At 44.8% G+C, this 139964-nt stretch overlaps 7 protein-coding genes across 15 annotated transcripts; 3 read left to right on the forward strand and 4 right to left on the reverse strand.

Moving 5' to 3' along the window:
• Positions 1–4824: 4824 nt before the first annotated feature.
• Sec14l6 (SEC14 like lipid binding 6) lies at positions 4825–12066 on the reverse strand. 2 transcript variants are annotated; one of them, XM_076837906.2, is made up of 10 exons: positions 12028–12066; positions 10490–10549; positions 10223–10411; positions 9553–9648; positions 7670–7730; positions 7465–7548; positions 5668–5774; positions 5441–5580; positions 5179–5348; positions 4825–4937 (listed from the first exon to the last, which is right to left on the reverse strand). In XM_076837906.2, the coding sequence occupies exons 1-10, from the start codon at positions 12037–12039 to the stop codon at positions 4825–4827; spliced, it is 1032 nt and encodes a 343-aa protein (XP_076694021.2). In that variant the 5' UTR covers positions 12040–12066. The 2 variants fall into 2 exon arrangements, with proteins under 2 accessions (XP_076694021.2, XP_076694013.2); XM_076837898.2 differs by lacking the exon at positions 5179–5348 and having other exon boundaries at positions 4895–4937; positions 12028–12039.
• A 22384-nt stretch (positions 12067–34450) lies between these two features.
• Positions 34451–36628, reverse strand: Gal3st1 (galactose-3-O-sulfotransferase 1). Of its 2 annotated transcripts, none has more exons than XM_076865451.2 (2): positions 36495–36628; positions 34451–35591 (listed from the first exon to the last, which is right to left on the reverse strand). In XM_076865451.2, the coding sequence occupies exons 1-2, from the start codon at positions 36626–36628 to the stop codon at positions 34451–34453; spliced, it is 1275 nt and encodes a 424-aa protein (XP_076721566.2). The 2 variants fall into 2 exon arrangements, with proteins under 2 accessions (XP_076721566.2, XP_076721556.2); XM_076865441.2 differs by having other exon boundaries at positions 34451–35594.
• A 21306-nt stretch (positions 36629–57934) lies between these two features.
• Pes1 (pescadillo ribosomal biogenesis factor 1) lies at positions 57935–72719 on the reverse strand. Its single transcript, XM_076837738.2, has 15 exons — positions 72632–72719; positions 69966–70045; positions 68646–68799; positions 67399–67508; positions 64727–64898; positions 64556–64645; positions 62004–62120; positions 61848–61922; positions 61533–61622; positions 61235–61365; positions 60758–60883; positions 60456–60640; positions 59821–59999; positions 59553–59714; positions 57935–58346 (listed from the first exon to the last, which is right to left on the reverse strand). The coding sequence occupies exons 1-15, from the start codon at positions 72653–72655 to the stop codon at positions 58263–58265; spliced, it is 1779 nt and encodes a 592-aa protein (XP_076693853.2). The 5' UTR covers positions 72656–72719; the 3' UTR covers positions 57935–58262.
• A 12078-nt stretch (positions 72720–84797) lies between these two features.
• Tcn2 (transcobalamin 2) lies at positions 84798–101340 on the forward strand. The gene is made up of 10 exons (XM_076837751.2): positions 84798–84883; positions 85178–85396; positions 88787–88979; positions 89773–89942; positions 90672–90833; positions 92336–92508; positions 92641–92827; positions 94136–94307; positions 97198–97313; positions 100770–101340. Exons 2-10 carry the CDS (start codon positions 85333–85335, stop codon positions 100829–100831), a joined length of 1299 nt encoding a protein of 432 aa, XP_076693866.1. The 5' UTR covers positions 84798–84883; positions 85178–85332; the 3' UTR covers positions 100832–101340.
• Positions 101341–106174: 4834 nt separating this feature from the next.
• Positions 106175–113026, forward strand: Slc35e4 (solute carrier family 35 member E4). The gene is made up of 2 exons (XM_076865468.2): positions 106175–107422; positions 112144–113026. The coding sequence occupies exons 1-2, from the start codon at positions 106804–106806 to the stop codon at positions 112575–112577; spliced, it is 1053 nt and encodes a 350-aa protein (XP_076721583.1). The 5' UTR covers positions 106175–106803; the 3' UTR covers positions 112578–113026.
• Positions 113027–121737: 8711 nt separating this feature from the next.
• Dusp18 (dual specificity phosphatase 18) lies at positions 121738–127134 on the reverse strand. Of its 7 annotated transcripts, none has more exons than XM_076837799.2 (3): positions 126842–127134; positions 125937–126013; positions 121738–122968 (listed from the first exon to the last, which is right to left on the reverse strand). In XM_076837799.2, the coding sequence occupies exon 3, from the start codon at positions 122899–122901 to the stop codon at positions 122335–122337; it is 567 nt and encodes a 188-aa protein (XP_076693914.1). In that variant the 5' UTR covers positions 122902–122968; positions 125937–126013; positions 126842–127134; the 3' UTR covers positions 121738–122334. The 7 variants fall into 7 exon arrangements, with proteins under 7 accessions (XP_076693914.1, XP_076693923.1, XP_076693899.1 ...); XM_076837808.2 differs by having other exon boundaries at positions 125937–126052; XM_076837784.2 differs by having other exon boundaries at positions 125937–126056.
• Positions 127135–127295: 161 nt separating this feature from the next.
• On the forward strand, positions 127296–134304 carry C1H5orf52 (chromosome 1 C5orf52 homolog). Its single transcript, XM_076855170.2, has 3 exons — positions 127296–127595; positions 130062–130175; positions 134124–134304. Exons 1-3 carry the CDS (start codon positions 127339–127341, stop codon positions 134302–134304), a joined length of 552 nt encoding a protein of 183 aa, XP_076711285.2. The 5' UTR covers positions 127296–127338.
• The last annotated feature ends 5660 nt before the right edge of the window (positions 134305–139964 follow it).

The following is a 139964-nucleotide window of genomic DNA, read 5'->3' on the forward strand; positions in this document are numbered from 1 at the left end:
AAGGGTTACCAAGGAGAGACTGACTAACCACCCTAAAGACCCAGCACCAGCAACAAGTCAGGTTAGGGTATCTGGGTCCCTTGGTCTCTGGGTCCATGCTTGGGTTTCTGTCTTTCTTCCCCTACAAAAGCTGGGAGGTTCTTAGTCCTTGCCAGGCCACGTGGCACCAGGTGGGGCGTGTTTGGTGCTATCTATATCCCCTTACTGCTTCCTTCTACCACAGGACCATTGCATATGCTTTCCCTCTGATTTGAATACTCTTCCTTTACCTACTCCCTCTCACTAAATGGTAGTGTACTTCCTTTACACTACCATTTAGTGAGCCCTTACTCTGATCCACCAGAGTAACTGCTCACATAGAATTTTACTTCTCTTTTTTAGGGTATTATTCTCATTACATTTAGCTTGTGATTGTTTCACTCCCATCCTTAACTTTCAGACCCATGAAAGCATGGGCTGTGCTCATCATTGTACCAATATTTTCATTTCATTCAGATGATGACTGAGCTTCAGAAACTAGTCAGGAACAGGTTGAGGTTTAGACACTTATCCATCTATATCTAAGTCCTGGGTCCACCACTTTCTGCCCTGGCTCTCTAAAAATTGACTATTATAGTAGAGGTCTAAGAAAAGCATGGAACTAGTGGATTCCCAAATGTCTCCCAGAGAAGGTGACATTTGAGCTGAGCCCTCAGGGTGGAAATAGGAAGATATTCTAAACAAAGGTGACAAAACAAAGTCACAGAGATGAGAAAAAGATGCCATAGGACACATTGCTCAAAAAGTTTGAGGTCAGGTCACCAAGAAACTTCAGACCATATTGGGGACTTCGGGTTATCCCTTCTCAGTAGTGAGGAGCCATTGGAGGTTTTAGAGAAGAAACCAATGGGACTGTACCTATGCTGAGATAACCTTTGGTCCAGTGTAAAGAATGTCCTGGGGACAACAAATGTTCAGAGTAGGGAAAACAGGAGACTACTGCAGAGATTCATGGTAGGTATGGGAGAGGACTTCAGAGAAGCCAACAGTGGACAGGGAGAGACCAGTGCCTTACTTCTGTCCCATGCCAGAGCTGTGTTGGCAGACCTACTCCAGAAATTTTGAGGGCCAGAGATTATTCAGGGCCTGATCTAGGGAAGTTATGTTCTTCCTGTAAATTATAAATTTATTGCAGCTGATTCTTCTGACTACTTCAAATACTTTCAATGACTGGGCACAGTGGCACATGCCTGTAATCCCAGCAGCTTGGGAGGCTGAGGCAGGAAGATCGTGAGTTTGAAGCCGGCCTCAGCAACTTAACGAGGCACTAAGTAACTCAGTAAGACCCTGTCTCTAAATAGAATACAAATGGGCTGGGAATGTGGCTCCATGGGTAAGTTCAATCCCCAGTGCCCCCCACAAAAAAGATAAACAAAGCCAGACACTAGTATAGACCAAAAAGATAGACTTTATTAAGTAATAACTATAATTATATGTCATTTTATGATAGGGACATGTTCACAGAAATGTGTCATTAGGCAACATGATTGTTGTGCAAACATCTTAAAATGTACTCAAACAAAGACAGCTGTAGCTTTGCTAGGTGATACAGTCTTATGGAACCCGATATATGTGGCTCATTGTTGACTGAAACTTCATCATGTGTCATGTGACTGTATTACAATCAGGAAGCAAAATCAATGTACTTCAACAAGACAAAAGGCAGGAGACATTTTTAAATGCCAGGATGGGCTAATGAATAACATTTGGTCCATGTGACCAGGCCATTTGGTTTTCTAATGAACACTTATTCAGAAGAGGCACAAACTTCTTATATCTTTATGACATGTGATAGTGGTACAAGGTGCTCACCAAAGTTAGGCCTTCACTCTCCCACAGGAAGTAGGAGCCAGACAGGTAGTACCTCTTGAATGTTTGCATTTCGAAGAGCCAGTCCTGGAGGAGACAGTTTTAGGTGGTAGAAAATTCTTATCTCAAAAGGGGCCTGAGGAATCTCATTTATCCTTATAGCAAACAAGCTATGAAGGAGGTACTATTATGTCATCCATTCGCCAGTGAGACAGAAGCTCAGAGGGCATCTGGTTACTTGACAAGGTCCCAAGTAAATGCCAGAAACAGCACTTGAACTCAGGTCTGTCTTATCTTGCCATACCCTGTTCATGAAAATATACTCAACATCACTGGAGAAATTGAAGAAATGTAAGTTAAAACTACAAGGAAACATAGCCAAGAACCTATTAGAATGGCTACCACCAGAATACCTGAGAGTACCAAGACAAGGATGTGAAGCAGCAGGAATGTTCCCATGCTGCTGCTGGGAATGCAAAATTATGCAACCTCTCTGCAAAATAACTTGGCACTTCCCCGTGGCATTAAATGTACCCACTTCACATGGCCCAATGGGAATCCCACTCTAGAGAAAAGAAAACTTTCAATCATGCAAAAAAAAAAAAACCTAAATATGAATGCTTATAGCAGCTTTATTAATAATCACCCCAGATTGGAAACAAGTCAACTAGCCTTCAATTGAGAATGGATAAGTAGCATCATACACTCAAATATATATCCACATAATGGAATGCCACTCAGTTGCAAAAAAAGAGTCAATCACTTTATACAACAACGTGTTTAAATTTCATAGGCATAATGGTGAGTGAAAAGCATATCCAAAAAAACCATATATCAAATGATCTCATTTATTTTGCATTCTGGGAAATTCAGAACTGTAGAGATAAAGAACAGATCAATGGTTGCTCAAGGTAGGGTAAGGGGAAGGTTTGACTCCAAAGGGGAAGCGTGAGGGAATTGAGGGGGTGGCAGAGCTGCTCAATATGTCATTTATAGTGGCGGTATGTATGTGCTTGTCAAAGCTCAATGAATTAAGCAATTAAAAAGGGATAATCTCACTGGTTCAAATTATAGGTCACCTGTGCATCCTCATTCTGATTCAGCATAATTAAATTGCTGAATCAGAAAATTTGGACATCGGAAATGGTGGGCCTTTTGGGTAGGAAGGACAGATTAAGCAAAGATAGGGATGAGGGCTGGTGAAGGCTGAGTGGAGGCTTGGGTTGGAGGATAGTGGGAAGGAGAGGAAGTAGCCAGGACCAGTTGTGAGCACTAGCCATCAGCCTGTGGAAGTTGTGGGGCTGGAGCAGATCATGGGGCCAAAGGGCCAGAGGCAGAGAGACCTTTCTGTCTTCACCTTTGCCTCCCAGTGCCCTCCCTTCAACAGCTAGGTTGCAGCCCCCAGGCATGTGCCCTGCTCCTTGGTGCCATCTGTGCAGGGGAATATGGTGGGTATGAGCATATCAGAATCAAGGAAGATAAAGGAACCAGCCATCAGATTTCAGAATCCACTGAGTAAACTTGCTGTCAAAATTTTGCAATAGATTGTTAAGTAAGGGTGGATGGTGAGCCAATGTGGAATCACTGAGAATAAGGCCTACTGAAGGGCCACATTTCCACTTGGGGCCAGAATTTCTGGAAAATGGCCAATTAGTGAAATACTTTGACAAATGACTGGACATTAAGGACAAGCTAGGGCAATATTGTGCACACAGCGGTGGCAGCAGGAGTGATGCTTGGTCAGAATCTCTGTTAATGGCACGACACTGCCAGATGCAAAGAGGCTTGATGGCAGGACAATGCTATCCTAGTAGCATTGTGGGACCTCATACTCAGCGAGTTTCAGACTTAGGCTAAAATTGCAATCAGAAGCTTGGAGACCCAGAGGGTAGAAAAATTTTCAGAGGCCGTAACACTGGGAATAAAAATATATATGGAAGATGGAATTGACTTCCAAAGTTCTTTCTAGATGGGAGAGCTGTGAGGTTGAATTTGCATTAGAAACTGATTGTACAACCACTTAATGGGTACTGTGTTAATCACGTCATTCGTGTTCAGTATTCTGATGCTTTGACACCTGGGGCCTTGTTGACCCTGGAAGGACTGTCCCTCCAAGTGTTAACCAGTTCCTAGAGAGTAAACAACATGTTCACAAGCAAGCTTTCCAAATACAAATCAAGTGATATAAGCTCACATTCCAACCATCGTCCTTTCCCAGGCTCTCACTCTCTGGGCCACTATCCATCTGCCTTAATTATCCCAGGACCAGGACCAGGTACCAGATGATTAAGGATTGTACTCAAGAGTATGCTAAAAGTATTCAGACTAGCAAATCGTAAGCCTGCTTGCCCTACCTGGCCCATTCCTCCCCATTGAAGTCATAATAAATGCTCTTGGCTCGAGTTTTTTCCTTTCTTTACATCTCATGGCTGAACATGTTGTCTACCATGGTATAGCATCTCCCCTTAACAGAAATGAGTCATAATTTTTTTTTTTTTTTTTTTTTTTTTTGATGCTGGGGATTGAAGGCTTTGTGTCTGCTAGGCAAGCACTGTACCACTGAGCTATGCCCCTCATTAAAAAACTAAACTAGTTTTTCAATGAAAATCATTTATCAATCTTTTCATCCCACTATACCTCCAATTTTCTACTGATATACTTTATTTTAGAATGGCAACTCATTTCTCAGTATCAGTTCATAGAAAAAGGCCTGGGGTTTTTGATTCAGAGTTCAAGGTCATAGGAGATAGGAGTAAGGATAGAGTATCTATGTTGCTTTGTTGGGCCACCAGGCCTCCTCTAGACCACCACCCCAACAGCTCCTGAGGAACAGGCCGGTTGTGATGGCAAGGCTGCAACCTGCTAGAGTGGGATCCCTATTTCTGGAGAGGTTGGACAGGAGTCTGATCAGGGAAGGCCATGAACTCACTGAGGATTCAGAGATCAAAGAGGAGGATGTGGAACCGAAAGGTTTGCCTAGAATTTCTCCACCTTTTCCATGAAGGTTTGGTCTGGGAGTAGCACTTCCACGGTGTAGCTGATGTGTTTAGAATGAACCAGGCTGTAGGTGTTGTCGAACCTTAAGACATCTGCAGTGAGCAATAGACATTCAGACAGGATGCTCCATCTGGGACCCTGCCCTCCATGGTGGTAAATACATGTGTGGGTGCCCAGCCAGGGAACCATTGCTAGGGCTGAGAGCTCAGAGCCAGTCCCACACTGTGTCTATCAGAACCAGGGGCCCTTACCTGGTGGGAAGACCTGGATGACTTTTGAAAACTTCTCCCCCGCCCCCACCTCCAGGTGGAGCTGTTTCCTGCCAACACTCACAGACACCAGTCTTGAGGCAGGTGAGGCTCCCATCTTCAGGCACCAGGTGGGCATTGTAGCGCTGGCTGGGCAGTACCTCTGTCATCTCCCCAGCCCCCTGCCGCTCCCCCAACTTGGTCTTCAGGAAAACCCCAAAGCCAATGTCTCCACCATCAGATGCAAACTGCCACCTGCAACAGACAGAACCCCACTGATGACCTCCTGCCCAGGCCCTGGAGCCTCTTCCAGTTGCACCCAGGTGTGGAGCGGTCGCTGTCCCTACCTGAGCACACAGCCTGGGAACAGGATCTCATTCTCCACATGCTGGGAGGAGCCACGGCCCACGGTCACTGTATGCTCATATTGCATCCTCACCTGTTTGGACAGGTGGTAGCTCTTGGGCACCTCACCCCCATAGTTGATCTGTGGGTGAGGGAGGGTGAAGGTGGGTGAGTAGACACTAGGCCACGGTGGTCTCCCCTCTGTCCCCATCCTCTGGGCACTCCATACCTTAGTTACGCACTTGGGGTTGCCATCAGGGTCAGTCAGAGTCCCCCCAAACTCCACAGGCAGCTGGTCGGGGCTGATGAACTTTGACAGCTCCTGCTTCCAGTTGTCTGTGTGGGAACAAGAGGGGGCCTCCAAGGGGCTCAGGGATGGCAAAGGGGACCCAGCCCAGTTTTGACCTATATCCATGTGTTCCCCTCTCCTTGGAGTGCTTCTGGTCTTCATTCCCAGGAGCAATCCTGTCCCTAGGGATGGAAGCTGAGTAGCCCCAGGCCTAGGTTTGGAACTCAGCATGTGCTTCTGTGACTGATTCCTGCCCCAGGCCTGCTCCATTCTCACTGCCCCTCTAGGCCTGGCCTGTCCAGGTGTTGGCTCATTGATCGTCTTGACAGGGAGTCAGACTAGCAACTTCTGAAGCCTGGGGTCTAGGAAAGGGAGACTGTGACCTAGGTTTTGCCATCCCTTAGAGACTGAACTACATCCCTTACAGTCATTCCTTGCCCTTGGCTCCCAGAGGTTTCTAGCAACCTCAGAACTACAGGCCAAGCTTGTAACAATTCCTATCAAGTTTGTTCACCCCAAAGGAACAAAGGCATTGCAGGAACAAAGTAAAAGAAAGCAGAAGTGAATACCTAACATACCATGGTACAGAAATGGACTGCTGAAGCATAAAAGTGATGAAATAATCAAAGGGGAAAATCCCCCAAATTTGACACGAAAACATAGCACTAAGTTAAAAATCAAATAGGACAAATATGAACTGGGGAAAATGTGTGCCACAAATATCCCAGGATTAGTCAATGTACTTAATATGTAAAGAGCACTTATAAATAAATAACAAAATACTTCTCTAGAAAAGGGGTATGAGACCACAGGAGGCAAAAAACAAGAAATTCAAATAACCAATTTGAAAAAGTCCAACATCACAAGTCATAAAATAAATCCAATGTAAAAAAATAATAATTATGGCCAGAGACTTTTAAATTATTAATGCACAATTTTGACAAGAGTGTAGAGAAATGAGCACATTCATACATAGTTGGTGAAGTTAAATTATGCATTATGCATGGAGCACAACATTGTTAAAGGTACCATAGGTCCTAATAAGTGTTTTTCTTTGAAGGAAGAAAAAAATCCCTCTTGTTTTTATACAATGGAAAAAATGTGGATGTGTACAAAAATCTATAAATATATTAACTATTGATTTGTTTCTTATGGTAAAAATAATACAACCTACATGTAATTTTGCTAAAATGGAAAAATGTTTATCACATGATAAGTGATAACAAAATGGTAATAGGTGGGAAGCACATTTTAATTTTTGGAAGTATATTCCTTTGAAATAGACAGTAGATGTTACCAGTAGTTCCTTCAGTGACAAGATTTTCCCTCCTTCCTTATCCATTTCTGAATTTTCCATATTTCTAAATAGAATGAGTTGTATGATTTAGGAAAACCTGGGTCTCATTCTCCTCAATTTATGGATGGATGAGAAAACTGAGACAAACACAGCAAGTGATACATCTCTCTTCAGCTAGTAAGTTGCAAAGCCAACCTTTAAATCCAAACCTCCCAACCTCAAATCAGGCCCCCCCCTCCATCCTGCCTCTGGAGATGATCCTCGCAGACCCTCCTGGTCCCTTTGCCCTCTTGCTAGTATGCACATTACCAGAGCAGCTGCCACGAAGCTGTGGGTCCCAAAGCCTGGTGCCCTCAGATGCAGGTACCATCAGGTCTGCTGAGGGGCAGAACCTAGCTCAGGATCCAGGCTGCAGAGGAGGCCCCAGACGACTCACTCACCTCCCAGAATCACCACCTTCCTGCATGTCTCCTTACTCGTGTAGGACTTAATCAGGTTGAAGGCCACGGCAAACAGGCTGGGGGCTGAAACAGGCACAGAGCTCTCCCTTGGGCAGTCAGCTGGGGGAACTGGCTCTCCTGGGGTCTCAGGTGCCTACACATCACCTCCACATCCCCCAATCCCCAAATGGGTTGATTCACTTACATCTCACAATAATTATATGCTTCAAAATCTCAGGGTAATTTGCCTCGAGTGCAGAGAGAAACTGTGGAGTCAAAGACAGAAGCGAAATGTGTAAAAACACTATCCCCTATGTCTGCCCCACCCTCAAGGCTCCAGAGGGCACACCCTTGGTTGTCCTTTACTGCCAGCCATCCAAGACATGCATACAGATGCTCAGGCACATAGTAGAGCAGCACTTCCCAGTTGAGTCCTGGTCCCAGTCATCTCCTTGATGCCATTGAGATATATATATATATATATATATATATATATATATATATATATATATATATATATATATATATTTTTTTTTTTTTTTTTTTTTTTTTCCAGGTACCAAGGATTGATCTCAGGGGCACTTGACCACATCCCCAGCCCTATTTTGTATTTTATTAGAGACAGGGTCTCACTGAGTTGCTTAGCAAGCCTTGCTAAATTGCTGAGGCTGGCTTTGAACTTGTGATCCTCCTGCCTCCACCTCCCAAGCTGCTGGGATTATAGGTGTGCACCACCGCACCCAATCTCATTGGTATAATTCCTGATCGGCAGGTCCCCACTCACTGCAGACAAGAAAATTCCCATTCAAGACTCTAGAAGGCTCCCTCCCCTATGACTCAGACAATAGTTCAACTTCAGGACTGAGACAGACTTGCTGTATAATATTCAAAATTGCAAGGCATATTTTTTGAAATTAAGTTATTTTGATATCACACATCTTACCCTATCCAAGTGTAAAATTCAGCAGCTTTTAGTCACAAGTTTGTGCAACCATCACTGCTATCTAGCTCCAGAACATTTTTAACTGACCCAAAGGAAATCTTGTACCCATGAACAGAAACTCCCCATTCTCCTTCCCTCTGCCCAGGGCAATCATGAGTAGACTTTCTGTCTCTACAGCTTAGACTATTCTGGACGTTTCATCTACAGAAGCTTCTTGACTTTACAATGGGGTTGCATCTAGATAAACCCTATGTGAGCTGAATATATCCTAAGTGGAAAATGCATTGAATCCACCTAAGCTGCAGGACACCCTGGCTTAGCAGCACAGAGCGAGAGTTGTTTCCCCTTGTGATCGCAGGACTGACTGGGAACTGTGGCTCACACAGCTCAGCATCACAAGAGTAGTGTATCCCATATCACCAGCCTAGGAAAAGATCCAAATTCAAAACTTGAAGGACAGTTTCCAATGAATGCCTATTGCTTTTGCACCATGGTAAAACCAAATGATCATGAAGTAGAATCATTTTAGGTGGAGGAATATCCCTTTTTTGTTCAGCTGGATTTCATTTCATACAATGTTTTTGTGGCCTTTTCTTTAAACAGATAGTAAGAATACTAATCAAGCCATTACAAAAAAAAAAAAAAAAAAAAGTTTAATTTAGGTTCTTTGCTATCCTGAGTGAAACAAAAAGAAAGGAAAAGTAAAACTTCTGCTTCTGTGGCCCAGGCCTCTACTCACTTTTCCTTCCCTCCTCAGAGCCCCTAGCACCTACTAACTCCCAGGAAAGAAGCAACAAGGAATGTCAGAGACTTGAAGCTGGGGGGGGGGGGCAGCTCCTGGGGAGAGGAAGATCAGTGGGTATCTGGGAATGAGATGGGAATATGAAAAGGGAAAGGCATCCACAGGTCCCCTGGTAGGTCTGGGATAGACTTCATGGTGACCTGTTAGGTACCAGATGGTGACTTTGGGGTGCCAAGTCTCAATGCAGGGCTGTGGGTTTGACACATTGCTGCCAATGCTTGGGTGGATACTTACCTGGCAATGGGAAACAGGAGGACCACCCACATCAACAATTGGAGAGGGAAAGGCCCAGTATTTGGGTCACCTGGAACCCTGCTGGGGAGGAGGGAAGGGATCACCTTACCTCCTGAGCAAACTCCACTCCTGGCTTCCACAAATGCCGCAGGCTCAGCCCCTCCAAATCAACAAGGGCTGTGATTTTCTCCACCTTCTTTCCCAACTGCAAGATAATATCAGGAGATGAGTGTCTGTGGGAGTCAGTGTCCCCCATGTCCCAGCCAAGACAAGGCTAGGCTTAATCCTAGGGCATTGGTTTGTCTTGGTTTTTCCTGGCTTGGAGGTTTCATGTCAAGGAGAGAGGTGCAGAGAAGGGGCTATTCTAAGCAAGGCCAGAACCAGAATGGCCCAAGGCCTGCCTTCTTCATCCGTCCACTATAAGGCAAATCACTGTGTCTCAGTTTCCTTCTCTGTATAGGGGGAATGAGATATCTCCCTCTTCAAATGAGGCTGCAGAGGGCAGGTTAGCCCAGAGGCTGAGCACGACCCTGGGGACAGTCAGGAGAGGAATGAGTTCTAGCTCAGCCGTGTGTTTTGCGGCCTTGGGTAGATCTTTGGCTTCTCATTCCATCCTGGGTGCTACTAGGAGCACAGGAGTCAAGGAAACTTGGGAGGCAGATTCTGGATGTGGGTCCAGAATATGGGAAGGTGCATGGGTGCTGTGGGGCAGCCTTGAGGGTGCCAGGCAGCAGGCTGTGTGTGTGGCGGGGGTGTGGGGGGGTGGCAGGTGCTCACACCTTCTGAGTCTGCAGTTCACATTGGTGCAGGAGCAGCTCACAGTTCTGGAACTTGTCCCTAAGCAGATCCTGTTTGGAGGCGGAGAGGAAGAGGCCCTTGACGTCCAGGCCTGCTGCGATGTGGTACCAGACGGGGCCACCCTCACGGTCATGGCCACAGATGCTATTAGCACTGTATATCTTGACCACCTGGATGACCACAAGAAGGGGGCTCAGGGTCTTGGGTTGAGGGTCTGGGGGACAGAGGCAGGTATGAGGGAGACACACCTCAGGAGACTGCCATGCAAGGATGTTGTCCAGGTCCTGTTGCTTCCGGAACTCCATGTGCTGCGGGGACAGGACAGGACTTAAGACTTGGCTTGTCCCAAAGGCTTCTGCAGAGACCTGGGGATATCAGGCCAGGTCCTTCTGCCTGCAACAACTAGGGGCCAATTAGAGCATTCTCAGACCCCACCTACATAGAACTGAGGATGGGTACAGAAGGGGATACCATCCTGAGAGGGAAAAGGAAGAAAAGATCCAGAAAGGGCCAGGTGAGGCTTGATTCTCTCCCCGCATCCTCCATTTGCTCTGTCTGTTTCACCCATCCCATGGCCAACCTGGGAGTCTACAGAGCAAAAGTCAGCCAATATGGAAAACAGTATGGAGATTCCTTGGAAAACTGAGAATTGAAATATCATTTGACCCAGTTATCCCTCTCCTCAGTGGGCTATCCTCAAAGGACTTAAAAACAGCATACTACAGGGACACAGCCACATCAATGTTTATAGTAGCACAATCACAATAGCTAAACTGTAGATGTCCTTCAGTAGATGAGTGGATAAAAAATGTGGCATATATACATAATGGAATATTACTCAGCAATAAAAGAAAACAAAATCATGGCATTTACAGGTAAATGTATGGAGTTGGAGAAGATAATGCTAAGTGAAGTTAGCCAATCCCCCCCAAAAACAAATGCCAAATGTTTTCTCTGATATAAAGGAGACTGATTCATAGTGGGGTAGGGTGGGGGAGCATGGGAGGAATAGATGAACTCTAAATAGGGCAGAGAGGTGGGAGGGGAAGGGAAGGGGTAGGGGGTTAGCAAGGATGGTGAAATGTGATGGACATCATCATCCAAAGTACATGTATGAAGTCATGAATTGGTGTCAACATACTTTATATACAACCAGAGATATGAAAAAAATGTGCTGTATATGTGTAATAAGAATTGTAATGCATTCTGCTGTCATTTATTTTAAAAAATCAATTAAAAAATTTTTTTAAAAAGTCAAACTCTATTCCTTGGACTCTAGTCCCTTTTAGACAAAAAAACCTGGACTCTCTATGGAAGCCTGCAGGGCATGGCTGATGGGCCTGGATCACCCATGCAGCCTTGTCTCTCTCTCATTGTTCTCTACAATGTGACCTCCCTGTACTTCTGGAGGCTCTTGGATTGTGCCTTCTGCTTCTTCTCTTCACATACCTGCCTCCTTTGGGGCATTCATGCCCCAAATGACATACCCATGACCAACCCTTCTTCCTTCCTTCCTTCCTTCCTTCCTTCCTTCCTTCCTTTCTACCTCCTTCCCTCTCTCCATCTCTCCTATTTTACTGTTTTCATTGTACTTCCCACTCTCAGGAATTCTCTTATTTGTCTAGTTTATTAGTTCACCTGCTTTCTTTTTTCTCTCTCTTCCTGTCACCTCACTCTTCTCCTAGCACAGAGCCAGGTTTACTGTCAGGACTGAATAAATGGTGAATGAATGAAAGGCTTGAAATAAGAAGCAGGACCAGGCTAGGCTGGAGGATATTGCACTCACCTTCCGCAGCATGTCCTCTGATTTTTGCAGGTCAAGGCTCCGAGCTGCAACAAGAGGACAGGACCACAACTATAGAATCCTAAGGCTTGCTTTGGGCATCAGGAAAGAGCAGCCCTCCCTGCCCCACTCTCCAGGTGAGTTTTGTCTCCTCTTATTCAGAGCACCCTGATATCCACACCTGGAGGCCCAGGGGGCTCAAGCAAGACCCAACGTACCCTTCCTGAGTCCCAGGAAGATTTCGTTCAGACCACTTGGTTCCCTAGGCTGATGATGGTGGAAATGTCCCTCTCTGGGCCTTGGAAGTGGTGGGAAGTGAAACCACTAGCCAGGAGGAAGGTAAGAAAAGGAGGTATCCAAAGAAACAGAAAATTAAGTCCCTGCCATATCCACTGCTACTGCCAGGATCTTGGGGGCCCTTTTCCTGTTGTTCCAGAAAAGTCAGTGAGAAAGCAGACCCTCCAAATCTTGTGGCTGAGAATTGTTTAAATCTGCAAATCACAAACTTTTTGGCCTCAGAAACCCTTTATGTACTTAAAAATCTTCAAAGATGGCAATGAGCTTATGTTCATTTGGATTGTATCTGCCCATATTTACCATATTAGAAGTTAAAATTGAGAACTTTTTAAATACAAGAATACATAAACACATATTCCCTTTCATTCAAAGCAATGATGTTATTACACATCACGGAGCCTCTGGAAAATCTGGTATAAGAAAACAAGAATGAAAAATGCAAATAATGTTAGAGAGTCATTAAGAAAATAGTTAAGGGTGGGGGTTGTGGCTCAGTGGTAGAGCGCTTGCCTAGCATGCGTGAGGTACCGGGTTTGATCCCCGGCACCACATAAAAATTTAATAAATAAATAAATAAATATAAGGTATCATGTCCATCTACAACTAAAAAAATTAAAAAAAAATAGTTAAGACATTAGGAACTAATGATCCAGGAAGATCTTGGAACACTTGGGTTTCCTGGAGCATATTTTGAGAATCATTGGTTTAAGTTGTGAATAACTTAAAATACATAAAGAGTACAAATCAAAACTTATTTTCCAATATTGTCACCAACCTTCAGTATGACTTCAGGACAATCTTTTCTCTCTTGAGGTGCAGTTTCCTTACCTCTCAATTAAGGCTGTCCATTACCCAACAACCCCACTTCTTAGGATCCACCTGACAAAAGCATATGCATATATGTGCAGAAGGGAAGTGTAAAATGTTATCCCTTCTGAAGTATTTGTAATAAAAAAAATGGACACAACCTGAATGTCCAGCTCTAGGGAACTGGTTAAATAAATGGAGGGTCCCTCTATACTGTAAAATACTATATGGCTATTAGAAAGGATAAGATGAATTAACATATAAATTTTTATGGTGTGACTATGGATAGTTCTAGTGTAATTTAAAATTTTTAAAATAAAATAATAGTGCTTTTCACTGTCAGTGTGACTCAGCTTTCTATTACTATAACAAGTCCCTGAGATAATCAACTTATAAAGAGAAAACATTTATTTTGGCTCACAGTCTTGGAGGTTACCCTCCATGATAACGCAAACCTATTTTAGGCCTTTGGTAGGAGGGCAGCACATCAGGCAGAAGCAGGTAGAGAAGCAAAACTGCTCTCCTCATGGCCAGGAAGCAAAAGAGAAAAGGAGTAGGCCATGTGCCCAAGGACCAGAGGACCTCCCACAAGGCCCCACCTCTTAAGGGTTCCACTACCTGCCAGTGGCACCAAGCTGAAGACTAACCCTTTAACACTTGGGTCTTTGGGGGACATTCTGAATCAAGACTGTAGCAACTAGTCACTCTTCAATATTTAAATATGTAATTCAACTGATCCATGGAGCAGATGAGGCCAACTTTGTCTGGCTGAGAAACAAGGGCTGCCAAGTGGGGGTCTTTTTTTTTTTTTTTTTTAAAGAGCGAGTGAGAGAGGAGGGGGAGAGAGAGAGAGAGAGAGAATTTTTTTTAATATTTATTTTTTAGTTCTCGGCGGACACAACATCTCTGTTGGTATGTGGTGCTGAGAATCGAACCCGGGCCGCACGCATGCCAGGCGAGCGCGCTACCACTTGAGCCACATCCCCAGCCCAAGTGGGGGTCTTTTAAATCAACCATATAGAGTCACTTTTCAGAACATTCTGCAGTCATACAACAACACTGAGGAAGAAGAAAAATTTCAATGACTTGGGGTAATGTTCTCAAAATAAACGGAGGCCGGGGATGTGGCTCAAGCGGTAGTGCGCTTGCCTAGCATGTGTGCGGCCCGGGTTCGATTCTCAGCACCACAAACAAACAAAGATGTTGTGTCCACCGAAAACTAAAAAAATAAATATTAAAAAAAAATTCTCTCTCTCTCTCTCTCTCTCTCTCTCTCTCTCTCAAATAAATAAATAAATAATAAATGGTGAACAGCCTGGTGTGGTGATGCACACTTGTAATCCCAATGACTCAGGAAGCTGAGGAAGGAGGATCAAAAGTTTGAGATCAGCCTGGACAACTTAATGAGACCTTGTCTCAAAATAAAAAATAAGTTAGGCATAGTGGCACACATGTGCAAGCCCAGTGGCTCAGAAGGCTGAGACAGCGAGTTTGAGATAGCGAGTTTGAAACCAGCCTCAGCAATTTAGCAGGCACTAAGTGACTCAGAGAGACCCTGTCTCTAAATAAAACACAAAAAAGGACTGGGATGTGGCTCAGTGGTTAAGTGCCCCTGAATTCAAACCTGGTACCAAAAAAATACAAAAAATAAAAATAAAAAGGGCTTGGGATGCCAGGCATGGTGGCACATGCCTGTAATCCCAGTGGCTTGGGAGGCTGAGGCAGGAGGATCTTGAGTTCAAAGCCAGCAACTTAGCAAGGAACTAAGCAACTTTGTGAGATGCTGTCTCAAAATAAAATATAAAAAGGGATGGGGGGGCTGGGGTTGTAGCTTAGCGGTAGAGCACTTGCCTAGAACATATGAGGCCCTGGGTTCAATCCTCAGCACCACATAAAAATAAATAAATAAGGGTATTGTGTCTAACTACAACTAAAAAATAAATATTAAAAAAAAAAATAAAAAGGGCTGGGTATGTGGCTCAGTGGTTAAGTGTCCCTGGGTTCAATACCTGGTAACCCCCATAACAAAAAGGCTTGGGATGTAGCTAAGTGGTAGCTCATACTCCTGGTTTGAAGCCCCAGAAATGCAAAATCATCATCATCATAATCATCATCATCATCATCATCAGTGAACAAAACAATATAGAGTGTATTAATTTGATGGTACTTTAAAAAAATGTTACATGTAAATTTACCTCATGGCCATAGCGGGATTATGAGTGATTTGGATAGCCCCTTTGCCCAGACCTTCCAGATTTTCCATGATAAACATGTCCTGGTTTTATAATCAGAAAACATCTGGGGATGTTATAAACAAATGAGAGTCAGGTCTCAGCAGGTCCTGCAGGCTGAGAACGTTTTCAACACATGGACTCTTGGGGGATAAACCATAGCAAAACTCCCACCAAATCAGGAAAGAATTCTGATTGGAGTCATGAAGACCTGTATAGGCCCTGGAGCAGGTGGCCTCCTTCCATTGGAACTCAGTTTCCTCATCTGTTTATTGGGAAAACAGCTGTCTGGGTCAGTTCCCAGCTCTCTTTCTCTTAGAGTCAACTTATCCTTCTTGGCTCATTCCACTTCCAACCTGACACAACAGCATTTCTATTAAGTGTCCTTGGCTGGTGAGAACCAAGTGGTTTCACTTGGTCCCTTGTGCCTTAGGCTGGTCCCCATTTTGACTTCATTTGGGCCTCAAGACAACCCCGAAAGCTGAGTAGGAGATAGACTCTATTTTCTTGTAAAGAGATGAGAAAACTGAGACCCAATAAAAGGAGGCCATCTGTCTCAAGTCCTATGCAGCTAGTAAAAGACACAGGTGTGATTAGACCCAGTCTTTGGGACTCCAGTTGGGATTCTTTTCTGATTTGGTAGCCCATTTTTCTGTGGTTTAGATGTGGTTTGTCTCCCAAGGGTTCATGTGTTGGAAGATTGGGTCTCCTATATAATGATGTTAAGAGGTGGTAGAAACTTCTAGAGGTAGAGCCTACTGGAAAGTTATTGGGGGTATCATCCTTGGAAAGGATTTAAGTTCTCATGGGACTCCAATTAGCTCTGTGAAAGGGTTGTTGTAAAAGAACAAGATCCTCTCTGAATCTTGCTCTGGCTTCCTATCTCATATGTGACCTCTCCCTTTGCATATATTCCCACCATGGTGCCACCCACTGTGACATGACTCATTCAAGAGATTCCTCACTAGAGACCAGATTGATAGGGCCACCTGATTTTGGACTTTTAATTTCAAACTGTGAGATAAATAAGCCTCATTTCTTTAGCAGCTACTTAGTCTCTGGTATTTCATTCAAGTAAGAGGAAAGGGACAAACACAAGTTTGAAAGGAATTCTAGGTAAAGAAAACTGCCTTCGTGAAGACCTTGAGCTGGGAATCCTGTTGGTTAAAGTATCATGACTTATAAAACAATACACCAGGCTCAGAGGCAAATTGCCCTCACAGATTTTATGAAGACGGTTCATCACCTACTAGGTTTTCTCTGTCATTCAGTGATTTGAATCCCTATGTAATCTGCAATAGTTGGGGTAGGCATGATAATTAACATGGTTTAGAATGATTTCCTCACAGACCCTGAAAACAATTCTGACCTTACTTTCTATCAAGAAGGAGTCTGTGTGGGAGTTACAGCTACATTCTCAGAGCCACAGAATAAAAGGATCTCCTGTCTGTGTGTTTGGATTCTGGGATTCCAACATTTATCTCAAATGCAAATTCTTCCGAAGACTCATTCTCTGAAAAGATATTAAGTGATTGGTATCTGTATTACCTTTAAAGAAAAGAGTAACAGTAAAAAAAAAAAAAAAAAAAAAAAACACCCATATCCTATATCCCTGAATGTCCCCTTTCTGTTCTCCAAAACTTAACCAAGTTAAGAGAACAATGAGAGTAAGCTTGGACCAGAATATCCAGATACATATTATCTTGAAGGATACTGTCTTTCTCCCATATACACTGGGGGAAAGGGCAAGCTAATGTTATCTGTAGAAAAGTCCTTTTTGCATGTACACCAGAACAGTTGGTCCTTGGGATACTGGTCATATAAACAAACTGTCTCTGTTGCCTAACATATAAAATTGTCCTCTCAGCAGAGACTGGTGTGAAACTGAGGGCACTGTGGAAAGGAAACATCTCACTCATCCAGCAGGCCACCACTGGACAAAATGCAATGAGGGAGAGGAGGCACTGCTTGGCAAAGCACCTTGGGGGATGGAGGTGTTATGTGTTCAGCCTACAACCCCTAGACCTTCCTCATAAGTATTTCTCAGTAAAGCCTTATGCCTCATACCATTTCTGGGTATTTTCTTTGGTATCTCACCAACCTAACACCCTTTCCTGGCACAACTGGGCTGTGAACATGACAGCCTGTAAAATCAGACTGACATGGATTTGCCACTTGCAAACATGGTGAAATTCGTCAAATAGCTTAATTGCTCTGAACTACAATTTCCTCCAATCAAAAAAAAATGAGGCTAATAATAATCTCTACCTCATTGGGTTGCTGTGGAAGAAGAAGAAAGAGGAAATAAAGGAGGAAAAAAATAAAATTGCTTTATCCAGTTCCTAGTACAGAATTAGTGCTATGAATATGGCAGTTAAGTATCACTATTCCTTGAGGGAGCCCAGCAGACTTTGGCCATAGTGCAGCCAGCAACATCCATCCAAGAGCAGCACCTCAGCCCTCAGATCCTGTCTGATGGATGCAGGGTCAGCTGAACTGCCCTGAGCAACTCCTGGGGACCATCTGAGAGGGACTCTCTCCCAGGATGTGCCAAGTCATTCCTTCCTTGGGCCTAGATGATGGGCTCTAACCCAAATTCATCATTAGCCTGCTGGCTCTGCCACTCACTGGCCAGGTGACATTGGGCAAACTGCTCAATCTCTGTAGTTCATGCTTCTTGCAGCTACTGTGCCATCTGATCTGGCCTGGAAGCTCCTTGATGATAAAGATCAGGTCCCTGAAACAGACTGTTCCCTATCCCCACATCCCTGAAGGAAAAGTCAGGCTCATGGATCCTTTTCACCTTTAAACCACATGTAATTCTCTCTGAGGGTTTGAGCAGCTAGTTGACTATTATCCCATTTTCCATAGAGAGAAAAAGAATTGCCACAGCCTAACCCAGGTCCTGGCTCTCCCAGCCTGAGCCAGTGACTTCTTCTGGGATGGGCTCAGGTCACCCACTTGTCCACTCATGCTGCTTATGGTATCAGGGGTGGGATCCAGCTCAGTGCTCCTGGGTTCAGGCCGTACTCTGTGGTTCCATCCAGACTGCCTGCCTTTTGCCCAGCTGGCAGCTCCACCCACAAATCCCTCTGTTTAGAAGAAGACCTGCCCCTTCTTATTGGACGTATAGTTCTTACCTTGATGTGACTGGCAGGGCTCATTCCTTGCTGGATGCCTGAGACACTGGCCCTTGAACTCAGACTGGCTTGGATTCAAAACCTCATTTGTAAAATGGTGACAGTGTAAGTGTTGCTTGCCTCACAGCATTGATGTGGTCATGTTGAAACTGACACTACTGTTGGCACCCATATGGAGGCTGGCACCCACATGGAGGCTGTCCTCCACCCTGCCTCTCAATTCCTCCTATGGTCCCATCAGATGCTTTCTTGAGCCAAGGAAGACCACGTCTCACCACAGACAAAATAGAAATCACTTGTGATCATGTCCCAGGCTCCATTTATCACCTGTGTCCAAAGCAACTGCTCTTGGGGCATGTGGCTTCAAGGTTGAGAAAGAGACTTTCCAGACCCAGCATATGTGTGTATAACTGCAAATTGAGCCACACCAGACCTGGGAACCAGGGTAAAGGATAAGGGGTGAGGGAGTGGGTGGGGAGGACTCATTTACAGGCAGAGAACAGAACAGGTTATGCCTTGCTTGCAATTACTTCATGCTGTATAGAACAGCAGTGCCTAGCTCTAAGTTATTTCATTTTATAAAGCATAGTTCACCCTGAGCTCCTCCATTTTGAGTACAAGTGCTAAGACAGAATGACTTGGCAACTTGTCTAGACAAATGAGTAACCACTAGATGTTGGGCATTTAGAGCTTATTGAAAAGAATAACCTCAAACTGCACAGGAGTACCTACTCAGACTAGCCATGTTTTAAGCATATATGGCTATTATAGTGAGCAACACAGGTGAGGCACAAGCTGATAAATTAATTGTGCTGATAAAAAATGATGACCTGTGAACTTACTGAATTAAATTAGAAGCAGATGGATATATGAGTATATCAAACCCAAACCATGTCTGTAAGCTTATCAGACACACCAGATGTAATCCCCTCACCTGGAACATATAAAAGGGGAGACACTTAAGAGAGTGGTAAGGTGGCACACACTGACCTGTCATCTCAACAGACCATCCAGTGAATTCTGCCAGGAGGTTGACAAAGCAATGAACTCCGGACTCTATAGCAACTACCATGTGGACCTTTCCCAAACTGCTCTTCCATCCTGAATAGATTGGCACCCTGAACAGATTCTCTGGTTCCTAATCTTATCTGACCACCTGCAGTGGTTCTTTTCCATTTGTATCTGCTCTCTGCCTTTGTTTTCAGTGTGGCCTCTTTCTTAGCCTTTCTGTAACTTACATATAATTGTGTAAAGTGTGATGTGTGACTTGCATCCTGTAGATATTAGTAATAAAGATGGGAATGGAATAAAAGAGCTTGTGATTGCCGCAGGCATGACACCAAATGAACCGTGAGTATTTTCAGTGAATTAAAGCTGGCCAAAGTGAAGTGGCTTGGGAATTTGTTATTCTATAAATTCTGACAGTTCAAAAAGATGTGGAAAGACATAAGTGTGTCTGGTCTATGTGAATGGCATAGCTCACTCATGACTCTACAACTGTCCCCACCACCCATGAGATCATGCTGTGTTTCCAGGGCCTGGCATACAGTAGGTACTTGACTTAGTCTGGGCAGCCAAGAGGCAGAACCTGAGACAAAGGATCCAGGGCAGGGTGATCTGGGAAACAGAAGTAGGGGAGTGAGGTGGCTGTACAGGGAGGGTTAGCAAGGGAGTCAAGAACTCATTCCCCGTGGGGGATTCCAGGAGACTCTGTGGAACATGCCCCTCAGAACTTTCCTACTTGAGGTGGGAGGGAGCTGAAGGAGCTGGGGTATTCATGCAGCGACTCTGGACAGTCCTGGGTTCAGAGTTGCCCCCAGGGATGTCACTTCGGGCCTGCTGGACTCTGAAGGCTGGAGAAGGGCCTTGGGCAGAGAAAAATAAATGCTGCATCTGGGAAACAGCACAGTTGGGAGGATGCAGACATATAGGCAGGGCAGGGATCATTTGGTGGGCTCCATGTCAAGTTCAAGGTCAAAGACTTCATGGTCTTTATGAGCCCCAGGCTATTTCTCCCCATCTAACAGAGCCTAAAAGAGGAAGCATCAGACCTGAGGACCTACAGCAATTGAATGACAACAGGATTGTCTGAACCTGGCACTTACTTAGGACACTATATCCCATGTGCTTGGCACCAGACAAAGTAAACATAGAGAGGAGAATCCGCCTCCCTTGCAGGACAGGATTTAGATGTAATCCTGTCTAAATCTAGCATAATTAATCATAAGTAATCTAGCATCCAACACACCCACAGGCTTGTGCTTTAACCATAAGTGACAAATTCAGGGACTTTCCCCTGCTCCTGCCCTGGCCCAAGTTCTGATCTTTTACCTTTGTGTCCCTGCCCCCAGCACCTCTAACCCACCTTTTTTTTTTTCCTTTTCTTTTATGTACATTCATTTAACGCAGAATTAGTTCTTGTACTACAAATTTTTGTTTCTTACATTTATTCTGGGATATATATTTCTTCTGTGAACTTCTTTTGGTTTACAGCAATTTGGTTTAATTTAATTTAATTTAATTTTTTGGTAAGGACATCTTACTACGGCAGGGGATTAATCTGACCATGGGCTTCTTAAGTACAGCAGCGTATCTTGGGTGCTTTGGCCACACCTGTATCTGTTCTATGACCAAAGAATTTACATCTAAATCCTTAAGTTCAACACTACTCTCAGCATTTTTAAACATGTGCAGCAAGCAAATAAATAATTTTAAAAATCCAATACTCCTTTTGGACCACTGACGCTGGGTCCAACGACACTATTTGAACTGAGCATACCTACCAGCTCCACCATAACAATGGAATGATGGCCTAAATTCTTGAAGCTGGCTTCTGAGTACATTTCTCCTCTTCTCCAAAGCCTGCCATGGCTCCTTGCTACCTTCAGGAGAAACAGAAAATTCCTTAGCCTAGACTTAAAGGTCTTTTTGAATCCTTCCTGAGCTGATTTCTCCTGCTCTTCTCTCTGGAAGCCTTTTCACTTTTCCCTCCCCTCCCCTCCCCTCCCCTCCCCTCTCCTCCCCTTCCCTTCCCTTCCCTTCCCTTCCCTTCCTATGTTGTTCTGTCTCCTTGGAAGGCCCTTTCTTGCCACAGCCTGCATCCCAAACACTGCCTGCCTCAAGACCTTTTTCAAATGCAACATCTTTCCCATTTGTCTTATTTGCTGGGAAATGAAATCCCACAACCAACTGTCGTCTTCCATCTGTCCAGCTATTGTAGTCATGTCACCAGTTGCCCATTGGGTTCCTTGAGAGTCTACATATGCCCACCCTGGGAACCACTAGGATGCATTGTACACAGTGAGTGGTCAATAGAGCTTACCGAAGATGGGCTGGCAAGGGGAGCTGAGAAGGACCACCACTCTATTTTTGGTTTCCTAACCAGAGGAAACACAGATCTGATGCCCCAGGTGGTTCCTGACCTACCTGTGTCCTGTCTATTCCACAGAGCAGGCATCACCCAAGCTCCCTGCCTCTTATCCATGTCTATCAAAACTGCCTGACATGTGTCCCATCCCAGCAACCATGAGTGAACTCATTCTTGCACTAGCCAATGTGTTACACAACCCAGGAATGTGAGACCCTGGTCAGTTATGAGGATGTTCTGAAAGGCCCTCAGGGTGGAAATACCTCCCTTTTCCCCTCCTTGTCTATTTCCTTTCTCTCCACCCTTTCCCTTTTCCCTTCCTCTTTCCTTCCTTCCTTCCTTCCTATTTCCTTTTTTCCTTCCTCCATTCTTCCCTCTTTTCCTTCCTTCTTTCTTTCAACATTTATTAAAAACCTACCATGTGCCAGGTACTGGCCTGGGCACTGGAGGCCAATTATACCAATATGACCTGCTCCCTGTCCTGAAAGATCCCACCCCCAGAGGCTTGCAGATATGTAAATCAACAGTTGCATCGTGGGTAAGCTGAGCCAAGATGAGGAAGTCCAGGCAGATTTGGGAGCCCAGAGGCCCAAGATGAACCTAGGGACTGGATGTCGGCATTTATTTTGAAAACAGAACAATGTTAGGTCTGTGCTATAGTTTGAATATGGCTTCCCCTCCATCCAAAGCTCATGTTGAAATTTGGTCCCCAGTGTAATAGTGCTGAGAAGAGGTGAGACCTTTTAGGTATGATTAGGTTGTAAGGACACTGCCCCTGTGAATGGATTAATGATGCTCTTAGGAGACTAGGTTAGTTCTTGTAGGTGTGGGTTATTGTAAAGAGGCTGTCCCTGATGTCTTGCCTCCTCTTCTTGTGCCCACTGACTTCTCTTTTCCGTGTTATGATGCAGCATGTGGTCCTCACCAGATGCAGCTGCCCAATTTTAGCCTTTTGGCCTCCAGAATCATGAACTAAATAACTTTTTCCTTTATAAATTACCTAGTTTTATTTATTCCAATATGAGAAAAGAAAATGGAAAAAGACAGCTTGCAAAGGTAAAAGGGAACAACATTTGTGAAGCCACAGAGGTGCAAGTAGCATGGCTTCAGCCCAGGGTAGTGGGGACCATGCAACAGAGGATGGCTGTGGACTGCAGATTGAGGATGGTTGGTAAGGGCGCCTAGGGGAGGAAAATAAGGCAGAAATCTAGATAAAGCGCAGATACCTGGTACGAGCAGCAACAGAGCATGGAGGCGATATTAATTTTTTGAGTCCGTTGTAACAAAATACCACAAACTGGTTGGCTTAAGACAAAAGAAATTTATTCTTTCACAGCTCTAGAGAATACAGGTCTGAGATCAAGGTATTGGCTATGATCTCTCTGAGTCTTTGCACAGAATCTTTCCTTGCCTTTTTCTAGCTTCTGGTGATGACAATGGGTCCTTGACATTACTTGGCATTCTGCTACAAGACTCCAATTTCCACTGTTCACATGGCATGTTCCTAGTGTATCTTTGTCTTCACATGTGGGCACATGTGGACAGCAGACATATTGGATGAGGGCCCACTGAATAACGGTATCTTAACTTGAATGCATCTACAAAGACCCTATTTTCAAATAAGGTCACAATCAGAGGGTACCAGAAGCTAGGAATTGAACATATTTGGTTGAGGGGGGGAAGATACAGTTCAACTCATAACAGAAAGGGACAAGTAGGTGGTTTCATTGATGTTCTCAGAGGAGACAACCATGACACCTACTCTGGATTTCACATATCCAGTCAGTAGAAGTCCGGTCACCACCAGTGCCCAGGCCCAGCCAGGAATGTCAGCGCTGGTCAAGACCAAATTGGACACCATGGCTCCCTCTGCCACCCAGGTACAGCAACAGCAGTCTGGCTTCAGCAGGCAACAAGCAGTTTAAGCCCCTTAGGAGACAAGTACTTTTTCAACTGTGGGAGGGACACTGGTCTGGAGGATGTGGAGGACAACTAGAATGATGCCAAGGATTTGCAGGCCTCAAGTCCTAGCCTCAGACCAGCCTATATTTGCATCCTATCTCTTCTGTGGCTGCCTGTTTCTGTGACTCTGGGCTGATTGCTCAGTCTCTTGAGTCATTCACTTCCTTGAGGAAGAAAAGGGAATCCCCCATGTTCCCACAAGGAACTGAGCTGGGCACTGAGTGGTTGTTCAGTACCTGTTGACTACTTCTTAAAATATTAATTATATTAATAAATAAGTTAACAGGGGAGATTCAAGATGATGAATTTGAGAAAGGCTGCATTTCCAGTTGCTTTATGTTCTAGGATTCAAGCAGCCAGAATACTCCTCCTCAGTGAGATGGGTAAAAGAGGGAATTCAATGGGACAGCCAGAGATTTTTAGAGACCCAGAAATTTGAGTGCACTGAACAAGAGGCAAGAAGAGTACATTGGAACCAAGCCAGTGCCAAAGACAGCATTGGTGCTGGTTCACCACAGGGGGGGAGGAACAACACCAACAAGAGAGAAAAATGATGGACAAATTTGGCATGGAAAAACCCAACAGAAAAAAAAAAGGGGTCTAAACTTAACTGAACAAGAGGCTGCAGAGCAAGCTGGTGTTTGAAAATGCTCTGTGTTCCTCTACTGACAGGAAATAGCTGAGAGGGAACCATCTTGAGGAGACCAGATGCAGCTTGTTGCCCCAGGAGCCCAAGAGATTATAGCAAATATTATCATCCTATCCCTGCAATCACCTACTGTGTGGCCTAGGGTGTACCTAGCAGAACATGATTGAAACAAACACAGAGAATGACTGTACCCAGGTGGGTTCAAGTCAGAGATATGAAGGAGAGTGCAACTGACTTTCCCTTTGAGTCTGGTGCCTCACATGAACAGCTGAAGAGAGGCAGGAAACTGAACAGGCAGGTGTGATTACACAGGGATTATACTTGGGGACTGAGCTTGGGAAGGCTACATTCATGGGCGGTGGAATGTGTAAGACCTGTGGAGAGTTGGCTCCCCCAACCTATGAGTAAAATTCTTAGGAGATGGCTAAATCTAGCCTTCAAGCAGAGACCAGTGTTTGCCCAGCACTAGGGGTGTGTTGATCTAATCTTTCCAGAGCAGATACCACCCAGTAAAGTCCCAAAGTCCTGACTGGAGCTAAACCTCAGCCATTGGAACTTCCCATTTAGAACTCTGTAGCAACCCCAACGTGAGAGTTCATCAATCTGATCTGTCCTGACAAAACTCTTAGAAAATATTTCTCATTCTGGTCTACCTCGTACTGGTGAGAAGGGAAGCTGAGAGCTATTTCAACCAGTTTCAATTCTAGGCCAGTCCAGTTGGCAGCTTGGTGAGCAACACAAAAAGAGGAAGGGTTTAACAAGCCCCATCCCTTGCTCTCCCAAAAGCATGCTTACCCTGCCCACCCCCCAAAAAAGAAGGGAAGTCTGGCATAGGCAGTGAGTATCCACCTTTGTTGACAGTTTTGACTACCTCAGTGGAGACAATTCTTTCATTTTTTAATTAAGATTTTTATATCCTTCTTTTCTTTTTCTTTCTTTCTCTCTTTTTTTGGGGGGTGGTGGTGATGTTCTTACTATGCTGATTGGTTCATTGACATATATGCATGTACATTTTTGTTTCTTTTTTCATTTTTATCATTTTTTAATGTTTGTTATTTTTCTTTGTCTTTTGAGAGTGAGGGAGTTTTGTTTATTTTTATTTTGTTTTGTTTTTGTTTGTTTCTTTTTCTCTCCTTTTTTTTCTCCATCTAACAGCCAAATTTTATTGTTCTCTCTTTATTTATTTTGATTCTTTTATTTATTTTTCTCCTCCTTCTTTACAGCCATCACTAGCTACATCTCTTCTGAGTTCTCTCTGTTCACATTTTGAACATTCTAAACTTTCTTTTACCTTTCTATCAGATTTTCTTTTCTCTTTATGAACAGCATTTTTACCATATTTTAAAACTATTTGGTTTATATAATTCCCGTCCCCACCCTTCATGTTGTTGTCATTAGTACTGTGGATTGCAGAGTTGATACTTAATGTTTATTACCAGATCTAGTTCATAGCTATTCCTTGTTGTTGGTATTGGCAACTGCTGACCCCACCATTCCTGTGTGTGTGTGTGTGTGTGTGTGTGTGTGTGTGTGTGTATTTTTATAGATGTTGATGGACCTTTATTTAATGAGATTATCAATATGCAGTGCTGAGAACAGAACCCAGTGCCTCACACATGCTAGGCAAGTGCTCTACCACTGAGCCACAACCCCAGACCCTACCATTCCTGTTTTTGTGGTAATTCATGTTGTAATAGTAGGCCCCCAGTATTTATTTTAATGCTGTGTATTGTTCACTGTTGATGTTCCTGTCATTTGTTTCCCCTTTATCTAGGAGGTGCTGGGAATCTACTGCAATAGTGGAAGTGTAAGTCCACAAGGAAGAGCTTCTGCTACTGAACTAAACCTGGTCAAGAGAAAATGCACCTTACTTCATGCTCAAACTAGCTATGCTCAAACTTCAATGATTTTTTAACACAATGAATAGGTTAGACAATAAACCCAAACCAATGACCAATCCCCAAATAGGAATGGCTGAGCAGAGGGACTTTAAGTCCCATTTATGGACATCCCCCCAGAAGCAAAGCAGAATTAATAAAAAGACTGGACACTACACCTGTAAGGGATCTCAATCTAGATCACATCCATACCCTTTAGAATATATAGAGTTGTGAAATGAAGAAGAGCAATCACAGAGGGTACACCCCATATACCCTGCTATATATAACACAGTTTCCAGATCTACAAGAAGGACCCCACTCTTGTGAGACTTACAGGGAAAGTGGGATCCTTAAGCTCTGAGATAAGGGTATACACTGTTTCAAAATACACTAATCATTACCAAATAACTAGCAGGGAAATTATATTATAAAACTCACTTGTAAATATATTGAAAATCAACCTGATATCCCAGAACACTTTGTCAAGAGAAGGCTGTATCCTAAAAAGGTCATCACATAAGAGTAGAATAGAAATCCATCCTAACAGATGCACAAAACCAAATATAGGCATACAAAAAAATATTAAAAAATAAGATAACACGGCACCTCCTAAAGTTCATAATTCACCAACAACTGACTCCAAAGATATCGAAGTGTATGAAATGCCAGATAAAGAACTCAAAAGAATGATTATAAAAATGATCAATGAATTCCAAGAGAACACATAAAAATATCTAAGTGAATTAAGGAAGTTTTTACAGGATATGAGTGATAAAGTCAATAAGGAAATAGAGATAATGAAAAATAACCAAACAGAAATCTTGGAAGTAAAAGGCAAAATAAATCAAAATGTTCAGTTGAAAGTCTCCCTAAGAGAGTACACCATGCAGATGACAGAATCTCAGAGCTGGAAAACAAAGTGGCCAGCTTGAACATTCAGACAGTATTAAAGAAAAGAAAAGAAATAACCATGAGCAGAATATACAAGGACTCTGGGACAACATTAAAAGACCTAATTTAAGAATAATTTGAATTGAAGAGGGTTGAGATATGCAAGCTAATGACATGGGTAATCTCTTCAGGGAAATAATAACAGAAAAATTTCTAAGTCTTGGGAATGAAATGAACATCCAGATATAGGATGCACTCAGAATTCCAAAACAGACAATATTTAAAAAGAAACTCTCCACCCACTTTATAATTAAAATGCCTAACATAAAGAATAAGGATAGAATTTTTAAAGCTTCAAAGGAAAAAGGACAGGTCACATTTAGAGGCAAACCATTTAGAATTACTTCTGATTTCTCAATACAAACTCTAAAGACCAGGAAGGCTTTGAATGATGTATTCTAATCCCTGGAAAAAAATAACTGTCAACCAATATTGCTATTTCTAGCAAAGCTATTCTTCAGAATTCATGAAGAAATAAAACCTTCCAAGATAAGTAGAAACTAAAAGAATTCATGACTACTAAACTGGCACTGATGCTAACAGAAATGTTACGCACAGAAGAAATAAAAAACAAACTCCAGAGCTCACAAATGCACAGATCTCATTTGGGAGAGTAGACAAGTAAATAAGAAACAGTACCAAATCAAACATTAGAAATAAAATGAAATGGGGCTGGGGTTGTAACTCAGTGGTAGAGTGCTTGCCTAGTATGTGTGAAACACTGGGTTTGATCCTCAGCACCACATAAAAATAAATGAATAAAATAAAGGTATTCTGTCCATCTACAACCATAAAGGAAAGGACAAATCTTTAAAGAAAGAATAAAACACCTAAAAAATATATTTTTTTAAATCCAGGAATTAATAAACATTTCTCTATAATAACCCTAAATGTAAATGGTTACAACTCTCCAATTGGCAGGATGTATTAAAAACCAATACCCAACTATATTTTTGCTAGAGACTCATCTTACAGGTAAAGACAGCCACAGGCTGAAAGTGAAAGGATGGAAATTAATATACCATGCAAATGAAGCCCTCAAACAAGTGAGAGTATCTACTCTCTTATCCAACAAAGCAGACTTCAAGCCAAAATTAATTAAAAGAGACTAAGAAGGTCACTTCATATCGGTAAAGGGAACAATCCAACAAGAAGACATAATGATAGTAAATACTTATGCCCCAAGAATTGGTGCACTTAATTACAAAAACAGACACTACTCAATTCAGACTCCAGTACAATACTGAGTAATTTCAACACATCTCTTGCACTAATAGTTTATTCAGACATAAACTTGGCAAAAACTCTTCAGACATAAAAATATTATAAATAAGCTGTACCTAACAGACATGTGTAAAATATTTTATCCAACAACAGCCAAATTCACTTTCTTCTCAGCTGCTCAATGAACCTTCTCTAAAATAGGCTATATTTTAGATCACAAAGCAACCCTTAGAAAATAAAAAAAAAATTACAATTCCTTGCAATCTTAGGTTCTCATATGGAATTAAATTAGAAATCAACACTAAAAAAACTACAGAAATGATATAAATTTGATTGAATAATGTACTTTTGAATGATAAATAGGCGATAGAGGAAATCAGGAGAGAAATTTAAAAATTCTTAGAATCAAGCAAGAATAATGATATAATACCAGAACCTCTGGGACACCATGAAGGAAGGTGGTTCTAAAAGAAAAATTTATAGCTACCAGTGCCTACATAAAAAAAATTCAAAAGATCCCAAATTAATATCCAATGATGCATCTCAAGGCCCTTGAAAAATGAGAACTAACCAATCCCCAAAACAGTAGAAGAAGGAAAATAATTAATATCATAATCAAAATCAATGAAATTGGGAATTGAAACAATACAAAAAATCAATGAAACAAAAAGTTGGTTCTTTGAAAAGATAAAGAAGATTGGTAAACCCTAACCAGAGAGAGAGAGAAGACCTAAGTTAACAAAAATTAGAGGTGAAAAAGGAGAAATCACCATAGATATCACAGAAATCCAGAGAATCATTAGAGAATATTTTGAAAACTTACACTCCAATAAATTGTAAACTCTAGAAAAAAAAATGGATGTATTTCTAGGCACATATGACTTGCCAAAATTGAATCAAGAGGCCACAGAAAACCTGAACAGACCAATAACAAGCAATAGAAGGAATAATAAAAAGCCTTCCAGTTAAAAAAAAAAAAAAAACACCCAGGGCCACATGGATTCTCAGCTGAGTTCCACAAGACCTTTAAAGAAGAATAATGCCAACATTCCTTAAATTATTCCACGAACTAAAAAGGGAGTGAAACACTTCCAAATTTATTCTATGAAGCCAGTATGACATTAATATCAAAACCAGGTAAGGACACATCTAACAAAGAAAATTATAGACCACTATCCCTGATTAACTTAAATGTAAAAATTCTTAATAAAATATTACCAAATCTACCAAATTATGCTATCTCTAGGTATGAATATACCACAATGAATCCTGAATATATATATATATATATATATATATATATATATATATATATATATAGTTGTAATGTACTAATTACAATAACAATAATAGACGGAGATCAGTAGAGTAATGGATCAGAGGAGGAGAGAAAAGGGAAGATACTAGGAAATTAGATTGATAAAATTATGTTGTGTGCATATACAATCATGGCATAATGAATCCCTCTATTTTGTATAATTATAATGTACCAGTAAACAATTTTTAAAAAGGAAAAATAAAAAATATTAGCAAATTGCATTCAAAACATATTAAGACACATCATGATCAAGTGGCTTTCATTCCAAGATTGCAAGGATGGTTTGACATATGAAAATCAATAAATGTAATTCCCCACATAAATATAAATCGGGACAAGACTGACATAGTTACAGATTCAGAAAAAGGCTTTGACAAAATTCAGCACCGATTATGATAAAAACATTGGAGAAACTAGGAATAGGAGGAATCTACCTCAACACCATAAAGGCTATATTTTATAAACCCAAAGATGACATCATGGTGAATGGGGGAAAACTGAAAGCATTTCCTTTAAACAAGACATAGATGTCCACTTATTTCTTGAACAAAACAAAAATGTCCATTCTCACCACTCCTATTAGATATAGTACTAGAATTTCTAGCCAGAACAATTAGGCAAGAGAAAAAACAAAAGGAATAAAAACAGGAAAAGAAGAAGTCGAATTATCACTGTTTGTAGGTGATATGATCCTATATTTAGAAGATTCAAAACCTCCAGAAGACTGCTGGAGCTAATAAATTCAGCAAAGTAGCAGGTTACAAAATCAACATACAAAAATAATAGCTTCCATATATACCAATAATGAATGTGCTGAGAAATAAATCAGGAAAACAATTCCATTCACAATAGTCTCAAAAAGAAAGAAAGAAAATCTAAACAAGGAGACGAGAAACTTCTGCAATGAAAACTATAGAACACTGAGGAAAGAAACTGAAGACACTAGAAGATGGAAAGACCTCCCATGTTCATGGATAGGCAGAATTAATACTATTAAAATGGTCATATTACCAAAAGCAAACATAGATTCAATGTAATCTCCATGAAAATATCAATGACATTCTTTATAGGACGAGGAAAAAAATCCTAAAATTCATTTGAACGAATAAAAGACTTAAAATAGCTGAAGCAATTCTAAGTCAAAAAAAGCAACTCTGGAGGCATCACAATATCTGATTTCCTATTATGCTACAGGGCTATAGTAACAAAAACTGCATGGTAATGGCATAAAACCAGACACATAAACCAGAGAAATGAAATAAGAGACAGACAGAAACTCACACAGATAATCATCTGATCGATCCTCAACAAAGCTGTCAAAACCAGATATTGCAGAAAAGATAGCTTTTAAACTAATAGTACTGGAAAAACTAGTTTTCCACATATATATAGAAAAATGAGATTAGATCCTTATCTCTCTACACAAAAGTCAACTCAAAATGGATCAAAGACCTAGGAATTAGCAACAACTTCCTCAATAGGACATCTAAAGTTCAGGAAATAACACAAGAATTAATAAATGGGATAGCACCAAATAAAAGGCTTCTGCCCAGCAAAGGAAACAATTATGAACATGAAGAGAGAACCTATAGAATAGGAGAGAAATCTTTGCTAGCTACCCTTCTGAGAGAAGATTAATATCCAGGGTATATGAAGAATTCAAAAAGCTTACCATCCAACCCCCCTAATAACACTATTATTAAATCGACAAATGAACCAAGCAGACACTTCTCAAAAGAAGAAATACATATGGCCAAAAAATATATGAAAACATGTTCAACATGTTTAGCAGTTAGAAAAATGCAAATGAAACTACAGTGAGAATTAATCTCACTCCAGTTGGAATGGCAACCATCAAGAATATAATTATGCAATCGTAAATGCTAGAGAAGATATGGAGAAAAAGGAAACTTTCATACTGTTGACGGGATTATAAATTAGCAAGACCACAATGGAAATCAGTATGGAGTTTCCTCAATAGAATTGGAACACTTAAGGGCCTTTAAAAATGAATTTTCCTTTGCCCTTCCTTTGGCTCTATTTTTTAAAAATGAATAATTTGCTTCTCTATGAAAAAATAAATAAATTCATGAGTTAAAAACTGTAATGCTCTTAGAACCTATCAGGCAGATGTTTCCAATGTAGTAATTTATATTTCTGGCACCTGCTGTCTACCAGCTTTGTTCTCCTCGGATCCCAAAGGATCTTGAAATGCCAATAACAACAATAATAAAATAATGCAAAATATAATAATGTTATTATTAGTACTTATAGGCCCTTCAGAGTCTAAGAAGATAAAATTATGAGGTTCTTTAAATCCAAGATAGTATCATACTACATACTAAGTGACATCCATCTTTGACTAATAAAATTGTGGGCAAATTCTCTCATAGATTTGGGATTAGTAACATCTTTTTGTAGGAATAGTCTTAGCTTTTAAAAGAAATTTAAGATGTTGGTGGGCCTTTATTTTATTCATTTATTTATATGAGGTTCTCAGAATCGAACCCAGTGCCTCACACATGCTCTACCACCGAGCCACAACCCAGCCCTAGTCTTAGCTTTTGTCAGTTCTTTGTTTTTGCTTATTTCCCTGCATATGATTTAGATAAAGTCTCCAGGGTTGTCGCAAAGAACATTACAGGAAGATTATGAAGGTGTAGGCAGGGTGGCTCTAGGGAATTGGTGAGGTCAAACCTTGTTTTCTAGGACTAAGGAGTTTCCTGGGATGTGGGACTTTCAGTGCTAAAACCAGGAGAATCTCAAAATACTGGGACAATTAATCACCCTAACTCTCCCCCATGCTGTTTGGCCCAAAAAGCTCATACCCAGGAGACAGATATCACAAACCCAGAGAAGGGTCAAGAGCCAAGCCATGTTGGTTTGAGTTCTGCCTTTAGCACTAATTAGGTGTGGGGCTTTGAATTAACCTTTCTTACTTTTGGTGTACATAGAAGGGAGGCTGTAGATACTTCAGCTCAGGTGTGTGTGAGCCTGGCACAATAGGTCTCCAATAAACAGTTTCTTGACTGTGGCTTCTGGGATTCAGTTCTGGATATCAATTTCTAGTTGGAAGCCTGAGAGTATGTGCCACCAAAAGCCACTGTCCCCCTGGAGATGCTGAAGGAGGCAGTCACATCAACTGAAGTTAGAGCCAGGAGCATCCCCACCCTGGTCAATAACATCTGACTGTGCCTTGGTGCCATCTTTACTTCTAGATATAAGTTTCAGGAGAGTCCTGACCAACTTGTTGACTGCTGTATACTTGGGGACAGATGAGGTCTAGGGGTGCAACAGGTATTAGGTGGAGACCAGTTTGTTTGTTTATTTATTTATTTTTGATTAATTGAACTGAATGTGAGGGTAGAGGGGGCAGATGTGTGAGGCATTCTGGGGAGAGCAGAAGTGGGAAAGGTGGGTGGAGACAGGAGGTGCTGACTGGAAGCCAGGGGAAGGAGCAGTAGGGACAGAGTGAACAGACACAAAGATGGAAAGATTTGGAGGTCCTTGAGAGATCATTTGAGTCCTGGATCTGATGTATCTTGTAATGTGACCTTGGGTAAGTCCCTTACCCTATTAAAACTACAGTTCCCACATCTATAATATGGGATAGTAATTGTGCCTGGCTTGAAGATTATTATGAATATATAAGTATGTAACAAAAAATCTCATCAATACGTACAACTATAATGTGCAAATTAAAAATGTGAGGGGGGGGGGAAGGTTATTATGAGGATTAATGAGTAAGAAGCTCTTAGCCTGGGCCCAGAACCTGCCCCACAAAATGCTCCCCACCCCACCTCCATCACACACACATGGGTGCGCACATGCACACACAGACACACACATTCACTCATTCTTGGACTCCATCCTGATCTGCCCATATCTTCCACTCACCAGGTACCTGCTCCAGTCTTACCATTTACAGTGTGATCTCAGCCAGGTGATTTTCCCTCTCTGAGCTCCTTTCCTCCTCTCTAACATGAGATAACAGCCCCTACAACCCTGAGTTTTGGTGAAGATGAGTTGAGATAATATCCATAAAGCACTTATCCCAGGACCAGGCACAAAACCAGAGTTCGGTCACACATGCACTTGTGCACATACAGACATGCACAAACAAAAATTTTCCAGGTCTTGGAAGCCATGGGAGTTCCTGAACCACACAAGGCTTCAATATGTAGCATACATATTAGATCCCTGTTCTGCACTGGGCTGTCTTACAGACACTTTCACAGACAGATCACCTTGCTCTTTTGGGATTCCCCCCATCCCAGGGCCCTTCCAGTCACCACCACTGAGGCCGATTAACAAAAACACAACATCAAATCCTTTTACTTCTGAGGTCTCCCCTTTAAGGGGAGGCAGGAAATAGAGGGTAGAGGGTTTAATAAAAAATAGTATAATTAGTCAAATACTGCTCTCCTGTGAGGCCCTGTGTACCAGGGGCCCAGTTCTGGTTGGCTACATCCTCTTGAGAGCCTCTCCTCACCCTGGGGTCCAGGGTGGCACCAGGAGGGGCTGAAGGAAGCCAACATCACAGGTCCCTGCCCAGCCCCTCTGTAGTGAAAGAGCTGGGAGGCCACAGGTCAGCAGGATGTCACCACCGCAGAAAGTCCCTAATGAACTTCCAGAGCTTGGTGACCCAGAGGTTAACGCCAAGATCCATCAGGTACTGGATCTCAGGCGTGAGCATCCGACGGCAGAGCTGTTGGTGTCGCTGCCCAATGCTCTTCTTGAGGTTGTAACCAAGGATGGACTTGGAACCCAGCGGCTGCCAGGGCTGCATGGCTGAGTCCTGGATGGAAGCCGCATCCACTGCCCGACCACCATCAATGCAGATACGCCGCATGCGCTCATTTGCACGGCGCAGGGCAGCCACCTCTTGGGCCATACGCTCCCGTCCAAAAGCCTCCACTTTGCGCCAGAAGCTGGCATTGAAGTGGCGGTAGAGGCGGGCATCCAGCATGTTCCAGGCAGTTGCACGGCGGTATAGGTCCCCAGAGAGCCGAGGCACTGGTGAATCACGACGGGCGTTGAGCTTAAAGTACAGCACGTCCTCCAGCTCCCAGCAGAGCAGATCCTTCAGCAGCACCAGAGACTCGTCGAAGTACTCCTGGAGGAGTACCAGGTGGAAGCGGCGCTCCACCTCCAGTATGTGCTCCTGCACCTGTGGGCTGCCAGGGTCCAGGCCACTGTCATAGCCCAGATCGAAGAAGAGCAAGTTGCGGAGGTAGTGGGCGTTGTAGCCGTTGGGATCGTAGTAGCGATCTGGGTCCTGCAAGAATTCTGCTAGTTTGTCGCTGCTTGAGAGCTTCCACGTGAGCGGCACCACGGGCCCAAAGTAGTGGAAGGAGGACTCGAAAAGGCGGGCAGGGTCCCGGAGCACGGTGATGAAAGTGGCATTGGGTGGCACCAGGCCGCGCACCTCCTCGTAGTGGAAGCGCATGTGGTTGCAGATGATGTTGAAGCAGGCCCCGGGCCGGTAGTCCTGCACCAGGCTGCGGGTGAAGAAGGCCGGGTAATCGAAGTCGTTGCGACCATTGGGGAAGGCGAATTTGAGCCCGTGCTTCTGACCAAAGCGGAACAGGATGTTGAGCAGCGTGCTGCTGGCCGTCTTGTGTGTCTTCATGAACACGATGTTGCGCCGCGGTTGGCAACCTCTAAATGAGCCATTGGCCAGAATCACCCCCTCTGACTCACCAGAGACTGGGGAGCAAGGTGCTATGGCATCAGGGGTCCTGCTAGAGACAGAGAGGTAGGAAGAGTGTCAGAGGCTGCTGGGGGTCTGGGGACTCAGAACCTTGGGCCCTCATGCCTAAACATGGGTTTGTTGATAACAGAGGTGGCAACAGGGATGAGATGGGGACACAGATGGGCCTGAGTCTAGGCTGAATGCCTGAGCCAGTGATTTGGCCTCTCTGGCTTCAGTTCCTCATCTGTGAAGTGGGGAGAATAACAGGCCCTATTTGTGATGTTAGTGTGAGATTGAAGTGAAGTGAGGCACACAGGCTTTTGTCTCAATCATGGCCAGTGCCTTATGTTTATTGTAAAATAGTACTAGGTTGAACCACATGAAATTTCCCTTTAGTAGGGTCAGTAATTGACAATTTCCTCCAGTTCAATTTAATACCTAGCAACTAAAAGTACAGGCTATGCCAGATCTGTGCTGAGCATCTCCATGAGGGACCTTTCCTGTCTGCTGCACCCATATGCCCATCAGGATTACCGGATGGTTAGGAGCAAGGCCTGGGGTCATACAGGAGTTTGAATCCAGGTCCTGTGCCAGCTGAGTGCTTTTAGATAAACTGACCTCTTCCCTGTGGCCCTCCTGGAGTCTCAGATAATATAATCCATGCCCTGGACATAAATGGTATGATGTGATTCTCCCACTCTATGAGGCAGGCTCTGTTGTTCTCCCCATTTCATAGATGAGCACACTGAGGCCCAGGATTTCATGGTGAGTTCTGCCCTCAGTAGTGGAGTTTCTGTCCAGCAGAGCATGATGCAGGGTTCAGGATGGCTACCCAGGATATAGCATCAATCACTCAGGCAGGTGCTGTAGTAAGGCAATTACAGGGCCTCCCTGAAGGGGAGTAGTCCCTCTATATCCCCACCACTGGGTGCTCAACTAGGCTACTCACATGGAGGTCAGGCCAGTGTGCAGTGGGGGCACAGCATAGGAGTACAATAGCAGCAGGAAGCTGGTAAACAGAGCTCCCAGAACCAGCCCCTTGGCCATGGACTCCCAGCGCTTCTTCTGTAGCATGGGCGGCATCTCAGACACCTGTAAGGGGCAGCAGAGAGTGGAAACAAGCATCAGGAGGCTGGCCCCAAAGAGCACCCATGGCTGCTCTGGGCCTGGAAGCAAGGACCTGCCTTTGCCAGCACTGTGACCCCTTACAGGGTCCAGATAGGGACAGAGAGAAAAACACATGGAAATAGACAGCCATAGGGATGCAGACAGAGAGGGTGGGTCAACTCAAAGAGAAACAAGGTATGGAGAAGTTTCTGCCTCATGGTTCCGTTTTAAGTTTTAAGCTTGTTGGCACTCTGAAAAGCAGTACGGGGATTCCTTAGAAAACTTGGAATGGGTCTACCATTCAACCCAGCTATCCCACTCTTTGATCTCTACCCAAAGGACTTAAAAATCAGATACTACAGTGATGCAGCCACATGAATGTTTATAGCAGCTCAATTCACAATAGTTAAACTTTGGAACCAACCTAGCTTCCCTTCAATAGATGAATGGATAAAGAAACTGTGGTACATATATGCAATGGAATATTACTCAGCATTAAAAGAGAATAAAATTATAGCATTTGCTGGTAAATGGATGGAGTTGGAAAATATGCTAAGTGAAGTAAGCCAATCCCAAAAAACCAAAAGCTAAATGTTCTCTCAATGGATGTTGATACATAATGGGGGAGGGGCATGGGAAGAACGGAGGAACTTTGGATTGGGCAAAGGGGAAGGGGAGGGGAGGGGGCACGGGGGTAGGTAAGATGGTGCAATGAGATATGGACATCATTACCCTAGGTATATGTATGATTGCACAACTGTTGCGACTCTGCAACATGTACAACCAGAGAACTGAAAAGTTGTGCTCCATTTGTATAATGAAACAAAATGCATTCTGCTGTCATGTAAACAAATTGGAAAAATTTTTAAAAATAAAAAAATGTTTTTTTTAAACAAAATTTTAATCTGGTTGGTGAGGACACAAGTGTTCATTACCTTACTTTTGGACCTTTAGGGGCTTCATAATGAAATACTTTTTTAAGTAAGAAGGAAAAGTAGATCCTTGTTCAGTGCTCTGTGTCCCCAGGCCTGGGATGGGCTGTCTACAGGAAAGGCCAGAAGCTCTCTGGTGACCTGAATCCTTTACTTTTTAGAGTGCCAGCCTCATATGTCCTCTGTACCACCCTTGTGGCTGCCCAATAAGGGGCTAAGTCTCCTGCTCTTTTCTCACCAGCCCCTGCACTACTGGGATCTATAGGGGAGGCAGGTAGAGAAACAGGCTCACAGCTGAGAAGCTAACTAAGCTCACACAATCAGACAGGCCTCTACCCACATACCCACCTTCTCTTTGATGGCCCATAGGGAGAGATGCCCAGTGAAATGTACATTTCAGTTCACTAATGAATAAAATATTTTAGTTGTATGACTATGTCTCAAATATTACATGAGATATACTAAAAAATATTCAAACTATAATTTAAACAGTATCTTGGGGTTTTTATTGTTATTATATATTTGTTTAGAGGGAGGTTTGGTCTGAATGTGGCAACCCTATTCACAGAAAACTGAAACATGGCACCAATCTCTGAGTCCTTTGTTCATCATTTAGAAATTGGTCCTCACTGGAAAGAACATGAAAAGCATTTGCAAAGAAAGACACTGTACTACAAGAGGGAATCTGGTCTCCCTCATGACATCCTTGTTTACTCTGCAAGGTAGACAGGGCATTGGGCAACGGTGAGGGAGAGTGTTGGAGGGCAGTGATGTCAGAGGACAAAGGAACAAGCTCTCTGACTTCTCATTGTTCTAAACACTTGAGCAAATGTAAAGCCACATGTGCAAGGGTATTCACAGCTGCTTGATCAGAAACAGGAGCAAATCAGAAACAACCTCAGTGATTATCAGCAAGGAACCATTACATAAATCAAGGCCCATTCATAGAAAGAGTCATCTGCAGATGTTTAAAAAACAAAACAACAACAATAACAAAAACAAGGTGTAGCTAAAAACACATCACGATTTATTTGTGTGGAAAAAAGAAAGTTCTAGAACAATATGTCCATCAATTACCCCTCCATATTCTTTATATATGTATGTAAAACTAATGAAGATCCAGAAGAAAGTAAGTGGAGAGCAGTACAGGTGAAGTATCCCTTTATCCCTTATCTAAAATGCTTGAAACCAGAAGTATTTTGAATTTCAGATTTTTTTTTTTTTGGATTACAGAATATTTGCCTTTATATAATGAGATATCCTGGGAATGGAACCCAAGTCTAAACATGAAATTCATTTCTACCCATAGCTTGAAGGTAATTTTATACAATATTTTTAGTGTCCTTTTGTTTTGGCTGTGACCCATCACATGAGGTCAGGTGTGGAATTTTCCACTTGTGGCATCATGTGGGCACTCCAAAAGTTTCAGATTTGGGAGCATTTTGGATTTCAGATTTTTGGATTAGAAATGTTCAACCTGAATTCTACATTTCAGCAATGGTATCCTCTGCATATCTGGGAGAGAGTATATATGGGAATATTTTTTCCAAATTATGCATTTTTTAAACTGTTGCATTCTTTAAAGGGGCCCATATTACTTTTTAATCTGAAAAAGATAATACATTACACTCAGCTATTAAATAATTTAAATAATAAATTACAAAGCTTGCAAGGTGAGGTAAAACCTGTCAGGAGGGGTTCTAGGAGGGAGACATACCAACATCAGGCCCAACCCCTCAGGCCTACTTCAATCCAATGCTGTGATTTCAGACAAGCCAGGGACCTCCTTAGATTCTGTTTCTCATGTGTAAGGTGGGAGTCACTCTAGCTGGGCCCATGGGAGCCTCCCTGAAATGGGTCAGGCAAGCTGAATCTCTCCTAAACTCCTCCCTGGAGGCCTGCTGCCATCCCTGGACAAGGAGTGACCACTGGGTTGCTCACAAAGCACAAACCTGCCCCAAGCCTCAAGTGTTCCTATCAGCCTCCTGCTCCTCAGGGCTACAACAGAAAGCAGGGCTAATTCAGGCTGGAGTCTTACACTGGCTCAGAACCCTGAGTGGAGCCCTGAGCCTCAGTTTCTATGGCTTTAAAATGTGGAGGGATTAGGATTCTATGGCTCACCCTGACTATATTCTGAGGGCCCACCCCTGCCTCAGCAGCCCCACTCACCAGGGTACTTTCCGGAACTCTGGGAAACTGCAATGGTGGAGGTCTAGGCAGGAGGCCAGGCAGCAGGGGGCAGACCAGCCTTCTTGAACTGCCAATCAGGTTCCACTTGGCCCCACCCACCTCATCACTGGTTCACTCATTCCTACATTCTCCCATTTTGACTTCCTTAAACCTCACCAGGCCCTTGCCCAGCCTGGCCCTTGCTGGCTACTGCATCCTTGGCCATTTCACACTCTGATTACAATTTTGAGCCCCTGTGAGGAGCCAGGCCTGGGGCAGGGGCTTTTACAGAGCATTTAACTGTCTCTACTCAGCTGCCAGTCAATGGATGTTAATTTACCCACTGTCAGTCCCATTTTGCAAATGGGGAAACTGAGGCTACAGGAGGTGACCCAACTTGCCCAGGGTCACTCATAAAGGCAGAGGTATGGAAGGAATTTGAGTTCAGGTCTGTGGACCAGTAGCACACATCTTCCTTCTCTGTCCCTGACAATCCTGCCTGGAGCACCCTAAACCCATAGGAGGGAAAGAGGGAAGGAAAGAAGGAGGGAAGAAAGGAAGAAGGAAGCATTTCCATGGCAGCAATTCCACCACAGGCCAAGGCATGGGGGAAGTTCTGTCCCAGGAACACAGCAGGAACTGGTCTTTGTGGGTTGAGCCAGCATCCAGAATGAACAGAGAGGGGAAAGGGGCCTTGATGGCTAGTGTTTCTATGTTGGCCACCTGAGTGTCCAATACTAGTCATTCTCTTTCTGCCTGGCCTCTGTGAATTTGGGCACAAAGTTCACTGTTTCTGAGACTTAGTCTCCTCATGTGTACAGTGACCACACAACAGCAAGATCAGGGCAGACAGGATTCTTTGTGATCATAGGCAGAGCCTCCAGGTAAACTAAGGCCCAGAGGGGTGCTGGCTGGCAGCCAGGAGCCTGGCTTGAGGGAGAACAGTCCTGAGGCTGTGAGATTCTAATGAGAGAATGCATGTACTCAGAAGGCGGTGGACACATATTAGTTATTAATAGTGATGATAATTAACCATTATCATTATTTACCAGGATGCAGTCTTGATTCACATGCCTGGGTGTTCAGAAGGAAAGATCCTCTCTGTGCTCAGCTTCAGGCGAGCCTTACAGCGGTGACTCATTCCTGAGCTTCCTGGGCTTGGCACCTGGTGAATGTTTGATGAATGACCCCATAACCCTCAGGGTCACGTAGCCCTATCCCGGAGTGTATATGAGACCATGGTCCAGGCAGCCAACGCCTCATTGAGAGCCACATAGGAAACAGCCCATGTGTGAGACAGACAAACAGGTCAGAGCCATGCATATAGGCCACATGTATGTAAATATCCCAAGAGTGAAAGCTAAACATGGAAGTCATACTAGTGAGGGTCATGTGTGCACAAGAGCACATGTGAAAATTAGGCACGTGGGAGCCACACACATGGAGTTCTCTGGAGACAGCAACTCTAGGGCTAGGTTCTGGTTTTAAATCCCATCTGTTATTTTCTTACTGTGTGCTCCAGGAAAGGCTGTGTCCCTCTCTGGGCCTCAAATTTTCCTCCTACATGATAGTACTAACTTTCCTTCCATCACTGGGTGCTGTGCAGATCCTCTGCATTCCGCAGCACAGAGCTGACGCAGAGCAAACACTTGCTGTGCGTGGCCTGCCGCCATTGTTATCATTATTATTACCCTCCCAGGTCCCACTCCTGGCCCCATCTCCAAAGGCCCCAGGTTCAAGGACAATCTCAGTGCAGCTTAAGTTTCATGATCTCTAAGCCAGAAGACAGAGAGGCAGGGAAGTCAAGTTTCTAAGAGGGCAGGGGCACCCTCAAGGTCACATAGCACAGTAGCAGCAGAAATAGAACCAGAACCCGTGTCTTCCACCTCCACTGTCCATAGTGGTCACAGACTCAGGGACACAGGACACAATCCCCTAGCCAGTCTCCACTTGCCTTTGTGGATTGATTACCCCAGTCACACTGGCCTCCATCAGTGCAGGTGACTGGCAGCAGGCCAGGCCCAGGCGTCCTCCCATTCAGCTAGGACGGTTCAGCTAAGACCCCTCAGGAAATAAAGAAAAAATAGGACTTATCCCCACATCTAACACACAGGGAAACCAAACTCAGGAAGGTAAACCTGGCCTAGAGCATCACCACCAAGAGGACCCTGGTGTGAGTACAGAGGGGATCTACTCACCTCTGGTTGTGACTGGCTATCCTTTCCTCTCCCAGCCTGAGCTACATCTGACTCCTGCACTGCCTCTGCAGTCACTGGGAGAAAAGAATGCTCCAATGACACCCAGTAGCAGCCTGGCTGGCTCCCTCCTACTCCAGTGGGTGTGAATATTTATGAGTTCTCTCCCTGGGGACAGCAAGTGGCACATCCCAGTACCCTGCAGGTGGTTCCCTGGCCCTCTGCCCCTCACACCCTGCTGAACAGCTCTGGGCGGTCCCACGCCTCTCCCTGGACCTGACAACCGGGCAGCTTTTATCTAAGGGCTCAGCAGAGTTCCAGACGTCCTTGGGCCAAGGACACAGCAACTGCAGAGCCCTGCAGAAAGCACAGGACAGGCTTGAAGGCTTGAAGGGAGAAAAGGAGGCGGGAGGCTAATGATCCACACTGCACCTCATTTAAGTCTCAGAGCTGCCCCAAGCACCAAGCACCTCCATCAGCCACTCCTCAGGTGAAGAAACCAAGTCTCAGAGAGCTGAAGATCACACAGCAGACAACAAAGAGTCCAAACGAAGACTTGCCAAGATCCAGGACTTAAAGGGGCTGACACATACCTAGGGACCAAGGTTAATTCCAAATCTGCAGGATCCCTGAGGAGTGAGCAACTAACTGGGCATGGAAGACTTCCAGGAGTCAGTGTCTGACCAAGGCTGTGAGGATGAGTCTGGAGAGATCTTATTCTCTGAGCTCTAGCTTCTTCATCAGAGAGGATACAGAATCCATTCTGGGCAGCTCCTGGCCTGTTGTGGGTGAGGGCTGGGGACACATATATACCCTAGACCAGCTTTGTAGGACTTGGGATGACTGCAGAAGCTGATTCTTCCTGGGGCTTCAGCAGGTCTAAGAAAAAACAATTCTAGGGACACTGGCTATAAAGGCCAGACACTCTTGGGCTCAGCCCCACATTGAAATCTTAGGTCTGTCTTGGCTTTGTCTCTGGACAAAGTGACCCCTTGTGCCTAGAAGGCTTCTTTATCTCCCCTTCAGCACTGATGCCCAGTGCCCCATCATGGCCCAGGCAGCAGGCTCTAGAGACCCAGGGATCACTATCAGTTAATAATCATAATTTTGTGACAGTTTTTCATCCCCACTGAGCATTCTCATACGTTAAGCAACTGCAAGTTCCTCCCAGGGAGCAGCAGGCATCTGACACTTGCTGTGAGCCCCTGTTTTCTGAAAACCCCATCCAACCTGAGAAGCCCCAAGTACCACAAAATACCAGAGCTAAAACTGCCACAGGCCAGGCGGAGAGTTACAATCTCTCCAAGTGCTGGAATCAGGTTTGGGACATGCTTTGGAATTGTTTTATTTTTTTCTAATGCCCATTGGAAATTAGAATGAGCTGGTTTGAAGACAGTTTTATGGGGGTGAAGCAGAGCAGAGCTGGCATTGAACAGCTGTGACTACGACTTAGGAATGTGGACTCTGAACCAAACAGTATCCATTCCTGTGTTTGGGACTTCCCATGCATCATGCCACTCTCAGATTGCTGGCTGAAGACCTTGGCTGTCATCCCCACTCTATGGGGCAGCGGTGAAGGAGTGGCACTCAGGCTCTCCAGGAGGAAGTGAGATGGTACCCAGAGTGGGGAGGCAAGTAAGACCCAAATGAAGCCAACATTTCAGAGTGGGGAGGCTTGATTGCAGAATTGTGTCCCCCATCATCCTGATAGCAGGGGTTACTGCCAGAAATATTAGTTATACCATCTTTGGTTCATTCTCCCTCTACCAAAAAAAATTTAAATGATAATAGCAATATAGGATCACTGAACAAAATTAAGAAAACATAAAATATAAAGAATATAATGAAAAGAGCAGGACCTGCGACTGACCGGCAGAACAGGCCCAGCGGCCTGCCGGTGTGGAACACACATCACCCCAATTGGAGGAGGGGCAGAGCTGAGCCTCCCACCCGAGCATGCAAGGTAGGCAGACCTGCGACAAACCGGCAGAACAGGCCCAGTGGCCCGCAGACGAGGTAGTCACATCACCCCAATTGGAGAAGGGGTAGAGCAGAGCTGCCGCCCGCAACTGCAAGGTAGGCAGGCCTGCGACCGACCCATAGAACAGGCCCAGCGCCCCCCCGCCCCCCCACCCCGGCGTGGTACACACATCACCCCAATTGGAGGAGGGGCAGAGCAGAGCTGCCGCCCAAGACTGCAAGGTAGGCAGACTGGCGACCCACAGGGAGAACAGGCCCAGCGGCCCGCCGACCTGGTAGTCACATCACCCCAATTGGAGGAGGGGCAGAGCAGAGCCACTGCCCACGCCTGCAAGGAAGGCAGACCGGTGACCCACAGGGAGAACAGACCCAGCGGCCCACTGGTGTGGTAGACACATCACCCCAATTGGAGGAGGGGCAGAGCCAACGCCTGCACCTGCAAGGTAGGCAGACTGCGACCTACCAGGAGAACAGGCCCAGCGGCCCACCGTCGTGGTAGACACATCACCCCAATTGGAGGAAGGGCCCAGCTGCCCCCCGCAAGGTAGGCAGACCGTGCATCCCAGAGAAGGGGCTCAGCGGCCCGCCGGCCTAGTTGAAAGATCACCCCAATGGAGGAGGGGCACAGCCGCCACCTGCACCTGCAAGGCAGGAAGAACTGCAACCTGGAGAACAGGCCCAGCGGCCCACCATCGTGGTAGACAGATCACCCCTATTGGAGGAGGGGCCCAGCCATTGCCCACAAGGTAGGCAGACCACGCGAACTGGGGAAGGGGCCCAGCGGCCCACCGGCATGATAGACAGATCACCCCAATTGGAGGAGGAGCACAGCTGCAGCCCGCCCCTGCAAGGGAGACTTTGCAATTATACAAGAGCAATATAAATATATAGGGGGAAAATTCAATAACACAACAGTTTCACCAAGCAGCAAGAAACACGAGCAGTATGAAAAAACAAGGAAAGAAAGGACCACAAGCAATGCAGGTCAACTCAACTTTAGAAGAGGTAATAGCTGCAGCAAATGGAATGTCAAATAAAGAATTCAGGATTTACATGCTTCAGATGATCTGGAATCTCAAGGAAGACATTAGACAGCAAAATCAGACAATGAAAGATCACTTTGACAATGAGTTACATAAACACATCCAAGAAGCAAAAGATCAACTATACAGGGAGATAGAGGTTATAAAAAACAAACAAACAGAAATCCTAGAAATGCAGGAAGCAATAAACCAACTTAAAAACTCAAATGAGAATACTACCAGCAGAGTAGAACACTTAGAAGATAGAACATCAGACAATGAAGACAAAGTATTTCAACTTGAAAAGAACATAGACAGCACAGCAAGACTATTAAGAAACCATGAGCAGAACATCCAAGAAATGTGGGATAACATAAAGAGACCAAACTTAAGAGTCATTGGGATACAGGAAGGTATAGAGGTCCAAACCAAAGGAATGAGCAATCAGTTCAACGAAATAATAAGAGAAAACTTCCCAGACTTGAAGAATGAGACAGAATCCCAAATCCCAGAAGCCTACAGGATGCCGAATGTGCAAACTCATAAGAAACCCACACCTAGACACATTATAATGAAGATGCCCAACATACAGAATAAGGAGAGAATTTTAAAAGCTTCAAGAGAAAGGAAGCAGATTACATTTAGGGGTAAACCAATCAGAATAACAGCTGATCTTTCAACACAGACTCTGAAAGCTAGAAGATCCTGGAACAACATATTTCAAATGCTGAAAGAAAATGGGTTCCAACCAAGAATTGTGTATCCAGCAAAATTAAGCTTCAGGATGGAAGATGAAATTAAAACCTTCCATGATAAACAAAAGTTAAAAGAATTTGCAGCTAGAAAACCATCTCTTCAAAACATCCTCGGCAAAACATTACAGGAAGAGGAAATGGAAAATAACAATGAAAACCAACAGTGGGAGGTAGTACAGTAAAGGGAAAAAATAATCAAAGAGGAAAAACAAACCATGTTAAGTAACATAAATAAACAAATATGGCTGGAAGAACAATCCATATCTCAATAATAACCCTAAATGTTAATGGCTTAAACTCACCAATTAAGAGACACAGGATAGTAGAATGGATCAAAAAAAAAAAAAAGATCCAACAATATGCTGCCTATAGGAGACGCATTTGATAGGAAAAAACATACATAGACTGAAGGTGAAAGGTTGGAAAAAATCATATCACTCATATGGACTTCGGAAACAAGCAGGAGTGTCCATTCTCATATCAAATAAAATAGATTTCAAGCCAAAGTTAATCAAAAGGGATAAAGAGGGACACTACATACTGCTCAAGGGAACCATACACCAACAAGACATAACAATCATAAATATATATGCTCCAAACAATGGTGCAGCTATGTTCATCAAACAAACTCTTCTCAAGTTCAAGAGTCTAATAGACCACCATACAATAATTATGGGAGACTTCAACACACCTCTCTCACCACTGGACAGATCTTCCAAACAAAAGTTGAATAAAGAAACTATAGAACTCAATAATACAATTAATAACCTAGACTTAATTGACATATATAGAATATACCACCCAACATCAAGCAATTACACTTTTTTCTCAGCAGTACATGGATCCTTCTCAAAAATAGATCATATATTATGTCACAGGGCAACTCTTAGACATTATAAAGGAGTAGAGATAATACCATGCATCTTATCTGATCATAATGGAATGAAACTGGAAATCAATGATAAAAGAAGGAAGGAAAAATCAAGCATCACTTGGAGAATGAGCAATAGGTTACTGAATGATCAATGGGTTATAGAAGACATCAAGGAGGAAATTTAAAAATTCTTAGAGATAAATGAAAACACAGACACAACATATTGGAATCTATGGGTCACAATGAAAGCAGTTCTAAGAGGAAAATTCATTGCCTGGAGTTCATTCCTTAAAAAAAGAAAAAACCAACAAATAAATGATCTCACACTTCATCTCAAAATCCTAGAAAAAGAAGAGCAAAACAACAGCAAAAGAAGTAGAAGGCAAGAAATAATTAAAATCAGAGCTGAAATTAATGAAATCGAAACAAAAGAAACAATTGAAAAATTGACAAAACTAAAAGTTGGTTCTTTGAAAAAATAAATAAGATCGACAGACCCTTAGCCATGCTAACGAAGAGAAGAAGAGAGAGAACTCAAATTACTAGCATACGGGATGAAAAAGGCAATATCACAACAGACACTTCAGAAATACAGAAGATAATTAGAAATTATTTTGAATCCTTATACTCCAATAAAATAGAAGATAGTGAAGGCATCAATAAATTTCTTAAGTCATATGATCTACCCAGATTGAGTCAGGAGGATAGACAACCTAAACAGACAAATATCAATTGAGGAAATAGAAGAAGCCATCAAAAGACTACCAACTAAGAAAAATCCAGGACCGGATGGGTATACAGCAGAGTTTTACAAAACCTTTAAAGAAGAACTAATACCAATACTTTTCAAACTATTCCAGGAAATAGAAAAAGAGGGAGAACTTCCAAATTCATTCTACGAGGCCAACATCACCCTGATTCCTAAACCAGACAAAGACACTTCAAAGAAAGAAAACTACAGACCAATATCTCTAATGAATCTAGATGCAAAAATCCTCAATAAAATTCTGGCGAATCGGATACAAAAACATATCAAAAAAATTGTGCACCATGATCAAGTAGGATTCATCCCTGGGATGCAAGGCTGGTTCAATATACAGAAATCAATAAATGTTATTCACCACATCAATAGACTTAAAGATAAGAACCATATGATCATCTCGATAGATGCAGAAAAAGCATTCGACAATGTATAGCATCCCTTTATGTTCAAAACTTTAGAAAGGATAACAGGAACATACCTCAATATTGTAAAAGCTATCTATGCTAAGCCTCAGGCTAGCATCATTCTGAATGGAGAAAAATTGAAGGTATTCCCTCTAAAATCTGGAACAAGACAGGGATGCCCTCTCTCACCACTTCTGTTCAACATAGTTCTTGAAACACTGGCCAGAGCAATTAGACAGACGAAAGAAATTAAAGGCATAAAAATAGGAAAAGAAGAACTTAAATTATCACTATTTGCAGATGACATGATTCTATACCTAGCAGACCCAAAATGGTCTACAAAGAAACCATCAGAGCTAATAAATGAATTCAGCAAAGTGGCAGGATATAAAACCAACACGCATAAATCAAAGGCATTCCTGTTTATCAGTGACAAATCCTCTGAAATGGAAATGAGGACAACCACTCCATTCACAATATACTCAAAAAAATAAAATAAAATACTTGGGAATCAACCTAACAAAAGAGGTGAAAGACTTATACAATGAAAACTACAGAACCCTAAAGAGAGAAATAGAAGAAGATCTTAGAAGATGGAAAAATATACCCTGTTCATGGATAGGCAGAAACTAACATCATCAAAATAGCAATATTACCAAAAGTTCTCTATAGGTTTAATGCAATGCCTATCAAAATCCCAATGGCATTTCTTATAGAAATAGATAAAGCAATCATGAAATTCATATGGAAAAATAAAAGACCCAGAATAGCAAAAACAACTCTAAGCAGGAAGTGTGAATCAGGCGGTATAGCAATACCAGACTTCAAACTATACTACAGAGCAATAGTAACAAAAACAGCATGGTACTGGTACCAAAACAGGCAGGTGGACCAATGGTACAGAACAGAGGACACAGAAACCAATCCACAAAATTACAACTATCTTATATTTGATAAAGGGGCTAAAAGCATGCAATGGAGGAAGGATAGCATCTTCAACAAATGATGCTGGGAAAACTGGAAATCCACATGCAACAAAATGAAACTGAATCCCTTTCTCTCGCCATGCACAAAAGTTAACTCAAAATGGATCAAGGAGCTAGATATCAAATCAGAGACACGGCGTCTGATAGAAGAAAAAGTTGGCTATGATCTACATACTGTGGGGTCAGGCTCCAAATTCCTCAATAGGACACCCATAGCACAAGAGTTAATAACTAGAATCAACAAATGGGACTTACTCAAACTAAAAAGTTTTTTCTCAGCAAAAGAAACAATAAGAGAGGTAAATAGGGAGCCTACATTCTGGGAACAAATCTTTACTCCTCACACTTCAGATAGAGCCCTAATATCCAGAGTATACAAAGAACTCAAAAAATTAAATAATAAGAAAACAAATAACCCAATCAACAAATGGGCCAAGGACCTGAACAGACACTTCTCAGAGGAGGACATACAATCAATCAACAAGTACATGAAAAAATGCTCACCATCTCTAGCAGTCAGAGAAATGCAAATCAAAACCACCCTAAGATACCATCTCACTCCCGTAAGATTGGCAGCCATTATGAAGTCAAACAACAACAAGTGCTGGCGAGGATGTGGAGAAAAGGGTACACTTGTTCATTGCTGGTGGGACTGCAAATTGGTGCGGCCAATTTGGAAAGCAGTATGGAGATTTCTTGGAAAGCTGGGAATGGAACCACCATTTGAGCCAGCTATTCCCCTTCTCGGTCTATTCCCTAAAGGCCTAAAAAGAGCATACTACAGGGACACTGCTACATCGATGTTCATAGCAGCACAATTCACAATAGCAAGACTGTGGAACCAACCTAGATGCCCTTCAATAGACGAATGGATAAAAAAAAAATGTGGCATTTATACACAATGGAGTATTACTCTGCATTAAAATGACAAAATCATAGAATTTGCAGGGAAATGGATGGCATTAGAACAGATTATGCTAAGTGAAGCTAGCCAATCCCTAAAAAACAAATGCCAAATGTCTTCTTTGATATAAGGAGAGTAACTAAGAACAGAGTAGAGAGGAAGAGCATGAGAAGAAGATTAACATTAAACAGGGATGAGAGGTGGGAGGGAAAGGGAGAGAGAAGGGAAATTGCATGGAAATGGAAGGAGACCCTCAGGGTTATACAAAATTACATACAAGAGGAAGTGAGGGGAAAGGGGAAAAAAAACAAGGGGGAGAAATGAATTACAGTAGAGGGGGTAGAGAGAGAAGAGCGGAGGGGAGCGGAGGGGATGGGGGATAGTAGAGGATAGGAAAGGCAGCAGAATACAACAGACACTAGTATGGCAATTTGTAAATCAGTGGATGTGTAACCGATGTGATTCTGCAATCTGTATACGGGGTAAAAATGGGAGTTCATAACCCACTTGAATCAAAGTGTGAAACATGATTTATCAAGAACTATGCAATGTTTTGAACAACCAACAATAAAAATTAAAAAAAAAGAAAGAAAAGAGTCCCATTCCTGTAAGTCACTACCATTAAGGTTTTGGTCCTCATCTTCTTACTTTTTTTTTTTTTTGTCTCTAGATTCCGTACTAGAGTACACAGGACACTCAGGGCAGGGCATATGGTGCTCACAGTCCTAGGGTGTCCAGAGAAGCAAGATGGAGGAAACTGGTTGGGGCTTGCTGCAGCACAGAGAAGACACATGATCCAGCCTAGGGAAGGGGTGAGGGGTGGTGTCAGGGAAGGAGACTTTGTGGGTGAGGAGGCGCCAGTGGTAGTAACTGCTGCTGTGTGTTCTCCACTTTCCAAAGGCAGTTCCCTTTTCTCCATGGTTACATGGTTAGACAATTCCCATTCTCCTTTGCAGTCTGGCTGATGGAATATGAACAGAATGATACTGATGAGGTTAAGTGAGCAGAACTCCTCTGTGTTCCACTTTCCCTCTACCCAGTGAATGGGGTGATCTTCAAGGATGTGGAAGTGGGTGGAGCCATGAGGTGGGAGGAGCCTGTGTCTCTGCCTCACTGTCCACAAACATCCACTGGATTTCAAGAAAATAGAAATTAAGTTGCCTTTGTGTTAAGCCTTTTGGAACTTGGGGTTTGTCTATTATGATAGCTCCTGTTATTAACGAATGTGCATGTTATTCTGGAATAAACAAGCAGAAAGAAAAGCATATGCAAAGGTCCAGGGAAATTGAGAAACTATAGTTCAACCTGGCTGAAGTGTCCATATGAGGCTGGGTAGACAGGGGAGACTTAGAGGCATAGTTAAAAAAAACAGGGCAGAGGCAAGAAGGATGCACTGACCTCAAAAAGCCATGCCAAGAAGTCTAGCCTGATCCTGTGGGTGATGGGAAACACCAGAAGGATCTTCAGCAGAGGAGTGAGAAGATGGGATTCCCACAGGGATGTTAGGTGGAAAATGAATGGTAGGGGTGGGGAAGGAAAGGGAGGAGGAGACAGACCTTGATGGTAAGCTGTTACAGCTGTCCAACTGTGAGATGATCTGAACTAAGGGGAAGGCGGGGATGCACAGGCACCATCTGTAAACCATGATATAGACAGCATTTGCTGGGTGAACAGGCGTGGAGGAGGAGAGGGGAAAGTTCCTTTTGGGATGACTGGCTGGCTGAGGGTGGGGTGAGGCCCTGCACTGAGGAGGCTGAGAGGGGCAGGTTTAGTAGGAAGGTAGGGCGGTATGTCAGTTCCACTAGGGCACAAGAAGTCTATGTGGGATGTCCACGGACAGTCCAACAAGCAGTGGGATACTCTGCCTGGAGCAGAAGAGGGAGGTCTTGAGGGAGGCAGGTTGTGGCCCACAGGCACAGAGTTGGAACCTGAGGCCACAGTAGTAGATGGAGTCACCAGCAATAGGGAGGAAGGAGAGGAAGCCTGCGCTTACAGGAGCAGGATGGTAAGTGTCCCAGGGAGAGAAAAATGGCAGCGAGGGCCTCCAAAGCCATTGGCTGCATCATATTCTGCAGCCCTGCTGGCTCCATGAACCATTCCCCAACTGATGCGCATCCATGCCATTGGCTCAACATGCACACAGAGAAACAGAGCTCTGGCAGAGAAGGTGGTCGTGTGAGAGTGTCCCAAAGGTACACCCATAAGGACATGGGAGGAAGCTGTAAAAGTGGAACAAAAAGACAGCTGGGTGTGTGGCTTACTGGTAAGAGCACTTGCCTAGCACACACAAGGCCCTGGATTCAATCCCCAGCACTGCAAAAGAAAAATAAAAAAAAAAATCAGAAAAGATTACAAATTTGAAAGCAACTATTATGTGTTCTAATGGTGACCACTCTCAGGCCGAGCAATCCTACTTGTGGCAATATCTTCAAAGAAAATCTAACAAGAGATCTGAAATGAGCACACAGAGATGGAGACTGAAGTATTACTTACAGATCCTCCAATGCTCATAAAGCCTTTATATCAATTTTTCAGACTAGGAAACTGAGTATCAGAGAGGTTAAAAAGAAGTGCCTAGTATTCAGCCTGATTACACAGTGGACAGAATGAACTTATTCATATAGAGCAAAGCTATACATATGTACCTTGTAAAAGAGTTTTAAAAGACTACCAAAGAGAAGCTATACTTCCCAGGAGAGCAGAGCCATATACCTTCTGTAACACATTTTGATTCTGTAATCAAAATGTATAGGCATGGTGGTACATGCCTGTAATCTCAGCTAAGTGGGAGGCTGAGGCAGGAGAATTTCAAGTTCAAGAACAATTGGGCAACTTAGAGACCTTCTCTCAAAATAAAATTAAAAGAGCAGGGGGTATAGCTCAGTGGTAGAGTGCTTGCCTCATATATGTGAGATCCTGGGTTTGATTCCCAGTTGCAAAAAAATAAAATAAAACAAAACAAAACTCCCCCTGCCTTTCTCTTTCTCATACATACCCACCCACCCACCCACCCATACACACAGACACAAACACCATTTTTCTTTCTTTTTTTTTTTTTTTTTTACACAAAGGAACCTGTATTATTTTAGTAGGGACAAAGATATATCCATTTTTAAAAACCACAGCCTCGCTGGCAGAGCAGGGGAAAGTGGCTAGTCTGAGTTTATGTCCCACCTCACTGTGTTTGTGAGGAAAGCAGGCTGCCCTCTCTGATCCTCTATGTCCTAGATGAGGAGAAGGCAGTAGACGCCTGGTATAGAGCTGGAAAGTGTGGACTGCACAGCTAAAGGTGCAGTAGAGAAAGGGTGGGCCTCCCTTCAGGAGTGACTTATAAGGATCTGGAAGCTTCCTCACTCAATACCTCTGGAGTGGGGTGCTGGAGCAGAGATGGGGAGAAGTGCCCAGCAGGTCATTTGCTGGCTCATAAGACCACCTCCAAATTGTCAGTTCTGAAATCTTGCTCCTACTCCAATGCCCCTTTGGGTGTAGGTATGTATGGTACTAGGTTACTGAGAAAGGGCAATGTTCTTTGATGATTCAGAAGGCACTTTTTAATCTTACTGGGCCACCCATCTACAGTTTCAAAGGGCAGCCACACACACACCCATGAAATTAACAGACCTTCCCAGTGTTATGGTGTCTACTGGCACTATAGGTAGGGAAACTGAGGCTCAGTAGCTTGTGGAAGGGCTTAACAGCAAAGCCAGAATTAGGAGCAAGCCCATAGCTCTTTTGGCTAGTCTTGTTTAAGCAAAATCATCCTCCTTCCTGATGGCAGATCTGAGTCGACCCAAAGCAGCAAATCATAGATTCAACAAGAAGTCATTCACTTCTTTATTAGCTCCAACAATACCGAGAACCTCAGGGGTGAGTATGTAGGAGTTGGTAATCTCATTCTCTGTACTTTGTAACAGGCCTGAAATTATCTTTTAAAGGTGATGCACTTGTTTGTATAAATATATTTAACAGTACGAAGGCTTTAAAAAGGTGCTGAAAGGTAGATATCCTCACCCACCTCTCCACTCCTGGATTCTCTGAGATACCCTGATTATGAATCCTACCTCCACCATTTCCCAGCTGGGTGACCTCAGGCAAGTGAATTCTTTTTTAATTTCAGTTTCTAAAGAGTGGAAGTATATCCATGTTCTCACAGGCTTGCTGGGAGGATCCACAGATGTGAGGCATGCAGAGCCCTTTGCATGATACCTGGCACACAATATTAGCATGTTTGGTTACTATCATGCTCCTCCTTCTAGAGTCATCTAACAAGGAAAGCAGGACCTGTTGGTGCAGACACCTGAAAAGCCACCCTCTCTGTCCAAGAACCTATATTTCCTATGTTCTATATCCAAGTTGCCCCAACCCTCATATTTCACATCTGACAAAACTGAGGCATAGATAGGGACAAACTCACCCAAAGTGCCACTGCAAGTCAGGGCACTATTGGGGACCCTAACTCTGCCCTTATCTCTGGCATATGGGAAAGCAGGTGCCCTCTGGGTATATTTATTCCCATTACTCCTCACCTGGTGATTCCGGTGGTCCCCAGTCTGGTGACCCTCAGGGTCACCTCTGCTGCAACCAGCTCTGCCCTGTCTGGAGTGGTGTAGGGCTCCTAAAAGGAGTTGTCCATATCCTCACTCAGTCTAAGTGGAACAACAAGCCCTTCACAAGCCTGCAGTCAGGTCCAGAATTCCTCCATTTGTACATCGTTTTCCCAGGTTAATCATTGCCTCCTTCACTGGGCAGCACATTCAGTCCTGTGGAGCCCAGTGGGAGGGGCTTTAGAGGGCACACTCCTCCCTTTGGGGGTGATAAGAGGACATAAAACCCATTAAGGGAAAGGGATGTAAAGGAAGCAGATATTTTGTCCACATGGAGTTTCCTTCAAGCAGAGCCATAGCTAAGAAGAGGGAATGAAGCAGCCTGAGGTGGCAGCTGGGAACAGGGCTCTGTTGTCTCTGCTCCCAGGGTAACAGCCTGCCCACCCCAAGTGTCAGGCAGAGCTGGGAGCCAGGGAGGCAAGGGGGAGGGGTCTTAAGCTGGGGTTTAGGGCAGCCCACATAGATCAGAGAGACTAGGACCCCAGTGGGGCAGAGAGGTCCCAGATAGGGCTGAGGTCCTGAGGTGGGGCCACAGCAAGACTCCTGTGATTTGGAGTCAACTTGACTACCTGTGAATTATGAGACCTTGGACAAGTCACTGAATTTTTCTGAGCCTCAATTCACCCTGTGCATAATGGGAATAAGTACCAATGCTTAGGGGCTGATCTGGCCCAGGCCTGAGCACCTGTGCTTCCTGTGTGGCCCTAGACAAGCCTCATCCTCTCTGGGCTTCAGGTCATCCTCTCAGTAGAGGAAGAGGTTAGATTCTCCTGATTGGACCTTCCTCCACACCTCTCAAGGATTTCCATGATACTTGTCACCATGGCAGCCCTGGGATCAGGTGTCAGGCCTATGCCCTCTCTCCCTTCCTCCCTCTGGTGTGAGTTACAGCAGCCAGATGTTTGCCCATCACCTCTCCTGATCTGAACAGCTGGGGAAGAGAATTCCCTTTGGGAAGAGATCAATCATGCTCTGTGCTGTTACCAAAGTGCTGGCCTGGCAGGAATGAGCAGACTAAGTCAGATCCATTTTGGGGCACTGACCCAGGAAATGGGCACCCTGTGATTTTTGTATGGGGCCTCTCCTGGACACCAGGATTGGTCCACCTGACAAGCCTCTCCTTGGTGGCCTTGCCCACTTTGGGGCACCATTTCAGGGCAGAGATTTTCCCCTTACCATTACCCGAGTCCTTACTCCAACAGCCCTTCTGGGAAGAGCTGGTGGGAGAGAGTAGAGATCCCTGTCCCTCCTCTACTAAGGCTCAGGCCACTGTACCCAAGAAAATTAATCATTAACAGACTTAGCTCCTATCCAGCGCCAGCAGCCTGCCTTCTCCAACCCCACCCACCCCACCTTCAGGGACTGGGGACCACGGGGGAAAAAAAAACAACGGGCAGGACTAGCACAAACCTGCACCCTCCTTGTCCCCAGCCAGTGCACCCAGCTGTTGGAGCAGTGATGCGGCAATCTCATACCCCCGGGTGCGCACGCAGTACCATTTCAGCAACTGGAGTAGTGTGGGCGGGGTCCTCAGGAAGTAGACTGAGGCAGGGCACTAGCTGTCGATGGGCGCTGGACCCCGGGACCTACCTTGTCCCAGTCCTCGGACTCGGAGTGGCTGGCTCGGCCCGGGCGATGCAGCCCGGGCGCTCACTGGGCGGCGGGGCGCACCTGCCAGGGCCCTGCGCTCCGCCAGGCCTGGTCCATTCTCCCGCCCCGCCGCCGCCGCCGCCGCAGGCGCCGCGGCCGCCGCGCCTGCTCCCGCTCCTGCTCCGGGCCAGGTGCTGCCACTGGCCTGGCCCGGCCCCTGGCGCGTCAGCCAATGGGTGCCCCAGGCCCGGCCCCCTCCCTTTGGGTCCCGGCCCCTGCGCGCCAGCCCCGGACGCACAGAAGCCGCATTCAGAGTGCTGAGGCGCAGCCGCGCGCCCCCGCTGCTAGACCAACAAGGCCCGTTTGTCTCCGATGCGCCAACGGGACCATTGTCCTGCAGCCAGTCCTTTGGCTCAGCCGAACCCCAACCCTAAAGGGGACTCTAGGATGCTTGGGGCTTTATAGTAGTGCTGGGGAGGGGGTGCCGAGCTTGGGGAAAAAGGAGTTAAAAGGAAGCGTTTGGAATAGTTGCTTTCTTAACATTCACTGGGGACACTGGCGCTCTCAGGGTCTTATTAAAGGTATGACCCCCCCTCCAGACTTTTCAACTTGGGGCACTTTCTTTGGAACTCATAGGAGCAGGGGTGGGGAAGAGGAGCCAGGATCTCTGAGAACTTAAGGAACTTCGCTCCAACAGGGTCCTATGCTTGGTCTCAGCAGAACTCCTCCTCTCCAGGGTTGAGAGGTGGGCCAGCAGCATATGGGTGCCCTATCCAGGAACCTCCAGGAACCATCTCCCCTTCCAGGATTAGGCTTTTGTCCTTCATCCCAGCAGAAAAGGACCAAAGATGGGGACTACTGCCTGGCCAGAACTAGAAATTCTTGGCTCCACTGTGGGCAGTACAAAACCAGCTGGCCACCCAGTAGAGCATGGACCACGTCAAAGTCCCACTGCCCCCGACATTTCTGGGCAATTCTGGAATGGGGAAAATTCCACATCAGCATGACTGCCAGGCATTTTTCCATTGGGCCTGCCCTCGACCTTGTAGCACTAGGATGCACATGCACCCAGCCAGGCCTTACTCAGTCCCTGGAGCTGTAGACTCTAGCTCCAGAAGCCTTGACCCTGGAAGCAACCCCCACCACACCCCTGCTGCCATGGGCATGCCAGAGTGGGCATGCAACATAGCCCTCTCCTTCTACACCCAGCGAGGTCCAGCCAATGTGGGCCCTGGGTTCTCTACCCCCTAAGCCAGGGCCTGCCAAGTTTTCTTCCCCTGGCACATGTTGGGTCTGCAGCCACTACCCCCAGAAACATTCTCCCCCTATAGAGCCAACACATGATAGGCAGAAGATCAAGGCCTTCAGATGCCTAAATCCTGGGAGCATGGAGCCAGTTCCAAACCCACTCTTCCCCAACCTAGCTCCTGCTCCTGATAATAATCAGTCCACCAGAAGCAGCAGTGGGAGGCTGTGCTGGAGAGTGTAAGCATCCAGAGCTCAGAGTTCTGGCTCTGGCTGTCATGACACATGAATAATCCCAAGCAAGGGATGTCCCCCTGGGCATTGGCAGGTCAGATGGAAAGCTATTAAGACAGGCCCACAAGGGTCACAGGTTAGGTTACCAGAAGTGGCCTCAGTGGGCCGTTCTACCTACCAACCCACAATGGAAAGCTAGAGGTGTACCTGTCATCAGTCCCTCCTCCCCCAATCATCCTCAGGCACTGGCTTTCACCTTCCCTACCAGCTCCAGTAGAAAGTTATGAAAATCACAGTTCATGTTCATCAAGCACTTACTAAACAAATGACACTTGTCTCTCTAGTTACCACTCACCCTGCAACATAGGAATGCTCCAGAACTTCCACTCTAACTTACAAGGAAGCAGGTTCACAGAGACAAAGTGCCTGGGCTGGAATGTGAACCATGCCCAGAAACTCTGTGGCTCCCTTCTGGAATCCCTGGAACTGGAGGGGTCCTAGGACATTCAGAGTTCTGAGTATGCCTGGGTCCAACTTGGTCAACAACCAGGGTTGGCCCAGCTTATAGTACAGAGTGCCAGGTGGCCCTTCTCCAATCCCAGAAGGCTCCTGAATATAGAACCAATTGATTGCCAAATTTCAGTGTTTAATAACAAAATAACAAAAGTTCCCCCATCTTCACCCTATCACAGCACTCTGAGAATCACAGGTCGATATATGGTGGGGGTTGCCAAGGAAAACAGAGGCAGCAAGTGAAGGGGCCAATCAGGCTCAAGAACCTCTCTCTGCCCAGCCACCAGCAGAAAGCTTCATCCAAGGAGGCCAGGGCTGCCCATAAACCCTGTCAGAGTGAAAGGACATCAGGGCTGTCAGGGAGAAGGAAGGGAATAAAAAGCAGTCCCTTGGCCTGTCACTGTCTTCTCCAGCTGCCAGAACATGGCCTCCATTGGCACTCAAACAGGCCTTGCCTTCTTGGCCTTCTTCTCAGACCTTACAGCCTCGTCGTGGGCTTTCCGCTTCTCTGCCAGTTTGTTAGCCTGTGAGGAGGAAGGGAGAGGTAAGGCTGGGGATGGGAACTTGGGAGTAAGGGAAGACAGGGGAAGGGGATCGCCCTCCTCCTACATAGGGTTACCTCTTCATTTTATTTATTTATTTTTATGTGGTGCTGAGGACCGAACCCAGGACCGCACACATGCGAGGCGAGCACTCTACCAATGAACCACAACCCTAGCTCCGGGTTACCTCTTAAAAGCAAAGCTGACAAGCAAATTACCATGGGAAAATATCTGATTTACCTAAGGGTAAGAAAATAGACCTTCCCCCTTGCCTTTACAACTCTTTATTATTTTATGGGTCCACAAATCTTTAGTTATAAACTCCTGTACTTTGAGAACACCCTTGAAAGCCAAGTCTGACACCTTTCAAACTTCAACTAGACGGCAAGGAGGGTGCAAAGGGAAGTCTTCCCAGAGACCACTAGGCAATAGGTATTTGACAACTATGCAATTATGCTACTAAGAATTTAGACTGCAGGGCTGGAGGTATGGCTTAGTGTAGAGCACCAGTCTCACGTGTCTTGAGACATAGAATTGAGTGAGCCACCCCAATCCTCCCCTTCTGGGTTTGATTCTCAGCACTACAAATAAATAAATAAACTAACAAACAAACAAATAAATGAAATAAAAATTAAACTGCAGAAATATTCTGAGAAGGTAAGGGACCTGCTCAGGGATATTTACTGAGAATGACTGAAAAATAGGAAAAAAATAATCCCATCAGTAGGAGGCAGGTTTTTGTGGTGCACAATGTCATGAAGTCCACATTATGATTAAATGAAAAAATCAAACTAAAACAATCTATACATAGAATGCTGCTTCCCTAAGGTTATGTGCACAAGAGAAACCTGCGGGGCGCAGGAATGATCTATTACTGTGTCATCTATCACTCAGTTATGGCTGCACATTTTTTTTTTCTTTTTTTAAATGAGCATATGTGGCTTTGTGAACAAGAAAATAAAGCTTAACAAAAACCTCCCAAGTCAGCTGGGATAGCTCTGTTCCCATATCTGAGATTCAGAAACAGCTGGGAACAGGAAGGGGATGAAATCCCTGAGTGTGGTTTTCAGGAAAAGGATAGGAGTGACCCAGAGTGCTGTTTCCGAGGACAGCCCACCAGCCTCTGAGTTCACCTCACAGTTACCTGTGGTGGACACACCCAAGTCTCAAGTGACAAGAGCAACTTACCTCTCGGATTTTGCGCCTCTTGCCAAACATGATCTTTTGGTAAAGGTACTTCTCCCGCTTCTTCATCATCATAATAGCCAGACGCTTGGCTTCACTTTCCTCCTCTTGGGCCAGTCGTTGCTTATCTTCCAGTTTCACAGTGCCTGCCATCACCATGGGCTTCTGAGGACAGAGAGTGGGTGCTCATGGGTATAGGTCCTTTGGCTCCTGCCCTTCCAAGCAAGCGGGGCTGCTTCCCAGACAGTGCCCCAGTCTAGCATTGCCATACCTTTGCCTCCATCCTCTTGTCCTCCAGGGCTGCCAGATGGGCCTCTTCCTCCTTTTCTGAAGCAGCCTCCACATCTTCCTCCTCTTCTTCATTTTCTCCCCCTTCATTGTCATCATCTTCAATGTCTTCTTCCTCTTCTTTCTCCTCCTCTTCTTCCTCTTCAGTCTCTTCCAAGTTTCCTACAAACAGCAGGTAGGAATCTGCTTTCTCTTGCCAGGTGAGGACAGGCCCCAAGCACCACCCTCTGACCTGCCATCTGCAGATATTCCAAAGACAGTTCAAGGCTTTCCTCACTGTAGCCCCCTCTGACTCCTCTCCAAAGCCCCAGCTGCCCTCAAAGGACACTCCAAGTCCCACTCCTGAACTCAGTCACTTTCTACATGAAGACTGATGACAACCCCAGATCTTTCTGCTCAGTTCATCTGAATGAATCAAGTAACACTTGACTGTTAAGATACAAATGTCCCCTTCTCCTATGCCTTACTCCAAAGATAGGTTCAAAGGGCTTTCCACTCTGTTCTGCCCTGTTCCCTGCTTGCCAACTCTACAGTAAAGGGAAATGGACAGTCATGCCCAGGGGCCCAGACCATCCAAAGGAGCCCATCCACTCTGCCACCCAGTACTCTTTCACTCACCTGGGTCCTCTCCCCGCTGCAAAGCCAGCAGCTTAAGCTTCTCAGGTGGGATGTAATCTCCTTCCTTCTCAGACACGAAAGGTGAAAGGTGTGGGGGCAGCTGCACCCCAGGAAAGTATTCTGCCACAGGGAGGAGGAGTCGGGCATTCACACAGTCAAACACCCACTGTGGCTGTATGTAGTACCTAGTAGAGTGGCCAGCAGAGACAGGTCACAAGGCAGCAACCTGAGGCCCCACTGCATTCCAAGGGCCTTTAAGATAGAACTTTCCTAAAATGTAAAGCAGGGTCTTGGGGGCTTACCTGCCAATGACAGGGGTTTGCTGTCCAGGTCGGTCAACAATCTGATGGGTAATGCAGGAGTCTGTGACATCATAGGTGGCTCCAATGCACAGAGACTTGTCCCAGGACACGTCTCCCCCAAAACTCCTAGAGGCACAAGGAGAGCCCAAAAGGATCCCCAGGTATGAGTTGCTTGCCCTAGACTCACTGGCCACCTGATCTATAAATTTACCCCTCTACGATACACCTGCCCTGTCCCACTCCAGATCTAGACAGACACTTCCAGTCTTGGTCCATGAGGGACCTTGACTGGTAATACCCTGATGGCAGCTTTGCCCTTGGTTGAATGCTTCCTATGTGCTTCAGTGCCATGCTGAGTAATCTCTAAGCACTAATTTGTAAAAAGTGAAAATACACCATCTGATGTTACTGATGGGTAGAACCAAGACCAGACTGTGGCAGGGCCAGTGCTGTGGGCCAACCTGAGAGCCCTCCTACCTGATGATGAAGGCCAGAGCCTCACGGGGTACCTCACGATTCAGGAAGAATTTTAGGCCCTCGAAGAGCTTCTTGTGCTTTTCCTGTGCCTCCAGTTCCTTCCTGCGATCCTCTTCCTGCACTGCCATCTCCTGCCAAGGAGGAACCAGACCTTGCCATCACCAGAGACACCAACACAACTAGAGGGCAGGGACTGGAGAAAACCCCCTCCTTAGCTTCTTTTTAGATCCTACAGCTTCCAGATGTTGGCCCCCATTCCTTGTCCCACTGCCATTCTAGAAGGAAGTGCCATGCTCACCCCATCAGCAGGAAATTCATCCACTTCAGCCTCCTCCTCTGTGGCAGGTACCACCACACGGGCGAGGCTGGCACTGAGAGCTGCTAGTTTCTAAAGGATAGAAGCAGGGCTGCTTACTCGCAAGTAGGGGACCTTGTCTAAATGAGTGGCCAGGGTGGGAAGGGGGAACTGCAACACCTCTGGACCACCTATGGGTCCAGGATCTGAGGGCAAGCCAAGACCACCCACCCCACCCACTACAACCCCAGACATGTTGGGGACAGGAACCACCCTTCTGGGGAGATGTAGGGATAACGTCCCTGAAATCTCTCTCACCTCCATAGAGCTCTCAGAGTCCAATGCATAGACGCCCTCACTGTCCTTCATCTCTGCTTGGGCCTGACCCTCGAGCTGAGTGCAAGTGGAAGGTTAGAGAGAAAAGGATACCCATGACCCCTCACTCATATGGGGAGAGAAGGGCTGGGGCCCTACCTTTGGGGGATAGTGGAGGTTGAGGGACTGATAGAGGCGGAAGTTGACAAAGCCCAGCAAGGTGGTGTAGAACTCAGTGAAGGTGGCCATGACTCTGTAGTCCACATCTGTTGGGTGCTAGGGGGGCACAGGAGAGGCATCAGCAGTACACCCACACCCCTATAAAGAGCATTCTGGGAATAAATGCAGCTCTGGATAGGGGTCCCAAGAGTTTCCCAAACCACTATGTGATAGAGGAGGAGCCAGGAATAAGAAAATAAAAACTGGACCATGCTATTCCCATGACTGGCTGGCCCTTCCTTGCCCCTGCCCCCAGGTCTCCCTTTCATCCCTCAAGTCTCAGTGCAGACTTGTGTCCTTGAAAAGACCACCTTTCCCAACCTGGACAGAGGTCAAGCCTTCTCTATCACCCACCCCACAATCTGTCATATGTCTGCTCCAGGGCCAGCTATGAGCACAAGGAAGGTAATACTCTGAGGCCAGAATAGTCTACAGCCCAGTCAAAGGTGCCCTGGAAAGTCCAAAGCCAGGTGGGGACAGATAGTAGGTAGGTAGAACTAGGCCAAAGTACACCCTGGCAAGAGCATACAAAAGCATAGCCTGAGGACCTAAGAATAGGCTGGGGCTGCTGGGGCTGCTAGCCCAGCTTGGCACCCTAAGAGCTCTTGGAAAATAACAGGCAGAGTAACTACTTGCTTAGAGACAGAGGCACAGCCACCCTCACAAACTACCAACTCAATAAGCAGGAGACGTGGAAGGGACTTATCTCTGCCCTTGAGAAGTTGATCTAAAACAAGGACCAAAATACCTAAAGTCTCAAATGGTCCCACCCTCTAAATCCAGGGAGGCCAACCCAACCCCCTGCAACATAGAAGAATTTTTAAGAAATGGCAAAACTGGTAATGATCACAATATCCCCTCTATCATGGGTGTGCCCATAACTCTTTGAGTTGTTCCTCCATCTAGCTGCCAGGCAGTGACCTGTGGCGTGGAGGGTCTGCCTGGTGGAAATGTGGTCACCAACCTCATTTTCCACATTACGGCATGCCTTGCCCCCACTACTGTTACCACTCTGAGTCCCACAGTTGTGCACCCAGCACTGGCTACTCTGAGGAAAGGCATACCAGGGCCCCTACTACAACCCAGGAAGCAAGCTGGCCAAGGAAGGAGGAGGAATGGGTGGCCCATGCCCTTCCCCCAGGGCCAGCTGTGTGGAGGCTGGTCTTCCACAGGGCCCTATTCACCACTCAGGAGGGCACACAAAGACCAGTCTGAGCAGCATGGGGGTGGGACATCAGAGAGAAGGAAGGATAGAGAGGGCCAAAGAGGAAGGCAGGCAGGAAGGAAGAAGACAGGACGGATAAAGAGGGAAAGAGGGAAGGGTCAATAACTGGTTGCCCAAGCTAGAACCCCAGGAAGTGGGAATAGGGACTGTTAAAGGCCAAGCCTGTCTCACCCACAGCCTGCAACCATACCACCAAGCACCAACACACTGTACTGCAGTCGGAACAGGTTCCAGCCCTTGCACTACAAGAAGGGGGTGGGGGGGGAGTGGTGGCGGCCCCTGGCTCATGCTACAGCACATGATAACCCAGCAGGAAGCTCAGCACAGCCAGGCTGCTACTTCTGCTCTTTATGGAGGAACCAGTTCCTGCTCACTGAACAAGCAGGAAGATGGCCAAGTGCAGGACACAGAACCAAGAAATCATCTGCAACACCAACTAAGACCAACCAACATGGAAGACTAGAAGCTAACAATGCCTCCACAGAGGCAAAACCAGGATTTCCTCTCAGTAAGGCCCTTTCAATAATTCCCAAGACTTAAAGAAAGATCAGCAAGAGGTAGTGTCATGTGCTAAGTGCTTCTCTGGCATTTCCCTTCCCCAGCATCACTCTGTCCTCCAGGCTATGGGAGGAATGAGGCAGAGGAGGAAGGGCAGAAGTAAAGCAGCTTGGGGGTGGGACATCAGAGAGAAGAAAGGACAGAGAGAGCCAAAGAGGAAGGCAGGAAGGAGGAAAGGAATAAGATAGGACAGATGAAGAGGGAAAGAGGGAAAGGCCAATAACTCTGGTTACCTATAGCAGAGAGGGGATGAGGCTCTGCTACCTTTCGGGCAACAGACACGACCTCCAGAGCTGCTCACTGTTCATTTGACCCCAAAGAGCCAAATACCAGGCCCTTTCAAGTTTTTTTCCTCCCTTAAATCTTATTTGCAAGGCTGACAGTGGAAGCACAAAGAAGTGAACATATCCAATGTCATCTGGGCGGCGGTATGTGCTGGAGCTGGGCAGGCTTGGAGGCGCCTCTTCTTAATTATGATTAATGTTCAGGTCTTGAGTATATATATCACACTGAAAATTCTAAGATGGACCAAGTGATGAAGAGTGCTACTGCTCTGTGTGACACACTTCTCACCCATCCCACTCCACTCCCCACCAGCAGGCATTAATTAGGAGCCCAGCAAGTGCTAGACTCTGCCCCACTCCTTACCAATCTTACATGGACATCAGTGTAGGAGCTAGCACAAACCCCTCCCCACAGACATACTCACATCATGGGAGAAGGCATAGGGTGTGATCCACACGATGGGCTGCCCCAGCACTTCAGCCTGGTAGTAAATGCCTTTGATGGACAGGAAGACCTAGAGGAGAGGGAACAGACAGCACGGTGAAAACCTTCAGGTGACAGGGGAGGGGCCAAGGGAAGGATCCTAAGGGCTCACCTTGCGCAGAGCACGGGCAGTGATGATATAGTGCAGGAATTCTACAGTAAGCCGGCGGCATAGTTGAATGGTCTGCACATGGCACTTGCCTGTTCGTGGGAAGGTAGAAAAGAGGAAGCACATGCATAGGGCATCATCCAGGTCCCGCAGAGCATCAGTGAATGTGGGGTACCTGCAGGGCCATGAGAGCAGAGCTCATGAGCTCATTCAGCTAGACTCTAAAGGGGTCCTGGCCTCTTTGTTCTACCCTGTCAGCTACCCCAGAGCCATGTTCCCCAAACAGGTCTTACCACTGCCACCTCTTAATATGGCTACACCAGCTTCCTGATAGCCAGATACAGCCCTAGGAACAGCCCTAAGAAGCACTGAACCAGAATGTGCCCATAGAGCTCTGAGGACCAGGGAAATCCCAGTGGGAGACACCAAATACCCAGCCTTGACCACTTTCATATTTTGTTGTGAACGACAGCAGAATGAGTTAGTGGCTCTCTCTTTTTGAAGGTAGAACCTTTAGTTCAAAGAAAATTTATTGGGAGATCCACAGTAGAAAATGGAAAAATGGAAGCTGCCCTAGTAGGCTGGGAAGCCAGATGGGGTTGCTTCCCTCAGCAGCATCTGTGTCTAGGCCTGGTCACAGGTCACCAGAATGGGCTGTCGTCCTTGCTCATATCGCCCAGACCTGTCTAGTTGAAAAAATCAGTTAGAACCAATTAGAACTGTGGGTAAAATGCTGGAATTGAGATCTGGGCCAGGAAGAGCAAGAACATATTTCTAGGAATTCTGTGGGAAATGAGGAAACTGATGAGAAGAGGTCAACTTGGGAGAGATCTACCACTGTATGGCTGTCAAGCTGAGGGTCTGGGGTGCAGGGAATAGAGAAAACTGTACCACAAATAAGTCCCATTGTGTTGGGCAAATAAGTCCCACTGACCTTGGGCAGGTCAGTTGGCATCATTCAGACCCAGCTTTATCTGAAAATGACATTGCTAGACCAGACTATTGCTTTAAAACTGGACCCTTTCAAATTATATTGCTATATTGTGTGCATGTACACACAACTAACAAATCCCACCATTATGTACAAGTACAATGCAACAATTTTAAAATGTGGGGAAAAAAAGATAAATCTGATTCTAACACAAAATAAACAAAAAACCCTGGGTCCTTATAATTTCCTTAAAATGCCCTGGGCAGGGTTTCAAGCCTCCATCCCCAACAAAAGCAGTTCACAGAGTTTCTGGCACCCAAATCACCTTCCAGGAAGCTTCCTTTGGAAGAGCTTTGGTATTTCATGACTCTGAAGGGCAATAAGTCAAGAGAGGTCTACCAGGTCTACAAATCCAGGCCAAGACAGGGGAAAAGGTCTGAAGAGGGATGTGTAGTGAGGAAACAGTTGAAGAGCTATTTGGGTTCTTGGTGCAGAGGCAGGAACCTCAATCAAGATCCTCTGGCACCCCAGTTTCCTAACTCTCTACCTTGCAGACAAACCCAACACCAAGGCCCTTCGTAGAAAGGGCACTAGTCATCTCCAGGCACTTCTTTTTTTATTTTTGATATCAGGGATTGAACCCAGGGGCACTCAACCACTAAGCCACATTCCCAGCCCTTTTTTATTTTGAGACAGGTCTCACTAAGTTGCTTAGGGCTTCATTTAGTTGCTGAGGCTGGACTCACACTTTCAATACTCCTGCCTCAGCCTCCCAAGTCACTGGGGTTACAGGTGTGTGCCACTATGCCTAGCTCTTGTATGTTTTTAAAAAATCTATTCCACATTAACAGCTGTGTTATAGGCTGGACAGGAACTAACATCATCTTTCTGTTAGTGACAAGAACTTGCTCAGAGTCCCTGAGCAAGAATAGTTCTCTGATTGACCAGCTCATGGGTCCACAGTGATGGAGTGAGAACACAAGTTGTCTAGTTCCTAGTCCAGGGCCCTTCCAGTGATAGCCCATAAATGAACCTGTATGAAGACAAGCCTATCTATTCTGGAGCTAAGTGTGCCTGGGCCATCAAATCAGAAAAGACTGACATTCATTAGTCCAGGGTTTATCTACTTTACCACTACTGGCATTTTGGACTAGACTGTTCTGTGTTGTGGAGACTATTTTGGACATTATAGGGTATTAGCTGTAACCTTGATCTCTACTCTCTAGAAACCAAAAGCATCCCAGCCCAACTGTGGAAGTGAGACTCTGTCTCAAAATAAAAGTTAAAAGGGGCCGAATGGGGATGTAGTCAAAAAGATCATTGATTTAGCCGCTGAATTCCTCAGAAATGAGAAGTCTGGGCGAGAAATGGATAAACCCAGAGGGTCTTGTGATGCCTCTGATTCTCATCACATACCCCACGTGCAGTCCAGAGCTCTCTTACCATGGGGCCTTTGTACTTGCTGTTGTCTCTACTTGGAACAAGCTTCCTCTTGTTGGCTGAAATACTCCCTTCAGGCAGACCTCCTGGCAAAGGTATAACTAACATACCTTCCCTGTGGCATTCAGTGCAACTTAAATCATTATAATAGTGAATTATCAGTCTGCTTTTTGGTCTGCCTACTCCCAAAGGAGGCAAGCTCTGTGAGCAGGATCTTGAGTTTGTCTGCCACTGTATCCTCAGTGCTATGACTGAGCCTAGCAGTGACAAACAGACAGCAGGGTTCTCAGGGGCACCAACTCACCGCTCCTTGATGATATGGTCAAGTTTATAACTGGGCTTATTGTCCTTTAAGCGTTCCACAGTGTTCCACTCGCTCTTCCCATAGGCTTTCCGAAGCCTCCGAACAAATATCTGGAAGAGAGAAAGGGACAACTGATGGTAAAGCCATGGAAGATGGATATGCAGGGTTGAAGAACTCACTACCTCCTAGCTAGCCATGCTGTGCGCCTGTGCAATCAATCCTCTCAGCCCAGGATTTGCACTACAGTCAACTCCATGGAACAGTAGACTAAATGATAATGGATAATGACTATGATAATGACCAGAGCTCAACCACGCACCCCTCTTGACAAGGCATAGGGATAACCACAAAAAAATGTGCTGACACAGTATGTTCACATGGGAAGAAGGCAAGGCATATCAGTCTCATTTTTCAATTAAAAAGAAAGAACAAGTGACCTGTCATTGAGGTAGGTCAGAAAGGCTGGCCTTTGTTCCCAACTTCTGTCTGCACTGGCATAAACCATTTGTGGGTTCATGTGTAGTACTGAGTCATCCAGAAAAGGGTAGCCAAGGCTAATCATGGGGCCAAGTCAACAGATGTCTTCACTCTAAGACTTCTGTTCAGGCCCCAGCATCCCTCAGAAGCTCAAACATTATCTGAGAGTATAAATAGCAACTCTGAAATAGCCATCTCCCACATGGGTCCACTTCTTACACAGTGAGTTTATGAAGCTACAAAACCTATCAACAACTGCTGCCCTGTTCCCTGTGGGCCACCAGATGGCACCCCACTCTTCAGTCAGGCTCTGCTGGCAGCACAAGGGAGTCTTTCAATTCTCTGGACTTTTGGTAGAATTAACTTTCTGGTCCCCTGGTGGCATGTGAGCATTTAAAAATATCTATCTGTGGAATGGAAGCCTTTGTCTCATGGGAACAATCTCAAGGAACCAGAATCAAGGCTGTTTCCTTGGGCATAAAAAGTACCATCTTTGGCTCTGGAGCAAAAAAATTTGATTTTTTTCAGAATCAGAGAAAACTGTTAACAGGTAAAGCACTAATCATTTTCAAGGTTCTGTGCAAATGTTCTAAACATGTAATCTCAGTGAATTCCTGTGACATCATTTTAAGGTAGAATGGAAAGGGTTTTATACAGGGTTGCTTTTATACAGGGTTGCTCAGAGAGAGTATGCAATTTGCCCAAAGTCACAGTTATGAGTCACAGAGCTACAATGAGGATCCATCCAGATACTAGAGACCAGGCCTCACCTTGTATTCCCGGAACTTGTTGACAATGGGTTCATGGAGGAGAAACTTGATGTCTTTGATAAGGTAAAAAGTTCGGGCTGCTGTGGAGCCCTTGTTAACTTTCTTCTTATGTTTGGGCTCATGGGGATAAATGCCCTTCAGGATACATAATCGCCTGTAAAACAGAAACCATTCATCATGTCAATAAAGGTGAGAAACAGGGGCTGGGGTTGAGCACTCGCCTAGCACGTGTGAGGCACTGGGTTCGATCCTTAGCAACATATAAAAATAAATATATAAAATTAAGGTATTGTGTCCAACTACAACTAAAAAAGAAAAAATTAAATTAAAAAATTGTGAGAAGTAACAGCCACTGCTGGGTCTGGAAATCAACAGTGCTTAAGGACCCTTCCCTTAAGAAGCTCACATCCTTGGGCTGGGGTGGTGGCTCAGCGGTAGAGCGCTTGCCTACCATGTGTGACGCCCTAGGTTCGATTCTCAGCACCATGTACAAATAAATTTTAAAAAAAAAATTCATCAACAACAAATAAAAATATTAAAAAAAAAAAGAAGAAGAAGAAGCTCACATCCTACTATAGGAGTCTGATGATCCCAAGTTCATGAATACATAATGCAGACTGCCACAAGTACCATAATGGAAACAAACAGGATTTTTCTTCCCTTCCCCTTCCCCTTTCTTTCTTTTTTGGTATTCAGGGTACTCCACCACTGAGCTACTTTTTTCCTAAGCTACTTTATTTTTATGTGCTTATTTTTTCTGAGACAAGGTTTCACTAAGTTGTCCAAGCTGGTCTTAAACTTGTGATCCTCCTGCCTCAGCATGCAGAGTTGCTGGGATTATAGGCATGTACCACTGTGCCCAGCAGCAAACAGGATATTGACAGGAGCTGTCAGACACCTAAGTTAGGAAAGGCCTGCCTAAGAAATAAATTTTTCAGCCATATAAAAGGTAGAGGGATGAACATTTAAGAGTTTGCATGAAGACCATAAGGTCAGAAAGAACTGAGCACATGTAAAGCACTAAAAGTGGGCCAGAGGAGGCTGCAGAGATCAAGGTCAGCCCAATAACAGGGCCCACAGGCTGTCAGGATCAGGGGTCTCTCCTGCCAGAAGGGAGGGAGTAAGAGGCAAAGACCCAGCAGCCCATTCTGAAAACAAAGTTTTCCTCCAGCTTCCCGTCAGACCACACCTGGCAAAGCACAGTTCATTAAAGAAAAAGGAGGAATACCAGAATTCCAGGCAGAGGCAGCTGAGTTTTCACTATGCAGTTCACTGTTGATGCTCCCCAAAGACCCCTACTCCATTCCTCTCCAACCCTACCTGAAGTCAGGCAAGCTCAGCTGCAGTTTCTTCCGGGCTTTGTTTCGACTGATGTAGTTGGTGGCAGAGCCTCGTTCATACTTGGGGAGGGAAAAAAACAATTCTCCATTAGCAACAATGGAAGTGACTGACATTGAACTCTGGACCCAATTCCAGAGGCAACTATCAGTCTGAATAAGTAGTCAAGATGCTTTTGGAATGGGTACTGCTGTAGGAAGGAAGCTGACCTGTTTGAATGAGCTTTCTTGCACTGTCCTTATAATTTGCAGTAGAGGACACATATCCAGCATGTCGCCAGCATGATGCTAGGGACTATGAGATTGCTGAAAATTAGATACTAGACCAAGTATTTAGTACTAGTTCTAAATTTAGCCAGTACAACTAGTGATTCCACATATTATTTCATTTCATCCCCACAATCTGTGAGGTGGGTGCCATTAGAACCCACATTTCACAGAGTAAGAAATAAGCTCAGTGAAATAAATTACCAAGTCACACAGCTTTTTCAGAGTTGGGGCTGGTTTTCAAACTCAGGTCTGAGTCCAGAGCTTGTACACCTAACCACCAACCCAGGACTCTCAATTCCTTCCCCCTTCCTCACTATTATAACCCCCTACCACCAATCACCCCTTCTTCCCCACATCATGAAATATTAGTACCACACATCTACTTATAAAATATGGTCCTTTGAGGGGGACCACCAATCACTGTAATATCTAAGATACTACCCAAGCAAGTTTTGCTCCCTTGGGGATATCACCTGGGTTGAAAATGAATGTCCTAAGCCACACAGCCTCTCCCTTCCCTTATTCACTTAACACAATAACTGGTTCTCTACTATGTTCAAGTACTAAGCTAGATGTCATGAGGCAATAAAAACAAAAGGCCTGGTCTCTACCTGCCCCCAAGAAGCATGCTGCCTTGTGCAACCACCTGGGTATCTGTAGTGCTAGGATGCTGCCTCACACTCACGCTTCTGTAACTCTGATAGAGAGAAGTAGTACACTGTACCAAACACCCTACAATGCTAACCACAAGAATCCTTTCCAAGCAAGATCTTCCTCAATAGGTCCAAAAAAGCAAAACCTATAGACAGGAGTCTATAACTCTATAACCATGAAACAGACCATTCATTCTTTCCTCCATACATTAATTGTCTATTGGGGTCAGGCCCATACTAAGTCCTGGAAATAAGCATCCCAATTTTTTCAAGAAGTTCAATTTCATTAGTAGTGTTTTCTATTGTCCTACGCTACATGAATCTATATCACCATGCTTATTCTTCTAAATGTTATGGGGATAATTATTCTCTACAGGATGATTTTAACATAACAGGTGGAAACATTTTTGGTTGTTGAATGCTACTGACATTTAGTGGGTAGCGGTTCAGCAATGTTGCTAAACATTCCACAACACACAGCACTGCCCATTCTATCCCAAAATGTCTGACACAGCTTGAAAGGCACATACTGATTTATTCACATATCTGCATCTCAAAGGTAGGTTTTCATCTTCTATCTTTGTAGCTCCAACAGCTAGCACTTACTGGATGCCCAGTAGGGTGTTAGGTTAAAAACAAATTGGCAACAGAAACTTTAAAACCAAAGGACACAACAGAGCCAAGTGCATTTTCCTCATCTCCATTCCCTTCCCAATCTCTTCATGTCACTGAGGTGATTCTCCATTCAGCAACAAGAACAACTCATTGAAAAACTTGATCATGTTACTCTTGGTTTCTACTTGTCTTAGAATAAATTCCAAGCTCTTCATTGTAGCTTACAGGTCTTACATGATGCAGCCCCTGCCCAACCCCACCAAAAGCCATTGTCCCTTATTTCCTATATCCCAAGCATGTCAATGTCTAGCTTTTGGCAGTTAGTTTCCACTGCCTGGCTTGCTTGCCAAACACTCCCAAGTCCCAGAACCCACCCAAGGTGTTCTGATCTTCCAGATTTCAACTGAAATGTGTGCTTTTAAGAGAGCTTCTAAGACAACGCTAACTGAAATAAGCATCTTTACATTATCCACCCATATCCCTCCTTTGCTTCCTTCGCGACACATTTAACAATCTATGGTCAGACATCCAGGAATTTGCAGAAAGCAGTTTTATTTAAGCTGCAGCGGTCAAGAGGGGGCTAATTTCTGGGTCCGAAAATTCTTTGAGATTTATGCTCAGTCGTACGTTTTTACCAAAGAAAACAGAAAAAAAATTTTTTTTGTTGTTTTTTGTTCTTTGTTTTGCACAGCAACAAGCTTGACTGCAAACCTACCTTTTATAAGAAAGAGGCGCTTCACACCACAATGAACTCCCTGCAAAAATCCTGCTGGCATCCTTTGTAAAAATCTTGCTGAAAAGCAGAGAAGCTTTTATGCTACAATTATGGTAGGGGTCTTTTGGAGGCCCATGTCACTTTAGGGGTGAAGTTATGACGTTAGAAAAATCAACCCTCACAATTCTTCCAACAAAAAAGAACTTCACAGTTCTCCGAACTAATACGGCAATTTTCGCCCATCCTGGAACCCCTTTCGCAGCTATCTCCCGTCACCTTGATCCTACCGTTTCTGTTCCCACGAGGGACAAGACCGGAGAAAGAGACGAGGGTAGGCTCTGCGATCCCCTAGTAATCCCCCGGGAACCCTGGTGTCTCTCTCGCTCACCCACTCACCTTCTTCTTCTCCAAGCCTCCCATGGCTCCACGTTGAGAGGCCGACAATCGCGGAGCCGACAGACAGCTCCACTTCCTCCCGCTAGGGCCCCAAGGACCCCACGCCGTCAGCCCTTTAGAGCTGCCCAATAAGATGCCTGTGAAAATCCAAGAAATTAGTGTAATTTTGTCCTCGACAATTATAACTAAAATCTCTAAACTAAATCATTTAGGCCATTATCTTGATATATTTCCCGTCCGTTAATCTGTTATGGTAGTTTAAGCGCTTTAAAAATGATGAAATTAAGGCATTTTTATAATCACCCTGATGATGATCGCTTGCCTATGTGAGCCCCGTTGCATATTGGGATGGAAGGGGGCGGAAGGTCTGGAGACAGCGCAGTGCCTTCTGGGATGCAGAGGGGTGATTCACTTGGTAGTTCCTGACGTGAGTTGGGTTGTCATGGCAACGGTTGCTAGGCGCTGGTGGACCCCGGCTTGAGCTACTGAGAGGAGGCTGCGCTGGATTCGTCTCCTTGGGCTTCCCTTTGGTTCCTTCGTACTTGGGAGGACAAAATAGAGGAAAATTATACTTTTTTCCTCGCAAAGATAGAGAGACCTGAGGAACCACTTCGATTTTCTGAGCCTTAGCAGTGCACAGAAAATTGACGGAAGGCCAAGCAGGGTTACGGAATTCGTGGTATATTTCAAATGTATATTTGACACATTTGAGCTTTTAATTTGTACCTGGAAATTCCATATTCTGTCCCTCAATAGATAATTACATAAATATTTCTTTGACATTTGTACTCGGTGGTACAAGTTTCTATCGAGGAAAACAGAAATAACCCCCACCTCCCCCAGCAACAAGTTTGATTGCAAACAGCTTTTAAACCACCAGTTGTAGGTGGTATGGTCTGAGTAGTAAATACAGTTTTAATGGTTTTTGTGTTTTCTTTCTTGGAGCCTCCAAACTTCATTTGGAGAAGGCTTTGAAAGTTTACATTTGAGGCCCTTATGAATGTGGCCTGGCCCAAGGTCATGATCATAGAAGTCACCCTTTAGAAATATATTAAGTACTGGTAAATGCTCGTTTTGAACAATTAAAGTCTTATTTCCTACTTTAAAATAAAAACCCAGCAGTTCCACAAACAATGAAACATGAAATGATATGGGTGTAGAGGGTGAGTTGGCAAAGAGGTAGAAGGAACCGCCAGAGAGATCTGAGGAAAGCCAGGGGCATGTGGTATGTGGGGCAGAAGACTGAGGAGAGTGTTTCATAAAGACTCTGAGGATTGCTGGGGTGTCACTCAGTGATAGATTGCTTTGCCTAGTTTGCCTAAGGTATTGGATTCAATCCCCAGAACTGTAATATTAACAACAAAATCTGAGGACAAAAGAAGATTGGCTGGCAAATAAGAAGGAGCAGAGCACTCAGGCCAAAGGCAGCAAGAACTTCAAAAGATTCAGAGAACTTTGAGAAGTCCATTATCTCTGGAACATGAATGGTTTGATTGGGAAAGAGGAGAGAGGTGACCTGAGAAGGCAGCAGGGGCTGGCTTATGAAGGGAACAAGAGGCAGGCACAGTGGTCCTGGGCATGTGACCAGGGCAGTCACCAAGACCCTTGTACCTGGTCCAGTGCTTTGTTACTTTCTTGAAATTCTTAAAAATTTTAAAGAAGAACATAATCTGAAAAATGGGATGTCATTCCACTTAATCCAAAGACCCATTGGGGGGGTACTGTGCTTCTCAATCCCGAAACCCTGAGTTCTATAGGATTGGAGATCCTGATCCCCAAAGGTGGCATGCTTTTTCCAGGGAACACAGAATGGATCCCTTTAACCTATTAATTATGATTACCACCTGGGTGCTTTTACTTCCTTGCAACCAGGTCCAGTAGACTTGAAAAGGAGTCACTGTTAGCCAGGCATGGTGTAATCTCAGCTACTCAGGAGGCTGAAGCAGTATGACAGCAAGTATGAGTCAAGCCTCAGCAACTTAGTGAGACCCTGTTTCAAAATAAAAACTAAAAAGGTTTGAAGATGTATTTCAGTGGTAGAGACCCCTGAGTTTAAGCCCAGTACTAGAAAAGAAAGCAAGGAGACTAGAATGAAAAGGAATCACATGCCAGGAGGGTAATTGACCCTGACCAGCAGGAATAGCTAGGGCTACTTTTACATAATTGGGACAGGAGGCAATATGTGTGGAATCCAGGTGATGTAGCTCCTTCTTGCTACTCTCTTCATCCATTTCAATTCTGAATGGCTGCATGAAATACCCATGACACGAAAAAGTCTGGAATACCAACGATTCAGGATCTTTAGATGTGAGATTTGGGTTACATCATTGGGTAAGTCATCAAGATCTGCTAAGTTGAGAGCTGAGTGTCATTTATATCTGGTATAGATAGTGCAGGAGAGAGAAGATGAATACCAGTTGGGACCCCAGGATCAACTGCCATGGAGGGAGTGATAGTTCATTCCAATAATCTCCCTTTTGTAGGGTTTCCCACAGGAAGAGAAGCCCTTAGAGCTGCTCCCTGACCTTGTACAGAGAAGTAAATGGGGTGCAAGGGCTAGACTGTGATGACCAGAAAGTGGATCTCTTAAGTCTTTTCCAACTGGGGGGATCACAGTAGCCTGATAATACCAGTTGCTGTGCTCTAAAATCCATCACCATGTTAATGCTACACTTCTGTGGGCATTTCTCAGCCAATAACTAAACACAGCAAGGGTAACTAAGGCAGGCTTGTTTCTTGGAGACTCAAGACTCCTCTATTGAGTGACTTTGGCTGTACTGCTACATAGCAATCATTTCTTACTTTTTCTTTCCTTTCCACTCTTCTTTGCAGGGGTTAGATCTGCATCCTACTCATGGGTCTCTTGGCCTCTTGTCATTCCTTTGCCAGGTACATTCGCAAGGTTTCTCCCCAATCAGTCCTTTGTACATCTAATCCTGTTTTGGCATCTGCTTCTCATATGACCTAGATTAAAACAACTAGTCATATGTATACAGTTTGATGATTTTTTTTATGAAAGGAATTTACCCATGTAATCAGCACCCAGATCAGGAAATACAAGGTGAACAGGGTTGGGGATGTAATTCAGAGGTAGAGCACTTATGAATGGCACCCCAAGATACCCCCACACACACATACACAGTTACTGCCCTGACTTTCTAGTTATTACCCCTCAAATAAATTACGGATTTCCTATATCACACATTAGTTTTGCTTATTTCTGCTCAGAAGGCATTTTGACAAGAAATGTGAAGGGCATGGGGGTTTTACCCAACTTGTGTGGATATGAAATTTGTATATGCGAATACTGCAGAAACGTGAGACTTCTAGCTCAAGGAAAAGAGTTCTTGATACAACCAGATTAGCAGGTTCAGTACCACTGCTGCATTGGTTCTCTGATTCTAGACCCACAGTCAATGCAATGAGAGCTGATAGAAACTGTCCACATGAGTGGCCAGTTAGACCCCATAAATGATGGATAAAGAACAATATATTTTCTCTATTTACATATATACAGGAGAGAGGCAGTTTCGTTTCCTCCTCTCTGGAAAAGAGGGAGAAAAACTTCTTCTCTGGAGAAAGAATGGGAAAAAATCCTAATTCTTACTCTGACTCATTGGAATGTAAATAAAATTGTCCCCAGTAACTGTTGTAATTGTACTGGATGGGATGGAGGGTGGGAGGTGAGGGATTGGTTCCAGGACAACCTGAGAATGCACAAGTTCCTTATATGTGTGTGTGTGTGTGTGTGTGTGTGTGTGTGTGTGTGTATGTATGTATTTACATAGAACCTCCAGTATACTTTGAATTATCTCTAGATTACTTATAATACCTAATACAATGCAAAATTTCATGCAAAAAATTGCTATACTGCATTGTTGGGGGAATAATGATGAGGAAAAATAGTATATGTGCAGAACAGATGGAATTTTTAAAATTTATTCTAATTTGTTATATATATGACAACAGAATGCATTATAATTCATATTACACATATGGAGCACAATTTTTCATATCTCTAGTTGTACACAAAGTAGAGTTATACCATTCATGTCTTCATACATGTGCTTAGGGTAATGATGTCCATCTCATTCCACCATCTTTCCTACCCCCATGCTCCCTCCCTTCCCCTCCCACCCCTTTGCCCTATCTAGTGTTCCTCTAATCCTCCAATGCTCCCTGCCTCCACCAACCCCATCATGAATCAACATCCTTATATCAGAGAAAACATTCAGCATTGTTTTTTTAGGATTGGCTAACTTCACTTAGCATTATCTTCTCCAACTCCCAGATGGAATTTTTTTCCCAAATATTTTTAATCCATGGCTGCTTGAATCTGAGGATGTGGAACCCTTGAATATGGAGTACTGACTGTACATCAAAATCACTCCAAGAGCCAGATTAAACCCTGTATCTTTGGCTGGATGCTTCCAAAGTCTGAGCTTCATCCCTCTAGGAAGGTCAATACCTAGAAAGAGAGGGCTCAGTCTTCCCGGAACCTTGGAAATTTAACAAAGAGCCTGATCTGGGTTGTAACCATTTAGTCTTCTTAGGGTGATAAGTTTTATAATTCTTTTAGATAGGACCATTTAACTAGACAAAGGGCTACAGACTAAATCTCAAGGTGCATGAAAAGTGAAAAGGTTCTAGGGTAAATGAAAGTAAATATTCCCTACCTGTATTCTATATTCTTCCTCTAGGGGGCTAGGGCTTCTCACAAGAGCACTTCCAGGGAAACTTCATTTCCCCACACAGTATGTTTTCCTTGTATCTAGCTTCTTTCACTCAAAATCATCTGTGTGAAATTCACCCGTGCTTTTGTGTGAATGTTTATTTACTCTCATTGCTTACGGAAGTTTACTATAATTTATCCATTCTATTTTTGGTGGAGAGTGGGGAGAGCAGAAGTTCACCCACTGTGAAGCTAGAGAACAATTCATAAGATTCCCACACTTTTAAATTTTAATCATATATTTATTTAACCCACTCTGCAAAAAAAAAAAATACTGCTTCAACATGTAAGCCATAAAAACTTACTAATGAACATTTTTCATTCATTTGTTCCATTCTAAGTCCAGTGAGTATTGTAGATTTATAACACATTGCAATTCAAACTGGTGACATTTCAAATGCTCAATGGCCACATGTGGTCATAGCTACTTGCAGAGCAGATATAGATTAAAAATAGGAACCCAACTCAACTAAAATCAAAATCTCAACCAAAATCACAGCAGGGATTTTTGGTATGCATTAATAGTTCATCCGAAAATCTATGGAAATTCACAGGATCAGAATATCCAAAGCAATCCTGAAAGAGAAGAGCAAAGTTGGAATACACCATCTAACTTCAGGACTTATTATAAAGCTATAGTCATCAAGATAGTGGGGAATACAGGCTTAAGGACAGATGTATATAGCTGTGGAACAAACAGAGCCCCCAAACTTGTAATTAGCATTAGAAGTGAGAACCCATGTTCTTCCTTCTATTGAATTACATTGGCACCTTTTTTGAAAATTGACCATAGATAGGGCCAGGAATTTAACAACTCAATGGTAGAGTGTCTGCCTGGAATGTCCAAAACCCTGGGTTCAATCCCAGCATTGGAAAAAAATACAAGAGAACTGACCATAGGTGTATGAGTTTACTCTGATTCGGAAGCATTTTTTTGGTGCCAGAAAAGGAGGTGACTCCCCACCTCCTCACACATTGATGGAAACAACCCCTTGATGGCCAAAAGTAGAACAATTTGAGCAACAAAATAAACAAGTAGCATTAACATATAACCAAACAAAAAATAAATATATGTGAGTCCATTTATAAATGAATAATCAAATATAAAGAGAAATGACTGAAACAGAGGGACATATCTCCCATGTAGAAGAATACTAAATAATTTATGGAGATACTCTGTCCTCATCTTTTATATTTCTTGACCCAGCCCTAGTATTAGCCATTTTGTCAGATGGGCCTGATTTCTCCTAAAAGAGAATGATAATATAAACCAAGATCTGAATGCTGGGTGTTCTTATTGCTACAGGATTAGTCATTCCTTCTAGATTGAGTTGTCGGAGCTAAGAAATGTGTGTATTTTGTCCTGTTGTACCACACATATTTCTGTATGTAACCATCTGTATCTACAATTAAGCTAAACACAAGTTCATACTGATGTCTCCAACTTTAATCTGTTACCACATAAGTCATTCTAGCCTCCTCCCCTTGTTTATATAAACTCCCACTCCCAAAAATGAGAAACCTGCCTTCCACTCTCTGTCATCATTTACTTAATTGCTTAATTCCAAGATTAGATTTATTACCTAAATCCTCATGGAATATGACTTTATCAACTATAGTGCCTAAGTGCAGATCTAGATCCTTTTGCCTTTATTCTTACAGACCCCATTCATTTTCATAGTTTGGTCAGCCCCTTTCCCATGACACCCTTCAGTGAGTTGTTTCATGCTTTTGTAATATAGTTAGATTGTCACAGTCTGCATTCCATATTAGGATCTCCTGAACTTTTAAGTGATTTAAATTAAAAAAAAATTCCATGCACTTTTATAAATAGCTAGGAGGTTGACCACTGGAGGTTTACTCTATGTAAAGTTCTATAGGTGTTGAAAAATACATAGCATTATATATCCACCCTGATATTATCACACAGAATAGTTTCGCCATGCTAAAAAAATAATAAAATAAAATAAATAAACCTTGTGCTCAATTCACCTAGTCAACCTTCTTTCCTCTGCCAATCACTGATCTTATCTTCTCTGTAGCTTTGTCTTTTTCAGAATGTTATACGATTAGAATCATACAGTATGTAGATTTGCTTCTTCAGTCTTGCTTCTTTCACTTAGCACTATGCATTTAAGTTTCATCCATGTCTTTCTGTGACTTAATAACTAATTTCTTTCTATCACATTTTCATTTAAATAATACTTAATTGTGCCGGGTGTGGTAATCCCAGCAGCTCAGGAGGCCGAAGCAGGAAAATTGCAAATTCAAAGCCAGCCTCAGCAATCTTAGCAAGACCCTAACAATTTAGTGAGATCCTGTTTCAAAATAAAAAATAAAAAGGGTTAGGGATGTGGCTCAGTGCTCCTGGGTCCAATCCCTGGTACCAAAATAAATAAATGAATAATACTTAATTGTACAGATATACTACAACTTGATTATCCATTCATCTACATTCCATTATTCTAAGAGCACTTTGGTTCCTTTCATATTTTGGCAGTTATGAATAAAGTTATCATAAACTTTCACATGCTGACTTTTATGAGGGTGTAAGTATTCAAATCAGTTGCGTAAATAGCTAGGAGGTTTACTACTGGATCAGATGGTTAGACTGTGTTTTGCCTTGTAAGAAACTGCTGAACTATCTGCCAAAGTTTTACATTCTCATCAGTAAAGAATAAAGGTTCTGGTTGCTCCCCATCCTCATCAGTATTTGGTATTGTCAATATTTTACATTTAGCCATTTTAATTGGTATTTAATGGTATCTCACTGTTTTAATTTGCAAGTCCTTAAGGACATAAGATGTCAAGTATATTTTCTTTTTTTTTTTAAAGAGCGAGAGAGAATTTTTTAATATTTATTTTTTAGTTCTCGGTGGACACAACATCTTTGTTTGTATGTGGTGCTGAGGATCGAACCCGGGCCGCAGGCATGCCAGGCGAGCGCGCTACCACTTGAGCCACATCCCCAGCCCCTAAAGTATATTTTCATATGCTATTTGCCATCTGCATCATCTTTGTTCAGGTTCTTTGCCCACTTTTAAAATTGGGTTGTTCATTTTCTTATAGGTGTGTTTGAAGAGCTCTTCATATACTTTGGTGAACAGTGCTTTATCAGATATCTGTTTTGCAAATATTTTCTCCAAGTCTATGGCTTGTCTTCTCATTCTTTTCATAAAGTCATTCACATAAGTTCTTCCTCCCCCCCAGTACTGGGGATTGAATCTAGGGGTGCTCTATCACTGAACTCTGTCCTCGGCCTTTTAATTTAACTTAATTTATTTTATTTTTAACTAGGGATTGAGCCCAAGGGCTCTTAACCACTGAGCCACATCCCTAGACCTTTAAATTTTTTTTTCAGACAGGGCCTCTTAAGTTGCTTAGGGTTTCACTAAATTGTTGAGGCTGACTTTGAGCTTGTAATCCTTCTAACTCAAACTCCCAAGCTACCGGGATTACAGGTGTGTGCCATCACACCTGGCTCCTCAGCCTTTTTCTTTTTGTTTTGGTACTGAGGAGTAATTCCAGGGGAGCTCAACCACTGAGCCATGTCTCCCACCCTTTTTATTTATTTATATTTACAGACATTTATTTGTTTATATTCTGAGTTACTTAGAACCTTGGTAAATTGCTGAGGCTGGTTTTGAATTTGCAATCCTCCTGCCTCAGCCTCCTGAGCTCCTGATTACAGGCAGGGGCCACCACAGCTGGCTCCTCTGACTATTTAAAAAAATCTTTTGAGACAGGGTCTCACTAAATTGCCCAAGCTGGCCTTGAATTCACAGTCTTCCTGCCTCAGCCTCCAGAGTTGCTGGAATTGTATCCATGTGCACTGTGCCCAACACGAAGTTTTTAATTTTAATGAAGTCCAGTTTATCAGTTATTTATTTCATGTACTATGTCTTTAGTATTGAGGCCAAGAAGCCATTGTCTCTTCTTAGAAAAGTTTTATAGTTTTGTGTTTTACAGTTAGGTCTACTTTGAGTTAATAATTTTGATGAACGTTATAAAAGTATATTTCTAGGTTTGTTTTTTTTCACATGCATGTGAACCTCCAGTTGTTCCAGGACCATTTGTTGAAATGACTCTCGTTTTTCCATTGTCCATTGCCTTTGCTCCTTCATCAAAATGTCAGTTAAGGGCTGGGGTTGTGGCTCAGTGGTAGAGCACTCACCTGGCACATGCGAGGTCCTGGGTTCGATCTTCAGTACCATATAAAAATAAATAAAATAAAGGTATTGTGTCCAACTACAACTAAAAAATAAATATTTAAAAAAATGTCAGTTGAGCCAGGCATGTTGGTATACACCTGTAATCTCAGCAACCCAGCAGGCTGAGGCAAGAGGATCTCAAGTTCAAGACCAGTCTCAGCAATTTAATGAGAACTTCAGCAACTTAGCAAGAACTGTCTCAAAATAAAAAATAAAAAAGACTGGGATGTAGCTCAGTTGTAAAGCCCCTCAGGGTTCAATCCTCATACTAAAAAAATGTCAGTTGACTGTTTGCATGAAACTATATCTGGATTCTCCATTCTGTTACATTGATCAATCTATCTACTCTTTCACCAGTACAACACCATCTTGATTACTTGAACTCACAGACTTCCTGCCTCAGCCTCCAGAGTTGCTGGGATTATATCCATGTGCACTGTGCCCACGGATATAATCTTGATTACTGTAAAATCTTTTTTTTTTTTTTAAAGAGAGAGTGAGAGAGGAAAGAGAGAGAGAGAGAGAGAGAGAGAGAGAGAGAATTTTTTTTAAAGAGAGAGTGAGAGAGGAAAGAGAGAGAGAGAGAGAGAATTTTTTGATATTTATTTTTTAGTCATCGGCGGACACAATATCTTTGTTTGTACGTGGTGCTGAGAATCGAACCCGGGCCGCACGCATGCCAGGCAAGCACGCTACCACTTGAGCCACATCCCCAGCCCTACTGTAAAATCTTAAAATAGCTAGTGTAGGCCCCCCACCTTTTTCTTATTCAGTGTTTCATTGATTACTCCAGGTCTTTTGCCTTTCCACATAACTTTGAGAAAATTTTTTTGTTAATATCCACAAAATAGAGGAATGGAAGACTCCTCAGAAAAGCAACATGAAGCAGGTGAAGGTGACTTGGCCACTGATTACTGTGACCATAGGATAGTTAATTGTCCTCTCTGGTGTGTCTTCATTACAAATGGCCTCTAAAATAAGATGCTTAATAAAAGTACATTTTCCATTACTTAAGCAGTATATGACATACAATAATACAATTGTGTACCTGTCATATCCATTCTTCTCATGCCATCTTCATGCCTACAATTGTATTTTTCTCTTTAGGATTATTTCTTAGGCTATGTCCTGACACAATCAGGTCTTAACCCACAGGAAAAAAAAATAAGTCCGATGTGCTGACCCATCACTGTGAGGGAGACCATCCAGCAGAGGAATTATGGACCCCCAAAAAGCAAAAGCTATTAAAGGACTTGAGGGGAGCTGAAGTTGGGTGAAATGTCAACCAGCCAGTTTTCCATAGGCTCAAAGCAACCAGGGCTGTGTGTGAAGGGTCAACTCCAGGCCTGGACAGCAAACTGACTCCAGAGTCCCATTTTCCTGGAAATTACGAAGTTAAGATAGGTGTGGAATGTGGAGTCCATAAATTCCTTCTTTGAGGCTTCTTCTCTGTGTTGAAGTGAATTAGCTCCCAACAGGCAAGAGTGGGAAGTTTCATTCTTACTAAAATACTTTCAAAGAGCAAATTTCTGATACTTTGTGAATTTAGAAGAAAAAACATGGTTATTAGGACACTTTATAGTTGAAGCATGCATGATCTTGGTAAAAATAATGTTTCCTGTTAATATTGCAGCAGGCTTTATTCACGCCTGTAATACCAGCCTAATGCAGGCAGGCTGACTTTTTCTTTCTCATACCAATATAATTTTTTCCTCTCTATCTCCCTCTACCTCTCTCTCTCTCTCTGTCTCTCTCCCACCCCCTTCTATCTTTTTTTCTTTGAGACAGTGTCTTGCTTTTTGCCCAGGCTAGACCGAAACTCATGTTTCAGCCTCCCAAAGACCTGGGATTATAGGTGTGAGCCACCATGCATGGCTCCAAGCTAATTTTTATTTTCTGACTATAGTACCTCAAATAGAAATAATGAACCAAACAGTTTAATCATTTTTCTTTTTCATTTTCCTGAACATGTGACCACTCCCATTTCATGGCTCTATTTCTTTTTTTGTTTGTTTGTTTGAAGGTACTGGGGATTGAACCCAGGGCCTTGCACATGCTAGGCAAGCACTCTATAGGTTCTCACTAAGTTGCCCATGCTGGCCTTAAACTTGTGATCCCCCCGCATTAGCCTCCTAAATAGCTGGGATTATAGGTGTATACCACTGTGCTGGCTGGACAATCCATCTTTAAACTTTTTTTTTTTTTTTTAGTTGTAGGTGGACACAATACAAAATAAATAAATTTTATCTCTTTTTATGTGGTGCTGAGGATCGAACCCCAGTGCCTCACACATGCTAGGCAAATGCTCTACCACTGAGCTACAACTCCAGCCTCTGGGAAATCTATCTTTTTTGAAATTTACAAGGTGAGGTAATATCAGTATAAGTGTCTGTACTTCTACCTAATATGGAGACTGGGGCAGGAGGATCTCTTAAGTCAGGGGCTGTAATGTGCTATTATGACTGGGTGTCTTTACCAAGTATCAGTGGGATTGCACTTATGAATTGCTAAATGCACTCTAGCCTGGGCAACGTAGTGAGACCCTGTCCCATTGTGCATGCATGCACACAGGTGTGTGCACACGCCCCCCCCACACACCAATTTACAATACTTTTTAAAATAGATCCACATCTCCATATTTATCAATATTGAAAGCTTGACTTGTGATAAAAAGGCACAAAGTAGATTATCTTGCAAGAACCTTGGCAATTTGCCATTAAATAATTGCAATAAAAATCTCATTTGGAGATGATTAGAGGTGTTTTATGATTATAAGATCCTCACATGTTGAGCTAAAAGGGAGCTGTTAGAATGATCTTATCCAACCCTCTCCTCTCATGTATGGGGAATTATTTCAAACTCAGAGAAGTTACATATACCTGGGTATGTCACACAGTCACTACTAGTTGACTTATATTCATTGAGTCTCCAGTGGGGCTGAGCACATAAGGAATCCTTTGTCCCTTCTCTCTGCAGATTTTTAAAAGTTATTTTCTAGTCCTGGCAAGCAGCCCTGCTTCCCTGGCAAGCAGCCCTGCTTCCCATTTTGTAACTCAAATGATTCCCGTTTCATTATTTAACTTGTTTTGTTTTTTCTTCTCCAGGAAACCCCAGGTCTGTTGGGTTAGTTGAAAAAACTGGTCAGTCTGATCTGCTTCCAGGGACTGCGCCCGCCCTTTGGGCAGGCTGGCTGGCAGAGAGCAGCTGACTCGGAGCTCTTGCTCATGTGACCACCACAGCTCCCTGTTGTGTTCCTTGTCCCCAGCCAGAGTGGGTACTCTGAGGGGTTCCTTCTGTGAGGAGCACCAGGTAGGCACCCCAGTCCTGAAAACTCACGGCTGGAACAGCTGGGGGGGGACAGCAGACAGGAGCAGTAGGATGAACTTGGACGGACTTCAGACACTGTGTTGGTGCCTGGCTCTTTAAGCAGCAGGGATAGAACGTGACTGGCTTCAAGTTTTGTCCACAGGGTCTCTACTGGGCCCTTCCTTCCTTTTGTCCCTTAATTGTAGGAAAGCTGCTCTGCCCTTCCTTCCTCTGTTCTTTGGCCCTTCCCCCGCCCCTCTCAATAACAGACCTTTTCTTCTTTCTCTGCTGATTTAGCAAGCAGCACAGTGGGCGTGGAGAGATTAATCAGTGACAAGAAACTGCCTCTCTCAGAGCAGTGACTGGGCTGTCCTCAGAGAAGCCTCCAAGAGTCAGCCAGCCCCAGGAGTCTGCCCCACTTACTGCCTGCTGCTCACCCACCTGCTCCTGCCATGGGACACCTTGGGGCCTTCTTCATCCTGTTGGGGGCCCTAGGGGCTCTTGCTGAGATCTGTGGTGAGTAGCCAGCTTCTATCTTGTGCCTTTTTCCTCTTGGGACTCAGAGAGGGAGGACTACCTTGCCCATCCCCCTCATATTTGGGGGAGGGGGGAACTGAGATTGAAGTGGGATAGGGGAACTTACCTGTCCCTCTGGATTCCCACAACAGTTTGGGCTTAGCTGGACCTCCACCTTGGCATAATGTGTTGAAATTAATTATATGTCTAACTCCCCACCAGACAAGAGCTCCATTAATTCAGGTATTTATTAATTTATTCATCCCACACTCATTTATTGAGTTTTTTTCTGTGCCAGGCCTGCCTGATGTTAGGCTTTGGAGAAAGAACAAAGAGCAGAACAGGTCCAATCCATGCCCTCCTAGAGCTTATGTTCTAGGGAAGGGGATGGATAAAAGCAATCAAATGCCAAACTGGGCTGTGGTGATTGCCAAAAAAGAAGCCAACCAAGCTGGATGTGGTGGCACCTGCCTGTAATCCCAGCAGCTCAGGAGGCTGAGGCAAGAAGATCGAAAATTCAAGGCCAGCCTCAGCAATTTAGCGAGGCGCTAAGCAACTTAGTGAGACCCTGGCTCAAAATAAAAAATAAAAAGGGCTGGGGATGTAGCTCAGTGGTATAAAGTGCTCCTGGGTTCAAAAAAAGGTGGAGAAGCCAACCAGGGGTGGAGGTAGAGAGCCAAGGGTGGAAGTCTGGGGAAGGATCTCCAAAGACTGGGAGCTGAAACCCAAAGGAGGAAAAGGAGCCCATGAAGAAGGAAGTGGGGACAAACATGCCTGGCAGAGGGAGGTGCACACTCAGAGGCCCTGCCTGCTCTGGCTCTGTTATATCTTGAAGGACCTTAAGGGACCTCTGAGGACCTTTCAGGACCTGTCTGTGAGTCTCAGTGCATAGACTTAGGGCCACTCATACACTGGGGTCAGGTGGGAAGCAGAAGGAAGATTTCAGAATGCTGGCTATTCACATATTTTTCTTCCTTGTAATCTACACACCAGGTCTCTGAGGAAACCATGATAGGCAGGTACAGACATGTCCAGTATCAGGTGAAGAATCCAGAAAGACCAAGTGATCTGCTCAAGGTGCTCCAGTGGAACTTCGCCAGATTAAGATCTTAGAACTTCAGGCCAGGGTCTTTGCTGGGCACTAGAAGCCTCTGACCTGTGTTCCGAAAGGGCAATCAGAGCTCTCATCCCTGAGTCCTTGGTTCCTGTCCAGGCAGACCCCAGGGAGACCTGGGTTGGGCTAGCCAGAACTTTCCCTCCTGCCCATCTGGCCAGCCTTGTACTTAGCCACACAAATAGCCCATGAGCCTGACTCTACAAGACTCCCTTCTCTTGGGGTCTAGAGAACCTTGTACTGGGATTTGGGATACATCCTGCTGCTGCTAAGTAAGTCATTCCCAGCCTCATTCCTGCACCCAGAAAATGCTCTCCTGCCTTCCTCCTTGAAGTGGTATGAGAATCCCACAGCACCTGCTTTATTAGCTTAAAGCTCTATATGCTTGTGAAATTGACAGGTTTGCAGTACTAATGCCAAAGCAAAGTGAGCTCCTGTGTTTCTAAGTGCCAGCCCCAATCAGTGCTTAGCTACCAGAATAGTATGTGCAGGGTACCCCTGTGAGAAAAGCCCTGGAGGGTAGAGTGCTTGCCCAAGCCCACTTTTATTAGCCTGCATGAATCTGCCCAGTTCCTTCCTTCTAAGGAAGTTAAACTGGTTGTCAGCCTCTCTTTACAACCTGCTCCTCATCTTATCATTTCTATCCTCCGATGACTCACCATGCTGGAGGTCAAATACCAGGATGGAGCCAGAGGGCTCCCTCACCTGTTTTAGGAAATAGGAGAAGAAAAGTGTGGAGAAATAGATTATCAGAGAGATTGAGACAGACAGAATTAGAGAGCCTCAGAAAGAGTCAGAGACAGGGACAGAGACAGAAAGACAGAGGTAGAAGGCTACAGAAGTAGAGACAAGCACCCAGATAGAAAACTTCCCCCCACCCGCCATGTGTGTGTGTGTGTCTGTGTGTGTATATCAGGGGTTTAACCCAGGGTCACTTAACCACATCCCCAGCCCTTTTTTTAAAATTTTTATTTTGAGACAGAGTCTTGCTAAGTTGCTTAGGGCTTCACTAAGTTGCTGAGGCCTGCTTTGAATTTGAGATCCTCCTGCCTCAGCCTCCTGAGCCACTGGGATTACAGATGTGCCCCCCCCCTTGCCCAGCTGAAAACCCTCTTACTGAACATTTTGGTGAGAAACCAGCTGTGTGCTCTGGCCTGGCCCCACACAGCAAAGAATTACTCAAGTTTCAAGCTAGTGAATGGTCATTTTATGGCAGCAGGAATCTGTGACTTTTGGAAAACCAGGCATAAATTCATGGGACCTGAACTCAGAGAGAGCTGTGTTGAAGGCCAGGAGGCAGGTAGAGCACTCTGTGGCCGTTCTTTTCCTTAGTCCCCTAGGAGAAGCGGCCTGCCCATCATCCTAGGATGTGGCACACTGGAGGCCACTATTGGGCAGCTGGAACCAGCAGCATCTGGGAGGCATAAATGGAAAGGAAAGTCCAAAAAGCCTCTAAGGCAAGCTACTCTGTTCTGAGCTTGGGTCCCTTCCCTAAGGGAGGAAGGCAGCCATCAACTAGAGCTGGAAAATTTCCCTGAGGCTTTAGCTTCCAGGGTATTTTTGTATCTTAGTTATGTAGCTTCAAATAAATTATTTGGCTCTCAGATAAATAGCTACAAAATATGACAGTTTGCTAGTCACTTGCCTCAAACTCTCAGGCCATTTTCACTCAAACACAGGTGGCAAGAAAAGAGTTACTTTGAGATGTACGGGGAAGAAGTTCATCAGGCAGCCCCAGTGAACCAGCTGGCAGTTCATGGCATTTGAAAATTGGATGCGTAACACATGCTGCATGAGGTTGACATTTTTGTCAATGGGTAGAACATGTATTTAGCGGGGTACCAAAGAGCAGGGGATTTGTAGTCACACCCATCCTTGGTTTTGCAACCTCATATAAGATACATGATTTTGAACTTCTGTTTCTTCTCTTGTACAAAGCAGATCTGGTGTGAGAGCCAAGCAAGATAGGGTACGATGCCTAGGCATACCCCAAAGCTTGATATCTAGTCTTGCTGTTGCTCCTGATGGGCAGGTGGTTGCCTGGCAATAGCATTCTTTGCCCTCAGCCTACCGCCTCTCCCTCACCCACTCCAGTTGCTCTCTGGGAACATCTGCTTTCCCTCTTTACCTATTGCCTCCATTTGGTAATATTTCCCCTTTCAAGTTGGATGTGTATTTGGTGAAAATGGAAGTGAGGATATTTATTCCCTGGGGATGGCAGTTGCTTTTTGGTAGTATGGCTCTGTGACCTCACTTATACCATTTTCTTTCCTAAGTAATACCAGAGATGGACAACCAGCTGGTAGAGAAGCTGGGCCAACACCTCTTGCCTTGGATGGACCAGCTCTCCTTGGAACACCTGAACCCCAGCCTCTATGTGGGCCTGCGCCTTTCCAGCATGCAGGCTGGGACCAAGGAGGACCTCTACCTTCACAGCCTCAAGCTTGATTATCAGCAGTGCCTCCTGGGGTACTGCTGCACTCTCTTCTTTCTCTGTGTCTTGCTTCACATCCCAAAAGTCAGGAGACCTAGGTTCTAGTTTGGGCCTTTTACTGCATTGTTGGCAGACTTTAGGCAAGTTTTGTCTTTTCTAGGTCTTTCTCCTTCTGTATAATGGTTGGACGAGATCAGAGATGCTAACATGAGACCCTTGTGCTGCTTCTGCACCCTCTTATACCTGAGGCAGACCTCACTAATCCATGACCATGCTGCCATAGGGAGCCCAGAAACAACATCTGAATCTGTGCTCATCTTCTATGCATGAAGCAGACATCACTAATCCATGGCTTTGTTCTGAGCCATGAAGCAGCATCTTTCTATTCTTCCTTTCCAAGGAACATTAAGGAAAGGCCTGTTCTGGGGTTTGAATAACAGTGAAGAATCAGGAGCATTCATTAAATACCTTCCTACTTGGGATCCTGGAGAAATGGATACAGGGTGGGGAGAGGAAAGGAAGGGAAGAACATATGGGTGAAACATGGCCAAAGTGTGGGGCAAGCACAGGTGATTTGGATGTAGGAGCCCTCAGAATTTATTCTTGTAGTTAACTAAAGATATTTTAATGATTAAATTAAGCATTTACCCAATCATTCACCTTTTTAAATATCTTTAGTTAACTACACCAATTTTTGGCACTTCTAGCGATGTTTCCAACTGTTAGGATTTTTCTACTCTGTGATGTTGGTGAGTGGCGGGGGTTCCCCCAAAGGCTTAGCAAGGTGTCACTTTCCTCCAAGGATGTTATTAACTGGCTTTGTCCTAGGTCTACCTCCAGAAATTACAACAATGGTTGCCAAACCAAGCCTTCCATGGGCCAGCTAGCCCTCTACCTGCTCACTCTCAGAGCTAACTGCGAATTTGTCGGGAGCCGCAAAGGAGATAGACTGGTCTCCCAGCTCAAGTGGTTCCTGGAAGATGAGAAGAGAGCCATTGGTGAGAGACACCATCTTCTGTGGGTGGGAAACAGTTGGGAGAGCTCAGGATATTTTTTGGTGAGAATCAGAATTTGGGGTTTTCTACACAGCCTATTTCCCACTCTGCCTCTCTTATTGTTCACCTGGAGACTTGAGCCTTTCCCGGTAGCTAGGCATTATCCAGCCTTTCCTGAATTCCAACATGCACGTTATTGGCAAGTCTTGATGCTCAGCCATAAAGACTGACCTGACTGCCCACCTTCTTTCAACTCACAGGCCAAGGTCTGCATACATGTGCCCTCCCTCCCTTTCTAGATCATTCCAACTCTACCTTTAACCCCACCTCCACCCCCCACCTTTGGCATTACTTCCTTGAGGAATTCTGTCTCAACTTCCCAGCTATTGAAAGACTTCTGTTATAAGGCTCCATAGACCTCAGACCATGTTTCAGTTATAATCAGGCTCTCATGAGTATGAGTTGTGCTATGATCAGAGACCCCATCTGCACAGTGCCAGGCTGTTGTCTCTTTACTCCTATCTTCAAGCACAATGCTTAACACATAGTAGGACCTCATGAAGTAGGGATTGAGGCAATAAAGGAATGAAGGATCATGAATTCAAAGGAGTATGTTGGAAAGTACAGGCAATGGTGCCCCATGTGCTGATGGGCTGCTTGTTGGGAGAAGGCAGAGAGGCAAGCCCTCAGGCCTGGCATGACTCCCTCACCCCTTGTTTTTCTCCCTCCAAGGGCATGATCACAAGGGCCACCCCCACACCAGCTACTACCAGTATGGCCTCAGCATCCTGGCTCTGTGTGTCCACCAGAAGCGAGTACATGACAGTGTGGTGGGCAAGCTCCTGTATGCTGTGGAACACGACCACCACCTCCACCAGGGTCACTTGTCTGTGGGTGAGTGGGCCAAACCCTGTTGACCCTAAGCTGGCTCTCCCTGGCTCCCATCCCCAGCTGAAGACCTCCATGTCCTGGCCCCACATTTACCTATGAGAGCCCTCCTTATCACATCCCTTAGGAGTGAGATGGAGGGAGACTTGTGTGTGGAGCAGTGGCTTTATCTTGAAGCTAGACTAGAATCCAAACCCCAGCTTCATGGCACACTCACTGTAGGACCTCCTGGGGAAGCCAGGTGGCCTTTCCTATAAAATGACCCTCCAGGAGCCGGGGATATAGCTTAGCAGAAAAGAGTATGCTTAGCATTCACAAGTATACAAGTTTTGATCCCCAGTACCATATTAAAAACAAAGTAAATGACCTCCTAGGAATATAGGATTCCTTACAAGCAAAGATTTAGCATATACCTGGCATAGAGAAAAATCTGGGTGTATATCATCTCGGTATCAGAGGACCTGTGAAGCTTGAGCCCTAGGTTCCAGAATGGCTTCCTCACTATGTGAACTTGGGCTTTCATTTCTATTTCTTATCATTGTGAATCAAGGTCTCTTTCTAGGCCTGGCATTCCATGAGTGAATATGTGTCTCACACAGAGTGGGGGTTGGATGGTGAAGGTCTGTGTGTGTTGGGGGGTGGGTAAATAACTAGAGAGAAGAAGTAGGGAGCTTGTTCTCCCCTACAGACTTACAGAAAATCAGAGGGCACATTAGAATCAGCTGCAGCAGGTATACAGGCTTAAAAAAAACCTCAGGACCTATGCAACTCTCCATATCAATTAAATTGAATTACCTGGGTATGGACCTAAGGCAGCAATTGGCTTAAAACTCCCCAGAGGTGGGGGTTGTGACTCAGTGGTAGAGTACTTGCTTTGCACATGAGAGACACTGGTGTTTGATCCTCAGCACCACATGAAAATAAATAAATAAAACAAAGGTATTGTGTCCATCTACAACTAAAAAAAAAAAAAAAAGATTAAAAATTTAAAAAAAAAAGCTCCCCAGAGGATTTCAAAATGCAGCCAAGTTTGGGAGTGAGTAGTATAGGATCCAGTCTTTCCTTTTCTTTTCTTTTTTTAAATATGTTTTAGTTGGATCTTTTATTTTACTTATTTACTTATATGTGGTGCTGAGGATCGAACCCAGGGCCTCATACATGCCAGGCAAGTGCTCTACCCCTGAGCCAGAACTCTAGCCCCTAGGATCCATTATTTTTGGGCCTGCCTCCTATGGTCTCTTCCCTTGACCTTTAGCCCTGAAAGAGTAGAGTGACCATCCAAACCAGTTTTCCCAGGATTAAGAGGTTTCCCGAGACATAAGATATTCAATGCCCAGATGGGGAGACTCCTGAGCAAATGATTTGGGTTGGTGGCCCTAGCTGCTCTGATCATGTTGTCTGATTACTTCAACTCCTGCTGAGGCTGCCCACTGCCACAGGGCCTGAACCTCAAGGCACTGCATGGTCCCTCATGACTGTCCAGCTCATCATAATTCCTATCTCTTCAGACACAGTGGCCATGGCAGGCTTGGCCCTCACCTGTCTGGAACGCTTCAACTTCAACCCTGATCTGAGACAACGGATCACCTTGGCCATCCAAACATCAAAGGAGAAGATCCTGAAGGCCCAGACCCCTGAGGGCTACTTTGGGAATGTCTACAGCACCCCGCTGGCTCTGCAGGTGGGAATGAGGCACTGGAGCCATGGCCTGGGGGTCCCTAAAAGGTCAGGCGGGGCTGGTTGGAGATTGGAAGACCTGGCTAATCACTGCTGGTTGACCCACCCCTTTCCTCTCTTCCCCATCCCATCACAGTTGCTGATGACCTCCCCTATGCCCAGAATGGGGCTAGGCATAGCATGCCTCAAAGCAAGGACAGCCCTGTTGGCCATCCTGAAGGATGGGGCCTTCCAGAATGCTCTCATGATTTCCCAGCTGCTGCCCGTCCTGAACCACAAGACCTATATGGATCTCATTTTCCCAGACTGCCAGGCACCTAGAGGTAGTCAAACCTTTTGTGGAAACACAACTTCTTACAATCTGCTGAGATTATTTACATCTGTGTGTCCCAGTTAAGGGCGGTTTCTTGGTCCCAATTTGCTGAGGCAATACAGGTTTGTTGGTATGCCTGGGACACAGAAGTTAAAATGCGAATACAGTCTCTAGATGCTCACAGTGTGGGGTCAAAGATGCCACTGAGTGGACTTCAGTGCAGAAATGTTTGAATGAATAAATGAGGAGAGGTGTATTTCAGATAACTCTGAAACATGATGAGCATTAATTGACAGCATTGAATCAGGGCATCATCTGGGAAAGAGACTTGAAGAAGTGATGAAATTTGTCAGTGGAGAAGGGAGAAAGGAAAAGGGAGGGCAGAGCAGAAAGAAGACAGCAAGAATAAAAGCACATAAAAGAAAATAATTTGGGGGAACTTGGGGAAAGGTCTTGTAAAAGAATGGAAATGAGCAAGAGTGGCAGGCAGATTGAATGAAAAGCAGGTTAAGGACCTTGGGTATAGCTTGATTGTAGAGGATTTGCCTAGTACATGTGAGTTCAAGTTCAATCCCTAGGCATGGAGAGGGGAGGTGGAGGTAGCAGATAACATTTTAAAAATGTATACAAATGTATGTTCTAGAAAGAGTCCTCTGGGAGCCTGGGATGGTGGTGCATGACTCTTATTCCAGCAACTTAGAGGCTGAGGCAGGAGAATTACAAGTTGGAGGCCAGCGTTTGTAATTTATCAAGGCCTTAAGCAACTTAGCAAGACCCTGTCTCAAAATAAAAATTAAAAAAACTGGGGCCAGGTACTGTGGTGCATGCCTGTAATCCTGACAGCTTGCAAGGCTGAGGCAGGAGGATTGCAAGTTCTAAACCAGCCTCAGCAACTTAGCAAGGTTCTAAGCAACTTAGAAAGACCCTGCCTCTAAATAAAATATAAAAAGGGGTTCAGGGATGTGGCTCAGTGATTAAGCACCCCTGGATTCAACCCCTGCTACCAAAAAGAAAAGAAAGAGCCCTGTAGGGTACAATTCTTGAAGCAGAGAAACTAGTGAGGGGCCTGATCTTGAGTGGTGCAGGGATGTGGAGGCTGAAGGACAAGGGAGCTGGGATGGCAGACAGGTTTCAGTTTAGCAGATAGTCATGGCATTAAGCTAAGAACATGCAGAAGAATGCAGTCCAGATGGTCCAAAGTGTTCTTGCAGGAAAGGATGCAGTCTAAATGGGCCAAAGTGTTCTTTCAGGAAGATAGGACTCATACCAAGGCTCTCTATCCTCACACCAGCTTCCCCTTTTTTCCTTCCTGGCACAGTTATGTTGGCTTCAACTCTTGAGAATCCTTCACCTGCCCATGTCTCAGAGATGATCAGTGTCACACTGAAGGTCTCCAGTGTCTTGCCACCATATCAACAGGCCATCTCTGTTCTTGCTGGGTCTTCCTTGAAAGATGTCCTGGAGAAGGCCCACGAGCTAGGAGGATTCACGTGAGACACCCCCATTTTCTAATTCTCACTCCATTCATCCCCTCTTCCAGGGTCATGGAATGGACAGGGGACAGAGAAAAGGATTCCCTTGGGAGAAGTACTGGCCCAACTTCTGTGTCCACCTTCTGCATTCCTTTCTGGCTCATGTTGTCATGGAAACAAGGGGCCATGGGAGAGCATTGTCATTAAGAGAGCAAGTTCTGGAATCAGAGCCCTCAGCACTGGGATCCCAGCTCCCCTTTCTCCAGCTAGGGACCTAAGACAGCTATTTGCCATAATTCAGGGAGGATGTCAGATGTTCTGTCCTCACAGGACCATTTTGAGGAGAGCAATGTGAGTGGCTCATAGAGTTTGTGCCACTCAGCTGGAAACAGTGGCATATATTTATAATCCCAACTACTCCAGAGGCTGAGGCGTAAGGATTTCATCAAGTTGCTAAGCCTGGGCGACTTAGTGAGATCCTGTCTCAAAATAAATAAGAAAAGGGCTGGGGATGTAGCCCCGGGGTAGAGTACCCCTGACTTCAATCCCCAGTAGTGCACACACATAAAGAGATAGTGTCATTTGCTTTTATAGGTGTAGGGTCCAACATGTAGGAAGTGCTTAATACAGGTTAGCTTTCAAGAAATAAGACTTTGTAGTATTAAATAATCTTGGTGCAATCCTGTTATTAATTACCCTGAGGAGGTTGGACAATGCTACCCTGCGGAGATGGGACAATGTCCTTCAACTTGCTTCTTACCTTGAGATGTAACAAGTCTAAGAATAAGCAGGTTTGATGATCCACTCCCTGTCAGGCCCTATCTGGTTCTAAATAAGATAAATGTGATTCATCTTATGAGAATGACTCTCTCTTTTGAGAAGTTAGGGTCCCATCAGGTCAACCCTTCCCCTGAATTCTCCCTTAGAAAAATGAGCCTCTTTGAAGAGGTCCCCAATTCTTGTTTCCAACTGAACTTTCCAGAGAACAACTTTTGAAGCCAGGGAGGACCAAGAGCTGTCACCTTGGGGTCATCTGGGCCAGGGACTCTCAGATCAGAGATATGCAAAGACCCCCTTAAAGGATAAAAATCTCCCACATCCATGGTTGTTACTTCTATAAGAGACTTGGATGTGACTATCAAGTCCTTTCTTTCTTCCTTTGGACAGGTATGAATCCTAAACAACATTGTAAATTAAATAGAAACAAAAGTGTAAAAACCAATATAATGGGGCTGGGGATGTGGCTCAGTGGTAGAGTGCTTGCTTGGAAAGCACGAGGCCCTGGGTTTAATTCCCAACACCACAAAATAATAATAATAATAACATTTAAATAAGTATTATCTGTGAAAGTACAGGTCTACACTGGCAGGCCCAGGGATCTCAATACTCACTTATATTTGAGCCACCACTGAAGCTGAGTCTGTACAGGCTGCTGTAGTTTCCTAGGCTTTTTTTCTAGTCCCAACATTTCCTTAATTATTAAACCCACTTCCTGGTCAATCTCCCGCAGCACACAGAGAAATGCTTCTGGATACCAACACAGTCACAGGCCACACACATGTTGAGTGACCTTGCCAAGTCTTAATTTAGCAGATGTGGAGATTATTCAGAGCCTGCTGCTTTCGTGTTTGAATATTGTTGAGACAATGAAAAACAAAAAGAATTTCACATTTTAAAATTCAGAGCTTCGAGGACCTCTGAAAAGCCATCATGAACACAAATCTGAGAAACTGTTCTTTTGTTAGTGTGAATGGGCTGAGTTCAGGGGCTAGGCAGAAAGGCCATTTTATATAAGGGACTTGAACACTCCTGGATTTTAGTATCTATGGGAGATCCTAGAACTAATCCCTTGAAGATATGGAGGGATGGTTGTTTTTCTTTTGCCTCTTACTCTGAGTGAGCTTCTGTTTATTAAAACTGAAATAATCTGCAGGGTGTGGTGGTATACACATGTAATCTCAGCAACTCAGGAGGCTGAAGCAGGAGAATTGCAAGTTCCAGCAAATTAGAGAGACTCTGTCTCAAAATAAACAAATTAATTTAAAAAGGAACTGGAGATGTAGTTTAGTGTTAGAGTGCTTGCCTAGCAAGTGTAAGGTCCTGGGTCTAATCCCCAGTACCACCAAACAAAATTTTTTAATAATCCTCCCATGTCTAAGATGGAAACCATCCTCACTTTTGGAGTAAAGAAGGATGTACCCCATGAAATATTAAGAGGAACCTCTGGAAATGGTATCCAGTTGGGTCAGAGAAATGAAAAGTGGAAGGCAAGGAGCTCAAAGAAAGTGGAAAAGGTGTGAATAAGGTATTTCTTAGTTTCCAGGGCCTAATTAAGTCTAACTACTCCAGCATCCACAAGTGTGGATTATGTGAAACCAGAGCGCAGACTAAGCAACCCAGCTCCAAGAAGAGGGGATTGCTACTGAACCATGGAAACTTGAGAACGAGAGACCCAGTGCCACTGCCAGTTGTCTCTGCCTCTGCTCCCCCGTGTCCCTCTCCTTGTGTCCCAGTGTCTCTGCACCCTGGCCTCACATTCTCTCATTGCATCTTGGCCTATTCAGTGTGATGCCATCTGCTTCTGCTTCTGCTTCTCCACCTCCCTGGTCGCACACAACATCAGCCCCCAGAGCGGGGAATGACAACTGAGTTAATAACTTAATCAGTGTCCCTTCATGGAGGCCATGGTCTTGGTTAATGCAGAAAGGGTGAAACCTCCAGGCAGTATTATGGGTCTGGAGAGGAGGGGTTAGAGGTAAGACCCATGGACCGTGGCAAGGTAGTCCAGGAAGGCTTTGGCTAGTGCTGGCCCTAAAGGCAAGGACAAAACTTCTTTGCCAGTGTGGATGAGCTCCACTTTTCCCCTTGAGACAACAGTCTCCTCTTTCTTCATCTTTCCCTTTTCTAGGTATGGAACACAGGCCTCCTTGTCAGGCCCCTACCTGACAACTGTAATGGGGAAAGCAGTTGGGGACCGAGAGTTTTGGCAGCTCCTCCAAGCCCCTGACACCCCCCTACAGCAAGGTGAGTGTGATTGCCTGTAACCCCTATATGTGTCCACTACCTCACCCCAACCAGCAGTAAGGCTTCATCAACTCATCCCAGCTTTCCCTTGAAACTTCTTGGGCTATACCTTGTAAAATCACCAATGTTTAAGATTGGACCTAATTTGTTTAACTGATTTCTTAGAATTTTTATGCAAGTTATCATAGAAATTCTTGGAGACCAAGTAGGTTTTAAAAAAGGAAAATTTAAATCACCTGTAATTCACTGTCTAGAAATGCCTCCTTTTAATATTTGGTGTATTTTTTCCTAGATACTTCTAGAAATATGTAAGTTTGTTTAAAAAAAATTTGGAGCCACAACCAAGTGTGTCAGCACATGCCTGTAATCCCAGATACTCCAGAGGGTAAGGCAGGTTGGCAATTTAGCCAGACCCTTTCTAAAAATGAAAAAATAAGAAGAGGTGGGGATATAGCTCAGCAATAGTGTTTGCCTAGCAAGTATAAGGCCCTGAGCTCAATCACCCTTCTGTGATCAGAAGTACAGAGGTAGCAGGAAGTGGGCAGGGGAAAGCTATACTTTCTAACAATGGGATCCAATAGAAATAAAACATCAGTTACATGTGTAATTTAAAATTATCTAGTTGTCCAAACTAATATTAAGGCCAGGTGTGGTGGCACACACCTGTAATCCCAGCAGCTTAGGAGGCAGAAGCAGGAGGATTGCAAGTTCAAAGCCAGCAATTTAGCAAGGCCCAAACAACTCAGTGAGACCCTATTTCTAAATAAAATATTAAAAAGGGGCTAGGGATGTGGTTCAGGGGTTAAGCACCCCTGGGTTCATTCCCAAATACCAAAAAAAAAAAAAAAACCCTAATATTAATAACATTTCTTATTTAATCCAATATATCAAAAATATCATTCTAAGAGGTAATCAATGTAAAATTAGTTTGGTATCAGTTGAAAGGACACTCACAGAGTCCACGCAAAGTCCAAAGACCACACCACACACCAGAATCCCACGCAAGAGATTTATTGTTAGTAACATGGCTGTCCTCTGAGGAGAGCAGCAGCCTGTCCGCACTCAGAGCAGTTTTATGGCCCACAAGAGGAATCTCATAAACTGCTTAGGAGTTTAAGCTGGGGTGGGGTTGATCCTTTTAGCAGGCACATGTTCTTATGGGAGGAATCTCATTAGCTGCTTAGGAGTTTAAACTGTGGTGGGGTTGATTGTAAGATGTTTAGAAGTTTAAGCTGTGGTGGGGTTGATATTTTTTTTAGTAGGCACATGTTCTTATGGGAAGTTAAGCAGCATCGCCTCAGAATCCAAACTTTAGAACTTTTAGATAAAATGGCTCCTGACCTAAAATGTTGAATTTGGTGCCAATAACAGTGATTTAACCCAGGGGTGCTTAACCACTGAGCCATATCCCCAGCCCTTTTTATTTTTTATTTTGAAACATGGTCTTACTAAGTTGCTTAGTGCCTTCACTAGTTACTGAGGCTGACTTTGAACTTGGGATCCTCTTACCTCAGCCTCCCAAGCCACTGGAATGACAGGCATGTGCCACCACACCTGGCTTCAATGTAAAATTACTAATGACATATTTTACATGCTTTTCTTTTTTTCTCATACAAAGATTTCAAGTGCTTGTTGCCACATTTGCCTAATGGCTACCATAATGACAAGTGCAACTCTGTACTGTTTTGCAACCGTTATTTTGTTGTTGTTTTTGTTGTTGTTGTTTATTTGTTGTGTTGTGTTTTGTTGGTGCTGGAGATTGAACTCAGGGGCACTTGACCACCGAGCCATATCCCCAGCCCTATTTTGTATTTTATTTAGAGATAGGGTCTCACTGAGTTGGTTAGCGACTCATTGTTGCTGAAGCTGGCTTTGAACCTGCAATCCTCCTATCTCAGCCTCCAGAGCTGCTGGGATTACAGGCGTGCACCACCACACCCAGCTGGCTGCAACCTTTTTTAACTTTTTTTTTTTTTAATATATATACCAGGGATTGAATCCAGGGTGCTAAATACTGAGCAACACCCATTATTCCCCACTTTTTAAATTATTTTTTTTATTTTAAGGCAGGGTCTTGCTAAATTGCTTAGGGCCTAGGTAAATTGCTGAGGCTGGCTTTGAACTTGTGATCCTCCTCTCAAGCCATTGGGATTCAGGCATGCACCATAACACCCAACACAACCTTTTTTTTTTTTTTTTTAATTCTTAATATACTATGGACATCTTTCTATGTTGGTATATGTAGATTTTACTCTTTATTTATAACAGCCACACAGACTGCAAGTAACAGGAAATGCAATGCAAACAACTTTCCACTATGACATCCATTGGCCTGTGTGATCAGAGTACAGAGGTAGCAAGGACTTCAGGAATGTTGTAACCAGGGCTTCAGCCCTGTTTCCCCTTGACTTCTTTGGCTCTGTTCTCTCTTTGTGGCTTCCTCCTCCAGAAAGACCCTTGTAGGGCTGAGGATATAGCTCAATGGCAGAGTGCTTGTATAGCAATCCTGAGGCCCTGGGTTTGATCCCTGGCACTGCTAAAAGAAAAAAAAAAATAGAAAGACCCTTCTATTTCTTTTTGAGGCCACTCCCTTTTTATGAGTGAGAGAATTATCTTTGAATCCCTCAGCAAACTTTTCCTTACATGTCAAAGGCTGAATTGGGACCTGTTTTCATTCGTGGACCCACTTCCTAATGCATCACCTTGGGGGTTAAGTTTCAACATATGAATTATGGGGCCAAACAAACATTCAGATCATAGCATCTCCATTGAAAGGAAATGTCCTAAGCCCAGTGTAGTGGCACCTCCCTGACACCTGGGTTCTCTGAGGACCCATTCAACTCCCCTATGGGTTGTTGACATCATTTCTGATTTTTTTTCCCCCTGGTGCTGGGTATAAACCCAGGGTCTAATGCATGCTGGCAAGTGCTCTACCACTGAGCTTCACCCTCAACCTGATTGTTATTATTCACCCCATTTCTTTAATAAGAACACAATTGTTAACAGAGGTTAAATAAGTTGCCCAAGGTCACAATGTTAAAGAGTGACAGAGCTGGATTTTGAACCCATGTATCCTACTAGAGCTTGGATTATCTAGAGAGCAAAGGCAGATCCCGGAGATTTCATTGCTATTCCTGTTTCTCCCTCCAGATCACACTGAGCAAATCCTTCTTCCTGGCAACCCCTGGGGTATTATGAAGACAGTGTTGTCAGGGTCTCAGATTCTTCTCACCTTGTGTCTGTTTTCCAGCATGAAGTCCTGTACCCCTGCCCTTTGGAGGTGCCCCTAATGCAAAAATGCCTCATTTAACAGGTTCAGAGTCACTATTGGCTCTGAAAGGCTTTCAACTTCCCACCAGCAAACCATGAGTGGATCTTCAAAGTGGAGCAGGAGGGGGATCCAGGTCAGAGGATACCTTGTCTTGTTAACCTTCCTGGCTTCATCTCTTTCTGCAGGCATTGCTGACTACAGACCCCAGGATGGAGAAACCATTGAACTGAGGCTGGTTAGCTGGTAGTCCCTGGGCTCCCTCAACCCGGCAGCCTCACACACTCCCTAGGCTTCTGTCTTCCTTCCTGATATCCCTGGAATAGGCATTTGCCTGACCCTACTGCTACCTCTTGAACACTTGAAGGGATGTCCTCCAGATCACCACAGCCACCACCCCTATAAGGATCCTAAGCCATGATTCAACCCTGAAGTAGGGAGCCAAGTACCTCCCTTGGGAAGTTTGAGTAGTCCAAATCTGGTCCTGCCTGGCCCACAGGCCTTCCATAAAGTTGGGCCCTTGTTCTGAAGGACATACTGCACTCAGACTCCTTGGCAGAAGGAGAAGAAATCTGCAGGACATGGGCATTGTGAGTACTACTGCTCTGGGATTGGAGTCCCACAAGGAGGCCTCCAGGGCCCAGGGGCTGTGGCCCTGACGCTGACTCTCCACTGTCAGGGTGGTGGTCCCAGAGCTGACAAGGCCTTAGCAGGGCTGTTTAATGCCCACCTTGAAATGATTAAAGTTTTGATTGAGTATGTGTTGCAGCATCTTGATGCCTTGTATTCCACAAACACAGGGGCAAGGACAGAGAAGGGGAGGTATCCTGGGGTAGGGGGGGAGTTGGGCACATGGACATTTACATGGATATTGGGTAGTAAGGTTGGCAGAGGGGCTGTTTACTAAGCAACTTTTTGGGGCTGTAAATATTTTAATTTCATCTTTGCTTTACAGATAAGGAAACTAGTAGTTGAAAAGGGAAAGTGATTCACCCAAGGTCACAGACAAGGCAGTAATGCTGTGGCCTCCCACAGTGTCAGGCAGGAGATGTGGCTTAGAAGACAGACAGACATGACCTAAGCAGAGTACAGTGGTGCAGGCTTGTGGTCCCAGCTACTCGAGAGACTGACGTAGAAGGATTGCTTGAGACCAAGAGTTTGAGACCAGCCTGGGCCACATAATGAGATCCCATTTCAAATAACATGCCCTGGAATTAATTTTTTTTAAAAAAACCCCTGATCAGCCTCCTGGCTCCTCCACTCATACATTAAAAATTAGAGATTATGGGGGTGGGAGGTGAGCAGAGGGAGAAGAGGAGATTCACCAGATTGAACAGGGCAGAGTTGGAGGAATGAGAATGGTAAAGACAGTAGAACAAATCAGCCATAACTTCCTATGCTAATATATGAATATTCGACTAGTGTAACTCTACATTATGACACCACAAAAATGAGATTATATATGTCAAAATACATTCTACTGTCTGTATAACTAAAAAGAACAAATTTTTAAATATTAGGGACTTCAGTGATTATTCTAATTACATGGCAGAGCCTCAATTCAACTGAAGGCTAAAGTCAGAGTCTCATTGTCTCACTCCCAGCTTTTAGCCACAGCACACTCAGGACACCACTCAGGCCCTGGCAGTCAAAATATGGGGACCCTGTCTCAGTAAAGTGAAGTGTTGGGACTGAGGTTCAGGACTGAAGTTCTGGATCACCCTCTTATGATGCAGGGTTCATGGAGGGGCACCCCATATATCCACCAAGGTTTATAGGAGAACCTGTCCTTCGAGGGGTGATGAATAGCACATAAGGTTCAAGCTGACGAACTTGAAGTCCCAGAAGCCACAGATTAAACATGTGCCTCTTCCTAGAGGACTGGCTTCCGATATTAAGGATCTGGGCAGGCAAGGGAAGAAAGTGATTTAAAACATTCTTCTATATTGAAACAAATATTAAAATACCAGGAAGCCAGTGCAAACCAGCCCTGTTTCTCTAAGGTGAAATGTCTTCACTCAAAACACAGAAGTGTTTATTCACTTGCCATTCCTTAATTGTGGTAGGGAGAGGACTCTGGACCTGCTCTGTGACTTTTCCCTTACAACTCTTCCCCAGAGGAGTGGTGACTAAAAGAGGTTGGTGCTTGCCTCAGGTCACACAATCTGTAAGTGGAAGAGTTGAGATCCTCATCCAATGATCCTAGTGAATGACACTTGACAGGGCACTTTTCAGCTGCCTCTTACCCGCTGTGACATGACCTGAGAAAGCCACAAGCCCCTCCATATGGGAAAGACTGGCTGTGGCAGGTCTCAGGGTCTATGAGCTGGGTTTGCTCCTTCCTCCAGGAGGGATTGTCTTCCTGGCTCTGAGGAGCAGGAAGATTCTGAACCCTATTCACTGGTGCAGGGCCTAACCTTGGACTGCATGGAGGAATGCTTACCTTGCTCATTGTGCAGCAGGGAAGTCCTAACATAGAACACTATTTTTGTGGGACAAGGTGGTAGAACACTGGCAAGCACAATTTCCTTATTCCTTTGACAAAAAGTTATTCCCCTGTTGGTGCAGGGTCGGGCTATGTGGTAGTTTCTGGACTCTTGGTGTCTTGACTTCTATAAGATGATATGTATGTATCACCCCCGGCCTATCATGACTGTTATATGTAGATTGGCACACACCTGCTATAAAAGCAATAAAGCAGATGCTGTTCTCTGAAACCGTCTCCGGAGGGGTTTCTCTGTGCCCTCAAGCTCCCCACAATCAATGTTGGAGGGTCAAGCCCCCCAGCAGTTCACTAAAAGGATATTTGCTAAGCAGACCGGGAGTTGCCAAGAACAGTAATGAACTTTAATATGAGGCTCAGTGCTCTCTTACCTATATTTTTCCAACCCTTCTCTTCTTCTTCAGCTTTCTCTGAGTAGAGCTCTAGCCAGAACTCTGCCACCTTTCCAATTCAAGCCCTAAGTTCCTTCTTACTTTCTGATCATGTGTCCCACAGCCACTGGCCAGGTGTAGTTTTGCACAATCAGCAGGGACCTAGAGAAGCCAGCGTCTGAGAAGCTCTCCTCTAGGACTTGGCTTGGTCTAGCCTGCATTTAGAACACCATGGCTCCAGACATTCTGCTCCTAAGCCTGTTTCCCATTTCCCAGCTGTGGGATAATGCCTGGGTTTACACAGAATGTTCATGCTTATGATCACTTCATAGATCATATGAGAGAAAACTGAGGCCTCAGTGGAGAGATGATCTGTCCAGGCTCATGATCAGTAAAGAGAGAAGAGTGTCCCATAGCCTCTGTGGCCCAGTGGCTAGAAATGGATTCTTCTTCACTTCTAGTCATCCCAGTGTCCCACTTTTCACTGCTTACTTCCCATAGCACTGCTTGGCCCCCTAACATGCAAGACTCAGATTTGAGGGACTTGGGAAGATGTAGGCAACTTTGGGCTACTCTGGGCTTTCTGGTAGGCCCCAAGGAATGTGAAGGAGTCCCTTGCTGCTTCCATGAAGTTGGTCACCCTGATCCCTTCTTCTCCCACATGAAAATAACTTATTGAGGGCCCTGCACCTGCTTCCTTCCCTTCACCAAAACTTCTGTGAGAGTAATCCCCTGCCTCCAGGGGTAACCAAAGAACAGATGGGATAAAGTGCTCTATTCCCTGGCAGCTGGTAGTTTTGTCTTCCTGCACTTTGGCCCTTCTGGGTGCCCAACTGGGATGGTCACTGCTGGATCATATTCACTGAGCTCTGCCCTCAGCCTCCCCTCCCCCTGGAGTATACACCTTCTCCACCACCAACGTCTCTCCAGATCTCACTTAATTAATCCACTTTCCTCATAGCCACTTCTCAGGAGGCAGGGCAGGAGAGAGCTACTTTGTATGGTCTTTAGAGGCAGTGTAGACAGATTTCACAACCTAGCATTTCCTACCAGCTCATCTCTGAAAAGATGAGGGTGTTTTTGTTGCTTTTAAAAATTATTCTTAACATTGTTTTTTTATTGAAGGGAACTTATTTAAAAATTGACAAAATCCGCAAAAGAATAAAGCCCATAGGGGGCCCAGATTCCTCCAACTCAATAAGTAGGGTGGGGTTGTCCCCTTGTCTGGTTCAGTTTACCTCCCACAACTCCTCCTGCAGAAACCCTAAAATGGTCCCATCTTTTGTCCTCAGCCTGGAAATTCTCTTACTTGTGCCCCTTGCCTTGAAATTTGGGCCATTCAGCAGTGATTTGCAGGCTCCAGCAGGCATCAGAATCACCAGAAGCTAACGTGACTACGTAGATTCCTGGAACCCCTGACAGAGAGGTCTGACAATAACCGTCTCCTGTGAGGCTGAGGTTTTTCCACGGTGTCCAATGACTGAAGGGCTTTAGAGGCACTTGCAGTTATTGGGAATTCTGACCACCAGAGGGCGGAGCGGGCCAAGTTAAGCCGTCCCCCTTTGCTGTCTTTGTTCCTCCGGTCAGGTAGCTGTCAAGGACTCGCTGGTCAGAGCAGACAGGGGTGAATCCTGTTCAGGGGCAGGAGCTTCCACACAAGAAGGAAGCCTGACAACAAGAAAGAGGCTCATAGATGGTACTGGGCCCCTGGCTGGGCCTTGGTCCTTGTTCACCTGGACTCCAGAGCTCAGAGAGACCAGGTCCAGGCCTGGAATCTGGGTCGACCTGTCCTGTTCTGGTGCGCTCTGTTTACACAACCCTAAGCTACGAAAACATCTGTCGTTCGGATGGGAAAACAGAAATCCAGACAGAGGCAGACTTAGTGGTAGCCGCTCTGCCTTACAGCCCAGAGCTGTCTTGCTAGGGCTGGGGGTAGGAGGTAGACCCCAGGAAGTTCACCTACAAGTCAGCTCTGAGTGACCAGGGGACAGAACAGATGCTGCTGGCCAGGAATGGATACCGGCTGGCGGTACCCTGCTTCCGTAGCTGTGGGTAGCGGTGGTGATTCAGCTTTCCTCTGTGGCCGGAGGGGGCACCGCCCTGGGCTGGGAGAAGGGGGAGTATATTGAGAATAGGAGGGGTGAGGGAGTGGACTCAGGGGACCTTGTGACTTAGCCCTGTTGGATGCCAAGGCCCCACAAGATAATTATGGGCAGGGATGATGTAGGTCTGAGAATGGTCCTGGAATAGGGCCTGTGTGTCCCTCTTCAATATCCCACTCCTTTACGACAGCTTGGGAAGCTCTGGGGAATACCAGATATATCCAGCACTACGTGTTGGTCTTTATGGGGGACTTGCCTTGTAGCTAGATGGAGAGGGTCCTGATCCCCACTGATGGGGGAGCAGATAAGACTCCAACTAGGGAGACTCTAACCCACAGATGAGCAGACAGAGGTGGGAGGAGGAGGAGGAGGAGCTGAAGCGGGCCTGCCAAGCCGATCACCGGTGGATTGAGAGCCTAGGCGTGAGGGCGGGGCAAGACACACACACCCGAGCTCCAGAGGCGGGGCCTGACCGGGGGTGATGCCGGGGGCGAGGCCCAACTTTCCGCGTGGGGCGCGGGCGGAGGAGGTGGTGGAGGAGGCGGGGCCAAGGACGCCGGGCCGCGCCCAACTGGCTGGGCGGGACTGGAGCCGGGCGGGAGGCTCTCCTGGAGCCCCAGCCGCAGCCCCAGCCGCAGCCGGCGCAGCTCCGAGTCCGAGTCCGAGCTGTAGCACCGGCCCTGTTGGAATCAAGCCGAGATCCCCGCCTGGCACCGGTCGGAGCGCAGGTTGGTGTGTCAACGCACATCCCGGGAATTATCGGAGGTAGCGAGGCGCGACCACCCCCGGGTACCACACGGTGCGGAGCCAGGATTGCCCCTGACAGGCCTGGTCACAGCCGGAGCGCGCAGGAGGTCCGGGAGTCCCTAAAGGGCCTAGGCACTGAAGAGGAGAAAAGAAGAGGATTCCATCTAAGAGCATACCGTAGACTCGGTGCAGGGAGGAGAGTGGAGACTTCATCCAGCCCGGGGCAGAGGTGCGCGGAGCTTCTGAGACCAGGCTCACGCTTGGCATCCCAGCAGCCACAACCTAGACTCTACCTTATCTGAGTCAGAACACAGATAGCCTAGCTTCCAGACCTCGGCTGGCCCAGGGGACCTGGCACACAGAAACCATTCCCTCACCTGTCTGAGACTGGCACAGGGTCCAAGGAACCAGAGTCTGGCCTGACTCAAAGTGAGGATCTCTGGTGGACCTGAGCTGCTCACTGGGGAGCCTGCCTCCTGCCCCATCTCCACTGGTGCGAATGTGCCGCTGCCCATTGGAACAACATGAAGGCAGGATGACCTCAGCGGAAGCAGTGGAAGTGACTGGAAGTGCTCGAGTGGCTGGATCCCCTGAGTGGCCCCCTGGCAGCCCCCAGGTCCTCCGGCAACCTGGCCGGTTCCGTGTGGCTGTGGCAGGATTGGTGTGGCTGCTGGCAGGAGCCAGCATGTCAAGCCTCAACAAGTGGATTTTCACAGTGCATGGCTTCAGGCGGCCCCTGTTGCTCTCAGCGCTGCACATGCTGGCGGCAGCACTAGCATGCCACTGGGGGGCACGACGCGGGATGCCTGGGAGCACCCGCCTACGAGTGCTGCTGCTCAGCCTCACCTTTGGCACATCCATGGCCTGTGGCAATGTGGGTCTGAGCACTGTGCCCTTGGACCTGGCTCAGCTGGCTACTACCACCACACCACTGTTCACTATGGCCCTGTCTGCGCTGCTGCTGGGACGTCGCCACCATCCACTACAGTTTGCTGCCATGGGTCCACTCTGCCTGGGGGCAGCCTGCAGCCTGGCTGGAGAGTTCTGGGCACCCCCTGCTGGCTGTGGCTTCTTGCTGGCAGCCACCTGCCTCCGAGGTCTCAAGTCTGTTCAGCAGAGTAAGTTCATATGGGGAAGTGGGAATTAGGGTGGGTGTGGTCTGGATGTCCCTGTGAAGGGTGTGACCGTTATCCCATTTTATAGATGAGGAAACTGAGGCTCAGAGAGGAACAAAAGCTAAGTGAGTTTCAGGCTCTGGAAGTTTAGCTAATATGCAGTAATAATTGCCAATGATATGTCTTACATGGCTCATTAAATCTTTTGTCTCTCTGAATCCCCACACTGCCCCATCAAGGCAGGTACCATATTGTCTCTGTTTAATAGAGACCTTGCTATGGACCATGATATGTCAGTGAGCAACAGAGGTAAGATTTGAACCCAGAATCCATGCTGGGGGAGTCAGGTGACAGTCAGCTGACCAGAAAGAGACCAAAAAGTGTAGAACAGGGAGAGAAAGAAAAAGATGGCAGGTCTTGAGCTGGAATTTGGAAGACAGGGTTTGAACAAGTCTAGGAAATGGTGATGTTTTGTGGGAGCTATGTGTTATAGGCCTGATGCTAGGTGTTAACCCTCAGTTATCATAGCAACTACTGCCTTCATCCCCATTTTACAAGTGGTAGGACTGAGACACAAAGAAGTTTATGTGACCCAGGGTCACACATTTCCTAAACATAGCCCCTACCTAATTTGTGCCCTGGCCTCCTTTAGGTGTCCCACTTGGGTAGGATGTTCTGGGTATCAGCCATGTCTTTGCTCATACTTTCTGGGTAACTTTGGGCAAGTCTAGATCTTCTCTGGGTCAGAGGAGGAGGGTCAGAGTTGATAGAGTCCCATGCACCTCTTATTCTCCCTCCCTCCCAGTTTGGAGGTCCTGTGAAGAGACCCAGACTCAGGCCTGGGAAAGAGAATGGCTGTGGTAGGGGTAGAGGAGTGTTAGAGGGTAGTTTCCAGGGTTGGTGGATTAGGGTTGGGGACAACCTAAGCCTGGGGCAGTTTGAGTCAGAGCTAAGCCCTGCCCTGGAGCCGGGACCCAGAGGTCCTGTCCCCATTCTCCCAGGCCTTGAGGCAAGGCCAAAGCCCGGTTCTATTTTTGCCCTCAGGTTACATGAGCTGGGTACTGAAGTTGGTTATGAGCTTTGGGCATAAGTTGGCTCTGGGAAACCTGACCCTCTGAGGCACTCCTGGGCAGGGCCACAAGGCTGGGAAGGTCCTAGCCTCAAGACCCACTGAGAATCTGCTGAGGCTGTACTCCTCACTCAGGATCCCAGGCAACTCCTATCTGCAAGAGTGGCTTTTGGACAGCCAGGCCTTGGGGCAAGGAGGCATGGAATGGCATGTGCCTTGCATCAGATCCCTTCTTAGCTTGTGCTAGCTCCTTCCTTCCCTCCTAAGTTTCAATTCCCTGACATCCTGATGAGTTGGATGTTTACTTAGGGTTCCCACAGTGTCCTCTGCTTTCCCCATCCTGGGGCATTCAGAGCCATTGATAACCTATCTGCTTCCCATTAGACAAGCTTTGGGGAAATTCTGTGCCCCCAACATCTGGCCTGGACCTGGTCATGGGGAAGACACTTCTTAAATGATGGACTTATTGATGTGGCTCTGACAGCCCAGTTGGTAAGCTGGTGAGGCTGCCTGGTTCAAGGTGCTAAGGATGAAGCTTAGGAGGCTGGAGGCCCCACTAATAGAGATGGGAGCCCAGCTAAGATGGAAGGAACAGACTGGACCTAGGGACTGAAATACGTTTTGAAAAGGAAGAGGTTTCTTTTGCCAGATGTGTCAGGGCCAGATTCAGACTAGGGTGTAGATGACAACTCCCTTACTGAGAGCAGATGCCATAGGACCAGAAGATAAGTGTCCAGGAAGGGAGAGCCCAGTCAGCAATGGGCAGAACCTTAGCTTTCCTCCTATCTGGACCAGTTGGAAGCCTAGGGAAGCTATAGGGGAAGTGGGATGATACCACTCTTCTACCTATAGAAAGGCTGGGAAGTGGGGTGCTAGCCTGCTGAACTTATTCTCAGCTCTACCCACCTGTGTCACAGAGCAACCTGACTCCATCACTGTCCTTTGAGCTCTTATATGACCTGGAAGACAATCTCTTTTCAGGAGAAATGTTCTATAGCCAAGGTGGGCACATGTGTGGTAGGAACAGGTGCTTCTTCCTGAGCACACCTGCCTAGGGGAGGAAGTGTGTAGCTATGATAACAACAACAACATAATTTAGCTACCACACCATGTTCAGCTCTTCATAGGGACAGAGCTGGAAAGGGCATTCTGGGAATGGGAAAAGGCCATGCCAGGGTATGGGGGATCATGTCAGCTGCTGGGGTTAGCAGTTACACTGGACATCAGGCCCTGTGCTGAACACCTCATCCCCTGTAAGAGGGGTGTTGTTACCTCCCCATGCTACATATGGAGACTTAAGACATAAAGAGAGGGTGATTATACAGCTAAGGTAGGGACAAAAAGGGAATAGGCCAATCGTAGAAAGCAGAGTTTGGAGAAGGATCAGTTGGTATGTCAGCATGTGGCACAAGCACAGATATGCTCAGAAGATGAAACAAAAATGCCTTCGAAGAAGAAAATGGACATGGATGGTTTCTAGCAGGGGAAGGGTCACTGAGGAGGCAGGATGACACACTCACATTTTGGGAGTGACTTGACTCTGACAGGGGATCACTGCCCTTCCCCTGGGCTTCAGGGGTATTGGGTGGGATGCAAGACAGGTGCAAGGAGCTAGATGAAGAGGCTAGAACTTTCCTACCTTGCTGCCTCCGAGGGTGAAATTCAGCAAGGGTGAAATTCACCTGAAAATCCAAAGCCTTCCCTTTAATACACAGGCCAGAGGCAGCTCCTGTTGGTGCTAAATTTGGAACCAATAAGCAGGAGGCATTCTGATTATCTGTTCATTTCTAGAAATGCTTGAGCCGGAGGGACTGTTGCCTGGAGAACAAAGTCAAAACAGAATGAAATCAAGAAAGGAATAAAATTTCCTATTCTAAGCATAGCCTTAGTGAGTAAGCAAGTATGTGACTGTTTGGAAAGTGCGTGTCAGAAAATGTGCGGAGGCTCAGAAAACCCTGGGAGGGGACCTGTATCAATTACTCATTTCTCTCCACAAACACTTGAAGAAGGCCCCAAACCTCACTGTCCTCATGCGTATACTGTCATTTCACCTGGGCTGTATCTGACTCTGATAGTAACACTTACTTCCTTTGTGAATTGGCTGGATGGAAGCATGTTTAGACACAGGTACATACCAGCACACAGTCACACACCTGTGCAAGGTAGCAGCATCTCCTCTTAAAAGGTTTCCTCTTGCTGGGTTTGGTGGCACACGCCTATAATCCCAACTACCTGGGAGGTTGAGGCAGGAGGATCACAAGTTTGAGGCCATCCTGCATAACATAGAAAGACCCTATCTCAAAAAATAAAAAGGGCTGGGGATGTGACTCAGTGGTAGGGTGCCCCTGGGATCAATCCTCTATACCACTAAAAAGGAAAAAAAGAGTTTCCTCTTAGTTCTGGATCCATCTCAACAAATCCTAATGTTGGTAGCAAAAAATACTGATTATCGTCATAAACAGTGAGTAAGAGCCAAGAACCAACAATGACTTTCTTGTTCCCTTGTCATCCAGTGGTCATAAATACATGAAGCAAAGACTGAACCCACCATTTTGACTCAAACCATTTATTTAAAAAATCTATCTTCCTCTTCTTCCTCTTTTCCCTACTCCTCCTTTCCACTCCTATTTCTCCAATTCCTCCTCCTTCCCCACCCCGACTTCTCCTCCTTTTTGACATGTAGCTAATAAGTGGCAGGACCCTCTGCTGGCCCATCCATTGCTAGGTGTTCAGAGCTACAGTGTGGGATCTTGATGGGTGTGATAAGGGCTGGAGCTAAGAAAGGTGGGTCAGATATTACAGGGTCTTCAAAGATGGGTTAAGAACTTAAGACAGTTCCCTCCAGGCTTAGGGAGCCCCTGAAGAGTTTGATTTTTTTTTTTTTTTTGGAGCCACTTTTCGTGTTCATTGACACTTGGTTGTTCCAGGTACATTAGTTTCACCCTGTGGGAAGTAGTTTGAAGTAGATAAGTCTTTTATAAAATATTTTAAAAATATTTACTGAATGCTTACTTATTAAAACTTTACGTTATCCTTTTAGCTGGTGTGTAGCACACAACCTGATTTCAGCTACTTGGGAAGCTGACAGGATCACAAGTTTAAGGCCAGCCTCAGGAATTTATCGAGGACCTAAGCAACTCAGGGAGACCCTGTCTCTAAATAAAGTGGCTCAGTGGTTAAGTGCCCTGAGTTCAATTCCTGTCATAGAAAAAAAGGGAGGGAGGGAAAAAAGGAATGGAGGGAGGGAGCGAGCGAGGGAGGAAAACAGGCCACCCTGGGGCTGTAGCTCAGTGATAGAGCACTTGCCTAGCATGTGTGAGGCCCTGGGTTCAATTCCCATTACTAACCTCCCCCCCCCCCCCCGCAAAAAAAAGGTATGTTTTACTATTTACCCAACTTTCCAAGTGAGGAAACAGGTTTACTGAGTGTCTCTCATGAGCCCAGGTCACAGCTAGTCAGGAGTGGACATAGGACACAAACCCAGGTGGTCTGACTCTCCTGATTGACGGTCATAGTTCAGAGCAAGAGTCATTAACCCTGAATGAATGGTCAAGGCAGGTTTCCTGAGATCAGCCCTGGAGGCCACATTGGGTTGGCTTAGTGGGGCTTGTCTCTGCACTGCACTGGGTCCTGATTGTCACTGTCTTGGTTGCAGGTGCCCTGCTGCAGGAGGAAAGGCTAGATGCAGTGACTCTCCTGTATGCAACCTCGCTGCCCAGCTTCTGCCTGCTGGCGGGTGCAGCACTGGTGCTGGAGGCTGGTGTGGCCCCACCACCCGTTCCTACAGATTCCCGCCTCTGGGCTTGTGTCCTGCTCAGCTGCCTCCTGTCTGTGGTCTACAACCTCGCCAGCTTTTCTTTGCTGGCCCTCACCTCCGCTCTCACCGTCCATGTGCTGGGCAACCTCACTGTCGTGGGCAACCTCATCCTGTCCCACCTCCTGTTTGGCAGCCACCTCAGCACCCTGAGCTATGTGGGCATCGCGCTTACCCTTTCAGGAATGTTCCTTTACCACAACTGCGAGTTTGTGGCCTCGTGGGCTGCCCGCCGGGGGCTGTGGCAAAGAGAGCAGCCTGGCAAAGGTCTTTGAGATCTGGGGGAACTCATGAACCACACCCAGGACAGCCTCATCCTGAATCAACCTTGGCCAATGGCCATGGGAGAAGTGGAAAGCAGGCAGCCACCAGGCCAAGGGAAGGAGAGGCACCTTCTGGAAGGACTCCCTAAGAGCTGGAATGGTGACTTCCAGAGAGATCTACCTCTTGTCCCCGCCTATCTTACCCTGTCACAGACCCCATCCACCGTGGGATGGTGGATCAAAGCCTGGCATAGTCACTGCACCTGTTGGACTAATTTTTATGATTAGTAAAACTGTATCAACTGTTACACTGAAATTTCTGGGCAAACTTTGAAAAATCTCAATGTGTTATGATGACAACAATTCTTAACAATTGCACATTTCTTCCTCCAGTGGGGTAAGCAGTGTGGGGTTCCAAGAAAGGGCTCACCACTGCTAGATCCCTCAAGGACTTGGGGTAGTCTATGCCAACTCCAGGCAGCTGCTACAGCCTCATTCTTGGTCCTCCCATTTTTGGGTCTTCCATCCTCAAATAAACTATTTTTGCTTGGATCCTGTGTCATTCCTTGTGGGTACAGCCAAGGGAATAAAGGGAGAGCAGTGGGCCACCCATGCTGAAACTAGGACATTGTCTCTGACCTATCATAGCCTGTTCAAGCCTCCAGCCTAGCCCTGTTTTCTATAATCCCTCCATTAGCCAGGCCACTATTATCCATTTTTTGGACAGTGGCATTGGCCTCCTCCCTGCTCTTCCCTGTCCCCTCTCCCAGGGCCCCTTCACCTGGAAGGAACTTTTCAAAAACACACATGCTCTGTGGCTTCATACTGCTCTAATGATATGGTCAGAACTTCCTACCCCAGACCACACACAACTCTTGGGATCTGGCTCCTGTGACTTCATCAGGCTCCTGTCTCACTTCTCTTTCCCTTGGACTCCGCCTTCCAGGCTCAGTAACTTCCTTCAGGTTCACACAATACCAGATACACCCTTGCCACAGCCTTTGCCCATGCTGTTCCCTCTGTCTGGTACCCTCCTACTCTCCTTCCTTCTTTCTGCTATACCCTTGCCAAGGGGAAAAGGTCCAAACATGCACATCTCCCTTATTTTTTTCGGTATTGACCCAGGGGTGTTTGCCACTGAGCTACATCCTTAGTTGTTGTAGTTCATTTTTGTACCAGAGATTGAACTCAATGGCTCTTAAGCACTGAGCCACATCCCTAGGCCTTTTTCATTTTTGAGACAGTGTCTTACTAAGTTGCTTAGGGCCTAGCTAAGTTGTTGAAGCCAGCCTTGAACTTGTGATCCTCCTGCCTCAACCTCCTGAGTCACTGGGATTATAGGCATGCACCACTGTGCCAACCTACCTTGCCTTTAAAGACCAGAAGCTTGGAGTCATGGCACATGCACAGAGAGGCTGAGACAAGAGGATTGCAAGTTTGAGGCTGACCTGGGCAATTTAACAAGACCCTGTCTCAAAATAAAAAATAAAAGTGGCTGGAGGTGTAGCTCAGTGGTAGAATACCCTGGTTTAATTGCCAGCAATGCAAAAAAAAAAAAAAAAAAAGGGGAGAGAGAAACCTAGGGGTTAGGGTTTGGGGGTAGGTGGCTCAGTGATGGAGCACTTGCCAAACTGTTCTGGGTTCTATCCATAGCCTCTCTCTCTCTCTCTCTCTCTCTCTCTCTCTCTCTCTCTCTCTCACACACACAAAAAAAAAAAAAAAAAAAAAAAAGAAAACCTTGGTGGCCTGTGCCTGTAGTGACAGGTTTTACAGGCTTAAACAAGAGGATCACTTGAGCCCAGGAGTCTTGAGATCAACCTGGGCAACATAGCAAGACCCCTTTGTCTCAAAGGGAGAGAGAAAAGCCCCAAAAGGAAGACTGCCAGGAGAGGGTCTTAACAATGGGCCATGCCACAGGGCTGTGGGTGAATAGGGTAAAGCATTGGGGTGTCCCCATAGAGGAAGTGGGAGCCCTCAGCTTGGAGCACTCAAGGTTAGCCCAGGGCCTTGAAAGGAGCAGAGCTCCCATGCAGAGAAACTAGGGCAGGAGTTTCTATCCCTAGAGCTAGCCTGGAGTCCTGTGACCAGCTGTCCCCCACCCTCAGCCTTGTCACATCACCTCTCTTTCCTTGGTGCTTCCTATACCCAGCTACCTCCCCTCAGGGATCACCTGTTAAAAATGACAAGGATCCAGCCTAGAGCTGGCAGTCCAGGGGCCGAATCCTGCTCTGCCCACCTCACTATGAATGTTGGGTAGGTACCCTCCCTTTTCTGTGCCTCAGTTCCATATCTGTAAAATGGGATTGACGATTCCAATGAGGATGATTTTAATGAGTTGCCATTGGGCAGCATCAGGGATGAGAAAGAAATTGATGGTGCCAGCTGTCTCTATCCCTATCTTGGGTAGTCACCTCCCCATTTCTAAGGTTCCAGACCCATCTGGAAAATGTCTCTTCTTGGTTGAGGATGGGGAGCTAAAACAGGCTGCAGCTGGGATCTAGGAGGACTGAGGTTCAGGGAGGAATCACTCATTTCTTTATGTAACCAGAATTCCTAAAGGACCACTGTGCCAGTCAGTGCTAGGTGGGGCTGCGTGAAGGGTCAATCTAAGGCTGGGTAGTGGCCAGGTGGTGAGGGACTAGGAATAGAGGCACAGGGGTTCCTGGCCCCTGACTCCACCCAGGCTGGCTTTGCAGGAGGGGAAATGGACCTAGTTGAGTCACCCGCCACCCACCCTCCCTGTGACTCAGAGATACCACTGGCCCAGCCCAACCCTCATGTAGCTTGGGCACTTCTGAACTCCACTCTCAGGCTTGGCCAGGCAGAACAAAGGAGGATGGCTTTGGTTAGGCTGAGCCTCCTCAGAGACTCAGGACCCTTCCCCACTTGAGAGGTCCCATTGCCATAGTAGGAGCATCCCTGCACCACCCTCACTCAGGGTCCTGGGCTTGGTGGGATGCTTGGCTAATAAGTGAGCTCCCCATCACATCAAACCCTGATGGTTATGGGGAGTAATTAGATATGAGCTTGACTTGGAAACTAGTTCATCACCAGATTCAGGACCATCAGGTATCTAAGTTTCGCCCCAACAAGGCCACAGCCAGTGCCTTCCCATCCCTCCTCCCAAGCAGTGGGCACAGAGACTGGACTGAGTCAGAAAGCCTGGGTTTCAGTACGGGCCTTTCCTACTCATGGCATGATTTCAGACTGGCCTCTTCTGGCCTCATAGTGTTGTTGGGAGTTATCACAGGGAGACCAATGGGGAGAGTCCCAGTGAAGGTCATTGTACTTTAAGGCTTTGTCTTTCACTAGTTTCTGTTGCCTCTGGCAAGTGGCTTCACCTCTCTGAGTCTCCATCTTTGCATCTAGTCCCTGCTAGGAAACTTTCTCAGGATAAGAGATGTCACTGCCCTGAAGCTCTTCTCTCCTTGAACCCCTGCCCTAAACCATGCCAAACTGAGTTTGAAGCTCCAGCTCAATGGCACCCCAACTCCTTATACCACTCCAGGTAGGGACCCAATCATATCCCATCCTCTGAGCTAGATCAATTTCTCTCTCCTTCACCAGATCAGGTTTCAAGGTGACCTGCTGCTCTCTCCCCAGCAATCATCACAGGGTATGGCAGGGACTGGGTGGTGGAATCCTCTCTTATCCAAGGGAGATGTGTTTCAAGACCCCCCATGGGTGACTAAAACTGCAGATGGTAACTTAATCATATGTAGCCATATTTTTTCTATATATACATAAATTAAGTAACTTTTCTATCTTAACTAAGCACGTAATCACACACTGCAGCTGTAACTTTTGCAATTTGAGGTGTGACAGCAAAACTTGCATTTTTCCCTTCACAATTTTAGATAGAAGTTTCATTCTTACAATAGATCTTAGTAATCTCAGTATATGATTTTTTTCCTTTCCTCGTTGAGAACATTCTTTTCACTTAAAGAAAACACTTTACACATTATCTCTGTCACATCCAAATTGCCAGCATCACTATTCTTGTGCTTTGGAGGTATCCATTAAGTAAAATAAGGGTTATTTGAATACAAGCATTGTGACACCCCAGTTGATCTGATAACCATGATTAAGAAAACACCTACTAAGTGGATAACAAGTGAATATACTGAGAGGAAACATTGGGCAAAGGGATGATTCACATCTAGGCAAGTAGAAGTTGGACAATGTGAGATTTCATCGTGCTACTCAGAACAGAATACAATTTAAAATTTACAAACTGTTTATTTCTGGAATTTTCCATTTAATATTTTCAGACTGCTCTCTTTACAGTGAATATCAGAAATAATAGAAAGTGAAATTGTAGACAAGAGATGGGGGCTACTGTACTAGTAAAGGAGTTCTGAAGTCAGACTTGGGTTCAAATCCTGGAGCTGGGAATGTGGAACTATGTGACAGGCAAGTACCTTCCCTTCTTGAGTCTCTGTGTGAAGCGACAATAGCAGTAAAAACTAACCCAAATCAGCTTCATTAGCAATAATGCCTAAAACATAACAGATCCTCAATTAAACTCACTCAAGGCAGATGCTTACCAGTTCCTCCAAAAAGCTCCTTGGGCCATCTCTCCTACCTCTTTGCCTTCCATTGCATATTGAGAGCCCCAAGAGCATGCTCCTGCCTGGGCAGAGTGGTGTGGATGTCCCAGCCTCCCCCCTGGCCCCGCCTTGGAGGAAGCCAGGGAAGCTGAGGCCTTTCTGGGCATCCTGCCATGGTGAACTTGGGAACAAAGCCTTGTCTCAGTCCCAGCTGCCAGGGTGCCCTTCCTGCCCTCCCCTGGTGGCCCTTGGATTGTCATTCTAGGAGGCTAGGGCAAATGAGGACTCTTCTTACTCCCTTATTTGCCCCCCATATAATCCGAGGGATGCCAGAAATTCTACCATCTCACTGTTTCTGCTCAGTTGCAAATGCTTTCTGGAAATAATACAAAATACTTAACTGAGGGCCACTTCACAGGGAGCCATGGAAGGTTTAAAATAGAAAAGAGCCATGGTCCTCAGTATATATTTCTTAAAAAAAAAAAAAAAAAAAAAAGAAAGAATTTTCAATTTCCTCTGGACCCTATGTGGAGGAAAAATTAGGGGCTTGAGCCAAGGGTCAGGGAGACTAGGGAAGACCTGTTGTGGTGGTCCGGGTGAGCGGATGATAACAGAGACAGCACTGGGGATAGAGCAGCTATAAGTTGTATTGATTTAGGATAATAATTTTTTAAAACATTAAAGGAGGCCATTATTTTGGACTAAGATTCTGCAGTAGGGCCTAATACACCAATCTAAACATTAAAATGGAGTCACCTATGCTCACGTTCTGCATCACTAAACTGAAACTGGTTGTTATCAGACCTTAATCAGAAATCAGGAGATAAGGAAAAACAACCAAAATTCCCCAACAGGCTGGTTTCAACTGGCATGACAATGAAGTTCCTGGCTTTAATCTTTTAATTCTACATAAAGTAACCTAAAGTAATCTGATATTAACCAGTTATTCTTCTAGTGTTCTGTTCTCCCTGCCTGCATCTTACAAAGAAAGTGACTTTGACATGATTAATCAGCTATTTTCTTTTTTGGTACCATGGATTGAACTCAGGGGCACTCAACCACTGAGCCTCATCCCCAGCCCTTTTTTTGTATTTTATTTAAAGACAGAGTCTCACTGAGTTGCTTAGAGCCTCAGTAAATTGTCCAGGCTGGCTTTGAACTCGACATTCTCCTGCCTCAGTCTCCCGAGCTGCTGGGATTACAGGTGTGTACCACCGTGCCCAGCTACCAATCAGCTTTTTGTTCTTTGTTTCTGCTTTATTTAGTCTTTCTCTGTTCATAAGACTTTCTGCTCCATCCATAAAAACACTTATTTTACTTTTTGATTGTTTGTTTTGCTGAATACTGGGGGATATCCTACCACTGAGCTACATACCCAACTCCCTTTTTTTTTTTTTTTTTTCATGTTTTGAGACAGAGTCTCACCAAGTTGCCCTGGCTGAGCTCGAACTTGTATCCTGCTTCAGCCTCCTGAACATTGAATGAAGGGTAGACTTTTCTAGAATCAAACAACCAATTAAGATTTTAAAATCAAAATTATTCCCAAGAATAATGGCAACAAAATATGTATTATCTACCAGTTTCAGCAGGTCAGGAATTTGGGAGTGGCTTAGTGAGGTGGATTTTGGCTCAGAGTATTTCGTGACGTTATAGTCAAAATGTTGGCCAAAGTTGCAATCTTCCGAAGGTTTGACAAAGGCTGAGGTTCTGCTTTCAAGATGGGTCATTCACATGGCTGTTAACTGGAGGCCTCAGTTCCTCACCTTGTGGGCCTCTCTCTATGGCTCTTGGCATGGTAGCTATCTTCCACCAGAGTGATTCAAGAGAGCCAGGAGCTACAGTGTCCTTTTTAATCCAATCACAATGGTCACACTTTGTCCTCATTAGATTCCCTAATATCTTATTGCACAGGTCAAACCTGTTTAATACAGGCTGCTCACAGCTGGCTCACGCAAAGGCATGAACACCAGGAGGATGGGATCACTGCAGCCATCTGAGGTTGGCAAGTTTGTGAGTGACTGAGGATGTGAGGACATAACTTGGGGCTATAAGGTCCTTGCTTAGCATCTGGATGGCTATATTAAGTGACAGCCCTATTTTAGGTAAAGAGTTTCACTTTCCTGCCAAGGGTCCTTTCTGAGAAAGCCTCACCACTCACTCTTACCAACCCAACTCTTATCCATTGCATTAGGACCTGCCTGGCTGATTCCTGAACCTGCCCTATAAAAATCTCAGAACCCATGCCTGTTTTGCCTCTCTTTCCTATAGAGAGATGGCCTTTATTTGTCAGCTCTGACAAGTAAACTCTCGTATGTTATCTCTGCCTAGTCTCCGTCTCTCATTTCTTGCTTACCAGTCTCTCGTTCCTCACTTTCCCTTCAGGGGCCACAGGGAATTAGTCTGGAAGCTTTCTGCTTCGGGTAGGATCTTGTCAGCCACACTACTGTATGGCCCCTGACAAAGTACTGCACAATCTGATCCACAGCAAGCACTTAGCAAATGTTTGCTCTGTGAGAACTGCCTTCTGTCCTACAGACAGGACAAGTTATAAAATCCCCAGCTTGGTACTTGAAGCCCTGAATGTTCTGGTATTGCTAAGCCCATTCCATTGCCCCACCCCTGTTCCCTATGTCTATTATATACTGGAGCCTTCTTTTTTTTTTTTTTTGGCAGGGAAGGAGGGCATACTGGAGATTGAACTCAGGGTACTTGACCTCTGAGCCACATCCCCAGCCCTATATTTTATTTAGAGGCAAAGTCTCACTGAGTTAGTTGCTTATTGCCTTGCTTTACTGAGGTTGGCTTTGAACTTGCAATCCTCCTGCCTCAGCCTCCCCAGCCACTGGGATTACAGATGTGCGCCACTATGCCCAGCTTGCTGGAGACTTCTAATAATGAGGCTTCCCTTTGTCAGAGGACAGGGGTCTGAGAAGGTCCCTCTGTAACAGTGATTTCACTTCATGCTTTTTTTTTTTTTTTTTTTTTTTTTTCGTTTTTGCCGCTGTGGCTTATTTTTAAAATGGACATGTTTCTTTCTCTTCCTCAATAATCTCAAGGGAAACAGGATTACCTTTCTTCCCCCATCCTAGGAGTTATCTGTACTTTAGCACATACCACAGGAATGAAGTAATTCAGATTTAGGGATGGCACCAAAAGATCTAAGAAATGACAACCTCCCAAATTAGCAAGTGAATTACCACTCTAGATAGAGAACACTGGAATGTAGCCTTTGAATCACCCCTTTAAAAACCTACTTCCCCATGATGAGCAATCACACCTCTGGACTTGAGTCCCCTGTGTCTCTTGCTGGCAAAGCCATAAAACTTCTTTTTCCTTTTTCTCAAAACTGTGTCCTCATTATGGTATTGGCATTGGGGACAAGGACCGAGCTTTCAAAACACCTCCAAGTGGGCAGTAAGATCTCAACTTGGCCTCAGGAAGGAACCTGATTTAAGCCACTGAAAAGAATTTCAGGATGCATCCAAAGAAAGGCACAAGATTTTAAAAAGTGATTACAAAGGTGCTATAATCCTATAAACTATAGTTCACAAGTCTGAGGCAGGAAGATCTCAAGTTCAAAACAAGCTTCAGCAACTAAGCAATTTAGCAAGACCTTGTCTCCAAATAAACAAACCAACCAACCAAAGGGGGATGGGGATGTGGCTCAGTGGTTAAGTTCCCCAGGGTTCAATCCCTAGTTTAAAAAAAAAAAAAGGGTGGGGGAACAACAAAGGTATACATCCCTGAAAGGCAAGGTGCAGACACCCTTCACCTCTCAGAGAAGAAAAAGACTTGTGATGTATTCAGGATTGAGCTCTCTGATTATATATAGGATTTTCCTGGGAAGAAATATGTAGTTTCCCACACAAGCTTTTTTAAAATCAAATCCCATGTCAATCATTTGATATTTGGGTTTCAAAATGTTTCTTTTTGGTTAAGCAGTCTAGCCATAAATCAGTTGTCGGCACATTATGTAGTTTTTAAGATCTGCTGATATTTAAATTAATTGGTTTTGTTCTAATTTATCTGGTAAAAGCATACACTGGAGGTTTTGTTCATCTAACTAAAGAGACAAGCATGGCTAGTCATTCTCACAATTCATAGCAATTCTAAACAAAGCCTTCTAGGGGAAGTCAGAATTGTACCCCTTGCTTCAAGACCCCTAGGTCACACCTAGATTAAACAGATGAAAACTTTGAAAAGGCTTATAAGACTATGCCTCTTCTGAGGAAGGATTTAAACCCCTTTTTCTCCCCTATATGGAGTGACTTTCTGGAAAAGCACTTTGAAAACAATACAGGACTATGCACAGATGAGAGGAAATACCTTGACTTGGGACCAGCAGGGCCAAAGAGTGAGTATATCATCCATAGTGAGAGATGTCATGGATCATGACTGGCCTGGAGTTATAGAATTGCTGAATCTTCACAGATGAGGACACTGAGGCTCTAAGTCACATTAAGGGTAGGTGACAGGGCTAAGTTCAGGTTTGCAGGTACAGCCTTTCAAGCTAGAAAACTCTGGAGACCTGACATGTCCTAGAGAATGGACTATGCCCCCTTTATCTAAGACTGATAGGGGATTTAAGATCTAGTCACATACAACAGCACTCAAGAAAAAAATTTAAAAAAAATTTTATAATATTGGAATGTTTATTTGAAAACTATCTTCTGTGTAAATTTGATCTTAGAAAACTAGAGTATGGCCACTGATGGATGTGGGTTGTTTGGGGCCTATAGGGTTCCTAGAGCACTATTTGAAGGTCACTTATCCAGTAGGTTGGCACTTACTGTGAAAAGTTCAGGGGGTGCCATGATGCTTAAGGGTCTGGTTTTGGGTTTGAAGGAACAAAGTAGGATTGTGGCAGTCTCATTTATGAGTTGTTCAGTCTAGCGAAGGACAGCAGATTCCAGGCACTGGTGCTCTGGTCTCTCCCCAGTGTACCACCTGCCTTATTTCACCCTCTGGCCAGCAGCCATGGCCTGCCACTCATAGGGTAGAAAATTTATCTTCACCTCTAACAATCAAGTTTAATCTTTAAAGATATAGGTTACAAAGTTGAAAGCTGTGGTATCACTTTCTTTTTTTTTTTTTTTGCCCTTATAAAAGGTATCATCTGGTGCATTCCTGTATCAACAAAGATCCTTCAAGTTCAGATCCTGATATAGGATCAATAATAGGTCTGTACTTGGACCCAAAGCAGGGGCCTAGGAGATGATTTACAGTGGAATCATCAAACGGACATCCTTCTCATAGATGTCAGGGATCATTCCCATTGAGGAGCTGACCATGTGTATAGTATTCTTGCCAAACAGCTGAAACTCATAATGGATGAGTTGCTCCCAAAAGCCAGCATTGGGTCGGATGATGGGCCGGCATGACTTGGTCCATGTGTGGGCATCCAGCAGGGACATGGCATGGTACTTCATGAGGTAGGCAAGGCACAAAGTGGCTGAGCGGCTCACGCCAGCGGCACAGTGTAGCAGTGTACGGCCCTGTTTCATTTCCACACTGTGGATGTGGTCGGCAATGGGGTCAAAGAAGTCATAGAGCTTGGAGATGGGTGCGTCAGCCACAGGCACCTGTGTATACTGGATATCCTCATAGATGGTATTTACCACCTCTACTGAGACATTGATGACTGAAGTGATCTGGTTGCTGGACAGCAAGAGCTTATTGTTGGCAGCTACACCATTGCTGATGTACAGGCTTCTGGTGATCTGTGAGAGGCCGCTGATTGAGGGCTGCCGGAACTGAACTGGGAAGGTGCACAGGGGTGCTGTCATCAAGGCGGTGGGTCAGCAGTTGGTGACACATGAGGCCTGCATTTTTCTAAGCTGTGTACCTGGAAAACTGCAGAGAGGGAGAGAATGTTTAGAGGGTAGGTGCCCAGCAGGCCAACCCAGGAGACTTCTGGGAAATGGATAGATGGTCCACGGGATTCCCTAAGGCAGTCCTTTGACCATCACAGGAGAATCACTCAGGGAACTCGCTAATAATACACATACCCAGATTTTGGCCCCTCCCCAAATACACCAAATTATATTCTCAGGTAAGGGGCATAAATTTGCATTTCAGCTTGCTTCTTAGGTGATCTAATGCATACTGTCCTACAGAACAAAAGGCAAGTCCCTGAGCCTGGCAGTAGTGGCTTCCCTTGAGGGGTCCCTCATCTCTATTTGGGCAGGTCAACTTGAATTCCTCAGCTGAGCCCTGGCATGATTCTCCATCTAGGCTCACAAAGTCCTCTTCTTCCCCTCTTCAAAATTCTCTCCTTCCTTCAAGTCCCGCTAAGTGGGAATCATTTGCAAAATCTTCCTCCTTAGTCTTCTGATTATATGCTAAAGCATGAGACTCTGAACCAGTGACTTGAAATCAGAGCTCACTGAGAGTCACTGGGAGGGGAGAAGAATAAGACCAGGGAGGTTCCTGCTCTCCTCACAAGAACCATCTCTTTGAAGAGATGGAATGTACTCATGTGGAACTGATGTCATATAACAAAGTCCTACATTGCTAAACATTCTCCTGTGCCTTGCCTCTAAAGAGAGCCTAGGGAAGGGAGTGTCTGGGAGCTTCCCAGAGGCTAGCATAATGGGCACCAGAGCAACCCCAGGAGCAAGAGCAGAGAAGCAGCAGAGCCTCACAAAGACTTGCCATACCAGCACCACCATGTCTGCAGCAGGGCTGTGGCGTGAACCCCTGGGAGGGGCAGACTCCTGTCTTCTCCTCATCTTGGATCCCTCACTATCTAACTCTTGAACTAAGCTTCAAAAATCCCACACCCTCTTATGTCTTACTGAAAAAGGGACATTTGGATTTAGATCACACCTCTCCAGTCCAAAGGGCAGTCTTCGCCAGGCAGACTAATGAAAAACCAAACATTTTTTCCCCCTGCTGCCCATAGTCAGGATAAGATAGAACCCCTCAGCTTGACTGTCAAGGTCATTTGTGGTCTGGCTGCTTCCTTTTCTCTAGCCTCCCATTAGCCTCGCCCAAGTCCTCAGTTAGACTGAGCCACTGATAGTTTCTCATGACATGTCTTCTCTAGCCAGAGGCCTTTGTCTCTGCTGCTCTCTCAACCTGGAATCCCGCTTCCTTATAAACCTATCAGATCCTGAATTATTCCATTCAGCAGGACAGTGGAAATCTAAGGAGCCTTGACATTCTAGGCCAAGAGTCTCTTCTTTAAAGGAAACCTCCTGGAAACACTCTCTTCCCTCTCCAATGCTTGATTAAATTCCTGCTCCAGGCCTTAGTAGCCTGATGTTTTCTCCTTCCTAATACTTCCAAAACCACTGAAGATGTGGTTTTTCCTTGAGCTATCTGACAATTGGAAATGGATGGATGGATGTGTAATGCCAGATTCGTGGGACCCCCAATAGACCTCCAGGAGCCGAATCCAATGCAATCATACAAGAGTCTTTATTGCAAGCTGGAGCCAGGACTCATAACCTTTTCCCGATGCAGCTGTCCCAAGGAGTGAGTCCTGGCCCTTAGTTCAGTGAGGGTTTATAGATTTTTTTGGGAATACTCACAACATCACACAACAAATCATTTCATACAGGTGGGGAAAATCAAACAACATCTCTTAACATTGATTAGCACATTCACTGGCAGGAACAAGTTGGTTAAGGGTGATTGGTGAGTTCAAGAAATGGATACCTTTGAACTGATTGGTTTAAGCCTCGAGGGGTGTACTCAATAAACTGCAGGGTTGCCTAATCATGTTATCAATCACCAAAACTACTGGGAGGGTCACCTGGCATTTCAGATATTTTCCCTGTCTCATGCTGATTGATGGTTGCTAGGGGGGGTGCTATGAGTCCTCACCTAGCATAACAGAGTCAGGGACACCTGGCTCCGCATATCTCTCCTGTTAAACAACTCAGCAGGGTGGGTATGAGCCTAGGAGGGCTCCATGGGTTTTTCCAAGGACAAGGGTCACATCCCCTCCCTCGGGACAGGCCTTGAGGTAAAAGCTGGTTTCTCAAAAATGGAGTCACATCAGTTTCTCAGATGGGTCTATGGGACTCTCTAAGGTGGTCCTCTGAATATCACAGAGAATCACTCAGGGTTCCTAGGCTTCTGGAAAAAATGCTAAAGAATGCAGAGGGAAATTCAACCTGTCAATGCCCCAGGGTCAAATTCATTAGGCTAACTCCAAGAAGGGCAGATAGGGCTGGTTTGTTGTAAAGGTCATTTAAGGGACATGGGATGAGGTCTAAAACCCAGGTGGAAGGCTAAATGCTAGGAGATATTCTGGACTCTCACCATCAGACCCCCCCCCCAAATTAACTGAGGAGCCCCCAACCAGTGCCCAGAGGGTAGAACAGAGGAGACTGTTGATTGAGTGACAAAAAGTATGAAAAGACACTACTTTTTAAAAAGACTAAGATCCTACCCTGGGGCTCAACAGATCAGACTAAAAATCAAAATGGAGTGACTCACACTAAAGTTCTACTTCACCAAACTGAAACTAAGTTGTTCATCTGACCTTGGAGAAATAAGGATCAGAGAGGTAATTGCCAATGTTCTCAAACAGGCCACTCTCAACTGGCAAAATAAAGTTCCCTGGGTCTTAATACTTTCATAATAAAAGGAAACCTAAAGTAATTTGATGAATAAGTTTTTCTACACTTTTGTCTCGAGGCTGAGGCAGGAGGATCAGTTCAAAGCTAGCCTCAGCAAGACCCTGTCTCTAAATAAAATAAATAAAAAAGGGCTGGGTAATGTTTAAGAACCCCAGGATTCAATCCCTGGCACAAAAAGTAAATAAATCATTGTAATTTTGCCCTTTGACAATAGGAGTAACAGTGCCTACCTTAAAAGGATGTTGTGATCTTGGTGTGGTGGCACAGGTCCATAATCTCAGCAACTGGAGAGGGTGAGGCAGGAGGACTGCAAATTCAAGGCCAGTCTCAGCAATTTGGCTAGATCCTGTCTCAAAATAAAAGGGCTGGGGGTGTGGCTTAGGGGTAGAAGGCCTCTGGGTTCAATCCCCACTACCATAAAAAATAAAATAAGAATTTTGTGAAAATTTAAAGTAGATAATCCAGGTAGTGTTGAATACAGAGCCTGGCACCGAATGAGCACTTTAAAAATGATAACTATTTCTTCTAGCTGTTGTTAGTGGAGTTAAAAAGCGAGGCATTTCCTCCAAATCAGCCCGCCCATCAGTTCTCCAGCCTTCACCTCGTGTGTCTCAGCACCCTTTGGGAAAAGAGTAAAGAGTTTAATTCCAGACTGGGGGCTCAGGAGTCGCAAAGTTCCCATGAGGAAAAAAAAAAAAAAAATGACCCGAGACTTGAAGAATAGTTCAGCATGAAGAAGAGGGAGGGAGAGAAATAGCAACTCGACAGCAGTCGAGTTTACAACCTATGAAGAAGCCTTTGGCTTCCCTCGTGTAGTTCGACCTTCACAGCTATCAGACTGGTGTCTAGAGTTAATACTTCCATTTGTCACAGGTGGAAAGAGAGGCACAGAAGGGAGGCCTTGATCGAGGCCGCCCAAGGCCCAAGAGCTGGTCGTCCGGCTCATTACAGGTGGAAATAAAGTCGGCAAACACCGAGAAGCGTTGGTTAAATTCTGGCTTATATAGCAGAACAAAATCCACGGGTTGACCGGTTCGAGGCTCTACTTCCAGGGGGGAATTAGGTAGGTTACTTGGGGAATTAGCATTGGAATAGGCTTCTTTTCAACTCGACGTCAAGATCCCAACAGTCTTACCTCTCTCCAGTAGGAGTACAAGGGGGTTCGTTCATGAAGAAGTGGCACCGATTATCCCCAGCCAAGGTTCTCAAAGAGAGAGACCGGCTCGGAAGCACAGACCGCAATCCCCGCCGGCCCAGCAATCTGATTTCCATAATAATGGTTTCTCCTCGGGGGGAGACGTCCGCTGCCCAGGTCTCGGGAGAAATCTCGGTTTCCGTTCTGCGCTGGGAGCAGCCCCTCCCGGATTTAACCGTTTACCACCTCCGCAATCACTCCTTGGTCAGTCGACCTCACCCTTGCTGGCTTATTCTAGCCCGCCCAATTCGTCTCTATAGCAACGCGCTAAATCGCATTATGGCGGCCGCCGAAGGACAATTCTGCCGCGTCCTCAGCCTCCCGGTTCGTCCCGCCCCCAGGCCCCGCCCCATCGCGTGTTTCCCAGGCAACGCAAAAACCTCTGCTGTCCGCGACTGCCTTGGGTTTCATTCAGTATCTGCGCAAGCGTAGCAATCATGGTTTCCATTCCGGCGTCGTTCCCCTCCAGTGTCGAGGACCATACCCCACGGCCGAGTAGGCCCTCGGTTACTTGGGATCTGGATTTGTACAAGGATTACAAGTCTTCCTCCAAAGCGACCGCCAGTTCCGGCGCCACTGGGAACTTAGATTTACGGCGCGACCAGCGCGGCGACCGCCAAGAAACCGGCCACGGGGTCCAGCCGAGGGTTTACTTCCTTCGACCACGAACCTCACAGCCATCGGTGTTCTTCAGGTGCAGCCTTGGTTCCCCCGAACTCTCTTAGACCGGACCCAGAACCTGCGCCTCTCAACGCTTATCTCCAGAGGCCCGTGTTCCCCTTTCTCGCACCCTAGGGGAACCTGGATTTCTCAAAGACCCTTACCCCAACTTCTTTCCAGTCCTGCTCTGACACCTAGGGGCCCGTCTGAACGCCTTCAGCTCTGACTCTCGCGAGTAACCTGGAGTGCTACTCCCAACATTTCCTCCAAATCAGCCCGCCTGTCAGTTCTCCAGCCTTCACTTCGAGCTCTGAACCTGCCTGAGCCTGGCGAGACCAGGGTCCACCTCAGGCTTGAAACTTTCCAACACCCGTCTTCTTAGCTTCCACGTTTCTCAGTGATTCTGGAAAAAAAACCCAGTTGTATACCTGTTCCCTATCATTAGGAGCCCCAATTTCCCCCACCCTTTTTCATTTCAGAACTCCTGTCGCTGCATCTTGCAGGCTCCTGTAGAGGACTGGCGGTGGAAGGCAATTTGGTTCAAAATGACCATTATTTATTACTTGAAAAGGAATATTTCCAATCATTGTTTTTTTAAAAAAACCTTTTCTTGTATTGATAAATTTGGTGCATTGCTAAGAGGATGAAGAGTGTTTTATGACCAGGCTTGGTAACACACATGTATCAGCCTCTGCAGTTTAGGGAGAACTTCTTCCCACAAAAATGATAAGGGCTAGTTATGTAGTGCAGTGGTAGCACACTCCTGGGTTCAATCCCCAGGAACACACACACACACACACACACACACACACACACACAAAATGTATCTTTAAATATTTTTAGAATTTTAGTTGTTTTTTTTTTAAACAAGATTTAGGGGACTTGCTGTAAGCACCTTGACCTCTGAACTAGTTTTTTTTCCATTAACTCATGTCTAATGCTGTGTTGCCCTGCATAGAAGTCAGAGAAATGAAAGTGAGAGATTGGAGATATTTATTAATATTTGTTTGTAAATATAAAAATATTCACAAGACCATTGTTCCAAATTGGCTGAAGGGATGAATTAGAAAATAAAATCTAACCCTTCAAAATGTTTTACCCTTTAGAAAATTGCCTTTTAAAATCGCAGTTAGGAAAGTAATATACACTTATAGAAAAATCAGAAAAGAAAGACCAGCAAAATGAATGACCTGAGACAATCACTGTAGCATCTTGACATATATCATTCCAGGTCCATTCATACACGTGTGTTAAAATTTTTGAAAAATCCATCACAAAGAGTTCATTGTTTAGTTACCTGATTTTTCCCCTTCTAATACACCTAAGATGTTTATGTTTTTTTTAAAAACTATCTTTTTTTTAATGGACCTTTATTTTATTTATTTATATGTGGTGCTGAGAATTGAACCCAGTGCCTCACACATGCTAGGCAGGTGCTCTACCTCTGAGCTACAACCCCAGCCCCAATGTTTATGTTTTATACATAATCACATATATTTTATTGTCTGGCTTGCTAAAGTTATTCGTTTTTCTTTTCTCATTGTTCTACATTTAGTTTCCAAATTTTAGCAAATACGACTATTTATTTTTAAGTAAGCCAAAACATTTAAAGGTATATATTTGTTAAACCACTTCATGGTGTAACCAAATTATCAATATTGAAAACTCAGTGGCTGGCAATATCTGGTCTTTTTTTTTTAAATCAATTCCTCATTTTGTTCAAATTTTTTACTTGGAGTACCTGGCTCCATCCTATTCCACCTTCCCCACCTCATCCCATCTTCTACTTCTCACTTTCCAGAGTCTTCTAAAGCCCTGTGCACTCCAAACTTCCCTCATGTTTGTAAACTTTTCCCAAACCCTTTTCCCTTAGAATTTCCTATTAACCAGCCCAATCTTTGTACAAACTCTTTATTTTATTTTTCCCCTGTTTTGATTTACTCCCCACTTCTTAGATTCTCCTTAGATTTATGCTGTGAAGTTCTGCTCCAACCCACCATATCCTCTCTCAAATTCAACCCTTTGACCTGGTTCTCCAACTTTGACTCTTCTCTAAGATTGCTCCGTTTCACCTTCTTTTTCTCATTAAGGTAACTGCTTCTAGGGCTAGGGGTATAGCTTAGTAAAAAAGTGTTTGCCTAGTATGTGCAGGAGCCTGGGTTCCATCCTCAGCATTGCCCCTCCCCCCCCATAAAACCCAAACAAACAAAAAACAGTTACTGAGGGTTGAGGGTTGTCTCTGAATCCGTTTACACTTCTTTTTGGACTGCTCTTGGCTCTTCAACATCCTTCTCAGGTATCCATTTCACAGTTCTTTAGCATACACCTTGTCCACAAAGAGAAACATGGTTATTCCCTTGCTCCTCTAAAAATTATGAGAAAGCTGTGCATGTCCTAAGAAACTTCAGCCACTCCCCCAGGAGTCAATGAAATCAGGCCCTAACCCTGGCTTTGGTCTCAGCCATCTCTAACTGGTACTACTTTCCCTTCCCCATTTCAGTTTAATGGATTCCAGTGAAGCAGCATTGAGCAAATTTTTACCCAAGAGCCACTTATCTCGGGTGATTATTCGTGACAACCTCAGTGCACAAAGAATCTATGAGACAGAGGTAAAGTAGTCACAGTTTTTGCATTAGAGTGTGTTAAGGGTTTAACTCATATTCATTTTATATTCCCCATATCCTGGAGGCAGTAGATCCTTGAGGTGATAGGGAGTCATCAAGATGTTCTAGGGGAGGCCTCATTTTTACAGAGGAGGCAGTTGATAATTGGAGTTACTGACTTGTTCATGGTATCATACCTGTTCCTGAACTAAAGGAGCCAGAGAGAAAGACTCCATGGTTTTTTGCCTCTTGTATTTTTTTCTCAAAGTATATTATGTCTCTAGGGAATTCATGAATACATTCCTACTATTCCCATACAAAATCTTAGGTTCTAGAGCTTGAATCAACATTAACATTTATCTGGTCATTTTTTTACTCTGGGTGTTAACCCCATTTTCCAGATTAAAACTGAGGCTCTTTTTGATTATGAACAAGTAGGGTTTGACCTACATACTTGGAAGCCCAAGTGTTGGCACTCCAGTGCTCCCCATGGACCCTGATTGATTCATTCATTAAACATGTCTTTAGGAACTGCTTGGGACAGGCATTGTTAGGCAGTGGGAAGAGACAATTGAAGTAGATTCATTTCTTCAAGTAGAGCATTTATTCCAGAGTTGAGCTTTTGTCCCCTTTTTGATTGTTGAGCTTTCCTCCTTGTTTCTGGGTCAAATCTGGATGGGCCTATGGGATTCTCACATAGAAAAGAGTGGAGAAGGTCTGTGGATGTAGCTCAATGGTAGAGCACTTGTCAAGCATGCATGAGGTCCTGGGTTTGATCCTTAGTACTGCCAAAAAAGAAAAGAATGGAGAGCCTTAAGAGAGAGTACCAGATTCTCTTGAGGGCCATATAAACCAAAAACAAAGACTTGGCGGTGGGGGGGCATGTAGCTGAGTGGCAGAGCACTTGCTTAGCATGTACAATGATGCCCTGGGTTCTATCCCCAGCGTTATGAAACAACAACCAAAAACCCCAAAGCAGATCAGGGCCTGGGTGTTTACTAAACTTGCAGTAGAGTAGTGTAGTGGAAATAAGGTGGACTTGGGCTTGGAGATGGGCAGGCCAGCTTTGGGTAACATTTAGTGATTTGTTCTTCCCAGCCTCTGTTTTCTTATAGGATCTATTAAGACCTATATAGGATCTATTAAGACCCTTTCAGTTGCAGGTTATATAAACAACTTGAACTAGTTTAAGCAAAATAGAGGAATCTGGGTTTACATAATCAAGGATGGATAGGTCAGCTTCACCAGTGTTTGGGATGAGGGAAGCCAGGGATTCCAATCCTTTGGTGTGTCTTCCACTACTCCTCTTCTTCTCTTGCTGCTTTCTGAATATTATCATAATCAGGTTGATTTTCCTTGGGGGACAAGCCACCCTGGCATGTAGACCACAAAGGGAACACAGTGCTTCTGCTGTTGATCAAGTTAGTCAAGTCCTGGAGAAAAACCCCCAGTTGGCTGCAGTTGGGACTTGGGCCTGTTTCTGCTCCAATCATGGTGACGAGGTGGTGTGTTGTGTTCTGGCTAACTCAGGACTAACCTCTATACCCACTTTGGAGAGAATGTTGTACCTTGCCAGTGGGGGGGGGGAAACTCTGAAATACTGTACCTGGAAACTTCTGCATTATGTAGAGGGCTGGTTCATCCTTCAGCCACCCAGAAGTTTCCTTTTAAAACAGTATTTAGCTCTATGTATGCTAGGGACTTGATATCTATTATATACTATTACATTCACTTAATAAATCAGGAAATCGAGACTTAGAGACATGGAGTAATTTACTTGGGTCACATGGTCATTGCAGAATTGCAATCCAGGTCATTGTGCAGATTCTTCCTTAAGGAAAGAGACTGTCTTCTTTGTGTTATAAACCTGGAAACTACCCCAGAGGCTGGCTTGCAGGAACTCAGTGGATTCAGGCACCTCAGTGATAATGTGGCAATATTCCTGTCTCCCCACCAAACGTATTTACACTGGGGAAAGAGATAGCTTTGGCTGGACACCAATTTCAGTGAATACAACTAAGATCTAGTGTCTTAAGAATCCCTTGAGTATGCTCTGAGAACAATGAGTAATGGCTGGTATCATTCATCTACAGCCATGGTGCTCAAGCAGGATGGTTTTGCCCCACAGGGGACATTGACAATGTTTGGAGATATTTTTGGTCATCAGAAGTTGAAGTGGTGTGGATGCTACTATCATTTAGTAGGTAGAGGCCACAGATGCTGATAAAAATTCCTACAATGTGCATGATAAAGAATTGACCAACCCCAAACATCAATAGTGTCAATGTTGAGGAACTCTGATTTCTTGTAAGCCAAGCTCAAAGTGAAATCACTAGCTGAGACAGCCCAAATACTAGCTGTCATGGAGTAGACTAGAAAATAGTGGTAAAAGCAGCCATTTACTTCTCAGTGGCTGGATCAGAATTATCTCAGGTACAGGATAAGAAAATAGATTCCTGGGTCCCTCCAAACCCTACTAAACTAGAATTTCTGAGGTCTATAATTTTATCAAGCAACTGAAGTGTTTCTTATATTCAGTCAGGTATAGAGACCACCAATTTGAATTATATCATTTAGTGTCCATTCTTTTTGTCACTATCCTCCCTTTAATTTGCTGTGTCAAATAATCATGTCAACATTGACTAGCATTTATTAAGAACTCCTTTGCTTAGCATTGTGCTAGATCTTCAAATAATTTTAGTGCTTAACTGAATCCCTTGGGAAGCTTGTTAGATCAGCTCTTACCATATTCTGTTTCTACATGTCTCAAACCTCCCCATCCTTCAAAATCCAACCCCAATTTATATGCCATCCTGTCTGTTACAGGGCCTGACTCTGGACCTACATGGAGGACGCTTATCTTGCTCATTGTGTAGCAAGAAAGTGCTAACATAGAATTCTATGTTTTGGGACAGAGTGCTGTCAGAACACTGGAAAGCACAATTTCCTTGCTCCCTTTGAAAGGAGTTATATGGCAGTTTTTGAACTCTTGGTGTCCGGACTCCTGTAATATGTTGTATATCACCTCTGCCTATTGTGACTATTATAGGTAAATTGGCACATATCCACTATAAAAGCTATTTTTTTGCTGTACAATAAAGCAGATACAGTTCTCTGAAATTGTCTCTGGAGAGGTTTCTCTGCACCCGAAAGCTCCCCACTATGGAATGGCAGGCCTCTCAGTACCCCACCATGCAGCATTTTTTTTTTTTTTCAGAGCTGGGGATCAAATCTAGGGCCTCATGGATGCTAAGCCTAGACTGTACCCCTGAGCTACACCCACAGCCCTATGCAGATTTTCTTGATATCTGCCCTCTTTTGAATTCAATGCTTCCTTTATGAGTAATTACTTTCTTCCTGGTTTAGAAATATTTATGTGTGTGTCTCTCTCTTTCTGACTATGTTTTAGTTATTGGAAACACCTGTGGTGGATTTGTCTTAGCATCCCTTCCCATAGCTAGCTTGTTGGAATAAATAACTGAATGTGTAAGACACAGATGTGCCTTCCCAGACCTTATAATGTTGTTAGGACAGGGAAGAAGTTATATTAGAAGTAACAATAAGAATTCATAGGATAATAAGGGATTTCACAGACAATATACAGGAAGCACTAGATGATTAACAGGGACAGGGTGATGGTGGTTATAAGAAAGAGGTGTTTCTCCCTCTTTCTAGGCACACCCTTCCCACAACCCCAATCCCCCATTTTTACTGACTGGTCTTCATCATTACAGTCAAAATCAGACTCCTTGGCTGCACGCTGTCAGAATGTAACATAGGGGTTATTCACTTTTTATAAATGAGGAAACCAAGGCTCCCTATGAATTATGGTATTTATGAAATGAATATTGGGTCCAGCAGGGACATTTTCCACTCCCAAATCAGCAGCCCTAGATGCTTATCTTGCTGTGAAGTGGCTTCTTCATCCCTAACTTCACTTCTATTTTTTGTAAGATAAGAGCTTCAGACAAGACCAAGAAAAAGATGAGCCATTTGTACGACCATCTGAAAAAAAAGTTTTTGACAGACCAACTCAGAAAGCTGGGGCGCTGGAGACAGGAATCCATGAACATCCAGCAGTACTTGGATAAAATCCGGACGCACAAGATCCAGTCTTGCAAGAAAAGCCATCCACCCTAGTTATGGCAGAATGATCTGACCCAGGGTCACGAGTCGTGACCAGAGAAGAACTAGAAGCTAGCCAGCCTACATCATCATTGAACAATAAACCGAGACCAGCAGACAGCAGAGCACAAAAAAATCCCTCAGCAATTCTAATATTCTTTGTCCTACCCATCCTCTCTATTCTGGTGAAAGAGATCCTGACAGTCCCGATTCAGAGGCTGAATCAAGCCAGTCTCCATGATTCAGGCAAAGATTGACTTTTCAGTGCCCCTATTTCTTTTTCTTCCTTCTTTCCCTGCACTGGGAATTGAACCCAGGGAATTACACATGTTAAGTATGCATTCCATTACTGAGCTAATGCCAGTACCCACATTTCTAAAGTGATATATCCTTCCGAGGTGTTCTGGGAAATGGAAACTTAGATGGGAATGACTATGACTCAATAATGCCACTGCCTGGCATTCCAGTGGTGAGAACTTCAGATTGGGGCATCAGAGAGTGCTATTTCTGCCACTTATCACTCATGTGACCTTGTAACCTCCATGGGCCTATTTCCTTATCTGAAAGAATCAGGTTATAGAAAGGGAACCTGCCTCCAAGAACTGGCATGAGGCTGTCAAGTGCTTGGCCCTAAACCCATCATTTCCAATGGCTACCATCAGAATGGCCCCAGTTAGCTTCTAGCCTTGGGGGTTCCCACTCTCTTTTCTGCTTGCTATTGTGACTACATCCTGATAATCTCCAATCTGATTCCTGTAGCAGCTTCTTTCTGTTTTGTGTAGTAGCTGTTTGGGTGTTTGTGATAATCCCTGACTTGAGTGTACACTCTGGGAACCAAGGACCTTCCAAGATTCAGTTCAAGCCTTATTTCTTCTTTGATGCTTTTCCTCACTGGCCCTAGAAGGAAAAGCTGCTTCTTCCTGGCCCTTGGTGTGTCCACTCTCATCTCTGCACAGTTTAGTTGGCCATTACTTGTTTGCACAGTCTCCCTGATCAGGTTGCGAATGTTTTGATGATAGCAGTACTGACACCACAATGCCTAGTAAATGGAGTGGTCATTCACTGTGTTTTCAACAGATGACTGTCTTATTTCTCTCTCTATTATAGCATCAGGACAGTGCACAGAGGAAGGGCTTGGTACTTATTTTTAAGTTAACTGAGTCTTCTCATTTTACAGATAAGGAAACTGAGGCCTAAAGAATAGCCTGATTTACCCAAGGTCATATAGCAAGTTAGTGGCAGAGAATTAAAACCAGGTATTCCAACTTCCGTAGAATGGTCATTCTGCATCACCACAGCTGCTAGGTGAGGACTTTAGTCCTCTCAGTGGCTCTTGGAATTCATCCTTGGGAATTTCTCCACATTCCTCCTCCCCACTCTCTCCAGCGCTGCTGCCTGGTGCCATTTGGCAGCCTTGCCCATAAACTGGAGGATCTCAGTGAACTCTGAGGCCAGAGGGGCCTGGGTTAGGGGTAGGGAGGCAGATGTTTTTATTTCTCCCTTTTATGGTCTTCCTTTAACACTGGAGCCTGCTCCTTTTCAGTGGGAGCCCAAAACATCATTTTGTAGATTCATATTTTTTTTCTGAGCACGACTGATTAAAATAAATTAATTCAAAATATTCACGTTATATAAGCAATATGACTACATTGGCACAAAAAATCAACCAAAACAATAACAAAAACGTGCCTCTTTTCTTAGATAAGCTAGCTTTTTGGTATATTTCTTATATTTAGTATATTTGTTCTAGTTCAACAAATCTTTTTCTTTCCTTGGCATAGTACCCAGAAAGGAGGAAGATCTTGGGGATACTGGAATCTTCAGGAGGCTGCAGAACAGGCCCAGTTCCTTTTATCCCCAAATTATCCCTAGGAACTTTCTATGTCCTATGTTTCACCTAATGCAGCTTTTCTGAGCTTTGCCCAGGCACCACACACCTTTCTCCCTTGGAGAAACTGGCTTTGCCTGAGTGAAGGTCTTTGAGTCCCTACGTGGTACCCAAAAGACAGAGTAGACCCTTGGGGTGGGTAGAAGGAGCTAGGAAGAAGTTGGTTTCTTTTATAAGCCACTGACTTACCTCTGATTGACTTAATCTTCTCATTTTTTATTAAAAAAACAGAGGCTATTGCATTTAGGTTGGGAAAAAGAAGCAATGACATTCAAGAGAAGCCACTTAGTTATTGGAAGGGAAGAAGGAGATTAAAAAGAAGAAAAATTAGGGAAGAAGGGAGTTGGATGGGAAAATATTATGAGGAGGAGGAACTTAAAGATTTAGTCCAGTGAATATGTACATGCACATGGACACACACATGGAACTCAGGTCCGATGAAATGTTACAGAGAAGCCCATTCCAGTAGTCAGAACCATTAACATACTAACATTTATTGAGCATTCATGTGCTCAGTAATACACAAGGCTTAGCTCTTTTCAAACATGATCTCATTGAATTTTCCCCATCTATGAGTGAGAAAATGAGATTCAAAGAGTAAGAATCTTGACCAAAGTTGGACAGTGACAAAATCAAACCCCAAGCCTGTCTCAAACTGAAGCCCATCTCCTAACCACCACATTTAGACTCCCTGTCTTTATCACTCCAGGTGGAAGCAGAGGGCCTGTGACTCCAGAGCACATATCAAATCCTTGCTCTTAACTCTATGATTTCACAGATGATATTATGGGGTCTTAGTAACGTCAGTCCTGTGAGGTCAGTTGTTTAACAGCAGAACTGAACTCAAACCTAGTTGTTCTTATGCCAAGTGGCCTTCAGCCACCCATTCTGGGACGCATAAGCTATTAAGGAAAGTTAAGACAGGTTTAGTTGATGCAGACAAGGGAGATGATCACCTAAGAAGTGGAAGGAAAGAGCAGTCCTGTTTACTTCCTGGTAGTTGTGAAAAGATATTCTCAACATCAATCAAGAAATCATTGCTAAATACCCTTTGTGACTGAAGTTCTGTGATAATGGCAGGGATAGGTGAATGGTACTTTCTTTTAAAGAGATTAAGTATGTTTGAGCACACCATTATTTTCTGCTGAAAATATATTCCATTCCCTCCTCCTCCACCCTCCCCCAATGCATTTCACTACTTTGAAGCAGTTGGAAAAGCTTAGTTGAAAAATTTGCAAGGTGTACACTGGACCTTGTTGCTTCCCTCTCTAGAATTTCTCCATAATCTGGGATATAAGGAAGAAAAACTTCTATTTACTGAACAGCTATAATATGGAAAACATTGTATATTTTACCTCATTAATTCCTTATAGCACTTTCCAGGCATCATGCCCATTTGCAGCTGAGAAAACCAAGGCACAGTTGGGTGCAGTGGTATACTGCTGTAATCCCAGCTATTCAGGAGGCTTACCCATGAAAGAGGATTGCAACTTCAAGGTCACTTTGTCGACTGAGTGAGACTCTGTCTCAAAGTAAAATAAAAGGGCTAGGGATGTAGGTTAGTGACAAATTGCTTGCCTAACATGTGAGGCCCTGGATTAGGTATCCAGTACCACAGTAAATTAAAAAAAAAAAAAAAAGACACAGGGAGGTTAAGGAGTTTGCTCTGAGTCATTTGATTTGAACCAGACTATAGCAGACTATAGGTATATGGGGTGTACTCTTTCCACACCAGCCCACTGCCTCCAGCTGTACTGAGCTTTATTGTGAGTAAAGAGCTTAATTTCAGCCACAGTTGATTGAAGGCACTGTTCTGCAAGAAATGTCCATGTTTGGAGCTTCCTTATTCATGGCCTCTGGTTCCTGTCTCTCCTCCCATGGTTATAGCTATTAAGTATGGTGGTAAATAAAATAGCAGGAAGGAAATCCGGGCGAAGACTCATTCCCTTTATTTCTGGTCCCAGCTCTGAGCTTGGGGACGTGGCTTTAGAACCCTAGTTTGATAGATCTGGAAAAGCCTGCCAAGGGAGGTAGGAAGCTGGAATTGTAAGGGAGCAGAGGAGGCAAGTGGCTCTGCCCCAGTTGCTGCTTGAGTGAACTCCATGTTCTTTATTTCTGTTTCATTCATCCATTCATCCATCTATCCACCCATCCACCATCCCACTCATCTGTCCACTTACCCATGTGACACTTCAACACAACCAGAGCACAAAGATGGAGGAATTGGTTTCTTGTTTGCTGTTACACCTATGGCTTTTCCTGATCAGGGCAGGCAAGTGGGGTGACCTGCAGCTTTGGAGTGCCTCTATCCTGATGCACTCTGATTTTGAGCAAGTCCCACTTTGAGAATTTGGGGCTGGAAGACCTGTATTGTGTAGAGCCTCTCCTGTTTTACATGTGGGTAACTGAAGCTGGGAGTGGGAAATGGCCTTACCAAAGTCAGGTAAGGATTTGGAGGTGGATACGGGACTGGACCACAAGACGCTGACACTCATTTGTACAATGGGAATGGGAATCCTGGCTTTCCTCATCGTTCAGGATTATAGAGAATGCCACAAGGTAAGAAAAGTAAGGGGAAATGCTTTGAGAAATGAAGTCACAGGCCAAAAATGTCTCAGATATGCACTGGGGCCCTGGCTGCTGGACCACAGATGAATCACACAGTGACCACCAGAGGTCAGCAGATGCTTGTATTTGTGTGTCAAGATAGCTCTTGTGGAGTCACGCTGCCTGTATAAACCAAGTCATTTAACCCCTAGGATTCAAGATAGAAACAGACACAAGCAAGTATCATGGCCCAGCCCTTTGTTGAGTTATAAAGAGTTACTCCAGATAAGTCAGAGCCTGGCCTAGCTGCTGATTTTGAAAGTCAGCAGTGCTAGAAGAGCTGAGGGGACAATGCCAGGGCAGGTTGGACTGGGGCTCCCTCCCTCTCCTAGGAAACCTCTGTAGGCTTTAACTCTCCCACCTGAAACTCATGATGGCATGTAGCTGTATTCCCAGCAATGGTAACATAGGGAGACTTCATCTCAAAAACAAAACAAGCAAGCAAAACCAGACCAAAACAACAACAACAAAAAAAAAACACCATTTCTCAGACCTGAGATGAGTCACAGGGCTTTGCACATGTAATGTTCTCAAATATCTGCTAAATGAAAGGCAACAGATCCTGCTCTGAATGAAGCCAGAATACCTAGGCTTATATAACATAATTCAGGGTTTTATTTTACTAGTGTATTCATCACTTCAAAATGATTGCAGTGGGATTCCTTTAGCTACTCTGCTCATCTGGGAGCATTTTTAGAGGTTCTGTCACCTCAGTAGATTCTGGTCTTTCAGCTGCTGGAATTATCACTGTACAGATAGTCTTTTTAAGCTTTTCCCATGTTTAACCAACACCTTCCACTTCACCTTGCACATGTTTATTGATAAACTTGTATGTACCAGGCACTTTTTCTTTTAATTCAAAGGATATTTAATGAACATCTGTTTATGATGTGCCAATCACTAGTCCATACCCTGGGGATGTGGCAGTGAACAAAGGAGAGCCCCTGGCTCTTTGGAATTACATGTTGTGGGGGAGAAAGACACCAGACAAGGTGAGTAGGTAAATTAGGGGCTCTGTTAGAAGACAGTAAGTGCTAGAGAGAAATATAGCACCCTATCATAATGAAGCTGCCTTGGAAAACACTCTGGCAGTTCTTCAAAATGTTAAACACAGAGTTGCCACTTAACAAAGCAGTTCTTTTAGGCATAAATGTTAGACCAGGACGCAAGAAAAGACCAC

This window comes from Callospermophilus lateralis, chromosome 1 (genome assembly GCF_048772815.1).
Source record: "Callospermophilus lateralis isolate mCalLat2 chromosome 1, mCalLat2.hap1, whole genome shotgun sequence".
Lineage (NCBI taxonomy): Eukaryota > Metazoa > Chordata > Mammalia > Rodentia > Sciuridae > Callospermophilus > Callospermophilus lateralis.

Excerpts from the sequence above, each read along its gene's own strand:
- Slc35e4 (XM_076865468.2), top strand. The coding sequence starts at position 106,804 with ATGTGCCGCTGCCCATTGGAACAACATGAAGGCAGGATGACCTCAGCG. Across the intron at positions 107,423-112,143 it reads TCTCAAGTCTGTTCAGCAGA|GTGCCCTGCTGCAGGAGGAA; the intron begins GTAAGTTCATAT and ends TCTTGGTTGCAG.
- Pes1 (XM_076837738.2), bottom strand. The coding sequence starts at position 72,655 with ATGGGAGGCTTGGAGAAGAAGAAG. Across the intron at positions 70,046-72,631 it reads GAGGCTTGGAGAAGAAGAAG|TATGAACGAGGCTCTGCCAC; the intron begins GTGAGTGGGTGA and ends TCCCTCCCCAAG. Across the intron at positions 61,623-61,847 it reads ACTCTGAGAGCTCTATGGAG|AAACTAGCAGCTCTCAGTGC; the intron begins GTGAGAGAGATT and ends TCTATCCTTTAG.
- C1H5orf52 (XM_076855170.2), top strand. The coding sequence starts at position 127,339 with ATGGTTTCCATTCCGGCGTCGTTCCCCTCCAGTGTCGAGGACCATACC. Across the intron at positions 127,596-130,061 it reads CAGCCATCGGTGTTCTTCAG|TTTAATGGATTCCAGTGAAG; the intron begins GTGCAGCCTTGG and ends TCCCCATTTCAG. Across the intron at positions 130,176-134,123 it reads ATCTATGAGACAGAGGTAAA|AGCTTCAGACAAGACCAAGA; the intron begins GTAGTCACAGTT and ends TTGTAAGATAAG.
- Gal3st1 (XM_076865441.2), bottom strand. The coding sequence starts at position 36,628 with ATGCCGCCCATGCTACAGAAGAAGCGCTGGGAGTCCATGGCCAAGGGG. Across the intron at positions 35,595-36,494 it reads CACACTGGCCTGACCTCCAT|CAGGACCCCTGATGCCATAG; the intron begins GTGAGTAGCCTA and ends CTCTGTCTCTAG.
- Dusp18 (XM_076837799.2), bottom strand. The coding sequence starts at position 122,901 with ATGACAGCACCCCTGTGCACCTTCCCAGTTCAGTTCCGGCAGCCCTCA.
- Sec14l6 (XM_076837906.2), bottom strand. Across the intron at positions 7,731-9,552 it reads GAGTGGAGTTTGCTCAGGAG|TTTCTCTCTGCACTCGAGGC; the intron begins GTAAGGTGATCC and ends TTGACTCCACAG. Across the intron at positions 7,549-7,669 it reads GCATATAATTATTGTGAGAT|CCCCCAGCCTGTTTGCCGTG; the intron begins GTAAGTGAATCA and ends TGCCTGTTTCAG.
- Tcn2 (XM_076837751.2), top strand. The coding sequence starts at position 85,333 with ATGGGACACCTTGGGGCCTTCTTCATCCTGTTGGGGGCCCTAGGGGCT. Across the intron at positions 89,943-90,671 it reads AGATGAGAAGAGAGCCATTG|GGCATGATCACAAGGGCCAC; the intron begins GTGAGAGACACC and ends TCTCCCTCCAAG. Across the intron at positions 94,308-97,197 it reads CACGAGCTAGGAGGATTCAC|GTATGGAACACAGGCCTCCT; the intron begins GTGAGACACCCC and ends TCCCTTTTCTAG.